At 45.9% G+C, this 144,179-nt stretch overlaps 1 protein-coding gene across 1 annotated transcript; it reads left to right on the forward strand.

Annotated features, from left to right (window-relative positions):
• Positions 1-29,009: 29,009 nt before the first annotated feature.
• MRPS31 (mitochondrial ribosomal protein S31) lies at positions 29,010-109,395 on the forward strand. Its single transcript, XM_040426082.1, has 7 exons — positions 29,010-29,153; positions 29,647-29,958; positions 38,091-38,249; positions 48,506-48,604; positions 82,849-82,925; positions 92,488-92,631; positions 109,022-109,395. The coding sequence occupies exons 1-7, from the start codon at positions 29,086-29,088 to the stop codon at positions 109,252-109,254; spliced, it is 1,092 nt and encodes a 363-aa protein (XP_040282016.1). The 5' UTR covers positions 29,010-29,085; the 3' UTR covers positions 109,255-109,395.
• The last annotated feature ends 34,784 nt before the right edge of the window (positions 109,396-144,179 follow it).

The following is a 144,179-nucleotide window of genomic DNA, read 5'->3' on the forward strand; positions in this document are numbered from 1 at the left end:
GTCTTATATGTTGCCGCCGGTATACTCAGAAGATCCGATGGTGACAGGGCCGCTTGCCTGGGGGTTAGAATATACAGGGCCACGCCACTCACAGGAGAACATTTATAAACTAATCATTAACTTTAATCATCGCTAATCTCTTTACTGGATATCTTACTCTGTCTTGACTCTTAGCTCTGGTAACAGCAGGCAGTGCGGGGGGCGCTCACTCACTGACGTCACGCGCCTGCGCCGCCTTGTAGGGGGGGAGCAGGCGCGTGACGTCAGTGAGTGAGCGCCGCCCGCCCGCACTGCCTGCTGTTACCAGAGCTAAGAGTCAAGACAGAGTAAGATATCCAGTAAAGAGATTAGCAATGATTAAAGTTAAAGTTAATGATTAGTTTATAAATGTTCTCCTGTGAGCGTCGGGGAGGGGGATCTGTTGATGGCACTATTTAGGGGAGGGGGATCTGTGGATGGCACTATTTAGGGGGGAGATCTGTGGATGGCACTATTTAGGGGAGGGGGATCTGTGGATGGCACTGTTTAGGGGGGAGATCTGTGGATGGCACTATTTAGGGGAGGGGGATCTGTGGATGCCACTGTTTAGGGGAGGGGGATCTGTGGATGGCACTGTTTAGGGGGGAGATCTGTGGATGGCACTATTTAGGGGAGGGGGATCTGTGGATGGCACTATTTAGGGAAGGGGGATCTGTGGATGGCACTATTTAGGGGGAAATCTGTGGATGGCACTGTTTAGGGGAGGGGGATCTGTGGATGGCACTATTTAGGGGAGGGGGGTCTGTGGATGGCACTATTTAGGGGAGGGGGATCTGTGGATGGCACTGTTTAGGGGGAGATCTGTGGATGGCACTATTTAGGGGAGGGGGATCTGTGGATGGCACTGTTTAGGGGGGAGATCTGTGGATGGCACTGTTTAGGGGAGGGGGATCTGTGGATGGCACTGTTTAGGGGAGGGGGATCTGTGGATGGCACTATTTAGGAGAGGGGGATCTGTGGATGGCACTGTTTAGGGGGGAGATCTGTGGATGGCACTATTTAGGGGAGAGGGATCTGTGGATGGCACTGTTTAGGGGAGGGGGGTCTGTGGATGGCACTGTTTAGGGGAGGGGGATCTGTGGATGGCACATAGGAAGGGGTGGGGTTTATAGAGAGGGGTTTGGCCTTGACAGGAAGGGGTGGGGTTTAGAGAGAAAGGGGTTTGGCCTTGACAGGAAGGGGTGGGTCAAATTTATATTAGGGGGGTGCCCGAGTTTAGTCTCGCCTAGGGCAGCACAAAACCAAGATACACCTCTGACTCTGAGTGTTGATCGTGGTAAACTTCTGGTTCCAAAGGTTAGCAATAAAGATGATTCTACACCTAGAATTATTGCTACTTTTGACAAAGCTCACTAACAGGTCTGTGACATTCTACAGTGTCACTGGTCCATCCTGCAGTCAGACCCAGATATTGGGGCATTGATACCAGACCGTCTGACGATCACGTACCGACGTAGTTCCAACTTACGTGATCGTCTGGTACACAGTCTATATACATGCCCTAAATCTGAAACCTGGTTGAAGAACACATTAAAGGGTACATTTCCCTGTGGCTCCTGTTTAATATGTGGTAATATCATGAAAGGAGCATTTTTTGTAAGCCATACCACAGGGAACAGATATAACATACGCTCGTTTATCAGGTGTACATCTAAGGGCATTGTGTACCTTATTAGCTGCCGATGTGGTTTACAGTACTTTGGCAAAACGAAACGTGAGCTAAGGAGAAGGTTTGGCGAACATCTGTCAGATATTCGCAATCAGCGGGACACATCTGTGGCACGGCATGTATGTGACATGCATGACGGTAACCCTGATGTGTTGAGAGTGCAGGGGATTGAACAGGTTAATATGTCGATCCGTGGAGGTGACATTGACATACCCCTGCTTCGGAAGGAAGCGATGTGGACCTTCAAGTTGCAGACTGTTTATCCGAAAGGGTTAAATGAGGCTATCTCGTATGCCTGTTTCATCTGATGTATCTGCTCTATACCCACCCTGTATGCTATATTTGACCGTTTATGATATGTGCGTGCTGTTTCATTTGTCTCCTGTCTACTCATCTGGTATCTGGGGGTCTACACTTGATATTGGTTTTACACATCTTGATATATATATAGTATACTTTTGTTTCCCTATGTTTACCTGCAGCAGCGTACATTATTATTGACTGATGTGACAACAACAATGGTTCTCTCAGCCTCTGATTTATATCAGGGGGGAGATAGATGCGTCGATGTTTAGTTCTTGATCGGAGTCCCCTGGTGGGTCCTTATGAATGTACTCACTTGGAGCTAGGCTAGGGGTACAGGCCGCGAACTGGATTCCCCCATAATACAGCGCGCATGCGCTAACTCCCGGGAACGTCATAGCTCATCAGAGTACTCGCCGGCCAGAGGGCATGAGTTCTAAACACGCCTTTAGTTCTGACTGGCACTCGTACTAGCATACCCTCCCCCGGGGGTGGGGCCTTTGCTATATGTACTAGGCATTTGTTCGGCCGCGTACAGCCATCATAGCGCCGGAGCCCGTGCAAACAACAGTGCGGGGCACTTGTCTCTATACAAGCGTCTTTGATTTAGCTCCTGGGGATACGTGGCGAATATATGTCACGTGGAAACGCGTAGAGCCGATGTCAATGTCCTTAGGACACGGTTCTTAAGGCAGGGTGTGAATAAGTACCAATAGTTTACCTCTGAGTTAGGTGTTACTGACAACAAGATAGTGGCAACCTGAGAGGATAGCCTACAAGCACTGACGTGTATGGGGGTTATGAATGTATCCACATGAAATGAACACACAAGTACGGTGTATGTGTTCTGGATGACTGGTGATATAAATAGACCTTCCAAACATAGCCGTGTAGATAGTGTGTGTGTGGTCAGCAAACGCAAGGACTACTGAGGCACATTCATAGTGTGGATCATTGGTTGAACTACAGACCAGACTCTATTAGCCTAGTACAGTCAGTGTGGCTCATAGAATATAGCTCTCTCAGACAATAGCCAACAATTGCATCCGCAGTTGTCAGAAAGGATCACAGAGGTTCACTTGTGTCACACCTTTGTCCATAAGCATATTGGACTGTGTCTGTTTTTCTTTGCTTGCAGATTATAAGCAGCACCTTGCTAGCAAGTTAAGAATTATTCCAGATTCAAATAAGTGTACAGGGTTATACCTAAGTCCCATCTGCACTCTTTAAATCTGGTTGCCTGATGGTCACGAATTGTGACATATAGGATTAGGCCCTATTTTAAATAGATTACAATAAAGTTTTGTTTTTTTTCTTTTAATACGTTCATCAAGCTGTGATAATAAAGCCTGCTGGAACCAAGACAAAGTTTGAAGACTGTTTCTGATGAATGTTTATTCAAGTAAAGTGCTGTTCAACTATATACAAGGTCTAGACTCAATTTATTCTTCATCTTACAATTCACCTTCCCTCTTTGTCTGCTTCAGAGCCAACGCCTGGGGTTCCACCATATCCAGGTAGGAGCATCATGACACGTGCACAAAACATTAAGGGACATTATAGGCCACCCTATACCACTCGGCCATTCCTACACCTGGGTACCAACACCATTCCTTAAAGGGACTCTGTCCCGTTGTTGCTTCATTGCAACTGGCGTCACAGAACACTTATCTCATCTTGAAGGGAACCCAGTGTGAACCGCGCCTCTGTTGCACATATAGCAAAGTGCAGCACAACATATTGCTCCATAAAGTACAAAATATATCCCCAGAAGTTAACCCTTTGTGGTGGCCAGTGCCAGTTGCCACATTCTGTCCTCCTCCTCTAAGATCTAAAGTTAGGGTCTAAGGAGGTTTGAAGCAGGCCACAGCAGCAAGACAGCCCTAACTTCAGCATGCTGCCTGGTCATAGAGGAGAATACAGCACCACATATCTTTTGCATCCAGTGATGCCACTCCTATACTGGACTCACTGTACTCCCCGAAGCTTCCAAATGCGACAACTCAGGGAAAAAAATTGTGCCTCGAGTAGTAATAATGCCCTCTATAGTTTCCCCAGTAATAATAATGATCCTTACAGTGCCCCAGTAATAATGCTGCCTATAGTGTCCCCAGTAATATTAATGTAAGTGATGTAATGTAAATGCAGCTAATTGTGACTTGTACATAAGGCATAGCTCTCTAGTGCCCAGCGAGGTCCAGGTGTTCTGCTGTGTGGACTGTGCTCCCCAAGTCTTGAGTCCTCTGATGAGCAGTACAGGGCACACTATGTTGTACCAGAACCTGAATTATATTCCCTACCCAGAAATAATAATATACCTGTAGATTATGGGTTTTACTTTTACTGACATATTCTCTGGTTCAGTATGATTACAGCGATACTACATCTATATATTTTTCTTGTGTTTTAATACTTTTAAAAAAACTTAGGAAAAATGTTTTTTTTTTCTTTGCACCCGTCCAACAACGGGTGATGTTCAAGATTGGATGCTTCATGCATAGGGTATTCCATGGTGTGGGGCCCTTGTACCTGCGGCGTAAATTCACCAGGTACGCCCCTTTGAGGACATTGAGGTCTAGTAACTCTGCGAATTTTAACATCCCGCAAGTTAACAAGATCAGACGTGGAGGTAGATCCTTTTCGGCTCAAGGGGCCAGATTTTAGAATCACCTACCTCTGGCCCTGAAAATGATTCCCAGTCTTCTCTCATTCAGACGTGCACTGAAAACCTCACTTTTCAAACAGGCGTTTGATCTTCCTATATAACACTTATTTGGTTTATATAATTTTGTTTTTTTTCTTAAATCTTAGTCTATAAATTCACGGTTGGTAATGTTCTTTTATTTTAAAGATACTTTTCCCCCACGTTTATTAAATTGTTTTCTTCACATTCTCTATATCTCGTTCGAACCATTTGACCTTCTAAAACATTATGGGTGAGGGCCTGCTGGTGACCCTCAAAAACATTATGGGCGAGTGCCTGCTGTTGACCCTCTAAAACATTAAGAACAAGAGCCTACTGGTGACCCTTGTGAGGCAGTGACAGGCCTCATAGCTGCTAGGGGAGATTTATGGCAGGAGTTTCCATGTCTTCCCCATCAGTCATTAGGTCTGAGGCAGCACCAGGCGACACAGTCTGGGATAAGAGCCCAGCCCAGACTGTCAGTCAGAGAGAGAGAGTCTTTGTGAAACAGATTCCTACTGTAGGCTCTGTACGAGTGGTCTCAGCCGGACTGGCTGAGGGGCCACGGGGCTAGGTGCTAGCCGTGACGCCTGGAAACAAGGGTCACGAAGCCAGAGTCGGAAGGCCTACTGGGCCACAATACCCCAAAAGGTGTGGAAGGATCATCTGGATTGATTGGCTGGAAAAGCTGCATGTGATGACCGTGTGTGAACGGTACTTTAGGTGAGTCAGGGATATGACTGTGTTTAGGTAGAGCCCAGACGGGCAAGGTGTTTATTTATTATTATTTTGTTGTTCTATTTTTGCTGGGGTGCCACAATAAATGCATTGTTTGGACCTTGAACCTGGTGTCCTGAAGATAACGGCGAGAATGACCCCTGAAACAAGAGCTATACCCTTCACAATTGGTGGAGGATGCGGGTAAGAGGGCACCAGGGCACCTGCGGGCACCAGCAAGGGCAAGCATCCGTGCTGAAAAGTAAAAGGCAACGTGGTTACTAGAGGCAACGACAACTCAGGAGCCTGTTTGTTCGTTGGAGCAGGTGCTGCTGGTGATAATATGGACTTTTTTTTTCTGTGGTGCAAACTGTGCGGGGATTTAAAGGGCCAGTAGCCCTAATTTACAGAGACTGACTGGTGAAGAGAATTTTTTTTCTTTTTTTTGAGGTCTCTGGTTAAGTGGACTTGGTTGCAGAAATGTCTGATCTCATGACCGAATATGTCAGACGGTGGATGCATATAAAACGGCGAGAAAGCCTGGCCAAAGAGGTGGGTTATGCCCCAAGTGAAATGGTGTGCTTTGATGTGGAGCGGGAGACTTTGAAGGCGCAATTGCAGTGGGCCCGTGAGACAAAGTCTTCAACACTGAGTGGACACTTTGCAAAAGTCCAAGGTGTCGGTGGTGTGCCTGGAGAGGATGTGCGGAGGAACTGTGATGCGGTTGCTAGGAGAAACCACTACCTGGAGAAAGGTGGTCCGGTGTGGCGGAAAACAAGGGCCACAGAGGAAATAATGAAGCAGCTGGTGCAGGAAACTAATACCTTGTTGAGGAAGCCGAGTGCTGCATGTGGAGAGGCTGCTCTGAACTTGGCTGAGAGCGGAGTTCCGGTTGAAAAGCAGATGTATGCGGTTGCCAAGGGCAACCGTTGGGAAGACAAGAAAATTGAGAACAGTGCGGTTTTCCGGAGTTCCTATATTACCTGCAACTGTGCACAGAGTCCTAAAGGGTGCAGCTAGAGTGACCGTCCAGGAAAAGTCGGCACTCCAGGCCATGCTGTTTCCAGTGGCAACGGTTGCAGTAAGGAGTCTGACGGTGTTCAGGATACCAGGAGAAGGCTGGTGATCTTGGTAGAGATGTCCTGGGAATATCATCGTCTCCCGAGACTACTGAATTCACGATGTCAGGCGGTAAGACTGCTCCTGTTGATAATTTTGTGGCAGTTCCAGTGATAGTGAGTCGGCCGCAGTGGAAACCGGCTGGGCTGGTGAGTGGTAAATCGCTGAGGCGAGAAACAGTCTCGGAAGAACGGGGTCTTGTGAACTTGATGTTACAAATATGCTCATACATGAGGGAATGTTGGGCCGTAATTTTCACTTATGCTTGGAGGTTTTGAGTAATGGAGACACTTCTGCAGAGAGTGACAAAACTTCTGCAGAACCTGTACATGTCCCTTTAAATGATAATGTGAAGGAGCTGCACATTGAAAACAAGGGTGCAGATAAGATGCAAAGTGAAAGTGTCAAGTTACTTGAACAGCATAATGACAATGTGGATTTTTGTAAAAGATGTGAGCATGAGATGCCTTTTCCATTTTAGGTCATGGACAGGGGAGAAGCGCCCCCTGGTGGAAAACATATAAATGATGCAGAAGTGCAGATACCTTTTGTGAACACAGAGTGGAGCGATCCTACTCTGGTGAACGTGCAAGAAAGGGTGGCAGTCCTAGAGGGTGTACAACACGTACCAGAGGTGGATATGCAGTCTCCAAAGTGTTCTAGGGTCAATAAGCTAATGTCCCAGGTCGGGAATAGCTCATCGGTGCCCCTAGAGGTCAGGGTTAATAATGACCCGAGCGGTATAGGTGATGTGTGTGCTGTGACCGTTAGCAACTCCAAGAGGGAAGCTACCATGTCGAGGTCTTGCAAAATTGAGGTGGTTACTGGTAGCGACCAGACAAGGGTTGTACCTGACATGATGGGAGTTAAGTGGGGAGACTTCAGCCTAGTGTCTGAGACCCATACCCAGGCCGTGGTAGATGAGTTGACATGTCGGTACAGCTGCAATCAGGAAGATGATTCCTCCCTCTCTACACAGTCCCTAGATATGATAAAGAAAAGACTAGCTGTCTTCACAGAGTCACCGAAGAAGGCTGCAGAGGGGTCAAGGGAGGAGACCCCGAAAGAAATGAAGCTCAAGGGTCTACGGCCTGATATCCAGGTGAAGAGCAAAGGCTCCAAAGAAATACAGAAAACTGCGTTAGACACTGATAAAGTGCTTAAAGGAACTCTGGGTGGAACCCCCACAGGGTCTCCAAAAGAGAATGGTGATACTCCTATATCTGCTGCAGCAGAACCCAGAAAGGAGCAGCTGGACCAGGAGGCCCAAGAGCGGGGCGCTTCCAACAAACTGGTGCAAAAAACGAAGAAGAAACAGAAGAAGTTTGACCGGCCCCGGGCTGAAGAGAAATACATCTTGGCCCGATATGCCGAAGAATATGACCGAGCAAAGGCGGATGCTCGGGAAAAAGAGACCAAGGCCCTCTTCTTGGCTAGAGCCCTTGAAGAAGCGCAAGAGGAGCGAGATGAGTTTGAGAGGCTGAACAAGCAACTCAGAGCAAAGATGGAGGATCTCATAAGCTAAAAGGATGACGTCAGGAAGAACCTCTATGAGTTGAAGAAGTCTAAGCCAAAGCCTATTAAGAAAGGGTCTGAAGATGGATGCGCTGCGGTGCCGACCAATGCAGAGAAGACATAAGATCTTTCTGCTGAACCCGTTGATGGGGCTGATGTGGATGCAGAGGCCAAGAGACTCATAGCAGTGGGTAGCCAGGACCTGGTCCCCAAAGACGTCCCCTCCGCCTGCATGGCCGTCCAAGTAGCCAGCAGCCTGCTGGGGAAGGAATACGAGGAGATGGATGACCAGTATGCGGATCCTCTCTACTACTGTGGGCTGGCTCTCCTGAATTCTTCCCGGAAGGAGAACAGTGTCCTAAGTGAGCCTCTGGAGAAAATGACAGAAGTCGACGAGTCTGGTGAAGACCCCGGTGTACCCGGTACCTCCTACCTCGATGAGAAAGAGGAAAAGGACTTAAGAGGACAAGTACTGTATATGATGCCGGGTCCAAGAAAACCAAGGCTGAAGAAGTTAAGGCCGAGGTGTTGGAGGACGTGAAGTCCTCAGGTGCTGCAGTGACTAAAGGAGCAGCTACCGAAGTAGAAAAAAACACTAAAGACCAGAGGTCTTTGAAACTGCCGCCAAAGCAGGGGAAACCACTGCTGGAAAGAAGGAAGAAGTGAATCGGAGGCACGTAAAAGAAGCGAGAGAGGATAAGCCTGCTCTGCTGAAGGAGCCCCGCAAGGCAAAGGAGAAAAGGTCGGGACACGACCATGACTGGGAACAGTTCAGTCAAGAGTTGCAGCAGTCCAAGAAAGGACATGAGGAGCATGTGCAGAAAACTCACTGAAAAAAGTGGCCTAAACGGGTGAAAATGCTCCAAACCCAGACACTGTAGCGTGTCTATAACCGGGGGAGCAATTCCTCCGCATGCGGGCCGCAGATAACGGCAATCCCCAGCAAAAAATGCGTAAAATGGAGGATGCCGGGGCGGACCGCATGCACCACAAGAACATCTTACACAAAATGATACATTGTTCAGATGAAAAAATATACATACAAAAATCACTTCAAAAAATGCACCAAAATGATACGCAACTGACAATACAAGCTAATTCCTCAGGCCGATGTTAAAAGCTTAGAACTTTGCCAATATCTTCCAGTCAAGAACATATCGGAGCCCCTCATGCACCAAGTCACGGTGTCTCAGCACGCATGGGGTCCTACCACTCAACTGCCTGTGGTGTGTGAACAGGGTCTGAATCAGTGCTAGAAACCAACTCACAGCCAGACTCTCACATGCCTCCATAGTGGTATCACCAATGCACTGTGAGGTAGGATAAAGCTGTGAGCCGCACCCACAACAGACCATGTGACACAGGAGCTGCCAGGTGCAAAAGAATGTTACCAACAAAATAAACTGGCACATTCCAAAAACATAAAGACAAAAAACTAACTGAAAAAAGTGGCCTAAACAGGTGAAAATGCTCCAAACCCAGACACTGTAGCGTGTCTATAACCGGAGAAGCAATTCCTCTGCATGCAATACGCAGATAACGGCAATCCCCAATGCAAAAAATGCATGCAATGGAAGATGCCGGGGCGGACTGCATGCACCACAAGAACATCTTACACAAAATGATACATTGTGCAGATGAAAAAATATACATACAAAAATCACTGCAAAAAATGCACCAAAATGATACGCAACTGACAATACTAGCTAAATCCTCAGGCCGATGTTAAAAGCTGAGAACTTTGCCAATATCTTCCAGTCAGGAACATATTGGAGCCCCTCATGCACCACGTCACGGTGTCTCATGCATGTGCAGAAACCAGAAAATCTATAAAAAGAGCTTGCCGGTCGTATAAAAACATCTTCTGAGAGAAGTTCCAGAGACCGAATGCCAAATGTGGAGAGGAACAGAAAAAAGAAAAGAGAAAGATCACGGGTGCGAAAGCGCATCATCCTCGCTCGTGAGAGAGAGTACCTGCTCATGAGATGGTCAAGAAAATCCCGTAGGTCTTATCTGCTTCGGAATAAATTCATGTTTGTGACAAGACTGTAGGCCAGGTCGATGCCCGCTCACGAGCATCTGGATTTGATGCTAGTGTTCACCCCTACGGGCTTGAACAAGGTGGGGGTGGGGGGGTATGTGAGGCAGTGACAGGCCTCATAGCTGCTAGGGGAGATTTATGGCAGGAGTTTCCATGTCTTCCCCGTCAGTTATCAGGTTTGAGGCAGCACCAGGTGACACAATCAGTCTGGCAAGGTGTTTATTTATTATTGTTGATGTTGTTTTATTTTTGCTGGGGTGCCACAATAAATGCCTTGTTTGGACCTTGAACCTGGTGTCCTGAAGATTACTGTGAGAATGACCCCCGAAACAAGAGCTTATCCCTCACATCCTCTAAAACATTATGGGCGAGGGCCTGCTGGTGACCCTCAAAAACATTATGGGTGAGGGCCTGCTGGTGACCCTCTAAAACATTATGGGTGAGGGCCTGCTGCTGAGCTGACCCTCTAAAACTTTAGGAGCAAGGGCAGCCTAATAAGCATGTTGATATGATAGAGGAGGAGGACGAGAAAAGGGAGATTGAACCATATACCCTTTTTAGTGGTGGAAGGGTTGCATGGGAATACAGTGTATTCAATACACCATAAAAGCCACATTTAGAGTGCCTTTATGTTCAGCCGAAGTCAGGGACAATCCAGGCCTTGTTCATTTTTATAAGAGTCAACCGGTCAGCATTTTCAGTTGACAGGCGGATGCGCTTATCAGTTATTATGCCCCAAGCAGCACTAAATACACGAACTGACAAAACACTGGTGGCAGGGCAGGCCAGCACCTCCAAGGCGTAGGGCGCCAGTTCATGCCACGTGTCCAGCTTAGACACCCAATAGTTGTAAGGCACAGAAGGATCATTGAGGACGCTGACACTGTCTGCTACGTACTCCTTCACCATCTTCAAAAAATTTCCCTCCTTGTGACACTAGGCTGCGCATCAGGTTGGGGGTGCTGGCGGGGTGTCATAAAACTGTACCAGGCCTTGGAGAGTGTTGCCCTGCCTCTGTTGGAACGGCTGTGTGTTCTCCTCGTCTCCCCTGCTCGGTTGGCCAAGGAACTACGTATTCTGCAGCCAGCGTTGTCAGCTAGAAATTTTTGGAGCAATTTTTCCACAAGGACCTTCTGGTATTGCACCATTTTGCTCGTCCTCTCCACCACAGGAAGGAGAGATAAGAAGTTCTCTGTAGCGGGGGTCGAGAACGGTGAACAAGCAATAATCGGTGTTGGCCAAAATGCGTACAATGCGAGGGTCACGAGAAAGGCAGCCTAACATAAAGTCAGCCATGTGTGCCAGAGTCCCAACAGACAAGACTTCGCTGTCCTCGTCAGGAGGATGACTCTCAATCTCCTCATCTTCTTCGGCCCATCCACGCTGAACAGATGGAATAAACCTGCTATGGGTACTACCCTCTGTAGCAGAGGCAACTGTCTCCTGCTCCTCCTCCTCATCATCATCCAATTCGCGCTGAGAAGACGAACTGAGGGTGGTCAGGCTATCACCCAGTGTACTGTTTTTCCTCATTTCCACCTCTTCCACATGCAAAGTGTCCGCCTTCATTGTGAGCAGCGAGCGTTTCAGTAGACAAAGAAGTGGGATGGTTACGCTGATAATAGTGGCATCGCCGCTCACCATCTGTGTTAATTACTCAAAGTTGCGTAAAACCTCACAGAGGTCAGACATCCGTGCCCACTTGTCACTTGTGAAGAGCAGAAGCTAACTGGAAAGGCGACGACGATGTTGCAGCTGGTATTCCACTACTACCCTCTGCTGCTCAAAAAGGCTGGCCAACATGTGGAACGTGGAGTTCCAGCGCGTGCTCACGTCGCACAACAGTCGGTGAGCTGGCAATTGCAAGCGCTGCGGCAGCGTTGCCAGACCGGCAGCAGCTGTAGATGACTTTCGGAAATGGGCACTCACACAGCGCACCTTCACCAGTAGCTCAGGCAAATTGGGGTAGGTTTTGAGAAACCGCTGAACCACTAAGTTGAACACGTGGGCTAGGCATGGTATGTGTGTGAGCTTGCCGAGCTCCAAACCCGCCACGAAGTTACGGCCATTATCAGATACAACCATGCCTGGTTGTAGGTTGAGTAGAGAGAGCCACAGCTCAGTCTGGTTTCTTATCCCCTGCCACAGCTTTGTGGCGGTGTGCTGTTTGTCACCTAAGCAGATCAGTTTAAGCACGGCCTGTTGCCGCTTCCCCACTGCAGTGCTACACTGCTTCCAGCTACTGACTGATGTCTGACTGGTGCTGCAAGATGATAATTCAGAGGTGGAAGTGGAGGAGGAGGCGGAGGAGGAGAAGGGGGGGTTGCAGCCACTAACGTAGGTGGTGGCGGAAACCATGATGGAGGTAGGGCTCGCAATCCTAGGTAGCACCTGTGCCATCCCAGGGTACGACTCGCTTCCGGCCTCCACAACGTTCATCCAGTGTGCCATCAGGGAAATGTAGCATCCATGGCCAAAAGCACTTGTCCATGTGTCAGTCGTTAAGTGGACCTTCCCAATAACTGCGTTGGTCAGGGCACGGGTGATGTTACGGGACACATGCTGATGTAAGGCTGGGACTGCACACCGTGAAAAATATTGCCGACTGGGGACAGAGTAATGCGGGACGGCCACCGCCATCAGGCTGCGGAAACCCTCAGTGTCCACAAGCCTAAATGGCAACATTTTGGAAAGGCGCGCATTTAGTGCTATGGCCTGTGGGTGGCTGGGTATTTACGCTTTCATTCAAAGGCCTGGGGTATAGACATCTGTATGCTGCGCTGGGACACAGAAGTGGATGTGCTAGCTGATGGTGCTTGCGAAGGTCCAGGTGCATGGTGGGAGGTATCCGGGCCTGCGTCTTGGACAGGGGATTGGCCAGCACATAACACAGGGGAAGAGGAGGCAGTGGTGTGACCTGCAGGCACTGATTGTGGACCCAGGCGTTCGGCCCACCTATAAGGGTGCTTTGATGCCATGTGGCGGATCATGCTGGTGGTGGTGAGGTTGCTAGTGTTCATGCCCCTGCTCATTTTGGTACGGCACAGGTTGCAAATGACAATTCTTTTATCGTCCGCGCTTTCCTCAAAAAAGCGCCAGACTGCGGAACACCTACCCCTTGGCAAGAGAGATTGCCGCAAGGGGGTGCTCCAGGGAACAGTTGTAGGCCTGTTTGGTGTGGCCCGCCTTCTCCCTTTTGCCACCCCACTGCCTCTTCCAGCCTGTTACGGTGCTGCGGATCCCTTCCCCTCTGTACTGCTTTCCTCGCTCGGCTTGCCACCTTCCCAGGTTTGGGTCAGTGACTTCATCGTGCACCACCTCCTCTTCCACTTCCTCACTCTGGTTATCCTCCTGACTTGTTGACCTAACAACAACCTCAGTTATTGACAACTGTGTCTCATCCTCATCATCAACCTCTTGAGACACTAATTGCGGTTGACTTATTGGCAACTGTGTCTCATCAACATCATCCACTTCGTGAAACACTATTTGCCGTTCCCCACCGTCATCTTTTTGTGACTGTGGATGCTCAAGAGTTTGGGAGTCAGGGCACAATATCTCCTCATGTCCCTCTTCAAGCGGGCTTGTCGAGAGGCCCAAATCAAGGAATAGTGATGAAAAGAGCTCCTCTGAATATCTGAGTGTGGGATCACTTGTTTGCCAAGACTCTTCATGGTGGGAGGAAGGAGGATCAGGGTGAGGATTCTGTTGACCAGACTCTTGGCTACTAAGACTGGACTTTGTGGAAGACAGTTTGGTGCTTAACCGACTGGAAGCATTATCTGCTGCAATCCAACCGACCACCTGGTCGCACTGGTCTGACTTCGAGAGTGGTGTCCTGCGCCACCCTGCAAATTGGGACATGAAGCTAGGTATTGTGGATGAGTGTGTTTCTTGTGCTCTGGCAGTAGGCACAGTTTCACTGCGCATAGGGCCATAGGGCCACGGCCTCTGCGTGCACCATCAGCAGCACGGCCATTTCCCTTTCCCTTACTGCTCGCCTTGCGCATATTAAATGGTATATATGCTTGCAGGGCCGGCCTTAGGTGTCCAGGTGCCCTGTGCGAGCTAACCTTGTGGCGCCCCCCCCCCCCCCCAAGAAAAAAAAAACCACTGCTTCTTGCTGGCATCATGGCATAGGCTGGCTGACTATCCAACCAAGTAGTTACTAGCCCACACACCCCAAAGGCCGATGTAATGTCATACTTCCCTACTTCGTGAGATTTCCCTACCCTCGTCACTTCGCACCGGACATGACGTGAGGAGGTGTGCAGCGCCGCGCAGGCGCACAACGTCAGGTTAGGGAAGTTTCACAGCAGAGTGCGCATGCGCCAGGAGTCTCGCCGGCGGTTAGGGTAGGGAAAAACTATGGGCCAGTGCGCAGGCGCAGTGATCGGATGGATGTTCTCAGCTGAACACCGGCCGACACTGCGCATGCACCGGGAGCCTCACCAGCGGTTAGGGAAGGGAAAAATTACGTACGGGCCAGTGCTTTTTCCCTACCCTAACCGCTGGTGAGGCTCCCAGCGCATGCGCAGTGTCGGCCGGTGTCCTGCTGAGAACATCCATCCGATCACCGCACCTGTGCACTGGCCCATAATTTTTCCCTACCCTAACCGCCGGCGAGGCTCCCAGCGCATGCGCACTCTGCTGTGAAATTTCCCTAACCCATCGTTGTGCGCAGTGCGCCCCCCCAATATAATAAACATTGGTGGCACAGTGCGCCCCCCCCAACACCCCAGTATAATACACATTGGTGGCGCAGTGCGCCCCCCAACACCCCAGTATAATAAACATTGGTGGCGCAGTGCGCCCCCCAACACCCTAGTATAATAAACATTGGTGGCGCAGTGCGCCCCCCCAACACCCCAGTATAATAAACATTGGTGGCGCAGTGCGCCCCCCCAACACCCCAGTATAATAAACATTGGTGGCGCAGTGCGCCCCCCCAACACCCCAGTATAATAAACATTTGCGCAGTGCGCCCCCCCCTCAACTGTCGGCCGCCCAGCGCCCCTGTTACTATGGCGCCCTGTGCGGCCGCACAGCCCGCACACCCCAAAGGCCGGCCCTGTATGCTTGCAAGTATGTCACACGTACAGTAGCGCAGGTTTTGTAAGTGTACGCGCAAATAAAGTACACAGAATGTCACAGATATTTTTAGGATGCGCACACGTTAAACAGGAGCACAGATAATGTCGCTGTCCGCAGCGTCTATAAAAAAGGTACACAGAATGTCACAGATAATTTTAGGATGCGCAAACGTTATAAAGGAGGTATAGCGCAAGTAATGTCGCTGCCACCAGTGGCTAATAAAAAATTACACTGAATTAATGTCACTGATATTTAGGATGGCAAACGTTATACAGGAGATGTAGCGCAGGTAATGTAAGTTTTCGTAGCGGACACCGTCTACGGAAAAAGTACACTGGATGCCACAGATATTTTTTAGGCTGCGCACACGTTACACAGGAGATGTAGCGCAGATAATGTTGCTGTCACCAGCGGTGAAAAAAATTACACTGAATGTCACTGATATTTCGGATGTGCTAACGTAATACTGGAGATGTAGCGCAGGTAATTTTGTTGCCATCAGCAGCAAAACAATTTGACTGAATGTCACTGATATTTTGGATACGCAAACGTTACACAGGAGATGTAGCGCAGATAATGTCGCTGTCTGCAGCGGCCAAACAATTGCAAGCTATTTAGCGCAGGTTGCACTAAAAATATATATTGCTGCAAGATACAACCATAATCCTTAAAAGGACTTTTGGGGCTCTAACTATTTTTTTTCAATAAAATATTACTATTTCACTCCCTACACTATCTTTTCCTTTTTCAGCACAGCTCTCACTGACTAAGACTGAGCCGAACACGTGTAGCACCCGATGACGCGTTCCAGCCAGCCAATCACTGTAATGCTAGTACCCAACTGCCATTCATTACAGTGAATGGCAGTACTTACCTGCACGTTTATTGGATTCGTGGCAGCCAACAAACGTGCGGGGAGGAGACTTGAGCATCGCGCTCGAGCACACGCGGTGTTCCGCCGAACACTGCGATGTGTCGAGCATAGCGATGCTCGAGCCAAACTAGTGTTCGGCCGAGCATGCTTGCCCAACACTAGTTTTTATGAATATTGGAGCATATGTGACTTTTTGATCAGGTGAAGCAACAAAAAATGGCAAATCAACCATTTAGATTTTTTTTTCTATTACGGTGTTCAAAGTTCTGAGTAAATCTCTTATCTCTTACATTATAAAAATCAGTTTCTGTCTGTCTGTCCCGACGTCTGTCTGTTCTTTATGGGCGACCAAACGACTGGAGCGACCTTTATCAACCGGGAAGGTTTTAGACCGGGTCTCAGCTCTATAAGATGTACCGTTCCTGAGATATTCCCAAAATATGACCTACATTAGCCAATACAAGCCTGCAAGTCTTTCTCTTCATATCCCACTGCCATACACACGGTCACATGTCCCTTATCAGCCAATAGAAGCTCGCAGGCCCTTAGTCTCCACATACATACAGTTTTACTCCAGGTTTCCATAACAACCCAGCCATTTTTCTTCACTGCTGAAGGTCAGCTTTAGGCTAGGGCTACACGACAATCATTATAAAAATTGTTGCGCGACATTGGTACGACAAAATGTCGCGCGACACATGTCGTCATGTAACCCTAGCCTTAAAGAGGCAGGGCGCTGTGGAGGTCACTGTTAAGGGGGCAGGGGCCACTATTAAAGGGGAAGATGCTGTGGAGGTCACTGTTAAGTCAGCAGAGTACCGGGAGACACTGCGCCTGCGCACGGAGCCTTAGCTGCGGTAGGAGTGGGGGTGCAAGCCGCAATGTACTCCCGTCGGCCACAAACATCGGGATTACACTGCGCGTGCGCTCCATCGGCCAGGGATCGCTCGCACAGCGAACCACCATCCCAACTCCCTACCCCTCAGTTTGCACGTGTGGAGCCAGCCAGCACAGCCTGACTCACAGACACCGCACCCTCAGGGATAAGAAGATCTGATGGTCGTTTATCTTGTGAAATCTCCTTACCCTCAGACTGCACACGCGCAGACACAGCGCTTCAGATGCATTGCTGACTAGCTTTGATCAAGACGGCCTCTCACGCGCTTGCCCTGAGGCGCACACCCCCTCCTCCAGCTGATCTTCGTAATGTCCGGTGCAGCCGCGTCACCGAAAGTCACGAGGGGTAAGGGATTTTCACGGGGTAAGTTTTTTTTTGATAGAACAGGCATTATCATGATAATGACAGCGCGGCCCTCTGCAATATACATCCTAGGCCGCCCTGCTGTGCTGTCATTATCATACAGTCAGGTCCATAAATATTGGGACTTCGACAAAATTCTAACATTTTTGGCTCTATACACCACCACAATGGATTTGAAATGAAACGAACAAGATGTGCTTTACCTGCAGACTGTCAGCTTTAATTTGAGGGTATTTACATCCAAATCAGGTGAACGGTGTAGGAATTACAACAGTTTGTATATGTGCCTCCCACTTGTTAAGGAACCAAAAGTAATGGGACAGAATAATAATTGAAGTTTTTTCTAGCTATAGTGCTGGAAAATATAGATTTTATTAAGGACACGAGGCGAGCATTATGCGTTACTTTCTTTTTACTGAATCCGCAGCTAAAGAGTTAAACATTAATACATGAAAGAAAAACTTGTTTAGGTACAACCTAGTGTGATTAGACATATGGTAACCAATAAGGATGTATTAGAGAGCATATAAGTAATGCAAGGACAAACTCCGCCCTCTTTCTTTAGTAGTATAACATGGATAAACAGTTATATAATGAGGGTCACAGGAACAGGAATTTCTCTGCATCAGTTGATATTAGAACTCCGGGTATGGAGAGTGAATGGCAGGAATTCGGAAGATTCTCGTAGAATGCTTTTATTCGGAGGTCAGGTAGACGACGGATATTTCCCAGAAGCTTGAATCTTCTTTTCTATTGTTGATAAGCTGAAGGGGAAAAAAATGGGATAAGAGTATAGGGATGGGTTAAATAGGGTGGGATAATGCTCGCCTCGTGTCCTTAATAAAATCTATATTTTCCAGCACTATAGCTAGGAAAATCTCCAATTTTATTACAGCACACAAGGCTCACATTATGCGAGTTCAAAGCTTGTTATATATCACATATAAAAGATTATAATACCTAACCAAATGAATAGTGTAAAATATATAAGTAAAAGAATTACAATGACTATGAAATTAGTCTAGTAAAGTAGTTGAAACATGAGAAGAAGGATGGAAATAAAAGGTTCGGAAAGTAGACTCCGAGGACCAGTTAGCAGCTTTATGAAGATCAACTAGGGAACCACCTGATTGAATAAGTTTGGTAGACACGGCTCCCTTAAGAGAATAGGCTCCAAAAACTGAAATATCAATGTTAGCCAGGGACATGACCTGTTTAACCCATCCGACACTGGCAAATGTGGTTTGCAGTATGAGATCAGTAGTTGAGGTTTAGAGGGATGTTGAAGTGAAGCAGTCCTAGATTCATAAGAATGTAAACATTTGACCACACATAGGTGTTCGTTGTGTGGAAAGGCTGAATAGAAGACGGAATGAAGGTTGGTTTTAGTTCGTCTAACTATAGTAAAATGTACACCGTTAGGGGAAAAGGATCTGTTAGAGATATCCAGTGATTTTACATCCTAGACCAGTGATGGCGAACCTATGGTACGGGTGCCAGAGGCGGCACTCAGAGCCCTCTCTGTGGGCACCCGCGCCTTGGAAAAAGTCTATGGCGTACCAATATACTTTAGACTTTTCCTGCCATTCATCAGCACAGGACGCACTATGAACAGCACAGGCAGCGCACTGAATATAGGCTTTTAAGCTATTATAGCTAAATGATAAAGTACATGGAAGATATACTATATTGGTATTCAGGTTAAATTGCCGTGTTGGCACTTTGCGATAAATAAGTGGGTATTTGGTTGCAGTTTGGGCACTCGGTCTCTAAAAGGTTCACCATCACTGTCCTAGACCCTTTTAATGGATATAAGACATAATAAGACAGTTAGTTTGAAAGACAAAAGTTTTAGAGATAAAGAGTCGTTATCTCCCCAAGATGATATGAGGTCCAGGACAACGTTAACGTCCCAAGTTGATTGGTATTTTGGCAAGGGGGGGCATCTGAAACGGATGCCCTTAAGTAGTCTACAGACGAGAGGGTGTTTCCCAATGGGTAAGGATTGAATAGGAACATGAGATGCAGATATAGCCGAACAATAAAGGTTTATGGTGCGGTAAGCTTTACCGGATTCAAAAGAGGCAGAAAGAAAATTTAAGATGTGGGTGAGAGAGGCATGAACGGGATCCAAGTCCCGTTGACTGCACCAATCAGCCTAAATTTTCCAGGCTGATCCGTAAGCATTTCTGGTACCAGGAGCCCAGGCTTCAAAAAAGAGATCTTTAGTTGATTGAGAAAGGTTTGGGACGCTTTCGGAAGGCCGGAAATGAGCCATGCTACTAGAGGTAGTTGGTGAGACAGTATTAATTGATGTTGTTCGCTGAAAGGATTGAACAGCAGATCTAGAGAATAAGGGAGAATTCTCGGGAAATCTTTAAGCATTCACAGAATTTGGGGAAACCACGACTGGGTCGGCCACCAAGGGGTAATGAGGATGGTTGTGGATTTCTGAATATAAATCTAAAGAAGAACTCTGGGAATCAGAGCGAAAGGAGGAAAAGCATAATTTTTATCTGGAGGCCAAATTTGGCGAAAAGCATCCACTCCCGAGGTTTCGGGATCGGGATGCCAACTGAAGAACCTGGTTGAGGCGAGAAACAAATAGATCCAGGCGAATAGGTCCCCAAAGAGTATTGAGGATGTGGAAGATGGTCTGATTCAATTGCCAATCGCTCGCATCTATGAGATATCGTGAATTCCAATCCGCGATGGAATTGGCTAAACCCAGAAGATATTCCGCCTTGAGGACAATATGTCTGATCAGGCAAAAGTGCCAAAATTCTTTTGCGATATTGGCCAATATTTCTGATCTCGTGCCGCCAAGGCGATTGATGTATTGGACGGCAGAAATGTTGTCCATGCGGAGGAGTATACAACAATGAGATCTGTTGGTTGCGAAGTTCTTGAATGCAAAGAATCCGGCTAGAAGTTCTAAGAAGTTGATATGTAAAGAAGCTTCCGAATGAGACCATTTGCCTCCTGTGGAATTGGAACCGCATCTGGCGCCCCAGCCGGAAAGACTGGCGTCCGGTTCTATGATGAGGTCTGGAATGGAGTTGAAGATAGTCTTCCCGTTCCATCCTTGAACATGTTGAAGCCACCAAAGAAGTTCTTCTTTGGCATCTGACGAGAGGGGAACCTCGTCTGAGTAACCCAGACCGTTCCGAAAATGTTGAATTTTCAGTTGTTGAAGCGCCCTGTAGTGTAAAGGGGCTGGAAATATGGCCTGAATGGAAGCTGATAGAAGGCCAACTATACGAGCAATGGTTCGAAGGTAAATATTATGTTTGTTGAGAATCGAACAAATCTCTTTCTGGATTACTTTCAACTTCTTGGAAGGGAGGCTCAACATGGCCGATTGGGTATTGATCATAAAACCCAAAAATTCGACCTCTTGGGAGGGAGTTAACACTGACTTCTCGTAATTGATGAGAAATCCGAGGTCCATCAAAAGAGTTAATGTCCAATTCAGATGAAGAAGTGCTAGTGATATGGAATCTGCCAGGATCAGAATATCGTCCAGATATATAATGAGGCGTACTCCACGGGAACGGAGGGAGGCTACTACCGGTTTCATTAACTTGGTGAAGCACCAAGGGGCCGAAGAAAGGCCAAAGGGAAGGCAGGTAAACTGCCATCTCTGACCTTCCCAAACGAATTGGAGAAATGGTTGGGAAGAAGGATGGACTGGTACTGTGAGATAGGCGTCCTTCAGGTCTATTTTTATTAACCAATCGTTTTTTAGTAAAATGTCGCGAAGTAAGTAAATACCTTCCATTTTGAAGTGTCTGTACTGTATGAAATTGTTTAATAGGCGTAAATTTATTACTGGGCGGAATCCGCCATCTTTCTTCTTGACCAGAAACAGATTGCTCAGAATGCGAGGGGATTTGAATTATTGTCTGTTTGGAATATAATTCCTTGACTTCTAGATCTTCGGTCGAAAATTGTATGGGATGAGGGAGGTGTGACTGTATTGGATAGGACACGAAGTCTATTTGGAAGCCCTGGACTGTATTGAGGATCCAGCAGTCTGTAGAAATCATAGCCCAATGAAGGATAAAATGTCGGAGTCTGCCTCCTAGGGGTATGAGAGAAGAATGGAGAGAGTGTAGACTTACCGCCAGGTGTTCTTGAGCGTGTGAAACCGTGTTGTCCTCAGCCACGCCAGGATCGTCCCCGATAGGGGAAGAACGATGTAGGTAGGTTAGGTGGAGTGGTGAACGCTGTTCTCTAAGGTTGGTAGGAACCTCTGTTATTGTATTTCTGGTATGCTCGTCCGGGAAAGCGGCCCCTACTTCCTTTCCCGGCCCGAGAAAAAACCTTATTCTGAAATACCTTCTTCAGGCTGGTTTGTGCCCGGTCAAGAGAGGAAAATAATCCCACATATTTATTAATCACTTTTATGAACGGTTCTCCGAAGAGAGAGCCATCTGTGGAAAGTTCTGGTTCTGAGGTAGCTAATTGGGACAACTGTGGGTCCAAGCGCATTAGTACTGAACGTTGTCTTTCCACACAGAGAGCAGCATTGGCGTTGCCAAACAGTACCATGGCTCTTTGAGCCCAACCTTTCATGGTAGGTATATCAATAGCAGTTCCAGAGACTGCTGCCTCTTCATTCAAATTAAGTATTTTGGTAAGAGGTCCCAAAACATCCAGGAGCTTATCTTGGCACATTCGAAACGAGCGGTCTATCCCCTTCTTGTTTTTTTTCCCTGATTTTTATTTGATAAGAATGCCATCTATGTCGGGAGTAGCAGCTGCGTTTCCCTATAATGTAGGTCGTGGGCATTCAGCCTTAAATTTATTTCTAGAGGTACGATCTAGCCCTTTTTTGATCCATAGGGAGATAAACTGTTGGACCTGTGGATTAGGAACCCACTCTCCGGAACGGGGATGTTTAATTAAGGAGGGGTCGAAATAAGGAGTCCCCGTGCCATCTAAAATTAGGGACTCTGACAAAGGAGGATGTTGAGAGACATTTTCATCATAATCTGATTCTTCTCCCAGGTCATAATAGCCCTCATTGTCTGAATTATCGGACTGATCTAAAGAAGCCCTGTCCGAAGACTCCATATAAGAGTCTGGTTTAAGTCTTTTAATGGCAGTCCGAGCCCGTCTATATGTATCGTCCTCACGGGCGGAGGGTCTTGGATGCATATCATGAGCATCAGTATGGGTGCTGCACAATTGTCGTGAGTCGTCATATATTGCTTGATCTTTCCCGGTATGGGCAGACTTAGTCTGTTTGTTGGGAATATGGTCGTCACTCAGTAAATGCCGTTTGAGGGCAGGTTTATGTGATATTTTAAAACCTTTAGCCAAATTAGTTGTAGAGTCAGTTGTTGACCAAAACACCTCAGATGGGGTTTGTGGTGTAATTTGAGGGGAATTTTGAGGTTCCGATTGAGCTATCACCATAGCGACAGACCTGGAAATTGTCTCTTGTACAGATGACATAGCTGAGTGCATAGCCTCCTGTACAGAGCGTGACACAGACTGGTTAACTAAATCTTGGATTTAGTCTCCAGACATAAAGTCTGTATCTTTATCTTGATTTGGGGCAGACATGACTGAATATATAAAATATATAAGAGGCAATGTAGCCACAAAATTTCACAGTTATAGTGAGGTAAATATTTTCCTCAGGTGAGGTATTCAGAGGCTTAGAATTAATATATTATATATAGAGAGCTATCCCTAATATGGCCACCGGAGGACAGTATGGGACCACAGAGGATAATTATGAAGAACCTGTGAGGTAAATCTTCTCACACAGCAAGTCCAGTGAGAGAGCAGCGCTCACACTGACTGAAATGGGCGGGAGACGAAGGCTGACGACCAACCAACATTGGGGTCACATGACGCGCAGCTAATTATACCGGGCTGCTTGGAACTGCTGTGTAGGCCGAGGGTGCCGGGATGTGTGAGATATGACAGAAAAGATTGTGTGGTAGGTGGTAATCGGAGGTAATTGAGAAGAAACAGTAAAATAAAGTAAATATACGCCGTAGAGCAGTGGAGAAATGGAGTTAAAAGTATATATGAATATAACCATAGTAAATTCAAAAAATGTTTCACTTAGCTTGTTATCACTGCGGATGCAGCTAAAGAAAGAGGGCGGAGTTTGTCCTCACATTACTTATATGCTCTCTAATACATTCTTATTGGTTTCCATATGTCCAATCACACTAGGTTGTACCTAAACAAGTTTTTCTTTCATGTATTAATGTTTAACTCTTTAGCTGCGGATTCAGTAAAAAGAAATTAACGCATAATGTGAGCCTCGTGTGCTGTAATAAAATCATAAATCAAACTTTCACTTTTTAATACTTGCACTGTGAAGCGCCGTCGAATGAGTTCTGAAGCATTTGGCTGAATATGAGCAGATAATATTGCCCGAAACACTTCAGAATTCATCCTGCTGCATTTGTCAGCAGTCACATCATCAATAAATACAAGAGAACCAGTTCCATTGGCAGCCATACATGCCCACGCCATGACACTACCACCACCATGCTTCACTGATGAGGTGGTATGCTTAGGATCATGAGCAGCTCCTTTCCTTCTCCATACTCTTCTCTTCCCATCACTCTGGTACAAGTTGATCTTGGTCTCATCTGTCCATAGGATGTTGTTTTAGATGTCATTTGGCAAACTCTAATCTGGCCTTCCTGTTTTTGAGGCTCACCAATGGTTTACATCTTGTGGTGAACCCTCTGTATTCACTCTGGTGAAGTCTTCTCTTGATTGTTGACTTTCACACACATACACCTACCTCCTGGAGAGTGTTCTTGATCTGGCCAACTGTTGTGAAGGGTGTTTTCTTCACCAGGGAAAGAATTCTTCGGTCATCCACCACAGTTGTTTTCCGTTGTCTTCCGGGTCTTTTGGTGTTGCTGAGCTCACCGATGCGTTCCTTTCTATTAAGAATGTTCCAAACAGTTGTTTTGGCCACGCCAATGTTTTTGCTATCTCTCTGATGGGTTTGTTGTGTTTTTTCAGCCTAATGATGGCTTGCTTCACTGATAGTGACAGCTCTTTGGATCTCATCTTGAGAGTTGACAGCAACAGATTCCAAATGCAAATAGCACACTGGAAATGAACTGTGGACCTTTTATCTGCTTATTGTAATTAGGATAATGAGGGAATAACACACACCCGGCGATGGAACAGCTGAGCAGCCAATTGTCCCATTACTTTTGGGACCTTAACAAGTGGGAGGCACATATGCAAACTGTTGTAATTCCTACACCGTTCTCCTGATTTCGATGTAAATACCCTCAAATTAAAGCTGACAGTCTGCAGTTACAGCACATCTTGTTCGTTTTATTTTAAATCCATTGTGGTGGTGTATAGAGCCAAAAATGTTAGAATTGTGTCAATGTCCCAATATTTATGGACCTGACTGTATGTGTGATAGTGGCCTGCAATGTGTATTGCAGAGGGCTGCGCTGTCATAATTATTATAATGCAGAAGCCACAGTGTGAAGGGAGAGAGGGTGCTGACGGTCCACTGCAGTCGGCCCACAGGGAATCTTCCCGGTGAGGTGAATTTCCAATCCGCCCCTGGCATTCACAAATAGAGGTCCAACACTTGTACACTTGTATTTCTTTTACAATGCAACCACAAGGTGGACCCGAACCTCAGACTAAGCTCTGCACCTTTTGTACAGGCAGCCATACTTATAGTTCTTGTCACCACAGGTTTCCTTTGCGACATGTGGTGTAGTGGGCATATCTGGATTCTGCCTTTTAGGTTTGTCCAGGGCTTTCTGTTTCTGGACAATGTTTACTATGGAGTCTATAAGCTTCTGGTTAAAGGGGTTGTCCGAGTTATGAAAAGAATATATATGGCACTGTAAATCTGATGGGCAGCAATATATAACTAAGCTAAGCAAGTTTTATGCAAAAAAATCTATATTTCCTAATTTCCCTGGTTCTCTTCTGGCCCTTTGTTTACCTGCAATAACAACAACCTGCCAGTTTACCCTTATTCTTCTGGAGCCAAGAGAAAGATCAAGTATTGTTTGGATGACACAAGTTTAATCAAGTAAAACCGTAGAACTTCACCAAGTCTGGACTCTGCATATTCCACCAATTATAACACCTTGAATGCTAAGGAGCCTAACCCCGGGGAGTGACAGTATCCAGGTAGGAGCACCGTGACACAAAACTGCCATGCCACATCACCACTTGGCATTCCTAACACTGAGACCCGATTTTCCCTGGGGGGTGGCATATTGCACTTAGAGCGAATTGACCTTCAGATCATAGATCCGAAGTTGACTCAAATACTTACATTTTAATGCTGTTTCTGTACAGCACTAAAATGTATTGGCTCCATGGAGCCAAAGTTCTTCTCGCACGAAGACACGCAAGACTTCGGTTAATTCCTACTGTATTCATATCTGCATATTGAAAAATAATTTTAAATAGCAATCCGAACTGGGCTTTGGTACTGGCTGGTACCTTGGTACCAAAGCCCAGTTTGCTATCCACACACTGTCTGCCGCTAGACTGTCCTAACTTCCTGTCGGGAGAGGTATACAGCCCCACCTAGTGGCTGGTAATTGCTGCATATTAACCTTTTTTATGCCTTTTAGACAGAAAATGCTTATTTATACCCTAAATTACATTTTTAATCTTTTTTGCAGCATAAGTATCAAAATTGCACACCGGTAGCAGGGAAACCACTGTAATAACAGTGGGACACTGCACAGTGACGTGTAAGAATGGCACAGCAGATCTTTGTGCACAGTATTACATAGGGACAGTAATACTGTCCCTATGTGCAGTAGAGGAGCTTCCCCTGCCTTCCTGTAGTGAGCGCTTACCGCTCACACAGGCAGCGCTCCCGGCGGATGAAAAAAATCACTGCTAATGAACATTTCAGCCCACATTTTTTTTTTTTATAAATAAAGGTTTTTCCTAAATAAAGTATATTACAAAAAAATTCCCTATCCCCGTCCCTACACATTAGCAAAAAAATTGAATAAAATGACAGTTACAGTTTAATCCTTTCCCGACATGTGATGTAATAGTACGTCACATGTTGGATCTTTAACCCCTTCCCGACCAGCGCCGTACTAGTACGGCACTGGCTGGGTCTTTAAAGCCACGGGGTGCCTGTTGTTTCATACAGCAGACACCCACGGCTCATGTCCGCGACCTGACCGTGGAATCTGAGCGTGTGTATTACCGGAAGCGCGCACTTCCGGTTATACTCCGGCTCCCCTGTGTGTTGATTGGAGGAGCCGGAGCTGTATGCAGAAGTCTCTGACATAGTGAATGACAGGAAGCTGCTGCACAGTGTTTACTATGGAGCCCTTGTCTGTAACAGGGCTCCATAGGACACTAGTACATTTCTTATAAACTCCAATGCTAATGCATTGGAGTCTATGAGAATAGCAATCTAATGATTGCTTGTTATAGTTCCCTGAGGGAACTATAAAAAAATAAAAATAAATTATTATTCAAATCACTCCCCCTTTCCCCAAAATAAAAAACTGAAAACGGCGAAACAAAAAAAAAAACATCAAAATGACTGATTCACCATTTTTGGGGACTTCATTTTCCACATAAAATTAAATAAAAAGTGATTAAAAAGTCCTACACACCCCGGAATGGTATCAATAAAAAGTACAGATCGCCCCGCAAAACATGAACACTCATACAGCTCTGTACACATAACAAAAAAGTTATAGGGGTCAGAATATGGCGAAGAAAAAATAAAACTGATTTTTTACAAGGTTTTAATTATTTTATCAGTATCAAAACGCAAGAAATATAAGGAATCGCTGGATTCGTACTGACCTGTAGAATGACGTAACTGGTCAGTTTTATTGCACATTGAAAGTCGTAAATAAAAAAAAACATAAAACTGTGGCTGAACTGTGGATTTTTTTTTTCCAATCCACCCCATTTGGAATTTTTTTCCTGGTTTCCACTACATCATATGCAACATTAAATGGTGGCATTGGAAAGTACAACTTGTCCCGAAAAATTTTTTTAAAAATCATACGGCTATGTAAAGCGCTGCGGAATATGTTGACGCTATATAAATAAATATCATTTTTATTATTATGTGAACAGAAAAATAAAAAAAGTTATGGCTCTGGGAAGGCAGAGAGCGCAAAAGGAAAATGCCATAATGAAAAAACCTCTGGGGTAGAAAGGGTTAAAGATGTCTGGAGCGGAGCGGGCACCATAGCCGTCGGGTGCCTGCTGTTTTACCCTCAGATGCTATGGTCAAATGTGACCACGGCATCTGAGAGAGCAAAATCTGGAAGTGCTGTGCTTCCGGGTCTGGAACAGCTCCCCCAGGCAGCGATCAGAGGCGCCGTTCATTGTCTGTGAAATAACAGGGCCTGCTGAGGATCTGATGCCTTTTACAGCTATTCCAATGCAGACCAGCAGGTGGCAGCACTACATTGGACTATACCGATCTTTGTATATTGTAATGGATAAAATTCCATTGCTTTATACAAATTGCAATCAAATGATTGCATGTTATAGTCACCTAGGGTGACTTAAAAAAAGTAAAAAAGGTTTTTCAAAATAAAAAATTATTAAAAAATATAAAGGTTCAAATCACCCCCCTTTCCCCAAAATAAAATAAATAAACACCATAGGCATTACCACATCTAAAAACACCGGCACTATTAAAATATAAAAATACATTTATCCAATACGGTGAATGGCATAATGGAAAAAAAAAAATCAAAATAGCCGATTCAATGTTCTTTTCATCGCTTCCTCTCCACATAAAATTGAATAAAAAGTGACCAAAAAGTCATACGCACACCAAAATGGTGTCACAGAAAAGTATAAACCACCACACAAAAAATTAGCCCCCCACACAGCTCTGTAGACGTAACTGTAAACAAGTTATGGGGTCAGAATATGGCAATTAAAAGAAAAAGTTATTTTTTCCCCCAATTTTTTTTTTCTGTATTAAAACACAAGAATCACTATTCAAATGTGGTATCGCTGTAATCGTACTGAGCCAGAGAATGAAGGGAACAGGTCAGTTTTACCACAAAGGGAACGCTGTAGAAACAAAACCCATAAAACCGTGGTGGAATTGTGTTTTTTTCCAGTTCCAACCAATTTGGAATTTTCTTCCAGCTTCCCACCACGTCCTATGCAATATTAAATGTTGGCATTAGAAAGTTTAACTTGTCCCTCAAAAAAACAAGCTTTGTGACTGAAAAAAACAAGTTATGGCTCCAAAAAGGCAGGGAAGAAAATGAAAATGCAAAAATGGAAAATCACCCGGGGTAGAAGGGGTTAGGCTATTTTCACACTAGCGGCAGGACGGATCCGACAGGCTGTTTACCCTGTCGGATCCGTCCTGCCGCTAGTGTGAAAGTACCCTTAAAGGGACAGATTTATTAAACTAATCTGAATAAAAAACAAAAAAAATTTGCGTTTGTTGCCCATAGCAACCAATCACAGCCCGTTTTTTCAGTTTTCAGGAGCAGACTAGACAATAATAGCTGTCCTGTGGTTGGTTGTGACAGTTTTCTCTCTCCTTAGTTATGGACGAACACTGTACTTATTATTAACCCACGGTGTGTGCCTTTTTGTGACTTGTTTTAACACTGGATGCTGATTAGCTCTGTACAGGGTTCACCGTGTGACAGAGGGAACGCTTTCACACAGCTCCTGTTTCCAGCCGGCGCAGTGTTCGTGCTGGACGCGTGCGCCATTGCTTTGTGCTCCCCCAGGTCACGGTCACGCCGTGCAGCAGTGAGGGCTGGAGATGTATCGGCGGGCTCTGCTGTCACTGTACGGAGCCGGCATCTCCGGCGGGCGACTGACCGGTCACAGGTAGGTGGCCTCCGATGGGAAAGAAGGCGGCAGATTCAGAAGGAGCTCCGCCGGTTGTCTAATTGTAGGGACCCAGTGTGAATACATGGTCACGTGACTTGCCCTAGAGAGCTGCTGCACGACTTGAGTGTATACAAAGGGTTAACCCTGTTTCCTTGGGTCTGTGGTGGGGGGTGACCTCTAGTGCCTGCTGCAGGGAGCTAGAATGTAGGGCGCACAGGAACGGTGGAGTAGTTGCCCATGGCAACCAGTTTCTTGCTTTCATTTTCTAAAGCAGCGGACTGGTGTGGGCGCTGCCGCCGATCAGGCAGCGGACTGGTGTGGGCGCTGCTGCCGGTCAGCCCAGGGTCTAGTGTAGACCCTTCTTTATTTTATATATAGTACATTTGATTTTTAATTTGGCTTTAGGCGCCCCAGTGATTTTTTTCCCCTCATTATTGTGCTGCTGGTGTTTTTGTGAGTTCATGTAGATCTTGGTGTCTTGTTCCTGTAGATATGCGGATCTGGTCTGTAGACGGCTCTCGGTTGGCAGAGTCCTCTGGGCTGAGAAATCCCCGCCTGAAAATAATGGCACAGGAAAGCCATCTGGTGAGGCTGAGGACAAGTCATCGCTGCCACCCCAGCCACCAAAGCAGGATACCTTGGCTAGCTTGCTGAGCGGCATGAAAGTAGAAGTGAGCTCAAAGAAGAAGTTCCAGGCGATGAAGAAGGCAAAGGCCAAACAACATAGTCAAGAGAATACCGACAACATAGAAAGCGCCAGCAGAATGTTCCAGATGGTGGCAGAAGAAAGTTCCCCGGACGAGTAAGATGTTTGTCCTAATGATGATAAAAATTATAAATTTTTCTGATTGATCCTGAATTCCAAACTGTTTTAAGCTGCGTTCACACGGGCAGGTGCAATGCGGTAGGTGAACGCATTGCACCCGCACTGAATCCCGACCCATTCATTTCAATGGGGCTGTTCAGATGAGCGGTGATTTTCACGCAACGCAGGCCCCATAGAAGTGAATGGGGTTGCGATTTTCACGCATGGTTGCTAGGAGACAGTCTATTCACTGTATTATTTTCCCTTATAACATGGTTATAAGGGAAAATAATAGCATTCTGAATACAGAATGCTTAGTAGGTGATCAATTGAGGGTTAAAAAAAAATAAAAATAATTAACTCGCCTTCTCCTCTTGTTCGCGTAGCTCCCGGCCTCTTTTTTACTTCTTTAATGATGAACTACCGGCTAGGACCTGTGGTGATGTCAGATCACATGCTCCATCACCGTGGTGATAGACCATGTGATAGGAGCATGTGATCTGACGTCACCACAGGTCCTTTAGCCCATAGCTCATCCATTAAAGAAGTAAAGAAGAGGCCGGGAACTACGCGATCAAGAGGAGAAGGTGAGTTAATTATTATTATTTTTTTAACCCTCAATTGATCACCTACTAAGCATTCTGTTTTCAGAATGCTATTATTTCCCCTTATAACCATGTTATAAGGGAAAATAATTACATCTACACAACACCTAACCCAAACCTGAACTTCTGTGAAGTCCAGAGCTGAATTCACAATTCTGCAGCTGGCAACACACAAGTGACTGCTTGCTGAGCTGCTGTAATGTAATTCTCTCTGCTACATTGCATTCTGAGAGCTTTGGGTTATCTTAAAGGAATATTTCAGGATTTTAATATTGATGGCCTATCCTCAAGATATGACAACAATATCTGGTCAATCTCTCAGGAACCCCACCGATTGGCTGTTTATGCATTTTTACTGGTGTTTTTTTTGTTTTTTTAAGTAAAGAGGCAAAGCAAATTCATGTGTGTAGGGGGCCTAAATGAGGTTACTGAGTAGTGCTTGGTGTAAGAACTACACTGCTGATCGCCAGAGCAAGTTGTGTTCATACGTTGAACGAGCAGAGAGTTCAAGAAGGTATGCAAGTATGTTTGGAGGACACTAATACATTTTTGTGTTAAAGGGATAATCCTAGGAAAGCAAATTCAGGTTGGGAGTGAAAGCAGCTGAAACCTGCTATCGCTTTCTGCAGCTTTCCCGCCCACCCTATTTCAAACAGCTATATCTCCTGAAGTAGGATAATGGTCTTGTTTGAAAACTTAGATTGTCACCTTTCAAACAATACGAGGTCAATATGTCTAGCTGCTGCCTATCCCGAGATTTGAAGGGTTAAAGCATCCCTCACCCTGCTGCCTGAGCTCTGCTCGGGCTCAACTGTTAGGTGCTTTTCTCGCCCAGTTTCCTTGGGGGACACAGAAGACCTTGGGTATAGCTCATCTCCCTAGGAGGCGTGACACTAAGTGAAGACTGTTAAGCCCCTCCTCCACAGCTATACCCTCAGCCTGGAGAGAGAGACTGCCAGTTTTTTGCTTAGTGTCCAAGGAGGCAAGACACTCCCTGCTCTGCAGGGCTGCTTTCTCCTTGTTTCAATTTTAGTTTTTTACTTTTTTATTTTATTTTTGTTCCAGATCATCAGGGATAACAGAGACGCACTAGACCTCTCTGTTCTCCCGGGGTTGAGCTGCGCCAGTGCCGGTCACCCGCACTGCTGCCTCCCCCACAGAAGGCAAGGTGGATCAGGGCAGCCTCGCTCCCCTACATCCCGCCAGCGCAAGGGTCGCCCGCACGCCAAGTCCCTCTCCCAGCGTCCTGCCACTACGGTGCCAGTAGCTGAAGGGGCGACCCTGCTGGAACGGACCGAGGGTGAAGACGACTATGGTGAGAGAGAGGCTTCTCCAGCCCTACGTCCCCCGTCCCCCCCGGTCTCCTGCGTGCCTGACCCTATACTGGGCCTATGGACCCTTCTGCCCATGCTAGACCTAGGCTGGCTCCTGGGCTGTCGCAGGGCGACATTCTGCTCCCTCTCTCCTGGCCTCCAGGACATTGGCACCCTTCTCCCTACAAGAAGAATGCCTAGGGAGCTGCGGAGGTCCGCAACTAGCTGCCCCTGATGGAGGGGTTATGCAGGCGTCCACCCTCACAGACCCGGTCTCAGGGTCCCCCTCCCTCTTACCGGCCACTACTTCAGGGCCAGAGGGCCCGCGCCTTGCTGCCACTGACCCTCCCTACTCTCACGGGCACCGTTCCAGGGGAAAGGAGGTTGTAGCTGCCGGCCATATGGAGCGCTGTTCTAGGCAGGTGCCCGCTCCAGGGGTGAAATGGCTGCCGGGTGCAGGGTCCTCACTTCCGGACAGCTGGGTGGGCACCGCGGCCTGCAAAATGAGCGCTTCAACAGCCCCGGCCGACCGTCGGAACAAAACTTGTGTTCCACTTCAAGGCCGCGATCCCGCTCTATCCGGGTCCCCGGCTCGCGGGGTGGGCACCCGCGGCCGGTATGTGCCGCTCCGTAGGCCCGGCTGGTACTTTAAGTACTGTGCGGCCCCGGTCATCCGGGCGCCGCTAAAAATTTAGGCCCCGGCTCTTACGGCCCGCGGGGTGGGCACCCGCGGCCGGTATGTGCCGCTCCGTAGGCCGGCCGGTATTTTAAATACTGTGCGGCCCCGGTCAGCCGGGCGCCGCTAAAAATTTAGGCCCCAGCTTCACGCCCTACTAGGCCGCAAAATTCAGGCCTCTGTTGGAGGGGGCTGGAACTTCTCCAGGCGCGAATTCTTCCCGCCTGGAGGTTCCCCCGCCCCCAGAGGATCGCAGTGCCGCCCCCCAGGCCGGATCCCTGTTAACCCTTTGGGTACAGGCCGGCTTCCGATGGGCCTGTATGGGTGGATCTGTGCCCTGTAGGTGGCCCCCCCTTTTATTTTATTTTTTTCTGCCTCAGTGAGGCTGTGTGTTAAAAAAAAAAAAAAAAAAAAAGAAAATTTTTATTATATATATGACTTGTGGGCTGCGCAGGACGCTGCAGCCTCATCTCAGAGTGCTGCCTGTATACATGCCCCCCTTCCACAGGCGGCATGGTGTCGCGCTCCCCGGCTGCGGCGCTGCCAGGGTCTTTTTTCCCCTTCTAGGTGGTTTTCTTGCCCTTTCCGCGCTACGGCGCTGGTCAAGTGCATGCCTTTTCTGTAGGCAACATTCGTCACCCTCTCCAGTTATGGTGCCTGCCATGTGCAGGACCCTCCTCCTGGGCGGGATACTGCACTCTCCCTAACTGCGGGTTGGCCTTGTGCATGATCCCCCTTTCATTGGCGGCCTACTGCAGTTTCTCCGGATACAATGCTGGCCATGTGCACGACCCCCTTCCATAGGTGGAACACGGCACTCTCACTGGGTTCGCTGCAGGCCATGTGCGTGCCCCCCTTCCATAGGTGGAACACGGCACTCTCACTGGATTCGCTGCCTGCCATAGGCATGACTCCCTTCTGTGGACGGCATTCGGCACTCTCACTGGATTCACTGTCAGCCATGTGCATGACCACCTTACATAGGCGGTATGATGTACTCTCATTGGATTCACTGCCGGCCTTGGGTATGCCTCCTTCCCGGGTGGCGGCATACATACACTCCCTCGGTCGGTGGTTGTTCTCTCGCCGGTACATTGTTGGCCATGTGCATGACCCCTATACATAGCGGGGTGCTTGCACTCTCTCTGGATCCGCGGCCGGCCATATGCATGACCCCTCTTCTGTGGGCGGTGTACGCACTCTCACTGGATTCGCTGCCGGCCATGGGCATGCCTCCTTCGGTGGCATACACACTTTCTCACCGACTGCTCGCATTCTCCCTGGATGCGATGCTGGACATGTGCATGACCCCCCCCCCCCCCCTTCCTTTTCTGGGCGGCATACTACACTCTCACCAGATACGTTGCTGGCCTTGAGCATGGCCTCTAACATGGGTGGAACGCTTGCGCTTCCATTGGATACGGTGCTGGCCTTGTGCGTGACCACCCCTCATTCCATGGGTGGAATTTTGCACGCTCACAAGATTCAAGGCTGTCCTTGTATGTGCTGTACTGGACTTGCACATGTTCCCCTTCATTGGCGGAGTAGTTACACTCTCACGAAATTTCGGGTTGGGTGAATTGTTGCACACTCACTTAATGCTAAGATAGCCCTGTGCATGCCCCCCTTTTTCACTAGGTGGACCTCCTGCGTTCCTGCTGGATACTGTGTGGCCATGTGCATGGCGCCTTTCTGGGCGAAGTATGGTATGCCCTACTTCTCTGACGTAGGTACGGCCTTGGGCATCACCCCCTTTTTGGGGCAGGCCTTTGCATTCTTGCCCACTGCAGTTTGCCAGGTACATTTCCCCCCTTTTTCGGGGCGGTCAGTTTGCGTTCCATCGCATACCATACTAGTCTTGTGCATAACTCCTTTCAGTTTGCACTCCCGTAGATACTGTGGCACTCTGTGGCTGGCCCTCTTCGCTGAGTGATATTTTTGCAGTGAGCGGACGTTCTTGTGCGTTGTTTCCTTCTCGTCCCGTAGGTGGGTTGGCCTTCTCACTGCTTACGGGGCTACTCGTACGTATGCCTCCTTTCCTCCTGCGACATACTTTTTCTCTTGGGATACGATGATTGCCGCAAGCCTTGCACTATTCTCTAAGGAGATCATTCTGTCCATCTGTGTAAGCCTAAGGTGTTGTCCAATAAACAACAAATGAATACCTTATATTTAAGTAGACGGGCTCTACTGTTCGCTACTGCACAGAGCTGGGTGGTACTCATTCATTTCGTTGGCCCATTTGTCCTTCCGCGGCATTGTTTCCCTGTGCTAGTGGTCGCATGGTCGAGAGCGCTGTCTGCAGCGCCCTTCGCATTTTATGTTGGCTCTGGCGGGACTACGGTCCCCTCGCCTAATACCATTTCCTCCTCTTCGGGTGCAGTGTGGTATGATTCTTTCCGGATTGGCGCCCTCGGTGCTTCAGTCTGATCTGCTACCAGGTTCGGGCCGCTATTCTTGGGAAGGTCACCCAACTTCTCTTGGGTGCTCGCTTATACAGGTCTGGGGGACCTCCACCTTGGGTTCTTCAGGGTATTCGCCTTCTGCGAGGCGGTGAACCGGGCGTCTCTGTGTAGCGGTGTTCTGCTTTTGAGCTGTCCTATGGCCTCTCTGTTGCCCACTCCCCCTTTCGGTTGGAGGGTGTTATACCGGCCTCTGTCTCGCCTGCCTTTTCTCGCCGGCTCTGTTTGGCTCCCACTCGGTACAGATCATTCCGATGTGGCGTCTGTTCCGGCCACGCTTCAGAGGCTGTTCCTTCACTGCCCTTCCCTCTGGGGAGAGCATGGTTGTTCATGTGGATGGTTCTGGTGTTCCTTTTGAGTCTCCCTTGTCCACACTGGCTGTACTAGCTGTGTGCCTAGTTACCGGGTCTACCGTTTTCTGTCCTCCCGCTGGGTGCAGATTGCGTTTTTTCCATCTTAGGCAATGTTTCTGCTTTGGATTCTCCTTCTCGGTAACTTGGGAGGACTACCATTTGGTCAGGATTGTCTTTTAAATCTCCCACACCGGAACTGTAGTCCGTCTTCCTGTGGTGGCTACATTGGCTTCGGCTTTAGCCTGTCTTGTCCTGGCGGTTGCTGGGCGGACCCTTCGGTTCCTGTCCGTTTGTCCTTCTGCTTCCCCACTCTGGGGGGATACGGGACAACCTTGCTCGGGGGCCGACGGGACCAGTTCTACCGACTGTTCTACCCGTGTTACGGGTCTGCGCCTGATCATTGGGTTTTCACCCGCTTGCCCAGGCAACTCTAGTGGGCTCGCTAGTGTTCGCTTCTAGCCGAGTTTTTCGTCCAGGATCTGTGGTAGGACTTAGGGCTTTACCTGGGGTTCTGTGGGAAGCTGGGCGTTCCCCCACTCTGCCTTTCTCCATGGTTCTGTCTTTCTCCAGTCCGGCCTGGACCTGGGGCTGGGACTCTGTTGCTTGAAGTATCAAGTGTCATTCCTGTCCTTCCTCTTTCAGCGTTCCCAGGCCCTCTGGGCCTGTCAGGAACTTCTTCCATGGAGCGGCTCTTGGGTTCCTTTGTACTGTCCTCCGGTACCGTCCTGGGAACTACATACTAGGCTCTTGGCGCTCCAATTTTTCCTTGGAGCCGTTACAGAAGTTCCCTCTACTAACAGTTGGGTTTCTGTAGCCACCGTGTCTCTGATGGGTGCCTGAGTGGCGGCCCTTCTTGTTCCGAGCCTTCTGTCTTCCCCCAGGACAGGGCTGTTCTCCATTCCGTCTCTTCCTTCCTTCTGAAGGTGGTGTTTGTCTTTCATTTCATTGAGGCAGTCGTCCTCCCCTTCCCACCCCAGGGAACGGACACTTCACCGATTTGGACGTTGTTTGGACCTTGCAGTTTTTACTTGGAGATCTCCGACTCTTGTCGACATTCGGTCTCTTGTGTTTCCAGGAGGTCCGCGCAAAGGGTTGACGGCCTCCAGGGTGGCTTTCCTCCGCTTTCTCAGAGTGGCTCTTGTTGTGGTTGCCGCACCAAAGGCAGGGTTCTGCTTTTGGTGTCACCATTCATTTGGCCAGAGTTGTCGGTTTTTTCCTGGGCCGGAGGCATTAGGCTTCGGCCATGCATTTGTGCAAGGCGGTCACTGGTCTTCCTTGCACACCTTACCGAGTTCTACAGGGTGCATACTCGGGCTTCGGCGTATGCTGTTTTGGGCCGCCTGGTCTGCAGGCGGCGGGTTTTTTGATGCCTTCGGGTGCTTCGCCTTGGTGCTGTGGTCCCTCCCCCTTTGGACTGCTTTTGAACGTCCCAAGGTCTTCTGTGTCCCCCAAGGAAACTGGGCGAGAAAACGAGATTTTTGTATAACTTACCAGTAAAATCTCTTTCTCGCTCTTTCCTTGGGGGACACAGCACCCACCCATTCTTTGTTCTTCTCTGACTGTTTCCGAGTTTGTTTTACCCTTTGGGTAGTTGGCTTGTTGGTTCCAATTTTTGGACTTTGCCTTTTCTCACTACTTGGACACGCAACTGGCAGTCTCTCTCTCCAGGCTGAGGGTATAGCTGTGGAGGAGGGGCTTAACAGTCTTCACTTAGTGTCACGCCTCCTAGGGAGATGAGCTATACCCAAGGTCTTCTGTGTCCCCCAAGGAAAGAGCGAGAAAGAGATTTTACTGGTAAGTTATACAAAAATCTCGTTTTTCCAAAGCCCGAGCAGAGGTCGAGCAAAACTATAAGGCCACATTCACATGACCGTGGTGCTGCTGTGTCCGTATTGCGGACCGCAAACCGCTGGTCCGCAAAATACGTGCACCGGCCCTGTGAGCTCCGCATCTCGGTGCAAACCCAATGACATCAGTGGTTCCTATCTTCACCAGCGTGGAGGCACGGACCCGGAAGCCCATGGAAACGCACGTTCGCCACGTGGAGGATCACGGCCCCATTGAAGTCAATATGTCCGCGCTGCGATGCCGAGTTCACACAGCCTGTGCCCTTCATCATATAACGAAAAGTAATACAATGTTGTAATACTTTCTGTATTCATGATCTTCTGGATTTCAAGATCTCTGCTTGCTGTCATTCTATAGCTGCTTTCAATGTCTCTCCTGGTCATGTGATGGGCACACAGGTGACAGCTTGATAACTGTACTGGAACCAGTGCTGCACCTGTGTGCCCATCACATGACCAGGACAAACTTTTATCTTATACCTTTATTAAAACTGTCCTATTCCAGTAAGCATTATTCCAGCTGCTTGTTGCCACCAATGTCTGATAGATGGGTGCTCCTCCTCTCAGCACCCTGTCAGGAAATTCGGGTCCCCTGAAGCTATCAAGTCAGAAGCTGCACCCCTTTTATTCTCAATTGGAGCTACAGAAACCTCCGATGTATAGGACATGCATGTTCTGTGGATATGACATAATTGGGCTGGATTTCCTGATGTGTGTTTATCAGGAAGCTGATATTTAATCACCCCCCCCCCCCCATCCCCCTTTATGATTGTTACTTTTTCAGTCTTTTTCTTTTTTTGTAAACACACAGATATGAAGACTTTTGTGATATTCAATTTTTTTTTTCTTTCTTTTCTATTTTTTTTTTTCTAGGCAGCAGCCGGTGAGCAAAGAGCTGGCCGATGCGGCATCTGCTGTGGCATCATCGTATCCATCCCAGCAAAAACAAGTGGAGTCTGAACTACTCCGGCAGCTGCGCTTGCACAAACAAATGGCAGAGGAAATCAGAAGAAAGGGCAGTGATAATATCAGGTTAGGAGTATGTACTTTATCATATGTACCTTTCATGTATTGTCACACGCCCTTCATGTGACCGTCACACACTGGTGAAGCTGTACATATGCAGACCTGTTTGGTGGGGTGCTAAGCCTCAATTGCTGATGACAATGCCAAGAACATCCCCATATGTCAGCGTAATGGACCCCTGTAGGTGTGACATGGTGGCTGGGAGGAATGTACTGTACCCATGCATCTATTCAGTGAAGTGACGTAATGAAACTCCAGGCCAGCCACTGTAATGCATGACATCCCCAAAGTTGCCTTCCCCAGATGTAACACAATTGAAGTAGTGATCAAAGCAGAAATACTTAGAACCATTCCAGCAAAAAGATCCACATGTACGTTTGCACACCTGGATGTAAGGGCTCTTTCACACGAGCGTGTCCCTTGTGGGAATCGCGCTCCGTGTGAGAGCGAGATTGTGCAGTCTAGACTACAGAAGCACACGGCATTATTATGATAGATAATGCTGTGTACCTCTGCCTGACCTTTCTGAAACTGAATCATACTGACATAAGCCTGTCAGGCCGAGGCACACAGCATTATCAATCATGATAACGCCGTGCGCTTCTGTATTCCAGACCGCACAATCCCTTTCTAACACGGAGCACAATTCCCACAAGGGACACGCTCATGTGAAAGAGCCCTAAGTCTGAAGTGCGTAAGGATTGAACCGACCCCGTGCACAGTGGGTTTTAACGGTGCTATACAGCTGAAACCTGCCTTCTGTGACCAGAATCCGAGAACTCGAATACCGGCCATTTTAGGGTACTTTCACACTAGTGTTATTCTTTTCCGGTATTGAAATCCGGTAAAGGGTCTCAATACCAGAAAAAAACGCATCAGTTTTGTCCTAATGCATTCTGAATGGAAAGCAATCCGTTCCCTTGTATGGTATTTGACTGGACAAAATACCGCAGCATGCTGTGGTATTTTTTCCGGCCAAAATCCTGGAACAATACCGCACTTGCCGAATTTGGCATTAATTTCCATAGAGGTGTATTAATGCCGGATCCGGTACTAAGTGTTCCGGAAAATGCCACATCGCCAGATCCGGTTTTCCGGTCTTCCCATGCGCCGTGACATAGGAGGAGCTATTTTTGCTTTTGATCTTTTAAATACCGGATCCTTTTTTCTGGTTGATACCGGATAAGCCATGTACAAATGGAAAGCTTCTTTTTCCGGACCCGTTAGACGGATCCGGTGAAATATCGGTCCGGAAAAAGCTTTCCATTTGTACATGGCTTGCCTGATCCGGCAGGCAGTTCCGTTGCTGGAACTGCCTGCCGGAATAAAAAAATGCTAGTGTGAGAGTACCCTAACCCCTCAGATGCTGCGATCAAGTTTAGCTAAATAAAGTTAAAAAAAAAAAAATGGATGTCAAATTTATATGCAAGGTGTTCTAGTAGTAATAGATAATACGTTCTTTCCTCTCCTGTGTTCTTTGCTGTCCTTATACTATAAAGAGTGATAAGCAGGGTCTTCTAATGATGATAGATAATCAGTTCTCCCCTCTCCTGTCCTTATACTATAAACAGTGATCAGCAAAGTGTTGTAGCAGTGATAGATAATCAGTTCTAGCCTCTACTGTATTCTCTCCTGTCCTTATGCTACCAACAGTGGTCAGCAGGGTGTTCTAGCAGTGATAATCATTTCTCGTCACTCCTGTGTTCTCTCCTGTCCTTATACTATACAAAGTGATAAGCAGGGTGTTCTAGTGATGATAGATAATCAGTTATCACCTCTCCTGTCCTCATACTAGAACGAGTAATCATCAGTGTGTTCTAGAGGTGATAGATAATACGTTCTCGCCTCTCCTGTGCTCTGCTGTCCTTATACTATAAAGAATGATAAGCAGCGTCTTCTAGTGATGATAGATAATCAGTTCTCCCTTCTCCTGTGTCCTGACCTTATACTAATAAACAGTGATCAGCAGAGTGTTGTAGTGGTGGTAGATAATCAGTTCTTGCCTCTCCTGTAGTCTCTCCCGTTCTTATGCTGTAAACAGTGATCAGCAGGGTGTTCTAGCAGTGGTAATCACGTCTCTTCTCTCCTGTGTTCTCTCCTGTCCTTATGCTATAAAGAGTGATAAGCAGTGTTCTGCTGATGATAGAAAATCCAATTCTGACCTCTCATGTCCTTGTACTATAAACAGTGATCAGCAGGGTGTTCTAGTGATGATAGATAATCAGTTCTCACTTCTCCTGTGTCCTTTCCTTATACTAATAAACAGTGATCAGCAGGGTGTTCTAGCAGTGATAATCATTTCTCGTCACTCCTGTGTTCTCTCCTGTCCTTATACTATGCAGAGTGTTCTAGTGATGACAGATAATCAGTTCTCACCTCTCCTGTGTTCTCTCCTGTTTTTATACTAGATATCTTCATGCTGCTCCAAAGCATTAAAGCCTTTAGTTACAATGTCTGAAACTGTTCTGCACGTGCTCAGTAGTAAGTTCCTCCTCCAAAGAGCACAGGAGGAAATTCACTACTAGGCATGCCTGCAGTCATTTCAGAACTCCTAGACATGACAGGAAGACACATTAAAGGTGTTGTCATAAGTAATGAGTAACTTTTCACAGGATCCTGCAGCCTGCCTCATACTCACCTACTCCCTGCCGCTCTGGTCCTGCGTGGCGGCTCCTGCATCTCCATCTTCTGGTCAACGGCTTGTTTAATTCGTCCCCTTCATGGGCATGATCATCTGCTCTGCTGCAGCAGCCAATAACTAGCTTCAGTGGAGATGTGTCTCTTGTGGACAACAGTCATTGGCTGCAGCAAAGCAGATGAAATAAACAACCCGCGGACCTGGAGACACACTGCAACCAGTGCTCAGGACCGGAGCTGCAGATAGCAGGTAAGTGTGAAGTTTTCCATAGCAGAGGCAGGCTGCAGGCTCCTGTGAAATGTCATTTATTCCCAGACAACCTTTTTCATGGCACTAAATATACAGTAACAGCTCCACTTTTTAAGTGTTTCTTTTATTCCCTTTTAGACTTGTACATGTTTCTCTCCATTTCCAGGACACACACATAAGGCTACTTTCACACTGGCGTTTTGTCTTCCCATTTCTGAGATCCGTTCAGGGCTCTCACAAGCGTCCAAAACGGATCCGTTTTGCCCTAATGCATTCTGAATGGAAAAGGATCCGCTCAGGATGCATCAGTTTGCCTCTGATCAGTCTCCATCCCACTCTGGAGGCGGGCACCAAAATACTGCATTCAGCGTTTTTCTGTCCGCGATAATGGTGCGGAGCAAGACGGATCCGTTTTCTCTGACACAATTGAAAACGGATCCGTCTCCCATTGACTTTCAATGTTGTTCAAGACGGATCCGTCATGGCCATAGAAGACATAATACAACTGGATCCGTTCGTGGCGGTCGCATGCGGTTGTATTATTGTAACGGAAGCGTTTTTGCAGATCCATGACGGATCTGCAAAAAACGCTAATGTGAAAGTAGCCTAAATCTCTTCTAAGTTCATAGATTTCTTACAATTTATTAAAGTGTAACTGTCATATTTATTTATTTATTTATTTATTTTTGCTAATGTGTAGGGACAGGGATATGGAACATTTTTCTAATATACTTTTATTTAGGGAAATCGTATATTTATAGTAGAAAACTTGGGCTGAAATGTTCATTAGCAGTGATCTTTTCAGAGCCACAGCTAAGAGACATCCGTCTTTCTAACAGCGCGGTGCTGCACGGACTAGGAAGACGGGCGTCTGCCCTCACAGTCTGGTGGGGACGCTACAGTCATAACTACAGATTACCGTATATACTTGAGTATAAGCCGACCCGAGTATAAGCCGAGCCCCTAATTTTACCCCCAAAAAACTGGGAAAAATTATTGACTCGAGTATAAGACTAGGGTGGGAAATGCAGCTATAATGCAGAGTGTATGTGTATATAATGCACACACTCTACATTATATACACACATCTGCAAGAGGGTGACTCCCTGTATTTAATGCAGAGTGTGTGCATTATATACACACACACTCTGCATTAAATACAGGGAGCCATCCACAGATCCCCCCTCCCCTAAACAGTGCCATGATGGCACTGTTTGGGGGGGGGGGGTATCTGTGGATGGCACTGTAGGGGGATCTGTGGCTGGCACTGCCATCCACAGATCCCCCTACAGTGCCATCCACAGATCCCCCTACAGTGCCATCCACAGATCCCCCTACAGTGCCATCCACAGATCCCCCTACAGTGCCATCCACAGATCCCCCTACAGTGCCATCCACAGATCCCCCTACAGTGCCATCCACAGATCCCCCTACAGTGCCATCCACAGATCCCCCTACAGTGCCATCCACAGATCCCCCTCCCCGACGCTCACAGCAGTATGCTTACTTTGTCTTTGCTCCGGTAATACAGGCAGTGCGGGGACCGGCGCTCACTCACTGACGTCACGCGCCTTCTCCCACTAGGCGGCGCAGGCGCGTGACGTCAGTGAGTGAGCACCGCCCCCCGCACTGCCTGTATTACCGGAGCTAGACTAGACTCGAGTATAAGACGAGGAGGCGTTTTGAGCACAAAAATATGTGCCAAAAAACTCGTCTTATACTCGAGTATATACGGAATATATATTTGTACACTTATCAAACCAAGGAAAACTGGCTTAGTTGCCCCTAGCAACCAATCAGATTCCACCTTTCATTTTTTAGAGTTCCTTTGGAAAATGAAAGGTGAAATCTAATTGGTTGCTATGGGCAACTAAGCCAGTTTTCCTATACACCAGTTTTGATCTCCCCTAAAGTTCGTCAGCGCATCCAAGTACGCAGGTGCATGTGGCTGTGGCTGAGAATGCAACTGATAAACCAAGCACAGTGTAACAGGACTCTGCAAACATTGACTATCCTAAAGATTACTAATGCTGTATTAACTACATAAATATAATATATCCAGCTGTATACGGCACTGATTAAAAGCAGCCTCTGTCTTTTGTTTTTGCAGTTTGCATTTGGAGGTGCGGTACCCTCCATCTTGGTGGTGCACTCCTAGCTAACAGTGTGAATAGCCCCTCAGAGACCCATATACTGTAATTCGGGGATTGTTGACTAGAAAAAAAACTTCCTCTTTTCACCACTGGATGTCAGTGTTGTTCCACCTCTCTAAATATTCGGTGTGAAATCACTCCTATTACAGCTGTATTTCTGAGCTTGTGGGTGATGCATCCTGTAGTTCACTATATAGTTCAGCATTCAGCGTTTTTTATGTGTTTTTAATTGCATTCTTTATGTTCTGTTTTAATTATATTTTACAGTCACCCCATAGCTGAGTCCCCTGGGTGTAAGCGAGACAGTTCATGTATTGGTCACTTTAGTGCTTTTTAGCTACCAAGACAAATTTTAGTTTTATTGGGATTTTGTATAATGTAGGGCAAATCTAGGAATCGGGTAGGGGTCAGCCGCCATCTTGCTCATAGAACACAATATATTCTATTGCTTCCTATAGGCTATACCTGTGATGGCTAACCTTCGGCACTCCAGCTGTAGTAAAACTACAACTCCCAAGATGCACACTTGCTTGGCTGTTCTCAGAGCTCCATAGAAATGAATGGAGCATGCTGGGAGTCGTAGTTTCACCACAGCTGGAGTGCCGGAGGTTAGCCATCACTGGATATAATGCCCAGCCTCTTGGTAGGTGGGTATATTCATGAGCAGGATGTGGGCCGTTTTTTTTTTTTTTTTTTATCATTTGCATCATCATTGTATACTATAATATCCAACTGTTGTGTTAGCCAGTTTTAGTTCAGAGACCTGTCAATCATATTGTGTGGTTTCTCCTTGTAACCAAATTCACTAGAAAGAAGTTCAGCAATATATATTATTAGCAGATTACACATCAAAAAGATATTTCCTCCAAATGGAGGAGAGCAATTTAAAAACATTGAGGTATAAGCAAATATGAAGGGGCACACTCAGAAGGGAAACACAATGATGGATGATACAGTAGTAATTTAATACTTTAAAAACACACCCTTAAAATTAATATAAAACATACATAAAAACGCACATCAATCGTATACAAAACGTTGCGTGCAACAATCCTGCACAATAACCTCTATACTTGAGATCAATGCAGCAGCAATGTCCCAATTCAATGTGCGTATGGTAATAGTGCCGACAATGTCCCAATCAGAGTCCTAATTCCATATAGTGCTGATGTAGTGATGGCACTATGGCCAAATCCTGATAGAGCAGTAATGGTGATGATATCACCCAGTACAGATGTCCGGTAATATGAGCGTTCAAAGGTATATAGCAGTTGTTAATGCTGGCTTCGCAGTGGGACTGACAATCCAGTTACTTACAGTCTCTTGCAGCTTGTGATACTCCAGTACGAGCCCGGTCTTACCCCTCTTCGCTGCCTGACCGCAGCGCTGGCTTCCCAGGCGGCCGTACGCTCGCAGCGTCCCACGTGGTGTACTCGGTCGTGCGTGGCGTCCCACGTGACCTGGTTGTCTAGGGTACCGGATGGACGCTAAGCTGACGTCACTGCTGTGCGACTTACACTCCGGTTCTATGCCGAAAGTAGATCTTGTACGCTTTTGTCCTTTGATATCGGGCTTCCTTATTCTTTTTATGAATCCACGCTCACTCTGCAGTGCCAGACGCGTTTCAGGGTCTTACGCCCCTTCCTCAGTGGCCAACCGAGTGAGTGGATTCTCACTCCTTATAAATGGAATTTTCTTACCCATAATCCCACTTTTCTGTGCATGTCCTAATATGCGGGATGGATTGGATTGCTACTTCTTTATATTATCATAAAATATAATTAAATGAAAATTATAATCATAAATACATAACCCCACATACATAATACAAGATAAAAACGGTTTATGAAGAAGACTGCAAGGTCAGGCAATCATTTGGAAGGCAACCGCATCAATGTGAATTGCGTTTTATGTGCGGTTTCTGGTCTGTTGGTCATAATCTTTCCTCCTACATTCCCTTCATGAATCAGTGTTCATCAGAACCCAATAGTGAAATGAATCTTTTGACGGCAGGGAGGGGAGATCTCAGTGTCGATAATCGGCCAGACTGCGATGTCCCATCCCCATCGGACAACCCCCCCTAGTAGTCACAGAAACCCAAACACCTCCATCTCGGCGTTAAGGCCCCTGGGAATAATTGTATCATACTCAAAGATTCTGCGGGATTCCTGTCTTGACATGTGTGCAATATGGTTTGGCCCTCTCCATACCTTCTTAACCCTTTCAATGGCCATAAATTTTAGGCCAGTTGGGTCACAATTGTGTTTAATTTTAAAGTGTTTAGATAAAGAGTGCGTTTCTAGACCTTGCCTGATATTTGCCACATGTTCCGCTACCCTCTTTTTAAGCGTTCTTTTTGTTCTGCCAATATATTGCTTCCTGCACCCACACTGTAGCAAATATATGACATCAGTGGAATCGCAGGTCAAGCACTCTTGTATCTCCAAACTGAAAGAGTTTACTGTAGATACTACTGTTGTAGTTTTTTTGGGGAAACTGGTAATCCTACAGTTAGCAGATCTGCCACACTTGAAGAACCCATTTACTGTCAACCAATTGTTTTTTTTTGTTGTTGATGGTTATCTTTCCTGACTTTTACGGTCGGGGCTATTTTGCCAGCTAGATTGCTAGCCCTCGTGTACGTTATTTTAGGTACATCACTCAGAAGAGGGCCAATCACCTCGTCATTCAGCAAGTGTCCCCAATGCTTCCGAATGCTCCTTTCTATCACCCTGTACTGGGAACTAAATGGAAGGATAATCCTCAATATTTTATCTCGCGGTTGAGGCAGACCAGCCACGAAAAAGTCCTTTCTTTCCATCCTTTTTTACTTTCTCTAATGATTTATTAATTACCTGGACTGGGTAATCTCTTTCCAACAATTGTTGTTTCCACCAGTGGCTCCTTCCTCAAATTTGCTATCCACCGTACAGTTTCGCCTCAGTCTACGGAACTGACTGGTCGGTATGTTGATCAGCCATCGTGGAAGATGGCAGCTAGCAAACCTGATGAAGCTGTTTTTAGCCACTGGCTTGAAAAACGTGTTGCAATGCAGCTGGTCATCCTTTATCCATATCTCCAGATCCAAAAATTCGACCTTTTCTTTACTAACAATGGGGCTGAATACAAGGTTCCTATAATTATTATTGATGTTACTGAGGAATAGGTCAAGGGATTCAGTTGTATCCTGCCAAATAAATAAAATATCATCAATGTACCGCCGCCATAGCACCAGATCCGTCCCCAGCCTGGGTAGAATGACCTCCCTTTCCCATTGTGCCAAAAATAAATTGGCATAGCTGGGGGCGAATTTGGTGCCCATGGCGGTACCGGTACGCTGTACATAGAACTCCCGCTCAAAAGAAAAATAGTTGTGAGCCAATATGTATCTCACTCCATCCAATAGGAATTCCAATTGTCTCCCGACAGTTGTTCATATAATGCCTGTATCCCCTTAGTGTGCTCGATCACCGTATAGAGGGATCCAACATCCAGTGTCCCCAAGATCCATTCGTCTACCCATTTGACATTCTCCAGTGTTTTAATAATGTCGGTGGTGTCACAAATGTAAGGTGGCACTCGCTTTACATAAGGTTGAAGCCATTGGTCAATGTACTTGGATAAGTTACATGATATAGACTGGATACCCGACACTCTGATTGGGACATTGTCGGCACTATTACCATACGCACATTGGATTGGGACATTGCTGCTGCATTGATCTCAAGTATAGAGGTCATTGTGCAGGATTGTTGCACGCAACGTTTTGTATACGATTGATGTGCGTTTTTATGTATGTGTGTTTTTAAAGTATTAAATTACTACTGTATCATCCATCATTGTGTTTCCCTTCTGAGTGTGCCCCTTCATATTTGCTTATACCTCATTTACTTTTCCTAGGTCCTGAGGGTAGGACCGGAGGGTGAGCCGCTGTAGCTTTTTCAATTTAAAAACATTGTATAAGTTAAAGGGGTTCTCCAGGAATTAGGAAAATGAAAATACGTAAATATTACTTTATTCTAAATATATTCCCAAATACCTTTCATTAGATATAATGGCTTGTTTTGTCTGGGGAGCAGTCATCAGGGGAAACGAAATGGCCACCGTCCTATTAGAACACACACAACCTGTCCTAATCACACAGCAGGACAAGTTACTTCGCAACACTGAGATAAAGAGCTGCCTCATCCTCCTCTCCTACTTGTCAGGGATTATGATCCTGAATACAGATGAGAAGATCTGCAACTGATTCTCTGTAGGAATGGATTTCATGAGGAGATGTGAAGTACAGAGAGGAGGGACAGGACAGACTGTATACAAGTGCTGCTGCTCATGAACTCTATTCCTACAGAGATTCAGCTGATGACCATATTAAACTGTGTTCATAATCCCTGACAAGCAGAGAGGAGGAGGAGGAGGAGGCAGCTCTTTAGCTCAGCGTTGTGAAGTAACTTGTCCTCCTGTGTGATTAGGACAGGTTTTGTGTGCACTAATAGGACTGCGGCCATTTTGTTTTTCCTAATGATTGCTCCCCAGACAAAATAAGCCATTATAACTAATGTAAGGTATTTGGCAATATATTTTTAATGAAGTAATATTTAAATTTTCTTAATTCCTGGAGAACCCCTTTAAAGGGGTTGTCCCACGAAAAACATTCTATCATTTTTTAAACAAGCCCCTGGATCTGAATCCTTTTGTATTTGCATGTAATAAAATTTTAGTATAGTCACTAAGTTATCCAAGAAAACAGCCACCTGCTCTTTGTTCTTTTCTTTTTCTTATTTCTTTGTCCAGCTCACTTAGATGGTCGCACATGCTCAGTTTCATCCTTCGACTGCCTCCTGAGCTGTGATAGGGAGAGCTGAGACACGCCCCCTGAGCTGCAGCAGAAAAGACACTCCCCTTGAGCTGTCAGCTTGATAGAATGAATGTGGAGATCTCTGGATCCATGTGAGGTACAGGGCTGGTTCCAGCCTTGTTAGAAAGAGATTGCCATGTACTATATGATGTCTGATTTTCATTTTTGGGATAATCCTTTTGACAGGGATCTAGAATTTTAGTTTTTCCCTGGATGCTGCCTCAGTAATCACATCTTGAGATATTATTTTTTTTTCTTAATTGTGATGGGTGATTGTATAGAGATCATCTTGTTTTTTATACACTGTTGTGGCTCATTCTGAATTACCTATTTACAATCTTATATATACTTTTTTCTCTTATAGCAATGTCATTTCTGGGATGAAGGTTACAAAGCAACGACCCAAAACTGGCAAGCAAATATCAGCCGAAGAACGAGAGTTTATGAGAGACGCTTCCAAAAAGTAAGTCACTTTTTACTGTCAATTAAGGCTACTTTCACATCTGCGCTTTGTATTCCAGTTTTGAGATCTGGCAAAGGTTCTCAAAACCAGAGCAAAACCCTTCCATTTTGTCCCTGTTCATTGTCAATGGGGACAAAACAGATCAGGGTGCATTCAGTTCCATTTTGTGACCGGACACAAAACCGCTGCAAGTTGTGGTTTTGTGTCTGGTGTGCGAAACAGAACAAACAAGATCTGGCACTAAAAACAATGTAAATCAATGGTGCTGGATCTCCTTTTTTTTTTTTTTAAGAACCTTAAAAAACGGATCCATCACCATTTGACGTACGGAACGGATGCACCCTAATGTATTAAACACAGAAGTGTTTTGCTCCGGTTTTCAGATCCTGTGCCGGATCTCAAAATTGGAATACAAAGAGCAGATGTGAAAGTAGCCTTCTACTGCAGATTTTATACACAGCGAGTGAATGAAATTTGTTTAGCCGAGCTGAGCCCACTCCATAAACAGCGGGTGGCAGCTGTGTAAATTGGGTGACATCCGCTGGCAATGACCAGGATTGAAGATGCTGCCGATCTTGGTTGTTTAACCTCTCAGATCCTGCTGTCAGTAGCAACCATGTCATCTGAGCAGTTAGAGGGGACCTCCTATGACCTCCTATCAGCACCTCTGTGTGACATAGAAGGGTGCCGATTGTTTGCTATGGAAGCCTGGGGCCTTGTGAAGGGTCCCAGGTCTGCCATAGTAGACTGACTATTAAGCCAGCAGAAATGCCATAGACTTTGATGGTATACTAACGCAGTCTAGGGTATAAGGAGTTGAGTGATCGCATGTTCAGGTCCCTTAGGCTACGTCTACACGACGACCTTTATCACGCAACATTTTGTTGCACTAATGTCGCGCGACAATTTTTTTAATGGCAGTCTATGGTGTCGCACTGCAACATGCAACATACTGCGACGCAACAGTCGCAGAAAATCCATTTGAGATGGATTTTTCTGCGACTGTTGCGTCGCAGTCGCAGCATGTTGCAGTGCGACACCATAGACTGCCATTATAAAAATTGTCGCGCGACATTAGTGCTACAAATGTTGCAGTGTAGTTGTGCCCTATCTGTCGCGCGACTTATTGTCGTCGTGTAGACGTAGCCTTAGGGTGCCTAAAATTTTAAAATTAAAATGTTAAATGTATTTAAAAAAATAAAATAAAATTCAAATCACTCCCTTTCTCCATTTTTAACCCCAAAATGGTACCAATAAAAACTACAGCTCACCCCACAAAAAACACGCTCTTACATAGGTCTTTACAGTTGTGGCCAAAAGTTTTGGTTTTCACAAAGTTTTTGTGCTGCTTCAGTGTTTTTAGATCTTTTTGTTAGATGTTTCTATGGCATACTGAAGTACAACTATAAGTGTTTCATGAGTAGTTTGAAGTTTTTTGAGAAAACTAGTTATCTACATTATACACTTCCTGTATCCAGGGGTTATGACCACCCTGCAATCCAGCAGCAGTGGCCTAGCTTGCACCCTTATAGGAAAAGGTGCCGGCCTCTCTGGTGACTGGAACTGCCAGAAGTGCGCATAGGCCATCGCTTTTTCCTATAATGTGCGTGCACGACCACTGCTGGATGGGTGGTCGTAGTCCCTGGAAACAAGCAATATGGACAGTCACAATACATGTGTACATGTAAGTGCCTTTTGTATTAATTTTCTCTACATGATAAATGCTATTTGCTGAGGTCAGACGACCCCCTTTAAATCTTATCCACTTCGCTGCTGTGAAATGCCGTGGACTTTCCGCTTGCAATTTGGCAGTGGAATCTCTTCAGCATTCATGCCCTTTCCACTGCAGATTTTTGTGAATTCTAGCGGTGGGCCCTAGGATTGTTTCGGGTATCGAATTTTCGATACCCAATCGATACTTTTGTCCCGGTATCGATACGATACCGGGATTTGCCTTTTATCGATACTAGGCTGTGCTACTGCACAGCCCAGTATCAGAGAACATGGATCGCTCTGCTCTCAGCGTGACCATGTTCCCTCAGCAGCACGGGGAGAAGGAAGCAGTCTCTCCCTCCCCCTGTGCTGCTGCTGCCGCTGCCACCAATGGCAACAAAGAGGGGGAGGGCGCACTGCGCCACCAATGATAACTAACGTTTAATACATTACAAATACAGCCGGCGGCAGAAACACATTGCCGGCACCCGACCTCTAACAGGGAGCTACGATCATCAGCAGTTAACCCCTCAGGTGCAGCACCTGAGGGGTTAACTGCCGCTGATCGCAGCTCCCTGTCAGAGGTCGGGTGCCGCCGGCTGTATTTGTATTAAACGTTAACTATCATTGGTGGCGCAGTGCCCCCCCCAGTATTAAAAACATTGGTGGCACAGTGCGCCCTCCCCTGTAATGAAATCATTGGTGGTTGTGGCCACAGAGTCCCACATATCACCACATCCGAAAAGTCCAAACTATTAAAATATTTTAAAAATCTCCTATGCGGTAAACACCGTAAAAGAAAAAAGAGAAACCGCGTGATTCGCCATTTTTTTTTTTAGTCACTTTGTCCCCCCCCAAAAATAGGATAGGACTGTTCGATTATGAGCCGGACGTTCCATAAAATGCGGAATGCACACGGCTTTTTTTTTTTTTTGCGTGGTATCGAGTATCGCAATACTTTTTTATAGTATCGAAAACGATTTTAAATTTTGGTATCGAAACAACCCTAGTGGGCCCCCAGTAGTCTCACATTTATCGTCCCCCTTCAAGTAAGCCCTATACACAAAAATTATGTATGATCATTTTCTGATCTGTGTGCTCACGGTGCGAAAATGGTGTCGAGCTGATGAAATTAACATTTAAAGGGTCTGTCCAGAATTTTGATATTGATGGACTATCCTCAGGATCAATATCAGATCAGTTTGGGTCCAAAACCCTGCACGGCACCAGAACTGCACAGCTCCGCCCATTATGTAGTGGATAGGGATGGTAACTGCAGTGCTGCCTTTCAATTTGACACACATCCCACCTAGAAACTGGCTGCACCGGAGGCTGAGAAACAGTTTATTACTGCAACCAGGCCAAGAAAAGATGTAGGGCTGCAAACCAGTCCTCCCATTGAAAACAATGAGAAGCTGGCCGCCCTGCATTTTTTGGCGTGGAATCTGCATCAAACTCAAGCTTAGGCCTCATGCACACGACCGTTGTTGTGTTTCGTTCCGCAAAATGGGGTTCCGTGATCCGTTTCTGTTTTTGTTTCCGTGTGTCTTCCTTTTATTTTTGGAGGAACACTAGACATAAAGGAAAGTAAAAATAAAAGTCTAAGTCAAGTTTGCAATGCAAATGAAAGGAACAAAAACGGACGCGCGGATGACAATCTTGTGTGCCTCAGCGTTTTTTCACGTTCCCATTGACTTGAATGGGTCCGCGAACCTTTTTCCGTGAAAAAAATAGGATCGGTTATATTTTTTTGACGGACTGGAAACACGGATGCGGATGACAAACGGTGCATTAGCCGAGTTTTCAATGGACCCATTGAAAGTCAATGGGTACGCAGAAAATCACGAAAAACAGAACAACGGACATGGAATAAAACAACGGTTGTGTGCATGAGGCCTTAGAGAGTGAGGGGCATTCTTGTATATTTCGCTATTCCCCTTTAACCCCTTTGCTACCTGTGCCGTACATGTACACATGGAGCGATCTGCGAACATGGCGCTTGCTCACACGTGCAGCGGGCGCCATGGCCAGCAAGTCTCTGCTGTTTCAAACAGCAATAATGCCGATCGTAGTAATTAAATGCTTTAGATGCCGTGACCAAGTGAAATCATGGCATCTAAATGCGAAAAATGCCGTAAGCTCACGCTTCTGTGCTTCCTGCCAATGCCCTGTGTGGCCAATTGGGGCATCGGTAGTTGCGCTGAACACTTTCATCCTCGCTGACGAGGCTGAAAGTGTTCATGCTGCAATCCTTATTTTAGCCACCAGATGGCAGGCCAGGAAAAGAAATGAGCAAAATTGAGTTTAAATGGCATTTTAAAAATCCATGATGGAACAAAATGAAACGTTATAATTGTTACCATATATGAGCCCCAAAATCAACACAATTAAAAAAAATAAATGTAAAAAATAAATAAAAATAAAAGTTTAAATCGCCCCTTTTCCGTATAATTCAAAAATAAATACCTAAATAACAATAAATATAAACATAATGGGTATCACTGCGACCAAAAACGCCCATGCTATTAAAATTTAAAAAAAAAATCCAATACGGCGAAAAGAGTCAAAATGGCCGATTTGCCATTTTTTCATTGCTTCTCTTACCCCAATTTTTTTTTATAAAATGTGATCAAAAAGTTACGCACACTTGAAAATGGTATCAATAAAAACTATAGATTGTTCCACAAAAAATGAGCCCATAAACACCTCAGTAGACATAAGTATAAAAAGGTTATGGGGGTCAGAATATGGTAATATAATTTTTTTTTTTAATCAAAGTTTACATTTATTTTTACACTATTTTTAGAACCTATACATTTGGGATATTGTTGTAATCGTACTGAACTAGAGAATGAAGAGCATGGGTCAGTTTTGTCGTAAACGAAACGCTGTGGGAACAAAACCCGTAAAACGGTGGAGGAATTGCGTTTTTTTCCAAGTTCCACTCCATTTGGAATTTTTTTTACCACTTCCCACTACATTTTATGCCATAATTAATGGTGGCATTAGAAAGTACAACCAGGGCGTGGCTAGCCGGACATGTCAGCGGATGTGAGTTGCGGAGCTCCTGCACTGCCTCAGACATTTATCCGTTACAAACAGCCTGAATTGGGGTATATTGTGGACTAAGTCACGTCTGAAGGGCCAGGGACCTCGCCGCTGCCTGCACGCACCTGTGTTCTGCAGCCATGTCCAGGAAGAGAGACGGGAGAGGTGCCGGAAAAAATTTGCAAGATGGCGCCGGGTCCGCCACGCCGAAATGCCGGGACCGCGTGAGTGACCTACAACAAGATGCGGTCGAGAGGCTTAGTCAGTATGCGCACTCCCCAGTGTGAGACGTGCCTCGGATGCCAACTGTGAGTTCTCCCTGGTGGATGGGGGAAGGGATTCAGACGGGGAGGAGGCCAGAGAGGTGATGGGTCTGAAAATGCACCCTAATAGATTTGCCGCCATACAGGATCAAGAGGGGCTGAGGACCCAGATGTCCCTGGCTCTGATATGGAAGAGCCGACTGTTACGGACGTTCTCCAAGCCATTTCTAAGTGGGGCAAGTCTCTTAATGTTATGTCCATGCAGATGGGTGCCATTAAGGAAGATATATCTATTGTCAGGCCTGATCTGCGAAAACTGGCAGACCGTACTACGTCTCTAGAGGATCGTATGGGAGAAATAGAAGATGCAGTGCACCCTCTTAAAAGAGACTCTGCAGATCACTCCCGCAGAATTTATGCCATCTCTGCTAAACAAGACGATCTGGAAAATCGGCTGAGACGAAATAATGTGCGGCTAGTTGGAGTGCCTGAGAAAGTGGAAGGCTCTAACCCCACTGAATTTTTCGAAAACTGGCTCAAAGAACAATTTACAGGAGGTGTCTTGATCCCTTTATTTGCCATTTAACGTGTGCAGAGTCCCCACCAGGCCTTTACCACCAGGGGCGCCACCACGACCGGTTCTCATGAAAGTGCTTCATTATAGGGACCGTGACTCTATTCTGCGAAAGGCCAGAGACCTGCCTGATATTTCCATCGACGGCCACAAGGTGTCCTTCTTCCCCGACTTCTCTATGGAAGTTCAAAAGAGGAGGTCGAGATTCCTGGATGTAAAGCGACGTCTGCGGGAGCTGTATCCGGCCAGGCTTAGAATAGCGGCTTTGAAGATCCGAAGGAGGCATCTAAATGGCTGGACCGTCATGAAAGACCACTTCGGGTGGAAAAGAACCAGGGCGACTGAGAGGTCTATGATACAGGCTGACATTGTATATTTGGGATGTTGATTGCCGGCTGTGTAGCAGTATACAGACGGTTGTGAGCATCTATACTCAGCCCCTTCCAGCGTTAAGTTACTGGTGGGAGCTAAGATGCCAGCGAAATGCAAAATGCATAGATTTTCTTACATTGCTAATATTGTCCATATCAACAAAAACTGAGGTCAAGTGCAGGATGTTATTCATGCTGTTCGTGTCACTATTTTTCACTGTTTAACAGTTTATCTTTCAAGTTGTGAATCTCGGAAGCGTTAATTTCCGCCCTACCAGGGATTGCGGGGGTTAAACAATTTACTCTGCCAATAGATAGTTTAATTATTGCCCACAGACCTTTGTACTAAGGTGTATTGGTGGGATCTGTTGGAAAGAGTAAATCCAGGTGCTATTTAAGCAAGGGGAGGGATGTTTTTCTAGGTTGGGGAAGGGGGCAGGGGAGTTGGGGGGAAACATGGTCCCGGGTCCTTATACTTGTCTCAATGGGTAATGGAACCTATAGAATGTATATTGCTTTAGCTGTTTCAGCTATGGTACCCTATAGGTAATTATTGCTAACCCAGTGAATTTTCTGAGCTGGAACGTTCGAGGGGTTAAGGATGCCATTAAAAGAAAGGCCATAATGGTGAGTGTTAAAGTGTACCCCCCTACGGTCTGCTGCCTACAGGAGACGCACCTCCTTGCGGAGCAATCCCACTTGCTTACCCCTAGGTGGGCGAGTCATTGCTATCATGCTACTTACTCCTCATATGCAAGGGGAGTAAGTATACTGATCCATAGACAGCTAGTTTTTAGCTGCATAGATAAGAGGATTGATACAGAGGGACGCTATGTCTTCCTAGATGGAAAACTTTTTAATGTCCCATGCATAATATGTGGGGTATACATACCACCGCCATATTCCCCGCTTGTAATTAAAAAGCTGTTGGCTTTTCTGTCTGATTATCCTGATACTCCAGCACCGATAATGGGGGACTTTAACAACGTAATATGCCCTACATGGGATAGACTATCCACTTCTGCGTCACAATCGGAGGGGCTGCTTACCCCTTTTGGGAGACTTCTAGATGAAGCGTCCCTGATGGATTTCTGGAGGCTGCGCAACCCGCGGGTACGTCTGTACTCTTGTTGCGCCAGCACGTACCAAACATTGTCCAGAATAGATTTGGCTCTTGAGAATGACGCAATGGGTTGCCGTATCTGCGATGTCCGATATTTAACTAGGCAACTGTCAGACCATTCTCCCATATTAGTGTCTGCTAACTTTCTACCCCCCAGAACCGGAGGGAGGTCATTATGGAAATTCAATCCATTTTGGCTGTCTGTTCTACCCACAGTCTCAAATATTAGTGACCTGTTAAAAGAGTTTTTTGCCCTTAGTCTTCCTGGAGCTTCGTCGCTGATAGTCTGGGATACCAGAAAGCCTTTTTGAGGGGAATACTTATCGCGGAGGTTAAAAAAAGCGTAATGAATCCAGAGTGACGGTAAAAACACTAGAGCGACGGATGATTGAGGCGGAAACACAATATGTCATACAGCCCACGGAAGGGTATAGAACCCAGTGGCAGGAAGCACAACGTAAACTGAATGATAAACTCCTTCTCAAAGCAAAAAACAAACGTTTTGTCCAGAAACAATCGTATTTTGAGGAGGGGGAGAGGACAGGTAAATTACGGCCATTGCTCTCCAAAGCGCAGCAGCCCTCTGCGTATGTCGTAGCTCTTCGCGGCGTCGAGGGGGTTGTGTGTACAGCTCCAGACAAATTGTTAGATATTATGTATGTATTCTATTCATCCCTATATGAATCCAAAATTACGGCAGGGGATCCAGAGATTACGCATTTCTTGGATGGGCTCCAGCTTCCTACATTGGGTTCTGATCAAGTGTCGATTTTGGATAGTCCCATAACGATCAAGGAATTAGAAGCGGCCCTGAGTGATATGTCTAACACTAAGGCCCCTGGGAGTGATGGCCTGCCGGCCGAGGTCTATAAAACATTTGCCCCTATCTTACTTCCTCAGTAGCTGGAAGTGCTTGAGGCGGCACAGCGTCGGAATAAGCTACCACTTAGTATGACTGAGGCGATCATAGTTGTCATTCCCAAGCAGGGCAAAGATCCCCTAAAGGCAGAATCGTATATAGACCTATATCTCTTCTCCAAGTAGACGTGAAGTTATTAGCGAAAGTCCTGGCGAATAGACTTAATACAGTAATAACGTCGCTTATACATTCAGACCAGGCAGGTTTCATGCCAAATATGTCGACTGCGGTTAATGTCAGGCGTCTATTCTTAAACATACAGGCAGGACGGTATCGCGGTTTGAAAGCGGCGGTCACGGCCAAAGCTTTTGACAGCGTGGAATGGAGATACCTGTGGGCGGTGCTCAGGAAAATGGGCTTCGGGGCAACCTTTATCCAGTGGATCCAACTCTTATATAACACTCCTGCAGCTAAAATTAGGGTGAATGGAGCTCTCTCCCGATCTTTCCATCTGCATAGAGGGACAAGGCAGGGGTGCCCTCTGTCACCCTTAGGCCCCTTTCACACGGGCGAGTATTCCGCGCGGATGCGATGCGTGAGTTGAACGCAGTGCACCCACACTGAATCCTGACCCATTCATTTCTATGGGGCTGTGCACACGAGCAGTGATTGTCACGCATCACTTGTGCGTTGCGTGAAAATCGCAGCATGCTTCTCTTTGTGCGTTTTTCACGTAACGCAGGCCCCATAGAAATGAATGGGGTTGGGTGAAAATCGCAAGCATCCGCAAGCAAGTGCGGATGCGGTGCGATTTTCACACACGGTTGCTAGGAGACGATCGGGATGGAGACCCGATCATTATTATTTCCCCTTATAACATGGTTATAAAGGAAAATAATAGCATTCTGAATACAGAATGCATAGTCAAATAGGGCTGGAGGGGTTAAATTTTTTTTTTTTTTAACTCTCCTTAGTCCACTTGATCGCGCAGCCGGCATCTCTTCTGTCTCCTTCTTTGCTGATTGTAGGAACAGGACCTGTGGTGGTCATCACCCCTTCAGCGCTATTTTACTAAGCATTCTGTATTCAGAATGCTATTATTTTCCCTTATAACCATGTTATAAGGGGAAATAATACAATCTACAGAACACCGATCCCAAGCCCGAACTTCTGTGAAGAAGTTCGGGGTTTGGGTACCAAACATGCGCAATTTTTCTCACGCGAGTGCAATGTTTTGCACTCGCGCGGAAAAATCACGAGTGTTCCCGCAACGCACATTTTCCCGCAACGCCCGTGTGAAAGAGGCCTTACTCTTTGCAATAGCAATTGAGCCCCTGGCGACGGCACTTAGGGAAGAGCAGGCAGTTCAGGGTTTTAGGTATAATGGGCTAGTCGAAAAAGTAGCTCTTTATGCCGATGACATGCTTTTGTTCCTAGATGAATGGATCTCCTCTCTTCCGGCGGCCATGAACATCATTAATGGATTTAGCGGCCTGTCAGAATTGAACATTAACTGGTCCAAGTCTGTGCTGATGTTGCTCTCTGATGACAATGGGGACAGTTGCTGCTAGACGAAGGGCCTGCTACTTGTTACTTCTTTTAAATATCTGGGCGTCCAGGTTACTGCTGATGTCAGAGATGATGAAAGACTGAATTTGACTCCGCTGCTGCAGAGATAACGACAGAAGGTACAGGTTTGGACCAAATTGCCACTCTCGGTAATAGGGAGGGTTAATCTTCTAAAAATGATACTGATGCCACAACTCCTATACTTGTTGCATAATGCGCCTATATGGGTTCCTGCCCGATATTTTTGTCACGGTTAATGCCATATTTAGAGATTTATAAAACTGGCTACGCTCTGTCGACCAAAAACTGATGGGGGACTTGGGGCTCCACACCCATGAATTTATTACTTAGCTGCCCAACTACAGCATTTACGCTGGTGGGGGATGGAGGAGGACATTAATAAGACGGGGCGAATCGCGCAAATTCTAGTGGGGGGGGGGGGGACTTAATAACAGCATTAGGGTCCATTCACACGTCCGTTTTTTCTTTCCTGATCTGTTCCGTTTTTTGCTGAACAGATCTGGACCAGATCTGGACCCATTCATTTTCAATGGGTCCTGGAAAAAAACGGACGGCTCAATGTCTGATTTTTTTCAGGACCCATTGAAAATGAATGGGTCCAGATCTGTTCAGCAAAAAACGGAACAGATCAGGAAAGAAACAACGGACGTGTGAATGGACCCTTAGAGGATGGATCCCTGGATAAAGCAGGGAATGACATTCAGATACTTCGGGTAATCCACAAAGTTTGGTGGAAAGCGAGGAAAGTAGCAGGGATACAAGGGTACACGAAGTTTACCGTAATATGGCCCAATTACATGTATGCAGAACTCCATAAAATATCCGCTATTCAGACGTGGGGACGATACGGACTTACCCACATGCATCAACTTTATGATGGGGAGACTTTAAAAGAATATGCTCAACTACAACGTGAGTTTCAGCTTCTGCACTCCCAATTTTACAAGTATTTACAGCTTAGACATGCCATGTATTCGCAAAGTAAAGTGGAAAGGATTAAACCGGCCTCTAAACATACAATCATAGATTTGGCAAGCTCTAAGGGTACCACTAGTGGGGTTATATCGTTGCATTATAGCAGTCTTATGGAAACACAATTTTTAAAAAGCAGTCTCTCCGATTGTATGACAAATGGCGGGATGATATAACTGATTTAACGGAAGACCAGTGGCACAAAGTGCTAGAAGGATTTACGGATGTAGCGGTGGGTGAAACACAAAGAATGTCACAGCTGCTATTGCTACTAAGGGTCTATAGGACACCTGCCCTCTTAAGGAAAATGGGGTATAGATTGGATGACCTATGTCCCAGATGTGGTGCACCCAATGCTGCGTTGATACACCTTATGTGGAACTGCCCCAGGTTGAGAAGTTACTGGAGGGATGTAATGGATATAATACAAAAAGTGTTTAAGATTCAAATTGCGTTTACCGCCAGGGTGTGTGTACTTGGCTGTGTTGACAGTTATTCAATATCTTCTGAACATACATTGGCGATTATTCGTATACTGTATCAAGCAAGAAAGGTGATCGCGTATCATTGGGTGGATCATGACCCTCCTAAGGTTCAAGAGCTAGTTAACAAGGTTCATACCCTGCTGCAACTGGAGAGCTTTGTATATCAAAAGAGGAATAACCTTAAAAAGTTTGAAAAGATCTGGGGCAGTTGGAAACGGCACTATAAGGCCTCATACACACGACCGTTGTGTGCATCCGTGGCCGTTGTTCCGTTTTCCGTGATTTTCTGCAGACCCATTGACTTTCAATGTGTCCGTTGAAAACTCGGAAAATGCACCGTTGTTCATCCGCGGCCGTGATCCGTGTTTCCTGTCCGTCAAAAAAATAGGACCTGTCCTATTTTTTTGACGGACAACGGTTCAAGGACCCATTCAAGTCAATGGGTCCGTGAAAAAACACGGATTCACACAAGATTGGCATCCGCGTCCGTGATCCGTGGCCGTTGGCTACTTTCACACAGACGGATCGCAGATCTGTCTGCATAAAAGCTTTTTCAGAGCTGAGTTTTAACTTCGTGAAAACTCAGATCCGACAGTATATTCTAACACAGAGGCGTTCCCATAGTGATGGGGACGCTTCAAGTTAGAATATACTACGAACTGTGTACATGACTGCCCCCTGCTGCCTGGCAGCACCCGATCTCTTACAGGGGGCTGTGATCCGCACAATTAACCCCTCAGGTGCTGGACCGGAAGGGTTAATTGTGCGTATCATAGCCCCCTGTAAGAGATCAGGTGCTGCCAGGCAGGAGGGGGCAGACCCCCCTCCCTCCCCAGTTTTTAATTTATTGGTGGCCAGTGGGCCCCCCCTCCCTCCCCTGTATTACTGTTCATTCATTGGTGGCCAGTGCGGCCCCCCCCTCCCTCCCCCTCCTAATTTAAATCCCCCCCCCCCCCCATCATTGGTGGCAGCGGAGAGTTCCGATCGGAGTCCCAGTTTAATCACTGGGGCTCCGATCGGTAACCATGGCAACCAGGACGCTACTGCAGTCCTGGTTGCCATGGTTACTTAGCAATTTTTAGAAGCATTATACTTACCTGCGATGTCTGTGACCGGCCGGGCGCTCCTCCTACTGGTAAGTGACAGGTCTGTGCTATAAGCAATGCGCCGCACAGACCTTTCACTTACCAGTAGGAGGAGCGCCCGGCCGGTCACAGACAGCGAAGGTAAGTATAATGCTTCTAAAATTGCTAAGTAACCATGGCAACCAGGACTGCAGTAGCGTCCTGGTTGCCATGATTACCGATCGGAGTCCCAGCGATTAAACTGGGACTCCGATCGGAACTCTCCGCTGCCACCAATGATGGGGGGGGGGGGGGGGGAATTTAAATTAGGAGGGGGAGGGAAGGGGGGCCGCACTGGCCACCAATGAATGGACAGTAATACAGGGGAGTGAGGGGGGGCCCACTGGCCACCAATGAATGGACAGTAATACAGGGGAGGGAGGGGGAAGGCCCACTGGCCACCAATGAATGGACAGTAATACAGGGGAGGGAGGGGGGGCCCACTGGCCAAAAATGAATGGACAGTAATACAGGGGAGGGAGGGGGGGCCCACTGGCCAAAAATGAATGGACAGTAATACAGGGGAGGGAGGGGGGGCCCACTGGCCACCAATGAATGGACAGTAATACAGGGGAGGGAGGGGGAAGGCCCACTGGCCACCAATGAATGGACAGTAATACAGGGGAGGGAGGGGGGCCCACTGGCCACCAATGAATGGACAGTAATACAGGGGAGGGAGGGGGGGCCCACTGGCCAAAAATGAATGGACAGTAATACAGGGGAGGGAGGGGGGGCCCACTGGCCAAAAATGAATGGACAGTAATACAGGGAAGGGAGGGGGGGCCCACTGGCCACCAATGAATGGACAGTAATACAGGGGAGGGAGGGGGGGCCCACTGGCCACTAATGAATGGACAGTAATACAGGGGAGGGAGGGGGGGCCCACTGGCCACCAATGAATGGACAGTAATACAGGGGAGGGAGGGGGGCCCACTGGCCAAAAATGAATGGACAGTAATACAGGGGAGGGAGGGGGGGCCCACTGGCCACCAATGAATTTAAAACTGGGGAGGGGGGTGTGGCCCCTCCTGCCTGGCAGCACCTGATCTCTTACAGGGGGCTATGATATGCACAATTAACCCCTCGGGTCCGGCACCTGAGGGGTTAATTGTGCGGATCACGGCCCCCTGTAAGAGATCGGGTGCTGAAATACCCCGACTCAAAACTGGTTTTTGTTTCTGCTCTTCTTGCTCTGACTTTTCACCTAAGAGACTTTTGGAGTTTCTCCGATGTGTTGTGGGACTTCTGGGACCGGGGACGGAAGGGAGGGGGGTGGGACGGGGGGGTAATGTTTTGTCTTCTTTATGTTGTTGAAAAAACTTTCAATAAAAACAATCTGATTTAAAAAAAATGAAGTACAACTTGTCCCGCAAAAAATAAGCCCTCAAACAGCTATGTGACCAGAAATATAAAAAAGTTATGGCTCAAGGAAAATGGGGAATAAATATGAAAACGAAAAAAAAAAAAAAAAAAACTCTGGTAGCCTAAGGGGTTAATAGGTAGTTATCAATGTAACCAGTGTGTATGGATCTGCAGTGCTGCACATGACCTGTTGGTGGCAGTCACACACCGTCCGCCCCAGAGTCCTCAGACTGCGTGTACTGAAGGTAATTATTTACTCCTGTTAAATGGAGGAGACAGGATTCTCGGTGGTCGGTATGGGCTAATTTTTGGGTTGTTTCAGTTCTAACCTGTTGCAGCTAATTAGAAGACACAGCCGTCCTTGTCCTTGGGTCTGTCCTGTAGTGTTGGCCGCTAGATAGAGACAAGAGTTTACTGTGCTCACACTAGTTAGAGAGGTAAATCATTGCACCATAATACTCAAGGCTGATATTTAAGTCTCTGCAGAACTTTTCTGTCTGGATAAACAAAGAGGTTTTGTTGAGATGATAAGCGTGATCACTTTATAGCTCCAAGATTATGGCAGCAGGCTTAACGACAAAGCGTCGCGGCGGAGGGCGAGGTTTGCTTTTGTGTATTGCACAGCAGGGAGCCAAGTGACATAATTTGCATAAAAATGAATTTAACCCTTTAATAAGACGAGTGCATAAACCCATTGTTACCATGTACAACGCAACTTGTTGGTATGTCGCTCAAGGAGAAATCCAGCGATACGTTGGCAAAATCTGCGATCTCGCCCGACCACTGATTTATTATCCGGCTTCTATAGACCGCTCAAACCTCCTTGCTCTTCCACCAAACATTTGACCCAATATTCTAAACACACCGCCATCGATTTGACTGGCACAGGAATATCTGAGTGCTGCCAAAGGGGCTTAATTGCTTTCTAGATTTTTTATTTTTTTTCCATTTGGAAATCAGTAGTGATCCGCCAATTTAGGCCTTTCCTCTGTGATCTTCCGCAGTAGCACAGCAGCCTTCTTGCAGTCTAGGCGCAGCTCAGCCCCATTGAAGTGAATGGGACTGGACTGCGGTTCCAAGCACAGCCGCTATACAGTGTACTGCATTGTGCTTGGTAAGCTGCGAAAAGGACGCAGTGCTACCGCGAGAACCGGTGCCTTCTCGACCAGCTGGTCAGATTCTGCTGAAAAAATCTTGGAAAACCCTTTAATCAATGTTTATGGCCTATTCCCAAGAAAAGGCAGTCAGTACTTAAAGGGAATCTGTCGTCAGGTTCTTGGACTATTAGGCTACATGCACACGAACTTTGTTTCCGTGTCCGTTACGTTTATTTATTTTTTGCGGATAGGATGCAGACCCATTCATTTCAATAGGTCCGCAAAAAATGCAGACAGCACACCGTGTGCTGTCCGCATCAGTATGTCCGTTCCGTAGCCCCGCAAAAAAAATAGATCATGTCCTATTCTTGTCCGTTTTAGGCATTGTTACAATGGATCCGCCAAAAAATACGGATGTCATCCTTTTTTTTTTTTTTTTTTTGCCGACCGCAGAAATACAAGAGTAGTACTGCACATCTGGAGTCCAGATTGCTTTTTATTTTCTTACTGGCCCCCCTCGCCTCCATTTTCCCTGCTCTTCACCCAGAGCTGCGCTGAAATACATGGTCGGGAATGCGCATGCTCACAAGTTCTCTCCATTATTTGAATACCGCAGTCTGGACTGTGTATTTCCGCACCGCTTTGAGGGCTGCCAGTGGGACATAAGAAGTGGTGATCTGGACTCCTTATGTCTGCACTACACATGTATTGCTGCAGATAATAGTCCTGAATCATGGTGACGGATTTCCTTTAACCCCCTGGCGACCTCCAGCGTACATGTGCAGCAGAAGTCGCCACTTTAAAAATGGCACCCACTCGCATGCGCAGAGAGCAGTAGATTTATGCAATGAACCCTGCGGCTGATCGCATACATTTACCCCTCAGATGCCAAGGTCAAATGTGACCACTTCATCTGAGCGGTCTGGAAGCGGGAGCGGGGCCATAGCAGCGTTCGGTAGTTATTAATAGTATATAGCAATACAGGCCGGGAGGTGGCAGCAGCGTATTGATATATTGTAAATAAACTGTTCTATGGTGGCTATTTAGCAATCGCAGAATACAATGGGCAATCTAATGATTGCAGTTGGGTCAGTTAAATAGTGTTGAACTGATCTCATATGGCAAACCTTCCTATATATTGTGTACTTGTACTTTATTATAAGAGTCCACAACTACACAGACATCTGTCTGCAATTCGTGATAAATAAACTAACCCCATTTTCACCCCTCCGGCCCCTCTAACATGAGGATCGGAGCATTTAACATTTTCACACTGCTAGGCGGAGGCTTCCGCCTAGCAGAGTTGCCAGTGACATCATCGGCACTGATGGACGGGCTTTAGCGCTGCCCTAGCCGTTTTACATGCTGGGGCAGGGCTAAAGCCCTCCCATTAGTGCCGGTGACGTCACCAGGCTCGCTGCTAGGTAGAAGTCTCCACCTAACCTACCCTGTGGAGAGCTCCGATGCTCATATCAGGGGGGCTGCCTGGGTGAAAAATGGGGGTATACGTGGGACTCAAGTTTATCAAATGTTGCCCGCTGCTTTCTGTATCTTTAAACCTTTTGTCTAGAAAGGCTTCTTCCGATTTTCTACGCCACCCCTCTACTGGAGGGGAGGTTGTCATTTTTTTTAATCTCGGTGATAAATCTGGACTGAAACTTACTAACATAGCGAACTATTCCCACTTTCCCACCTACTTTTCAAAATCAGACTTACAAAGTCCCAAAATGTTTGTGTTTGTATTAAGTGACTTTTTGAGGCAGAATTCTGGGGTACAGGGAGTGGTACGTCCCCCCCGAGTCTTTGAGGTGGGATCCAGTTTCAGTGGCTGGACGTCCGATATTTTGCACCTCTCACCATTGTGAGGCACGGTGTCTGCAGGATGGGGTTGTGTTACATTGCTTTTCCAGTCTGTAGGCCAATTTGACTATATACATGATGTAATTGTTGGCCTAAAGATGTTTTGGCAGAAGATTCAGACACTGGGTGTCCTTCCCTGCAGGGCATTCATTGCAGGAGAACCTCCCCAGAGCCAGGTGGAAATGACGGGCTTGTCTACAGAAGAAGCGCATTGTGAGCCTGAAGATGTCTGACAGCCGAAGGTATGTCGGTGGCACAGGGGCATGTCTGCACTGCACGTGAACTGAAGGACCTACATTCAAGCTTGAACTCTCAGGGCACAGCTGATGAGATCCCCAGGTGCCAGGCCAATGTACTGGCTGGACACTGATCTGGCCGGTCCATTATTGCAGTATTATACCGTGCACACTTTGCTTGGTCTGTGACACCAGCTCCTAATCTTTCACATCTTACAGGTAGCCTAGGACGAGATCTCCATAGTCTGCTCTGTTACCACCAGACCTGCTTAGGGGATGCAAGTGCAATAGTTAACGTGTCCGTTTTTTTTGAAGATGAGAAAGCAGCCAGTGCTATTGACCTATTACAAAACCAGACACATTGATCAGCATGACTGTGAAGAGAAGCATTAGGAAATGAAATAAAAAAAGCTCCCTCCTAGATGGAATGAAAATTAAAGGGAAACTGTACCTCACTACTGAATATAATGTCTTGCATGCGCTCCTACACAGCGCTAGACCATGCCCATGTACTATGACGACCTGTACATATGGGGGGGGGGGGAGACTACCATCAAGGGAGAATCACATGCTGAATGTACAACGTGTGATATTTCTGTGGAGCTAAGGAGGGAGACCATCACGGTAACTGCCCGATCCAGCCCGAAATAAAAGAAGTGCGTTGCAAAGTGGTAGCAGAGAATCCTATGCTCTTTAAAGGGAACCTGTCACCACCAAAATGCCCCTTAAACCGCCTCCAGTACCTCACAGTGGAAGTCATCTGGTTTTTAATGATGTCCTTGGCTCACAGGAAGACAACTTTTTATTCCGCCGAGTGCTGTATGCAATCGAGGCGCTTGAAGTCAACTTTGCCGCACTCCCTTCCTGCCGCTTCGTTCAAGCTCCCTATTTACCTACAGCGCGCAACGGAGGAATAAAAGTTGTTTTCCTGTAATCCTGCCCATCGGATGATTTCGCCATAGACCTCATTAGAAGCCAGATGACTTCAGCTGCACAGTCACAAAAGCCGAGTGCAGACGTTCTGCTATGTGATATAGAACACATACAATATTAGGGTCTGTCCACTTCACGATTTTGCCCTAAGTTTACCATATACATCGGGGGGAGGGGGGGGGGGGGGGGGGGGGGGGAATTATTCAAAAGAATACTAGACTTTCCCATCCTGCAGAAGCAAAAAAAAAAAACTATACGTTAACGGATATTTTTATATTTTTTTCTTTTGATGATGGATCTGTCAGAGGGATCCGCGTCGCCTACCAGTGTGCAGATTGTGACCCACAGGGCAGGCACTGTTCCAGTACAGGGGATGTACTGGGCGCGCGATCAGGTGTACTGGGCAGGACCAAAGCGAGGAGTTTGAGTGAACAATAAGGATTTTGGGATTTGTAGTTTTGAGACTGAATTACCTACAATTGACGCGCCACATAAGTTCGTGTTGGACCAAAACATGCATCACGTGCTGAGAATATCGGGGTCCAAAAGAAGGCTAAAAAATGCATGCAGAACTCTGTAAATCCACTGTATTAAAGAGGTTTTCTGGGATTGAAACATTGACTGTTTGATGAGGCCATGGCACTTGGGTGCTCCATATGTAGAGCTTAAAGTGGTATTCTGGTTATAACATGTTATCCCAAATCCATAGAATAGGGGATAACTAGGTCGTACCGCTGGGACCCCCACCAATCATGAGAATGGGGGACCTGTACCCTGTGACCCCCCCCTTCCCCCAGAAATTGGACACAGCAGCTGGTCTGAAAAGTGCGCCGCCGCCCTATTCATTTCTATGGGAGTGCTGGAGTTAGCAGAGTACAGCACTGGACTATCTCTGGAACGCCCATAGAAATGAATGCTCACATGCCTGACTATCTGCTCTCTTTGTTTTGGGGGATTCCACTAGTTACAAGGTCCCTGTTCTCATTTTCGGTGGGTGTCTCAGTGGTAGGACCCCCACCAGTCTGATAGTTATCCCCTATCCTATAACCAGAATACCCCTTCTTGTTACCTTCGCAGTTGCTGTATCTAATGTACTATTCTGGACCTTCTACAATAACTACGAGAAGTCTGAGAAGGACAAACGGCTAAGACAGCTGGATACACAAGCTTTATAGGGTGTTTTTTTTGTCTGAGTTTTTATCCAATCCCACTTCAGTGAAAAAAAAAAAAATGATAAAAAAGCTACAATAACAGAACGTGAGATGTGCTGACGCTTCGGAATAGTAAGCGTGCTAATGTTCACGTCGGCCTATGTAACAGGACCCTGGATTACAGTTAACTTTCCCAGTTTGCAAACGAGTTCAAAGCAAGAGTACTGCTACTTTAACTGGCTGCAAAATGATTTCTAAAATATATATATTTTCTGAACCAGCACTGGACATGGAGCGGTTAAGCCCACGTGTGGGGAGAAGACAGAGTCTTGCCCTGCATGGTTTAATGGGGGCGGTTAGTTTCAGCGCTAGGTGTGAGCGCAGGCAGTGACACAGCATTATTTCATCCGTCTCGCTGCTAGTCTTTTCCTTTCCCCGCCGTCCTCCACTCCAGCTAAGATGTAAACTGAATTAAAATAGGTCAGAGGTGCTGGCATGCTCGCAGATATGTGAAATGGCAGCTGCAACCTTTATGCCAAGTCAGAATTCAAAACAGCGGGGAAAGCAGCGCCGAGGGCAGGGAGGGGACGTGTTGCCGTGGCAACGCTAGAATGCGTTATAATGAAAAGTTTCAGTGGAAATGTACAATGACCGCGGAGAAGGCAGGACAGGATGCGCGTGTGGCTCAGGATATTTGCTTGGACTTCAAAAGAGATTTTTTATGTTTTTTTTTTTCTTTATATTTTTTCGCTCTCTCTTCTCCCCCCCCCAACATCGATGCTGTTCCATTACTGAAGTGTTAGGATGGTCATACCAGAAATATCATTTCCAAACTACGTAATCCGTTTCTCTTCTGTGGACAAAATAATGGATTATGTAACTGTCTGCTCTGTTTTCCTAACAGAACTTTTAAAGGTTTTAAAGGGACCAAAGGTTTTTTGATGTTTTACTGCCAAGTGAGTACAGATTGTGTATTCAAAATATATATATATATATATATATAATGTGAATAAACAGCTTTATGTGATATTTGGAGAAAACAATAGAAAAATACTTTGATATACATGTATGTAAAGTGAAATGTCTACCCTTGGTCACCATTTTTTTTTATCTAATAGGCCCTGAGTTTCATGCTTATTCTTTTCTTTATATAATGTGGAAAGCGCCATACATGTACAGCGCGAGGTGCTGGGGTTTAATCCAGAGCACCATACATGTACAGAGCATGGTGCTGGGCTTTAATCCGGAGCACTGTACATGTACAGCACATGGTCCTGGGTAGGGGTGCACCGAAATTTCGGCAGCCGAAAATATCGGCCGAAAATGCACCTAATCCACTTCGGCCGATATTGTTACATATCGGCCGAAAATATGGGGTGTGGGATTTGTCACCCACCATCTGCGGGCGGGCGCCGGGCGGGCGGTTTACTTTGTCACTGCATCTTTATTTTACCTTACAATCGTGAGGCTCCAGTAACTAACAACTCTGCAGGCAGAGCGGAGGCCGGCGTAACGTCACTTACTCACGTGACGCGCCTGCTCCGCCTCCTTCATTCATAAAGTGGGCGGAGCAGGTGCGTCACGTGAGTAAGTGACGTTACGCCGCCCTCCGCTCTGCCTGCAGAGTTGTTAGTTACTGGAGCCTCACGATTGTAAGGTAAAATAAAGATGCTGTGAGCAGCAGGGCCGGGGCTGTTATGGGTAGGGGGATCGGTCTATGGAACTGCTATGGGGAGGGGGGATCTGTGCACTGCTATGGGGAGGGGGGATCTGTGCACTGCTATGGGGAGGGGGGATCTGTGCACTGTTATGGGGAAAGGGATCTGTGCACTGTTATGGGGAAAGGGATCTGTGCACTGTTATGCCCATAACAGTGCACAGATCCCCCTCTCCATAACAGCGCCACCCACAGATCCCCCTCTCCATAACAGCGCCACCCACAGATTACCCTCTCCATAACAGCGCCACCCACAGATCCCCCTCTCCATAACAGCGCCACCCACAGATCCCCCTCTCCATAACAGCGCCACCCACAGATCCCCCTCTCCATAACAGCGCCACCCACAGATCCCCCTCTCCATAACAGCGCCACCCACAGATCCCCCTCTCCATAACAGCGCCACCCACAGATCCCCCTCTCCATAACAGCGCCACCCACAGATCCCCCTCTCCATAACAGCGCCACCCACAGATCCCCCTCTCCATAACAGCGCCACCCACAGATCCCCCTCTCCATAACAGCGCCACCCACAGATCCCCCTCTCCATAACGGCGCCACCCACAGATCCCCCTCTCCATAACGGCGCCACCCACAGATCCCCCTCTCCATAACGGCGCCACCCACAGATCCCCCTCTCCATAACGGCGCCACCCACAGATCCCCCTCTCCATAACGGCGCCACCCACAGATCCCCCTCTCCATAACGGCGCCACCCACAGATCCCCCTCTCCATAACGGCGCCACCCACAGATCCCCCTCTCCATAACGGCGCCACCCACAGATCCCCCTCTCCATAACGGCGCCACCCACAGATCCCCCTCTCCATAACGGCGCCACCCACAGATCCCCCTCTCCATAACGGCGCCACCCACAGATCCCCCTCTCCATAACGGCGCCACCCACAGATCCCCCTCTCCATAACGGCGCCACCCACAGATCCCCCTCTCCATAACGGCGCCACCCACAGATCCCCCTCTCCATAACGGCGCCACCCACAGATCCCCCTCTCCATAACAGAGCCACCCACAGATGAATTTCATTCATGAAAAAGAATTATTAATAAAATCATTAAAAAAAAAGTATTTTAAAAGTATTTGGGCAAAAAGGCAGTTTCGGTTTCGGTTTCGGTTTTCGGTCAAGGGCATCCTGAATTTTCGGTTTCGGTTTCGGACCAGAATTTTCATTTCGGTGCACCCCTAGTCCTGGGGTCTAATCCGGAGCACTGTACATGTACAGCACATGGTCCTGGGGTCTAATCCGGAGCACTGTACATGTACAGCACATGGTCCTGGGGTCTAATCTGGAGCACCGTGCATGTACAGCACATGGTCCTGGGGTCTAATCTGGAGCACCGTGCATGTACAGCACATGGTCCTGGGGTCTAATCCGGAGCACCGTGCATGTACAGCACATGGTCCTGGGGTCTAATCCGGAGCACTGTACATGTACAGCGCGAGGTGCTGTGGTTTAATCCCGAGCACTGTACATGTACAGCGCGTGGTGCTGGCGTTTAATCCCGAGCACTGTACATGTACTGCTGGGCTTTAATCCGGAGCACCGTACATGTACAGCGCGAGGTGCTGGGCTTTAATTTGGAGCACCGTACATGTACAGCACATGGTGCTAGGTTCTGATCCCGAGCACTGTACTTGTACAACGGGAGGTGCTGGGGTTTAATACGGAGCACTGTACATGTACAGCACCAGGTGCTGAGCTTTAATCCGAAGCTCTTTACATGTACGATGCAAGAATAAAGCTCCTACATTCTAGCAGGAGCAGGTCTGATCCCTTGCTGTTGATGACAGCTGAGCACCCCGAGGAGGATACAGAACTGATATATTACATCTTCTGCCTTCTCCTTTCCTTCATACATAGCCCTCAATGATCGCTATGCGGTGAATTGAGGAAGCCACTATCCTATCACGTGATCTCGAGGGGCAGAGCTGCTGGGTTTTAGCTGATCCTGATTAGCACTGCCGGTATACAATGCTCCAACAGGGGACAGTTTTCCGCTGTAACTTGGGATCCTTTGGATTCCCCAGCTAAAATTGAAAAGTGTAATACACTGCTCAAAAAAATAAAGGGAACACAAAAATAGCACATCCGAGATCTGAATTAATTAAATATTCTTCTGAAATACTTTGTTCTTTACATAGTTGAATGTGCTGACAACAAAATCACACAAAAATAAAAAAATGGAAATCAAATTTTTCAACCTATGGAGGTCTGGATTTGGAGTCACACTCAAAATTAAAGTGGAAAAACACACTACAGGCTGATCCTACTTTGATGTAATGTCCTTAAAACAAGTCAAAATGAGGCTCAGTAGTGTGTGTGGCCTCCACGTGCCTGTATGACCTCCCTACAATGCCTGTGCATGCTCCTGATGAGGTGGCGGACGGTCTCCTGAGGGATCTCCTCCCAGACCTGGACTAAAGCATCTGCCAACTCCTGGACAGTCTGTGGTGTACCGTGACGTTAGTGGATAGAGTGAGACATGATGTCCCAGATGTGCTCAATTGGATTCAGGTCTGGGGAACGGGCGGGCCAGTCCATAGCATCAATGCCTTCGTCTTGCAGGAACTTCTGACACACTCCAGCCACATGAGGTCTAGCATTGTCTTGCATTAGGAGGAACCCAGGGCCAACCGCACCAGCATATGGTCTCACAAGGGGTCTGAGGATCTCATCTCGGTACCTAATGGCAGTCAGGCTACCTCTGGCGAGCACATGGAGGGCTGTGCGGCCCTCCAAAGAAATGCCACCCCACACCATTACTGACCCAATGCCAAACCGGTCATGCTGGAGGATGTTGCAGGCAGCAGAACGTTCTCCACTGCGACTCAAGACTCTGTCACGTCTGTCACATGTGCTCAGTGTGAACCTGCTTTCATCTATGAAGAGCACAGGGTGCCAGTGGCGAATTTGCCAATCTTGGTGTTCTCTGGCAAATGCCAAACGTCCTGCACGGTGTTGGGCTGTAAGCACAACCCCCACCTGTGGACGTCGGGCCCTCATATCACCCTCATGGAGTCTGTTTCTGACCGTTTGAGCAGACACATGCACATTTGTGGCCTGCTGGAGGTCATTTTGCAGGGCTCTGGCAGTGCTCCTCCTGTTCCTCCTTGCACAAAGGCGGAGGTAACGGTCCTGCTGCTGGGTTGTTGCCCTCCTACAGCCTCCTCCACGTCTCCTGATGTACTGGCCTGTCTCCTGGTAGCGCCTCCATGCTCTGGACACTACGCTGACAGACACAGCAAACCTTCTTGCTACAGCTCGCATTGATGTGCCATCCTGGATAAGCTGCACTACCTGAGCCACTTGTGTGGGTTGTAGACTCCGTCTCATGCTACCACTAGAGTGAAAGCACCGCCAGCATTCAAAAGTGACCAAAACATCAGCCAGGAAGCATAGGTACGAAGAATTGGTCTGTGGTCACCACCTGCAGAACCACTCCTTTATTGGGGGTGTCTTGCTACTTGCCTATAATTTCCACCTGTTGTCTATTCCATTTGCACAACAGCATGTGAAATTGATTGTCACTCAGTGTTGCTTCCTAAGTGGACAGTTTGATTTCACAGAAGTGTGATTGACTTGGAGTTACATTGTGTTGTTTAAGTGTTCCCTTTATTTTTTTGAGCAGTGTATAAAAATAAAAAAAAGTAAAGTGTCATTGTCCCCGAAAGGTCATGACATCTTGGGGGACATACACTGCTCAAAAAAATAAAGGGAACACTTAAACAACACAATGTAACTCCAAGTCAATCACACTTCTGTGAAATCAAACTGTCCACTTAGGAAGCAACACTGAGTGACAATCAATTTCACATGCTGTTGTGCAAATGGAATAGACAACAGGTGGAAATTATAGGCAATTAGCAAGACACCCCCAATAAAGGAGTGGTTCTGCAGGTGGTGACCACAGACCACTTCTCAGTTCCTATGCTTCCTGGCTGATGTTTTGGTCACCTTTGAATGCTGGCGGCGCTTTCACTCTAGTGGTAGCATGAGATGGAGTCTACAACCCACACAAGTGGCTCAGGTAGTGCAGCTTATCCAGGATGGCACATCAATGCGAGCTGTGGCAAGAAGGTTTGCTGTGTCTGTCAGCATAGTGTCCAGAGCATGGAGGCGCTACCAGGAGGCAGGCCAGTACATCAGGAGACGTGGAGGAGGCCGTAGGAGGGCAACAACCCAGCAGCAGGACCGCTACGTCCGCCTTTGTGCAAGGAGGAACAGGAGGAGCACTGCCAGAGCCCTGCAAAATGACCTCCAGCAGGCCACAAATGTGCATGTGTCTGCTCAAACGGTCAGAAACAGACTCCATGAGGGTGATATGAGGGCCCGACGTCCACAGGTGGGGGTTGGGCTTACAGCCCAACACCGTGCAGGACGTTTGGCATTTGCCAGAGAACACCAAGATTGGCAAATTCGCCACTGGCGCCCTGTGCTCTTCACAGATGAAAGCAGGTTCACACTGAGCACATGTGACAGAGTCTTGAGACGCAGTGGAGAACGTTCTGCTGCCTGCAACATCCTTCAGCATGACCGGTTTGGCATTGGGTCAGTAATGGTGTGGGGTGGCATTTCTTTGGAGGGCCGCACAGCCCTCCATGTGCTCGCCAGAGGTAGCCTGACTGCCATTAGGTACCGAGATGAGATCCTCAGACTCCTTGTGAGACCATATGCTGGTGCGGTTGGCCCTGGGTTCCTCCTAATGCAAGACAATGCTAGACCTCATGTGGCTGGAGTGTGTCAGCAGTTCCTGCAAGACGAAGGCATTGATGCTATGGACTGGCCCGCCCGTTCCCCAGACCTGAATCCAATTGAGCACATCTGGGACATCATGTCTCGCTCTATCCACCAACGTCACGTTGCACCACAGACTGTCCAGGAGTTGGCAGATGCTTTAGTCCAGGTCTGGGAGGAGATCCCTCAGGAGACCGTCCGCCACCTCATCAGGAGCATGCACAGGCGTTGTAGGGAGGTCATACAGGCACATGGAGGCCACACACACTACTGAGCCTCATTTTGACTTGTTTTAAGGACATTACATCAAAGTTGGATCAGCCTGTAGTGTGTTTTTCCACTTTAATTTTGAGTGTGACTCCAAATCCAGACCTCCATGGGTTAAAAAATTTGATTTCCATTTTTTTTATTTTTGTGTGATTTTGTTGTCAGCACATTCAACTATGTAAAGAACAAAGTATTTCAGAAAAATATTTAATTAATTCAGATCTAGGATGTTATTTTTGTGTTCCCTTTATTTTTTTGAGCATAGAAACCTAGAAACATAGAAACAGTGTATTATAATAGAAAATAAAAACACCCACAGCAACTGAAGTTGTAGCCATAGTTTACAAGAAACCACACTATTATATTAAAACAACCGACACAAAATAGGGAACACATTGTTAATGTCCTTTTGCGTATTCAAATAATGAGGAGCGTAATAATAATGTGTGAAAAACATGACTTTTTAAACATTTTATTACAGAGCCAAGCAGAGTCACGAAATAAAACTAAACTAAAAAAGAGAAGCTGTAAAAACCTTGAAGAAATTATTTTGGTTACTAATAAAAAAGTTGCACCACCACAGGCGCCAAATCACAAAAAAAGTGCCTGGTCATTAAAGGGTTAAAGAGACGCCGTGTGCGTTTTTGACAGGTTAGCTGCATACAATGCATGCGTGTACTTTCCCTACGTCTGGTATTATAGCTCTGACCCCTTAGAAAATGGCTGCAGCCTATAGAGCGCTCGGACGCTTTATATACGAGTCTGAATTCTTGGCAGATCAGAAAGCATGTGTGTGTTTGATGGGAAGCGAAACAAAAGTCGTATTCACGGGCAGCGGAGAGAGAAAATGAAAACTCTGTTTTGTAATCGGCTTATCCCAAAGTGGAAGAATTCCGGCTCTTAGCCGAGACTGGTTACACGGAGCCCAGCAAGTGCTTCCAGTGGCGTCTAAGTGCTTTGCAGCGAGGAACACTTAACCCTTTCTGGCCCTGACACGATGGCTCGGGCAGTGGAGTCCTCCTTACTGGATGTGGCTCAGTAATGCATAGACTATAATTGGGATGGGGGATGGAAGACGATGGTATGGCGCTGTTCCTAGTAGCCATGAATGGGACAGGGCCCCATGGATCAACTGATTGGCGGGGGTGAGCAATTCTAAGAGAGAGGCCTTCAATTTTGTCGCTTAGGAGAACCCCTTTAATTTAGATGTAATATATTTCAAATGCCTTCAAAAATTGTATATTTTCTTTCTGCTCTGGCAGACTCCAGCTGTCCTGCTACATGGGCTCCCATTCATCTTATAGGGCAGCAGGTTTGTACCCATGACACTGGCTGACCTGTTACATGTGCGCTTGGCAGCTGAAGGCATCTGTGTTGGTCCCATGGTGATATGTGCCCGTATTGCTGAGAAAAATGAGGTTTTAATATATGCAAATGAGCCCCTAGGTGCAACGGGGGCGTTGCGATTACTCCTAGGCTCTGCTCTTTCTGCAACTGCTGCGCCTTCTGCACGCTGACAGGCAGTGAAAACGCCATCACACCTGACCCTGTCAATCACTGTGCAGAGGGAGCGGAGCTTCCAGGTGTAACGGCAATTGCTCCTAGAGGCTCATTTTCATATTTTCAAACCATTTTCTCACAATGCAGGCACATATGAAACGTGGGACATTTTTAGGCTACTTTCACACTAGCGTTTTTTGCGGATCCGTCATGGATCTGCAAAATCGCTTCCGCTACCATAATACAACCGCATGCATCCGTCATGAACGGATCCGGTTGTATTATGTCTTATTATACAGCGTTTTTCTGTCCACGATGGGGACACAACCAAACGGAACGGAATGCATTTTAGTGCATTCCGTTTCGTTCACTTCAGTTTTATCCCCATTGACAATGAATGGGGACAAAACTGAAGCGTTTTCATCCGCTATTGAGATCCTATGACGGATCTCAATAGCGGAATTGAAAATGCTGGTGTAGGGCTGCAGTAAACGCTTATTTGAGAATCGAGTATTCTATCAATTATTTTTTACGATTAATCTAGTAATCTAATAAGAAAACATGAATTAATAGACTGTTTTCCTTTATAAAAACTCATCCGACCTCCTGCCATCAGTCCCCAACACCCTTTGTCCCCCCCCCCCCCCCGTGCCCCCCAGTGCCACCATCTCCTCCTCCTAGCCATGTCCCCAGCAACAGTACTTACCTTTCCTGTAGGGGCGCCGCTCCACAGCTCCTCCATCTTCTTCTGTGCGCTGCACTGAGGTCACACAGCGTCGGGTCATAGTGCGCACTTACGCGGGCCGGCGGGTGAGTGAATAGCAAGCGCAAATTTTTGTGTCGAATTACTCGATTAAATTGAGTAATCATTTCAGCCCTGCGCTGGTGTGAAAGAAGCCTTAGGTGTCATGCGGTGGTTCTCAGGACTTCACTTCTCCAACAAGAAAACGAATGAAAAGTGCATCTGTAAAAATTTGCTTGTGAACGAAAGAGTATATTTTCAATTCACTGACATGTAACATCTGCATACCCCCATTTATTAAACCTGTCTAATGTCTGTTGTCCCTGGCAACCAATCACAGCGCACCTTTCATGTCTTAAACTGCTGTGGGAAAAACAAACGCTGCCGCCTGACTGGTTGCTCTGGGCAACAAAGACAGTCTTACTCTTAGGCTCCGTTCACATGTCCGTGGTGTGTTGCGGATACGTAACACACCCGCCCGGCACCCCTATAGAAATGCCTATTCTTGTCCGCGAGCTGCGGACAAGAATAGGACTTGTTCTATCTTTTTCGGAGCTGCGGACCTGAAGATCGGGGCCGCTCTCCGCAAATGCGGATGCTGACAGCACACTGTGTGCTGTCCGCAACCATTCCGTCCCCATAGAAAATGAATGGGTCTGCACCCGTTCCGCAAAATTGCGGAACGGATGCGGACCCATTTGCGGACGTGTGAATGGAGCCTTAGACAGTGTTAATAATTGAGGCTTATTGTATTTTCATGTTAAATAACCATCCCAAAAAGTGTAATAACCTGGTCCTTATACTGTAAACATATGGGGGGGGGTTAATTGCGCTCTGTAAAGGCCTCCTGAGCGGCGGGGTCCAGCATGTACGCTAGGAATGAAATGAATCTCCTGCATTTAGTGAACTAAACACGAGGCATTTGGAAAGCAGGGAGTGGGCGAGCGTATTACACGCCAAGAAGACTTGCTTTTCACGTGTTTGTTCCCCCCCCCCCTTTATATATGGGCGGTCATATTCCTCTGACTGGTGCAGGGCTATGGGACAGGACTGGGTTAACTCACATGTGACTCGCCCCCTCTGTTGTACCCAATTAGCCGCTACCCCATTAACTCCATTTTCTCCTCTGAGAATTTCAATTACAGGCAGTGATATCTAAAGCGATGAGAACTCCTCCGAGCTACTTCATGAGACGTATGCTGGGAATTGGCCCGAATAGCCTAATTGCTAATATTATGCATCAAGGATTCCATTTGAGAACATTTGATACCACTTCGATTTTGCGTCATGAGAATGTCGTGAAGCATGCTCCTCTTCCAGGCGGTCTGCCAGGCCGGCATGGTTAAATGTTCCCATCTGTAGAATTAGACCTATGTAAGCGTGCCAGCCCTACAAACACCGCGTACAGATGGGAATGTATCTTATTAATACCTCCCTGGTAAATGGATGCCAAAATGCCAGCAAAATTCTGCGCTGATTTAAAGGGGGTTTTCTGGGAATTTAACAGCTTCAGGACCAGACACCATTTAGGCGTTTTATTTTACATGCATTCATTTAATGGCTTTTTATTGGTTGGGCTAGTGACTTTTCCCTGTGGTTTTTCTTTCAGGAATATTTCAGGTTTCTTTTTGTATCATTTTTACGCCTGTAGGGGGAGCGTTATCAAACTGGTGTAAAATAGAACTGGCTTAGTTGCCCATAGCAACCAATCGGATCTCACCTTTCATTTTCCCAAGGAGCTCTGAAAAATGAAAGGTGGAATCTGGTTGCTATGGGCAACTAAGTCAGTTCTACTTTACACCAGTTTGATAAATCTCCCCCATAATTTTATTTTATTTTTTTAGAATTTTTAGGCTTGTAAACTGAAAATTGCTAAAAATAATCCGATTTTGGCTAACGTCACGGCATTGATTCTCTCTGTGAACTTTTTTGGGATGGGTTAATTTTTGAGTGTTTGTCATTTACGTAATTTTTTTATGGTCTGTCCAACAAAGTCCAGAAAAGACCACAGGGGGAATTTATCATTGTCATTATTTTTAAAGGGATTCTGTCATCAGATTTTACCCCTATAACCTAAACATATGCTCATGTCCAGACTAATAAGAAGAATCCTAAGCTGGCCTTATTAAACCTCACTGTGGCTCTATTTGCCCGCCCGCACCCCTCGCCGTCCGGTGCCCAGCGCCGCCTCCGCAATCCTCCCAGTCCCTCTGCCAGATCCCGCGCCTGCGCACTAGGCTCAGCCAATCTGCAGGTCATATCAGGGTTGAGCGAAGTGCGCATTAGGCCTGCGCATGTGCGCTGCGCTCAACGAAGCTGCTGCCAGGAGTCCGCACGGGCGCATCATGCTGAGCCTAGTGCGCAGACGCGGGATCTGGCAGAGGGACTGGGAGGATTGCGGAGGCGGCGCTGAAGACAGGGAAGGCGGCGCTGGGCACTGGACGGCGAGGGGTGCGGGTGGGCACACTGTATTAATGCACCTCCCCTTGGGCACCTTAAGTAAGTGATTGACAGGTTATAAAAAACAGTTTTTTGGGCAAATAGAGCCACAGTGAGGTTTAATAAGGCCAGCTTAGGATTCTTCTTATTAGTCTGGACATGAGCATATGTTTAGGTTATAGGGGTAAAATCTGATGACAGAATCCCTTTAAGCTACAGTCACACGGCTGCATCTGTGTTGCAGTCCGCAAAACGCACATCCGCCAAATATGGATACCAGCCATGTGCATCCCGCAAAACGTACCAGAATAGGACAGGTTCTATAATTTGCAGCACGGATATGGACAGCACCTGTGTATATGAGGCTATATATTTTTTGCTGCACAGCAATCCTAATCATAGGAGAAATCCATCCAGTACAAGTGACCGTTGTGATTTTTAGAGATGTGTTGGGTCTAATTAGCCATCAAGAAGAAGCCTTCCACCAATCGTGACCAGTCACATCATCACCAGGATCAATAGAAGCAGCGGCAGCACTGACCTGAAAACCCCTATTTTATAATATATCTGGTACCAAGCTCCAAATACCATGCTGCCCTTCACATAGTTTCCCTTCCCTTTCCGTAGAGTTTATTGATAACTTTCTGTCTACCTGTAGCCACCACTAGGTGGGGCTAACCATGTACAGACTAAGATACTATTGAACTAAATGCTAACTGTATTTTATAATGGAAAGTAGGGGTGGGCGATATAGGCGATATAAATTTGTGCCACGATATGGATTTTGTGCATATCGCCTATATCGCCGAACCGCGATAGGACCACGGAGCGGTAGTGAATGATCGCGCTCTCGGCGCGCACCATGTTCTCCTGAGCCGGCACAGTGGAGAAGGAGGGAGTCCCTCCCTCCCCACTGTGCGCGGCTGCCGCTGGCTACTAATAAGAACAAAGTAGGAGGAGGAGGGGAGGGACTGTGGCCACTGCGCCACCAATGAATGCCTGAATACCAACGTTCATGTGCCGGCCATATCCCGGCCCCTATGACTGCACGCTGCGATCCGCCGCAATTAACCCCTCAGTGGAGGGGTTAATCGCGCGGATCACAGCGTCCTGTCAGAGGTCGGGTGCCGGGAATGTTCTTCAGTCTCTGCATTGGTGGCAGTGGGCAGTTCTGATCGGAGTCCCAGCAGTGTAATGCAGGGGCTATGATCGATTACCATGGCAGCCAGGAGTCACGCTACTGAAGTCCTGGCTGCCATGGTATGTTAGTGAGCAGCATTATACTCACGTGCGCCGTGGCCGCCGGTGTTCCGGAATTTTCTGCTACCCGGAATTTTTTGCTACCCACGTCACTTCCGATAGTGACGTGGGAGGTGTGTCTCTGACCTCGGCTTCTCATTGGCTCTGCCAGGGGGTTTGTCGGCACAGACGCGGAGGATTTACCCGTAGCGTGAACGCGCCGAAGGTAGCATAAAATTCCGGGCCACTGCGCATGCGCGAAAAAGGGCCGAAGGTAGCAGAAAATTCCGGCCCACTGCGCATGCGCGAAGAAGACGACCGAAGGTAGCAGAAAATTCCGGCCCACTGCGCATGCGCGAAAAAAAGACGGCTTGGCGCAGGCGCTTGACAGTATTTTTATTAATTGGTCACTCAGACCACATTACGTCTAGCTTGAAGTGCTGACTAATATACAATTTTAAATCTTTATTTCATTTCCTTAAAACTATCTTCCACAATATAGACATAATACTGTCAAGTAAACGTCACAGAGGTGCTGAAGAGGTCTAGATATTTGTATTTTGTTAACCTTTATTGTTAACTGGACTCGGCGCTACTGCGCCAAGCCGCCTTTTTTCACGCATGCGCAGTGGGCCGGAATTTTCTGCTACCCTCGGCTCGCGGAAAAAGGCGGCTCGGCGCAGGCGCAGTAGCCCGAAGGTAGCAGAAAATTCCGGCCCACTGCGCATGCGCGAAGCCGGAATTTTCTGCTACCTTTGGTCGTCGTCTTCGCGCATGCGCAGTGGGCTGGAATTTTCTGCTACCTTCGGTCGTCTTCGCGCATGCGCAGTGGGCAGGAATTTTCTGCTACCTTCGGTGCGTTCACGCTACGGGTGAATCCTCCGCGTCTGCGCCGACAAACCCCCGGCAGAGCCGAGGTGAGAGACACACCTTCCACGTCACTACCAGAAGTGACGTGGGTAGCAGAAAATTCTGGGTAGCAGAAAATTCCGGAACACCGGTCGCTCCTTCTGTCTGTGTGGCGCATTGCTAATGCTTATATCATTAGCAATGCGCCGCACAGACCTATGAGAAGAAGGAGCGCCCGTCGGCCATGGCGCACGTGAGTATAATGCTGCTCACTAACATACCATGGCAGCCAGGACTTCAGTAGCGTCCTGGCTGCCATGGTAACCGATCGGAGCCCCAGCATTACACTGCTGGGACTCCAATCGGAACTGCCCACTGCCACCAATGATGGGGGGGAGGATGGGGACCCTTTGGCCACTGCCACCAATGATTAATACTGGGGAGGGAGGGGCTGTGGGTTTGAGTTACCAGAGGGGGCTGATAAGAGGGTTAGGCTGGGGGGCGGATCAGGGGCTGGGGGGGCTGATCAGAGGCTGGGGGGGCACATGAGAGGCTGGCTGCCATTGTCAGCTCCCTGCTGTTGTGTGCACAAAGCACAGGGCAGCAGGGAGAGTGCAAAGTCCTATTCACCCTAATAGAGCTCTATTAGGGTGAATATGACAAGGGTTCTAGCCCTTAAGGAGGCTAATAGTTATTAAATAAAAAGTAAAAAAAAAAAAGTTTAAACACCCCCCCCCCCCAAATATAGAAAACAATATATCGCACATGCTTAAAATTATATCGCAATATAGATTTTAGGCCATATCGCCCACCCCTAACGGAAAGCCAAAATCATTTGGCGATTGCTCCGTGATAAGAGACATGGTGATTGGAGCTCCTTATCAGAAAAAAAATGCAGCTCTGACTATAAAGATATGAATGCGGTGGCACAGAATTTTACACTTTAAAGTGAATGCCACCTTTACGCACCATTTCCGTTGTCTACCAGTTAACGATGTTGATGTTAGGTTTGGTATTTTGGGCTGATCACTGTATTTTTCAGACTATAAAATGCACCCCATTTAGAAAATAGGAGAAACCTATTTCATAGACAGGTGTATCTTGTAGTCCAAAAGAAGGGTAAGGGCCTAGGATTTTCTGAAGATTCCAGGATCAGAACTTGCAGGTAAAGATAATGGAAAAAATATGAGGAGTCGGCCATACCAGGCATTGTAAAAATGAGTCATTGGAGCATGGGACCCTCACCAGTCACAAAAATGGGACTCCATATCCCCTGCAGCTCCCTGAAATAAACGGAGTGGGTGGTCGGGCATGCGCATGACCACTCCATTAATTTCCATGGGAGTTCACAAGAATGGGGGGTCCGTACCCCCTGCTGCCGCTACAGTCATTTCCATGGAAATTCTGTAGATAGCCAAGCGATGCAGCAGCTATCTCCGGAATTCCCATAGAAATTAATGGAGCCGCCGGTCGTGCATGATTTTATTTCAGGAGGCTGCAAGGGGGGTACGGAGCCCCCGTTCTTGTGATCGTAGGGGTCCCAGCGGTAGGACCCTCACCGATCTAATAGTTAACCCCTATACACAAGATAGGGGATAACTTAATGTAACCCCTTTAAATGATGCAAAACTGACCACAACACACCCAAATCGCAGAGCGAAAAACCGTCCGGTATGGTGCTGTCCTTTAAAACATCAACTTCACACCCAAAACAACTAGACATCAGGACAGCAATTGTATAGCACAAAGTAATACATTTTTATTGAACATATAATTTCTAAAACATTGTTGAAATCACATATATATTAGCAGCATTAAATCCCACAGGAATGATATCCACAGGTCTGTCACTAACAATTACTCCCCCAAGCTGTGGGTGTACCCCTTGAGAAGCAGCTCTTGATTTAGGTGGGAAACCCACGATTTCCAGTTCCTGTATAGGTGAGTGATATCTTCTTACTGTTTTGTGTTCTTGCAGGTCACTACACACTGGAAAGCGTCTCAAGATATTCCCAGTTCCCTCAGAAGCTCCCTCAGAAGAAGCAGTTGGTACAGGTCAGTTTATCCAAGAAAAGAGTTGTCTCATAAAGAAACCCTCTTTCCATATGTTCTTACAGGGCACATGCTCATCATGGAGGACGGGCCCCCATGCTATGAGCCAGGGCTTCTTTCAGTCCTTCCATGTATTGCAGTGTTCACCACATTCCCCCTGCACGCCAGGAGGAAACGTATGACCGGCTGCAGCCGTTCCCTGGTCATAATGATGCCTCTTAATAAATGAGGCGCTTCTCTGCCCTGCCATGCCCCATATACTGAAGTCTACACCAGCTACAGGCTGGCATAGACTTAGCTATCACTTTCCGGCAAAAGCTGTAGTAAATCCAGCGGGCAGAGTGAATCCTTGCTTCTCCCCCCGAGCCCCGTCCCTTTTCTCTGCACTTCGGAAAAGTGCTGAGAAGCTTAAAAAGTAGCAAAGTATTGCTAAAATATGGCGTGCGCCATAATATGCAACTTTTTTACGCCACAATAGTGGCATAAATACTTTTGTAAATGTCCCCCCTTTTTTTAACATGTTCCTTGTGTTAAAAAAACAAACAAAACAAAAACACAATTGCGGTTAAAAAGTATGCATTTTTTATTTCCAGATGCGTCATCACTGGGATACCAAAACTGGATAGATAGGCAATCGGATGGACGGCTTCAATAAAAAAAAATATATATATATCTTGCAGCTGTAGATACAGCGCAAGCAAAACCGTTTCTTATACTCTCCGTTCTTTTTCTGTCCCTCTGCTGGTTTCTATAAATGCACAATTCTCTTCCTCTGTGTTGTGTGCTCTAGGCCCATCAGATATGTACCCCATGCTGCTAATCACCCTCTGAGGGCTCATGCACACGACCGTTGCCTGTTTTGCTGTCCGCAAATAGCAGGTCCACAAAACAGACACCTGCTGTGTGCGTTCTGCATTTTACGGAACAGAACGTCCAGCCCCTAATAGAACGTAATCCATAATGCGGACAAGAATAGGATATGTTCTATGTTTTTGCAGAACGGCCATGCGAGCATACAAATGCGTGCAGCACAGTGTGTGCTGTCCGCATCTTTTGCGGCCCCATTGAAGTAAATGGGTCCGCATCCGTCCCGCTTTTTTTTTTTTGCGGATCTGATGCAGACGAAAAATACGTTTGTGTTCATGAGCCCTTTTACTGTGGCTGTCACTGAGACTCTGGGTGAGATACTGCAGCTGCATTCCCTTCCTCCCCCTCCCTTATTCCTCTAGGTTTAGACTAGATGGATTTTTTGGGGGGTAACAGAGAAGCCTGCAGGCAGTGAAAGGGTGATAAGCCATTAATGCATATAGCTGAGGCATCTCAGTCAGCCAGCCAGAATCCTACCATGTACTGATGAGGGGCGAGTACCCCAAAACAGCTGTCTGCAGACTGATAATGTAGCTTGGCTTTTTTTTTTTTTTTTTGCCGGGCCACATTCCAAAGTTTCTTTAAAAGTTGAACATTGCTTCATAGGAAGCCACTTCCAATAGGTGGCAGTAGCGAGACTATTTTGTTTCTCCTTTGATAAATACTTCTTTGTATCTTATTTTCCTTGGTGCATCGCCTCTAAGTCTCCATACACAGCTGGTGTCCTTAAGGAGAGCCAGTATCTTCCCTAGAAAAATGGTTCTCTTTCTCTAGGAGGTGTCCCATTGCATAGGGTCTCATATAGACACATAGGGGGTCATTTACTAAGCTGAAATACGCCCATTTCAGGCACAGATAGAGGTGAAACTAACCGCTGCGCCGCCATCTGTGCCCGAAATACGCCTAATTCGCCCTGCTCACGTCAGGTCTAAAATTGTGGGCGGATAAGGGGACGGGCCGGCAGGTCCATCTCATTTACCATATTCTATGCCTGTTTTAGGTGTAGACAATGGTATAAATGTAAGACTGTAAGGAAGATGGCTTACATTTAGAAGCGGAGCTGGACTTACCGAAGTTATGGAGAGGCCGGCGCCTCTTCATAAAGCCTCGGTCACACGTCAGTTTTTTTTGGTCAGTGATTGTGAGCCAAAGCCAGGATTGGAGCCTCCACAGAGATAAGGTATAAAGATCTGCTCCTGTTCTGTGTTTAGAGCCACAATCACTGATGGAAATCACTGACCAAAATACTGACGTGGGAATGAGGCGTAACTCCGGCGGATCCACCGCCAGCTATGGGCCGGCGTCTAAACCTTCGATCTTAATAAATGTGCCCCACACACTACATAGATTTTTGCACAAAACAGTAATAACAACGAGTGCCCTTTAATATAATGCTATTTACCATTCTTTGATCCGATTTCAAATGAGACACTTTGGAGAGAACAATATACAGTATATAAACATTATCATTTATAGGGACGTGGGCTTTTTAAATAAATAGTTTGCCCCTCGGTAATATCTGGGAGTGCTTAGCATTGGGAGGTAATGTCGGGTTTCCTCTAATCCCTTTATCCCCCAGGATTTGCAGAAGAAAGGTGAGAAAACTCAGGGTGCATTGTCAGTTAGTAAGACGGGATCTAGTTTTTATTGGGCTACATGCCCATCAAGTTAACCAGCGTTTCAGCCCATAAAACCGAGGCTTCATGTAGCAGCCTGTATGACGGCTTTATCCCAATGGACGCTTTGTTATGTGGCTGTGTATCTGATCAGGCAGAAAGCAGGCTCAGCTTTGCTAAACTCTCATTTTTCACACATTTGTATTAAACACCTCTCTGCCTTATGAAAAGCGCCTTTCACAATAGTGACACCCAATGCACGTTGCTTCGTGTCAATCATCCTTGTGTTGTCTGCTCTGAGGGACGCGTTACCGATAGCAAGTTACAACATTTCTACCACTGCAGAGGACGAACCCTTTTACTTTCATTAGTTAAAATTTTTTAGGCGCTAAGCTCCTGTACATTCATGAGATCTCTGTGTACTGTTGAGGCGCAACGCGAGTGGTCACCAGAACAGAGGTCTGATCGGACCAAAGCAACTGCGTATATATTTTATTCTAATCCATGTCCGTCATGACTTGTGACTGTGATTGGCGGAGGGTGAACGGAGGGCACTGGTGGATCGTAACTTTGCTTAGCAGATTTAAGTGCCATTCATGTTCTGTGGAAAGCTGGGTGACAGCCGCTATTAGCGCTGTCGTAGCGGTCACCTCCCTAACCCAGAAAAGAATAATCCAGATTGCAGACATCAGCAACTGCAGGCCGGCGCTACGTGTCCCGTGATTTTATTGTCCCGGCATCACATAGGAAGGTTTGATCAGATCGCAGCGGTGCAGCAAAGGGTGGAGCATGTTCCCTGGGTGCCACTGGGGGTGCAGGTCATATATGTACAGGGTCAGGGCAGCAAATTGAATCATTCCCAAAATGAACGTTTTAAACTGTAAGCAGGATGCTAAAGGCGCACATAGGCCCAGGAGAGACTGCGCCCTGCACAGCAGCATTCGTGTCGCAAGCAGTGTGCCCACTGAAAGGAAAATTCAGCGAGAACGGCAGAATACAAAAGGACTAAAGAGATGGTCGCCCACTACCTTGTTAGTTTGTTTTGAACAGTTTCATGCCTTGACGGAACTGGCTTTCTCCTTCTCGGGACAGTTCTCCTTCTCTGGACAGTCACTGTGATTTCGTAGTAAAGAGATCACAGAGAGGCACGGAGCATTATCAGTCATGTTAATGCTCCGTGCCTCTGCAGTCTGCATCGGGTCTTGGCACTCTTTCACGGAGCGGATGCCACGCACGGCATCCGCTCGTGTGAACTCAGCCTTAAGCTTTTTGTTATAGACGCACTGGGCCAGAGTTTGTAATGAAAATTGAGCCAGACTTGTGGCAAACATTCCATATGCGCCACATATACTAAATGCCTTTGACACTTTGCGCCACTCTTGACAGTGCGGGCTGGCACTACCTTATTTTTTTTTTGGCCTAAAAAAGTCACAAACCCTGTCACTGAGACGAAATTTTGTTGCACGTGGCGTCACTACTCCGCCCTCGGCATCTTCCAAAAAAAGTAGGCTTGGCGAGGGGGCAGAGGAGTTATCTTCATTTACGCCAGAAAACTGCTCCGAGCTGCCATAGACTTCAGGTTAGGCCCATGAACAGGCCTGCGCCTCTCCATAAATTCGGCGCATCCTCCGGCAGCACAGGAGAGATTTCCCCCCCCCCCCCCCATATGTCAAAATTGCTCCAACATTTTGGTGCAGCAAAGTAAGCCAACTAATAGGTAGTATGAAATTTAGACTAAACAGCCTGGAGATGAACCTGATTTATCATCGAGCATCAGCCACTGTGATAAATCTGGTGCATCTGGGCTAAGTTTACACTGCCTTAAAGGGGTTGTCCGGGTTCAGAGTTGAACCCAGACATATCCCCATTTTCACCCAGGCAGCCCCTCTGATATAAGCATAGGAGCATCTCATTCTCGTGCTAAAGCCCGCCCATGAGTGCCGGTGACATCACCAGGCTCAGTGCTAGGTGGAAGCCACTGCCTAGCCCCCCCCCCTGGAGAGCCTGGTACGTCACCGGATCCCCAAAAAAAGCCTTTGCCTCTGCGATTCAGCGCAGGGCAAAGGAAAGCATGAAATGGTCCGATGCTCATATCAGGGGGGCCAGAGGTGTAAAGATGGGGATACGTCCGGGTTCAGAGGTGAACCCCATCAAATCTAAAGACCTAAATTTCAGATGGCGGATGGGATGAGTTTTAAGATAGAGCGAATACGGATGCACCCAGACGGAAACATTCCCCTTAGTGTTAGACAGGATTAGTAAATGCCCCAAAGTTTTTCTTTTCTTCCTTGTGGACTTGTGGGCAGCTTGTTTTTATAGCAATGAGATTTGTGTAAAATATCGACTTCTAATGGAGACCCTCCTTTAAATTGTCTGTTATTGCTGCTCTATGAAAACTCTGATATGGAGGTGACCTTTGTAAATCTACAGCGGACAAAGATAAGGGGGGAGAATTCTCAAATCTGGTGTAAAGTGTTCCCAAACCTCCCCCATGGCGTTCTGTGCGGGCATCCTTTGGAAGTGGCTGTAGGCAAAGTGATGGGATCTGCTGATGGTCTGTCAATGGTGACAGCCCGACCATCTCTTATCAGGGGTCGTAGTGACCAGTTGGGTTATATTTCAGCCAATATGATCTGAAAAGGGTATGCTTACCCACACGGGGCTCGGAGAAGGTTATAAACAATTGAATATCTGAAGCCAGTATACACCGAACAGATATTTTGGCTGGTGTATTGTAGCCTCACCTTAATTACCAAATCTTCCAGTTAAATGTCATGAAATGTGACTCACTAGTAGCAGAGATTGGCATCTGGCTTGGTCGCCCTTGCTGGGTGTGAGGAGATGCCCGTACAATATAGTGTTTCCATGGAATGTCTTTGGGTGGCGTCTGTTGCTGTGTTTCTGCGCTGGAAGCAGGATTGCAAAATACATCTTCTCCACTGAGCAGGAAATACCAGGAGATATCTGATCCCTGACGTCTTCTGCTTTGCTGGCTGTCCCAAAATTAAAAATTAGCGTGACACTAAAAATCAACTTATTTAACTTGTCCCGTGATTATTTTCCAGGCTGCGGAGAGTTTTTTTTTTTTTTGTTGGCAACAAACGTCGTAGAGTGAAAGGTGCAGAGCCCCGGCAGTATCGGAATAAGGGCGCCTGCTCACCAGGGCAGATTTCAGAACCAAAAACTTTGCGCAGATTTGATGCACATTTTTAGCAGCTCTTATCCTTGTATTGAGAAGGGCGAAATCTTAACACAAATCAAGCAATCAATTGACGTGCTGTGGATTTCTAAATCCGCGGAGCAGTTTAACTTCCGCACTGAAAAAAGAAAGTGTAATCTCATACACTTTGCTGTGGATAATTCGCAAGCTGTGCGGGTACCCTAAATGTGTGACCGCTCATACAAAAACCGTTGTGCTAATCTATACAGAACAGGTCTGTGCGCAATCAGCTGAACTGAAATACTCTGTGCCGCTGATGCTCGTTAAAGGTGACCTGCTGGCTGTGCAAATGGGGCTTATGCACATAAATGTGATCTACGATTATACATTTTATGCGTATACAATAATCGTCCATATTGTGCAGGCAGTTTATATTGATGAGCTATTCTCTGGTCGTCAATATTAAGTTCCCAGAGAACCCCTTTGAAGGGATTATCTCACGAGAAGTCAGATTGCCGGGGGGCCAACCACCGCCCAGCGATCCTAAGGATTAAGCGTCCTTGATTTCTCAGTCTCACTGGAGCAAGGCCCCTTGCAGACGATCGTGTGCGGATTAGGTCCGGATGCGTTCAGTGAAAAATGCGTGATTTCGCAGGCAAAGTCATTCAGTTTTGCCTGTGATCGCGTTCAGTTCAGTTTTTATTGCGCGGGTGCAATTCGTTTTGATGTGTTTTGCACGCGTGTGATAAAAAACTGAATGTATGAAAACAGCATCTCTTAGCAACCATCGGTGAAAAACGCATCGCATCCGCACTTGCTTGCGATTTTCACGCAGCCCCATTCACTTCTATGGGGCCAGCATTGCGTGAAAAACGCTGAATATAGAACATGCTGCGATTTTCACGCAACGCACCAGTGATGTGTGAAAACCAACGCACATGCACACAGCCCCATTGAAATGAACGGGTCCGGATTCCAATGAGTTTGCATCACGCATTGCACCCGTGCGCATTACTCGCTTGTGTGAAAGGGGCCCAATAGTGCGTATGTCTGACCGTGTTTTACATAGTTACATAGGTTGAAAAAAGACACAGGTCCATAAAGTTCAACCCCGGTTGGATGGGTCATACGATGAATGACTTTTCAAATGACAGTCGGACAAAATGAATCTTTACATTTTTTTTCCAAAGTGTCACTTTAATCATTTTTCATGATCCAGAATTCAAGTGAATAGGAGCAGCGCCACAGTAACCGACTCTGGCCACTGCCCAATGTTACAGGGCCTGTGTCCGGAGCTGGACCTACTGCAGATCTCTCATATTGATGACCTATTCTAGTATAGGCCATTACGGAGAGCCCCTTTAATAATAAGGGCCACAGGTCATTTTACCGCTGTAGGGGAAGAGCTCACCATTGCATGTCCAGGGTTTAAATGGTTTCTTGTAATTTCGGGAAAATGTAAGGAAGACAGTCGTTTTCAAAATGGAAATATAATTTGACTAAATTTAAGTGCCGCAGTCTAGACACGTAATTTCTCAGACTGTTCCCTTCTTGTGGAATCTCATGAATCAAACCCTTCATGTGCCTTTTTTCCCCGACTTCCCCTCTCATGCTTTGTAATTCTAGAACCATGTGCAATTTATATGATTTTCCCTGAAATGGTCGATTATTCCATCTATTGACACATTAGAGGTACCTGTATAAGACTAATCCCAATACTTTTTGCTTTTACATAATGGATAGAAAAGCTTCTAACTTCTTAATTACTAAGATTCTCTGCATTCAGGCTACGTTACCTGTCCGTGGAATAGTGGATGAAGCTCCTTGTATTGGTTCATTTGACCTGTTTCTTCACATAGTCTAAGGCAGGCATCCTCAAACTGCGGCCCTCCAGCTGTTGTAAAACTACAACTCCCACAATGCCCTGCTGTAGGCTGTTTGGGCATGCTGGGAGTTGTGGTTTTGCAACAGCTGGAGGGCCGCAGTTTGAGGATGCCTGGTCTAAGGGCTTCTCATCACAGAGATCTTCATAGAAGTGCTGCTGTAAAATCTTAAATGGGCCATGCACCTTAGATATCACGGACGACTCTTCCTCCCGACCTTCCCATGTATGTTGGCTCAGCTGAACATGCATGTGTTCTCAATGGGCAGAGGAGAAAGCTGCTCTCGGGTACCTAGGGCAGCAGCTTATCTGCCATGCAGGGGCGGATTAGCCATAGACCCTACAGGGAAAGTTTCCGGTGGGCTGATGCCAATGAAGGCCACCCAAGCGCTCTTCACGCCCGCCAGCCAGGTTCATAATGATCTGATTCTCTCTTACACACCAGGCCATCCTGAATTCAACTGTATCAACGTCCTCAGTAGAGTGATACAGTTGAATACTGTTCAGCAGGTGGCAGTATTGTGTGCTGCACTGTGATATTTGGTTCAGCTGGGGCAGTATATTGCTCCGCACTATGGTATTGCTGGTCCTGCCTACTTCTGTTGCCCCACCTTCTGTCAGTTTGAACTTGCTTGCAAAATGGGGCCACGTTTAATTCCAGGGCCACTTTTAGTTCCAAGTCCGCCCCTGCTGCCATGAGAAGAAAAGGATAGGGCATGATTAAATCCAAAATCCTTCTTTCTCCTGATTATCGGTTGGTGGGGGGGAGTTGGGATACCCCCATACACATTAGACGGTCAGCTGGTATCGCAGAAGTCGGCGGGTTCAGCCACTGTAATGTCTAAATGTTATTGTTCTTTTTTCTTTGTTTGAATGTTATTGTAGTCCCTGACTTTCTTCTTGCATGACTTCCAGCACCTGGGCATAACTGTACATCCAAGTTATGGGAGGGATGTATTGAGCGGGATCACAAGCTGAGCCCGCTCCATTTGCAGCAGGCGCTAGCTGGGTAATACAGTTGGCAGCTGACTGCAATGACCAGGATTGGCGATAACTCCAATCACGGTCATTTAACCCCCTCAGTTGCCATGGTTCAATAGCCACATCATCTGTGCAGTTAGACAGGGAGGGGGCTCCTTTTGTCCTCCGATTAGAGCCCTCACAGCGAAATCACGGGGCTCTGATTGGTTGATATGACATCCGGGGGCTTTCTGAATAGAAGCTCCTGTTAAGCCATTGTCTGCAGCAGGGCTTGACAGGCATCCAGTAAATTCTCATAAACTGCAATAGTATACTATACTATATAGTCGGACCCCCACCAATGAGATATTGTTGACCTATCCTCATGATGGATAATCAATATTAATATCTGGACAACCCCTTTAAAGTCCCCTAAAAACTAAAAAATCTATTTAATAATAAAAAACTAATATAAACAATTCTAATCGTCTTCCTGAAATGTAGGGAAGGTTACTGCACCCCTGCCTCATGTCTGGTTTGTTCTGAATAATTGCCTGCTCGCCGGACGAGGTGAGACCTGCATTTATGGCTGTACAGTGAGGATCAGTCACTTATCGAGAATCATTGTTTCTAGGCAGAAGATCCCTGGTCACACAGAGCAATCTGTTTCCCAGAAGCAATGATTTTGGTGTCAGGATCCGCAATGCTTTCACCCAATGACAGAGCATCACTTTTACACAGGGCAGTTATCAGGATCTAGCGTTACTATGAACAGTCCTGATAATTGCCCTGATCATCGGCCTATGCACGGAGCTGCATGTTAGTGGGGATCGATCATATTATGTCTTAACTCTTTGGCTGTCCATACTAAATATTTATGTCTTGGTAATCCCCTGGCCCCATACTGCTGTATGGATAAAGATTTGTGCATATTGTTTCTCAGACTCTACCGGAAAAAAAATCCTCCTTGAGTAGATTTGTGCTCACGTTGTATGAATTTTTAACTTCCAAATATTTCTTTGTGCTATAATTTTTGTGATTTCTTGAATAGACATCTAAAAATCTATTTATTACTATCAGAGATGCCGCCAACGCTCTGGGATCTAGAGCTGGCTAAGGAGATTGCGTCCGTCAGTGAACACCCGCCAAGGAATGGGTTCGAAGAGATGATACAGTGGACGAAAGAAGGAAAACTCTGGACCTTTCCAATTGATAATGAAACTGGTAAGTTAGATCAGTCCGTTTCCAGGCTAACCCTGCCCCCCACCCCGTACATTTTTACAGGCATTGTGAATGGTTCATTCTGTATTTTAAAAATAAATTAATAATCTCTCTCTCTATATATACAGTCAGGTCCATAAATATTGGGACATTGACACAATTCTAACATTTTTGGCTCTATACACCACCACAATGGATTTGAAATGAAACGAACAAGATGTGCTTTAACTGCAGACTGTCAGCTTTAATTTGAGGGTATTTACATCCAAATCAGGTGAACGGTGCAGGAATTACAACACTGCATATGTGCCTCTCCACTTGTTCAGGAACCAAAAGTAATGGGACAATTGGCTTCTCAGCTGTTCCATTGCCAGGTGTGTGTTTATTCCCTCATTATCCCAATTACAATGAGCAGATAAAAGGTCCAGAGTTCATTTCAAGTGTGCTATTTGCATTTGGAATCTGTTGCTGTCAACTCTCAAGATGAGATCCAAAGAGCTGTCACTATCAGTGAAGCAAGCCATCATTAGGCTGAAAAAAAAACTAAAACCCATCAGAGAGATAGCAAAAACATTAGGCGTGGCCAAAACAACTGTTTGGAACATTCTTAAAAAGAAGGAACGCACTGGTGAGCTCAGCAACTCCAAAAGACCCGGAAGACCACGGAAAACAACTGTGGTGGATGACCGAAGAAAACACCCTTCACAACAGTTGGTCAGATCAAGAACACTCTCCAGGAGGTAGGTGTATGTGTGTCAAAGTCAACAATCAAGAGAAGACTTCACCAGCGTGAATACAGAGGGTTCACCACAAGATGTAAACCATTGGTGAGCCTCAAAAACAGGAAGGCCAGATTAGGGTTTGCCAAACGTCATCTAAAAAAGCCTTTGCAGTTCTGGAACAACATCCTATGGACAGATGAGACCAACATCAACTTGTACCAGAGTGATGGGAAGAGAAGAGTATGGAGAAGGAATGGAACTGCTCATGATCCTAAGCATACCACCTCATCAGTGAAGCATGGTGGTGGCAGTGTCATGGCGTGGGCATGTATGGTTGCCAATGGAACTGGTTCTCTTGTATTTATTGATGATGTGACTGCTGACAAATGCAGCAGGATGAATTCTGAAGTGTTTTGGGCAATATTTTCTGCTCATATTCAGCCAAATTCTTCAGAACTCATTTGACGGCGCTTCACAGTTGCAGATGGACAATGACCCAAAGCATACTGCAAAAGCAACCAAAGAATTTTTTAAGGGAAAGAAGTGGAATGTTATGCAATGGCCAAGTCAATGACCTGACCTGAATCCGATTGAGCATTTCACTTGCTGAAGACAAAACTGAAGGGAAAATGCCCCAAGAACAAGCAGGAACTGAAGACAGTTGCAGTAGAGGCCTGGCAGAGCATCACCAGGGATGAAACCCAGCGTCTGGTGATGTCTATGCGTTCCAGACTTCAGGCTGTAAATGACTGCAAAGGATTTGCAACCAAGTATTAAAAAGGGAAAGTTAGATTTTATGATCATTATTCTGTCCCATTACTTTTGGTTCCTTAACAAGTGGGAGGCACATATGCAAACTGTTGTAATTCCTACACCGTTCACCTGCTTTGGATGTAAATACCCTCAAATTAAAGCTGACAGTCTGCAGTTAATGCTCATCTTGTTCGTTTCATTTCAAATCCACTGTGGTGATGTATAGAGCTAAAAATGTTTTTTATATATATATATATATATATATATATATATATATATATATATATATACTCACCTAAAGAATTATTAGGAACACCTGTTCTATTTCTCATTAATGCAATTATCTAGTCAACCAATCACATGGCAGTTGCTTCAATGCATTTAGGGGGGGTGGTCCCCCCTAAATGCATCTCCTGAACTCCATCTTCTGAACTCCAAACTGAATGTCAGAATGGGAAAGAAAGGTGATTTAAGCAATTTTGAGCGTGGCATGGTTGTTGGTGCCAGACGGGCCGGTCTGAGTATTTCACAATCTGCTCAGTTACTGGGATTTTCACGCACAACCATTTCTAGGGTTTACAAAGAATGGTGTGAAAAGGGAAAAACATCCAGTATGCGGCAGTCCTGTGGGCAAAAATGCCTTGTGGATGCTAGAGGTCAGAGGAGAATGGGCCGACTGATTCAAGCTGATAGAAGAGCAACGATGACTGAAATAACCACTCGTTACAACCGAGGTATGCAGCAAAGCATTTGTGAAGCCACAACACGCACAACCTTGAGGCGGATGGGCTACAACAGCAGAAGACCCCACCGGGTACCACTCATCTCCACTGCAAATAGGAAAAAGAGGCTACAATTTGCACGAGCTCACCAAAATTGGACTGTTGAAGACTGGAAAAATGTTGCCTGGTCTGATGAGTCTCGATTTTGAGACATTCAAATGGTAGAGTCCGAATTTGGCGTAAACAGAATGAGAACATGTATCCATCCTCTGATGGCTACTTCCAGCAGGATAATGCACCATGTCACAAAGCTCGAATCATTTCAAATTGGTTTCTTGAACATGACAATGAGTTCACTGTACTAAAATGGCCCCCACAGTCACCAGATCTCAACCCAATAGAGCATCTTTGGGATGTGGTGAGATGGGAGCTTCGTGCCCTGGATGTGCATCCCTCAAATCTCCATCAACTGCAAGATGCTATCCTATCAATATGGGCCAAGATTTCTAAAGAATGCTATCAGCACCTTGTTAAATCAATGCCACGTAGAATTAAGGCAGTTCTGAAGGCAAAAGGGGGTCCAACACCGTATTAGTATGGTGTTCCTAATAATTCTTTAAATGAGTGTATATCACATGACCTAACCCCTCAGATGAACACCGTAAAAAATAAAAACTTTGCTAAATAAAAAAATTTCACCTTGCATCACTAAAAGTACAACAGCAAGCGATCAAAAAGGCGTATGCCCACCAAAATAGTACCAATCTAACCGTCCCCTCATTCTGCAAAAAATGAGCCCCTACCTAAGATATTCGCCCAAAAAATAAAAAAACTATGGCTCAGAATATGGAGACACTAAAACATAATTTTTTTTTGTTTTAAAAAAGCGGTTATTGTGTAAAACTTAAGTAAATAAAAAAAGTATACATATTAGGTATCGCCGCGTCCGTAATAACCTGCTCTATAAGAATATCACATGACCTAACCCCTCAGGTGAATACCGTAAAAAAATGCAAATGAAACCGGTGTAAAAAAAGCAATTTTTTGTCACCTTACATCACAAAAAGTGTAATAGCAAGCGATCAAAAAGTCATATGCACCCAAAAATGGTGCCAATCAAACCGTCATCTCATCCCGCAAAAATCATACCCTACCCAAGATAATCGCCCAAAAACTGAAAAAACTATGGCTCTTAGACTATGGAAACACTAAAACATAATTTTTTTGTTTCAAAAATGAAATCATTGTGTAAAACTTACATAAATAAAAAAAATAGTATACATATTAGGTATCACCGCATCCGTGAGAACCTGCTCTATAAAAATGCCACATGATCTAACCTGTCAGATGAATGTTGTAAATAACAAAAAATAAAAACGGTGCCAAAACAGCTATTTCTTGTTACCTTGCCTCACAAAAAGTGTAATATAGAGCAACCAAAATTCATATGTACCCTAAAATAGTACCAATAAAGCTACTTTCACACTAGCGTTCGGGTGTCCGCTCGTGCGCACCGTTTGAAGGGGCTCACGAGCGGCCCCGAACGCATCCGTCTGGCCCCAATGCATTCTCAGTGGAGGCGGATCCACTGAGAATGCATCCGCCTGCCAGCGTTCAGCCTCCGCTCCGCTCAGTGAGCGGACACCTGAACGCTGCTTGCAGCGTTCGGGTGTCCGCCTGGCCGTGCGGAGGCGAGCGGATCCGTCCACACTTACAATGTAAGTCAATGGGGACGGATCCGCTTGAAGATGACACTATATGGCTCAATCTTCAAGCGGATCCGTTCCCCATTGACTTTCAATGTAAAGTCTGAACGGATCCGCTCAGGCTACTTTCAGACTTAGAAAATTTTCTAAGTAATAATGCAGACGGATCCGTTCTGAACGGATGCAAACGTCTGCATTATCGGAGCGGATCCGTCTGATGAAACATCAGACGGATCCGCTCCGAACGCTAGTGTGAAAGTAGCCTAAAACTGCCAACCTATACCGTAGTTTCTAAAATGCGGTCACTTTTATGGAGTTTCTACTCTAGGGGGGCTTCAAATGGGACATGGTGTCAAAAAAACAATCCAGCAAAATCTGCCTTCCAAAAACCGTATGGCATTCCTTTCCTTCTGCGCCCTGTCGTGTGCCCGTACAGCAGTTTACGACCACATATGGGGTGTTTCTGTAAACTACAGAATCAGGGCCATAAATATTGAGTTTTGTTTGGCTGTTAACCCTTGCTTTGTAACTGGAAAAAAATTATTAAAATGGAAAATCTGCCAAAAAAGTGAAATTTTGAAATTGTATCTCTATTTTCCATTAATTCTTGTGGAACACCTAAAGGGTTAACAAAGTTTGTAAAATCTGTTTTGAATACCTTGAGGGGTGTAGTCTCTAGAATGGGGTCATTTTTGGGTGGTTTCTATTATGTAAGCCTCACAAAGTGACTTCAGACCTGAACTGGTCCTTAAAAAGTTTTTGAAAATTTCTGAAAAATTTAAAGATTTGCAAAATGATCCAAACATGAAGTAGACATATGGAGAATGTAAAGTAATAACTATTTTTGTAGGTATTACTATGTATTATAGAAGTAGAGAAATTTGAAACCTGGAAATTTTCAAATTTTTAGAAGTTTTTGGTAAATTTGGTATTTTTTTATAAATAAAAAAGAATTTTTTTGACTCCATTTTACCAGTGTCATGAAGTACAATATGTGACGAAAAAAACAATCTCAGAATGGCCTGGATAAGTCAAAGCGTTTTAAAGTTATCACCACATAAAGTGACACTTGTCAGATTTGCAAAAAATGTCCTGGTCCTCAAGGTGAAAATGAGCCCGGTCCCTAAGAGGTTAAACAATAAGTCATTTTCTGATGATAAGAAAAAAACTAAAAAGTTTTGCATTGAAAATTTGTTACTGAACTGTCTGATACATTCCCTTTAGGCTTCATGCACACGACCGTATGTGTCCGCAAAAAAATTGATGACATCCGTATGCCGACGTTTTTTTGCGGATCCATTGTACAATGCCTAAAATGGACAAGAATAGGACATGTTCTATTTTTTTTTCGGGGCTATGGAACGGACATACTGATGCGGACCCATTTTTTGCGGACCCATTGAAATGAATGGCTATGCTTCCTATCCGGAAAAAAAAACAGAACGGACACTGAAACAAACAACGTTCGTGTGCATGTAGCCTTACAAATAGGAAAAAGTGGCAAAAATATAATGAAAGTTTACAATTTAACTAAAAATAGTGATGCAAAAAAATTAAAATACTCAAAAAAACAAACACTTTTGGGGTCATTTATCAAACTGATGTAAAGTAGAACTGGGTTAGTTGCCTATAGCAAACAATCAGATTCCACCTTTCATTTTTGACAGCTCCTTTGGTAAATGAAAGGTGGAATCTGATTGGTTGCTATAGGCAACTACGCCAGTTTTACTTTACACCAGTTTGATAAATGACCCCATTTGTGCTTTTCATTAAAGGAGTTATCCAAGACTATAAAAATGTCCCCCCATATGTCGGGCCCCTCACAATGAATATACTTACCTGGCTCTCCGCTCCCTGCACCGCTCCTGGTCCCCGCACCGCCGCTGCAGCTTCTCCTCGTGCACTGCTGAAAACATCTTGGGTAACCCCTTTAAGGGTTTTTTCTAAGATCTTTATATCTCTGGATAGGTCATCAGTATCTGATGGGTGGGGGGCCGTGGTGTTTGTCCACCATACAGCTCACTGTCTATGGCAGTCTGTATTCTGCATGACACAGAAGACACAGGCTGTATATGTAATTCCTTCTGAAATGTGTACCGTATTTTTGCCACATTCTTAAATAGCATTGAACGAGCTCACATGTAAAATCGAAGGTTGAAGGCTAGTTTTGAAATTCCAGTGTATATAAATAGAAATGGACTTGATGGTGAATCTCAAACCTTTTTCAAAGAGGTATTAGAAGTCGGCCTTCTTTCTTGCTCACAATTGATGAAGTGAGTCATAGTCTGCGAGGCCGGCTGTCGCTGAATTCCCAGGCTGCGATCATAGAAGATTGTCCTATGCGCCATTATGCCGCTGTGTAGACCGTTGGCAAAGAAAAGATCAGTAAGGCTACAAAATTATAAAGGACATAACAGTCATCAGGAATGTGTGTGGCTGTTTATTACATCCATTCTTTTGGAGCAGCAGGGATCATTCAGGGTTTAAAGCTGGTTCGTGGTGGTCCACATCCAATTACCAACATGTCAGAAGGCTCATTTGCAGGCTGCACCAATTGGTTCTTGAGGGCCTGAAGAAAGGCAGATCCTGGGGAGCATCTTGGTAGGAGACAGCACGGCAAACAAGAGAGAGTAATATGACGTGAAAGTTCCTGGCAAGTGACAACAATACAATAAATTAAAGTAACAAGAATTATTTGTGGAAGGAAAAGCTTTCGAAACCAATAAATGCTCGTTTGCTTTCTTTGAGAACGGTGAAAGGAAAATTTGTCCACTACTGGAGTCGTTCTGTGCGTCTGTGTATGATTACAACCGTACCAGCCATTTACACGTGTAAACCTGAATCATTTTATATATATATATTTTTTTTTTTACATGGGCAGGTATCCTGCCCGCTAACGAGGTTCAATCAACGATACAGCATGGTGATCAGCGATCATTAGGGGCCTTTTACATGCGCCAGTTCTCATTAGTATGGGAAAGAGCGAACGTAAATACAGTCGTTAGCCCCCATACAGTTTTCACTTGTCGACAGCCAGGGTGGATTTGATTTAAATCAAACTGATTTAAATCACTAGTCAGTAAGGCTTGATTTAAATCATAGTTTTCTACATAAAGACTAATTCTTGCTGGTATAACTTATAATATGCAAGTAGATGAAGATTTTTAGAATAACAACGTCTCATATTAGTTTGATTAGGTTGATTCTGTATTCATAGGTTTGTAGAAGTTAGGATTAAGGTATTTTTCTCAACTCTGTTCATGTTATAACATTTTTGCTGTGAAGAAGAGGCATGTGATCTCTGCTGAGTGAAATTCAGTTTTGAGAACAGCAAAAGTAAACCAAGCATCCGTGATAATATCTTGTAGGCAGAGAAACTGCCCAATAATCTTACAAAAACCTCTGGAAGAGCAATGACATTGTGAATGGATTAATTGAATTTATTTACCAAAAAAATTAAACATATACAGCCTTATTCTACATAATTAAAAAACTAATCTTTATTTCATGATGGAATAACCTTTGGATGGTAATATATTTTCCTCAAAAACCATTTTATATAAATAAAATCCGATTTAAATCAAAAAAATTTGATTTATAGCGGAAACTAAGTTTTTTTTTGGTTTGTTTTTTTAAATCATAGATTTTTTTCCACCCTGTCGACAGCACATCCCCCCCCCCAATCTACATGGACCATGTGCTACTGACAAGCAGTGATTTTTAATGCCACATAAAAAGTGATCCCCAGCAAATGTGTTTAACATTAGTTTCCAGTCATCGACTTGTGTAAGGCTACTTTCACACTGGATCTCACAAACTGTTTAAAACGGATCAGTTCAGCCACCAATGCATTCTGAATGGATAAGGATCCGTTCAGAATGCATCAGTTTGGCTCCGTTCCGCCTCCATTCCGCTCTGGATGCGGACACCAAAACGCTGCTTGCCATGCGGAGCCAAACGGATCCGTCCTGACTTACAATGTAAGTCAATGGGGGCGGATCCGTTTTCACTGACCTAATATGGTGCAGTTGAAAACGGATCCGTCCCCCATTGACTTTCAATGTAAGTCAGGATGGATCCATTTTGACTTACAGTTTTTTAAAAAGAATAATGCAAACGGATCCGTTCTGAACGGATACAAGCGTTTGCATTATAGGTGCGGATCCGTCTGTGCAGACACCAGACGGATCTGCACCTAACGCAGGTGTGAAAGTAGCCTTAAAGGCTTTCTAAAGTGAGTTTAAAAAAAATAAAAAGTTTGCATAATGGCTGTGCTTCTTTGAACAATGTGAAGGAACAATTATGCTTGGGCTTCTCTAAAGTCTCTTTCAGCCATTTTATTCCCTGTTTCAGCTGCACAGCTAGATGCATTTCTCTCACAGGCAGTGTGTTTCTCCCTTCTGCCCGTACTCTATGCATTGACCTCACTTCCTGCTATGTTTTCTTCTAGAAAGCTAAAAAATCTGATAAGGAGGGATAAATCCTACTTGCAGAAAGGCAGGAGGCTCCTGTGATGCTAAGAAGCAATATAGAAGAGGTTGTTTTATCAGGCTTAGCTAGCTCTCACACGCCCCCACTTCCTATCAACCGTCTTCTGAGTCTCTATTAGGGTCCATTCACACGCCTGTAAGGGCTCTGTGCCTGTATTGTGTACCGCAAACGGCGGGTCCACAATAAACGATCCGTAACAAACGGCAAAAGATAGGATAGGTCCTATCTTTTGTGGAGCGGAGGCACAGATTGGAAGCCCACGGAAGCGCTTCTATGGATCTTTGGGTCTGTGCCTCCGCACCACAAAAGATAGGACATGTCCTGTCTTTTATTTTATTTATTTTATGCACTTATTTAGCGCTGACATATTCCGCAGCGTTTTACAGACATTAGCATTAAGCTGTTCCCTATCAGTTTGTCTCTGGACTTTTGCTGTATTTTGCAGATCGTGGACCCATTTAAGTCAATGGGTCTGCACAGCAATATGGGATTCACACATCTGGTGCCCGTGCATGGTGGACCGCAAATAGCAGTCCACAGCACAGGAACGGAGTCCTTATATTTGTGTGAATGGACCCTTACCAGGGATGGATCTTGCCCGACACCAGACAGTGGACTGCAAGTTAGGTGGAAGTGAGACCCCTAGTGGCCATGACTTTACATTTTTTTTTCCTGTAGGCAGATTTCTTAAAGGGGTTGTCTGGGTTTAGAGCTGAACCTGGACATATCCCCTTCATCCCCCACTCAGCGCCTCTGACATGACCATCTCACAATTTTTATGCTCTGACGCTCTCCTTTGCCCTGCACTGAATTGCACTTGGCAAGTGCTTTTTCTAGAGATCTGTCTCTCCATGGCTAAAGATAGGTGGAGGCTTCTGCCTAGCAGTGAGCCTGGTGACATCACAGGGACTAATGGGTGGGCTTTATCTCCTCCCTAGCCTGTAAAACGGCTAAGCCAGCGCTAAATCCCACCTATTAGTGCCAGTGACGTTGCCGGGAACACTGCTAGGCGGAAACTTCTGCCTAGCAGTGTAAAACTATAAAAAAAAAAGCCCTTGCCCAGCGCAGGGCAAGGGAGAGCATCAACGCATGAAATGCTCTGATGCCTCATGTTGGAGGGGCTGAGCGGGGGAAGCCAACCCCTTTAAATGAAGTCATTTAAAAATGTGCTAGTTACACCATTCTCTATTAAATGAAATAGTATGAAAGTACAGTGACTAAGAATACAGTATGTTATTTTTGGAGGTGGGAGGGTTATGTAAGCAGACCTAGTGCCATTTTTTTATTTTAACCCCTTAGTGACCAAGCCTGTTTGGGCCTTAATGACCAAGCCAAATTTTGGAAATCTGACATGTGTCATTTTAGCTTAGAATAACTTTGTAACGGTTTTGCACATCAAAGTAATTCTGACATTTGTTTTCTCGTCACATATTGTACTTTACTTAGGTGGTAAAATTATACCGATAAAATATGCGTATCTTTATTAAAAAAGTGAAAATTTATGAAAATTTGTAAAAATTGGCACATTTTCCTATTTTCAACTGCAATATTTCATGTACATACATAAATACTATTCAATATTTTTTTATCAGAAATATATTTCCACATCTATACTTTATTTTGGCTGCACTCACAAAAATTTTTTACTTTTTATTTTTTTATTTAGGAGACTTTACATTTTAACATAAATTTTAACATTTTTGAAGTACATATTTTTTCCTGCAACAAGCCAAGTTTGCAGAGGCTTATAAGTGTCAGAATAATAGAACGCCCCCAAAAGTGAACCCATTTTAAAAACTAGGCCCCTTAACGTATTTATCTATGGGTGTAATGAGTTTTTTGACCCACTAGTTTTTTAAAGAAATTAATGCTAAGAAGGTGAAAATAAATGTAATTTTAATTTTTTACACAAAAGTGTCAATTGAAAGACAGATTTTTTTCTACAGAGCACATGAAAATGAAGATGTACACTCCAAAATGTATCACCCCGTTTCTCCTGTCTTCAGAAATACCCCCATTGTGGCCCTAATCTTATGTCTTGACAAACGGCAGGGCCCAAACATAAAGGAACACCCAGTTGTTTTCAGAACACAAAATTTGCTTGAAAATGGTTCAGGCCCCATTGCACACTTGTAATGGCGTTGAGCTGCCAAAACAATAGAAAACCCCCATAATGGACCCCATTTTGAAAACTAGACCCCCTAAGGTATTCATCTAGAGGTGTAGTGAGCATTTAGACCCCCTAGTTTTTTGTAGAAATTAATGCAAAGCAGGCGGAAAAAATGTAATTTTCATTTTTTACACAAAAGTGTAAAAAAAAATTCTACAGAGCACATGAAAATTAAGATGTACACTCCAAAATGTAAGGAAACAAATCAGAAAAGGTAAAATTAATTCCAATGTCTGGAAAAAAAAATTGTCTCTACGACCCATCCCAAAGGGATCCCTCCCTCCCTGGAAAGCCCACAAACTAAACAGAAAATGAGAATAAATTGAATTCCTGAACACCCCCCCCCGTTCTTTTTGGTATTAATTTTAAATACAATTTATATTTCGCAACCGTATGGTACGTTTCAAAGCAGGGGTAATTACAGAGGCCTGGTTGTGATGGGCAACTGGAGCAGTAAGTCCGGGTGTCCCTCCTCCTTCCATGTTTGCTACACACCCGGCATCTTTTCTGGGGATACGTTTTGCTGGTAGTGGCAGGGACAGGGTGAGGGAAATGGCGTTCTGAAAGCCTTCGAACGTCCTCCGATTCGAATGTTTGCCTAGGGGCGGGGGACTCAAACAGGAGACTCTCAATCACCTTCTCCTAGTACTCGAGGAAGTTGAGGTTTCCCTGGGACTTTTTAAATAAAATAAAACTATTGTAGGTAGCAATCTGGATGAGGTAGATTGCTACCTTTTTATACCAGGCCCTGTTTTTTCGCTTCACCAGGTAGGGGTGAAGCGCCTGGTCTGAGAGGTCTACACCTCCCATAAATTTATTATAGTCTGTCACACAGACTGGTTTGTGCTTGTCCGCTGTAGCCCCCCTCTTCCTAACTGCCACTGTGGTGTCTGCATGCAAGGTGGTCAGCATGTAGACATCCCTCCTGTCCTTCCACTTCACAGCAAGCAGCTGGTCACTTGCGAGGGCGAAGGATGTTCCTTTCTCCAAACGTTTGGAGACCAGCGGTTGTGGGTATCCAACTCTATTTTTGCGGACTGTCCCACAAGCCCCTGTGTTTGCAGCATGGAGGGATTTATAAAGGGGTATACTAGTGTAAAAATTATCGGTGTACACGTGGTACCCTTTGTGCAGGAATGGCGCCAATAAATCCCACACAATTTTTCCTGATGTCCCAATATTTTCAGGGCAGCCTGGGGGGTTAAGTTGGGAGTCTCTGCCCTCATAAATAGACAGACCACAGGTGTAGCCGGTTGTGCTCTCGCACACCTTATATAATTTTATCCCATATCTGGCACGCTTGGAGGGAATATATTGACGGAAGGAAAGGCGGCCTTTAAAACTAAAAAGGGACTCATCAACGGATACATTTTTCTCAGGGGTATATAATTTCAAGAATAAATCTGTAAGGAGGGAAATAAGGGGTCTCAATTTATTTAGGCGGTCGAAGGCTGGGTCAGTTCTGGGGGGGACTTGGGAATTGTCTGAAAAATGCATGAACCGCATTAGGATTTCATAGCGGTTACGGGACATAACTGCTGCAAACACAGGGGTTGAGTGGACAGTTCTCGCAGCCCAATAGGATCGGACAGAGGTTTTTTTTACAATGCCCATGTCCAGGGTAAGCCCCAAAAGTTTTTTTTATTTCAGGGACACTTGTGGGGGTCCACCGTCTTACATAAATAGACGTGGGCTTTTGTACAGCAAACTGTGTGACATACAAATTAGTTTGCTGCACAATTAACTCAAGGACGTTATCATCCAAAAATAAATGAAAAAAATCATAAGGGGTAAAATTGCCGACATCCACATTAATTTGGGGAGTGGATAAAAATTGGGGTACTTGGGGGGAAAATGAAGTGGCAGGAACCCACGTAGCAGAAGGGACGGGACCGCTGGGTGGAGAATGAGAGGAGGTGGTGACTTCTACCACCATAGGGCTATGGGGTCTGGGGATGGAATCGGAGTCCTCGCTATCTGAAAATATTTCCGCCTCTGAAGCGGTGCCAGATTCAGAGTGGTCAGAGCAGAGAAATTCGTAGGCCTGCTCCGCACTTAACAATCTCCGAGCCATTTTTTTTTTTTTCTGTACAGCTCAGAAATAACTGACCGTCCCTAAAACTGACTGACACCCACCGACTGACTGACACACACTGACAGAGTGACACCCACCGACTGACGGAGTGACACCCAACAACTCACTGACACCCACCGACTGACGGAGTGACACCCAACAACTCACTGACACCCACCGACTGACGGAGTGACACCCAACAACTCACTGACACCCACCGACTGACTGACACTGACTGACCGCCAGTAACAGACGGACACAGGGTCCCTAATAAAAATAATTGACCGTAACTAATAGACGTCTAATGACGGACGCCTTATCACGGACACCCACTGACCGCCAGTTACTGACGGACAGTTTATAATTTGATTTTTTTTCTTTTTCTTTTCACAGTAAGTATTCTCAGAGCCAGGACAGAAGTCTGATCTCTCTCTCCTCACAGAACAACTGCGCTGAGGGGAGAGAGAAGCACAGCCCCTGTCCTGGCCATGTTTTGTAAATATAATGGATCTGATCTCCATGATAGGTTTATCATGGAGACCACATGATCAGGGACCATTATTATTGGTCCCTGATGGTTACTGTGATGAAGGCAGATCTTCAGCACAGTAACCAGTGCGCATGTCTGTGGCATTTTTTTTTTTTATTAGATGGGGGGGGGGGGGGGGCGCCCTTATAACTTTATTATTACATATCTGGGGGCCATATTGCCCCGATCGGGGTGCTGGGGGACCCGATCGGGGCATAATTCAAACTTCTCTCTCCTCTCCTGAGGAGAGAGACCTTACAGAGAGCGGCGGCGGCCGGCTTTAAGTCTGCGCATGCGCTGGGCCGCCGCCGCCATCTTCCTTGAGGGTAAGGGGGGGGTGGGGGTGAGGATCGGGACCCAGCTTAGGACCTGCAGCGCTGGGGGACCCGATCCTAGCACCGGAGACTTTCTCCCTCCTCTCTTACATGAGAGGAGGAAGAAAGTTTAGTGCGGGCAGCTCCGCTGCCGGCATTTTCGGTGATCGCCGTGATAAAGTGTATCACGGCGATCACGTGATCAGAGACCGCTTGTCACGGTCTCTGATCACTGCCCCGAGCCCTCAGCTACCTCCGGTAGCTGCGGGAACGGAGCTACAGAGATTAATTTTTGCGCTAACTTGGGCTAAAGTGCCGCCGTAAAAAGGCGGCGCTCCAGCCCAAGGCCCCTTAGTGACCGCCGTAAAAACACGTATGGGTGGTCACTAAGGGGTTAATAACTATATATATATATATATATATATATATATATATATATATATAATCTCAAACTAAAACTGCACTAAAAACTTGTGACAGTATCTGAAGTCCAAGCAGAGGAAGGGATGAGGGGGATAATGCTGCCTGATCTTGTATAAGAGGAGAATGGGGATGAGCAGTGGGAGGCATCTGATTGGTCAGTGGGCACTGCACAGATCTGACATCACACCAGGAAGTGCCCACCCGCTGAGTAGATCTTATACACATGTAACGTTTCCTAGAGAACAGTGTGGATTTTTTTTGTGTAATGATAGGTAGAAAATGACTTACTAGTCATGTTACTGACTTCTACTGCCAAGTTCCTCCCTGACGTGTCCCTCTCACTGGCTTGTACAAACTCCTAAGCTACAGCAAGCGATTGACAGAGCCAGCTCCTGATCTGTTCATGTCCAAATGACTGTTCACGAGACAGCCCAGCCTAATTCCACTTATATTGGCATTTTATTCATTTTAGTTTTTAGTTTATTTAATTTTTTTTGTTACATGAAGTTCTTTAATGTCTTGACTTGCAATAGTATAAACTTAAAGCATCACTAACTTTTCGTAAAACTTTAGATGTGTCATAGAGACATATCAGAAGTTGCGATTGGTGGGTGTCTGAGCGCCCGGACCCCTATCCATCCCTAGAATGAGGGGAGAGGAGGTGGCGTTACCTATTTAAGTATTCCACTTACAAGGTCTGGAATTTCAGAGTAGAATAGGGCCCCTTTCACACTGAATCCTGACCCAATCATTTGAATGGGTCTGTGTACATGAGAATCGCAGCATGTCCTATATTCTGCGTTCTTCACACAGCCCTGGCCCCATAGAAGTGAAAAACGCATCAAAATGGATTGCACCCGCGCGGAAAAAACTGAACGCAATTGCAGACAAAACTGAACGAACTTGCTTCCGAATTGGTGCGAGTTTCACTAAACGCATTCTGAGCCAATCCGTATTGTTCGTGTGAAAGAGGCCTAAAGGTGCCTTTGAGGATAATACATATCAAGTGATATGATCTTGTACAGTTCCCCAAGGCACCAATCGTAATTGGGATTCAGTGTACAAATGTGATTGAGCTACTTTATCGGTAATGGGATTAGGGGTGGGAGATATGGCCTAAAATCTATATTGCGATATAATTTTAAGCATGTGCGATATTCACCTATTAGGGTGAATAGGACTTTACACTCTCCCTGCTGCCCTGTGCTTTGTGCACACAACAACAGGGAGCTGACCATGGCAGCCAGCCTCTGATGTGCCCCCCCAGCCCCTGATCCGCCCCCCCAGCCCCTGTTGTTCTGTACCACATTATTGCAGAGCACCATCGGATTGTATGAGTTTCCCCTCTTCGCACCCTCACAAGCAACAATGAGTGCCGCGCTACTCTGACCCCCAAGACCGTGTCAGCCAAAGTTTAGTTTGTATGGTGACCATCCCTGTGTTTTTTTTCTTTGCAGCTCATTTCTCAGCTTTAGGCCCCACGCAGACAAATGTATTTTCGGTTTGCATCCGATCCGCTTTTTTTGTGGATTGGATGTGGGCCCGTTCATTATAATGGGGCTGCAAAAGATGTGAACATTACACCGTGTGCTGTACCCGCCAGCAAAAAATATAGAACATACCCTATTCTTGTCCGTTTTGTGCCCTAGGGTAGGACATTTTGCATTTTGCCCGTGGAGAGCCGGCCGTTGCTATTTGCTGATTAAAAAAAGAAAGAACAATGACGACATGCACACGGCCAGGATCCATGTTTTGCGGATCTGCCGCCTGCTTATTGTGAAACACACACACAGTTGTGTGCATGTGGCCAAACTGTAGAGATGGGTCAGCAAAACGAGGGAGCCATTAAAAAAACCAGCACCATACCTGTCCATGGGTTGCATCTGATATTATAGCTCTGCTCCTTTCAAGTGAATAGAACTGAGCTGCAATACACATACCACCTGTTGACAGGTGTGGCACTGTTTTAGGACAGCGCTTTATTGACAGCCCTGATGTACTTTTGGAGGCTTAGGTAAGGCGGCTGCTACTAAGCAGAATACACACACTGCTGCATTGCCTATATGGACAATACAGGAAGGAAGTGTGAATATCCAGTATGGTCGCCTCCTGTATTTAAAACTGCTACAACATTTCATAAAACTGTAACAAACATTGTCTTCTACAGACTTTCATCTAGTTAATGAGCTAAAGTAAAATGAGACATTTTTGTCAAAGGGTCTGTTCAGGATTCGAACAGGGGTCTTTCTTAGTTAAGAAATAGCGCGACCTTTGACCATGTCCTGCATCTGGTATTACATCTCATTCCAGTGGACCCTTTTCTCTAATGCTGAACAACCCCTTTGATGACAGTGACGGCAGAGGACAGTGGTGCTTCTGTAAAGTTAAGGGGTATTTCCCAGCAGCAAGCACCCTCTCCTATTTTGAAATGTTCTCCATAGTTTGCTCTTAAGAAAACTTACAGTATGTTGGTATGATTTCTATTCCAGGCCTTGATGAGGAGCAGAAGGTAGAGTTCCACGAGCACATATTTCTGGAAAAGTATTTGGAAGACTTTCCAAGGCATGGACCGATCAGACATTTTATGGAGCTGGTCATCTGTGGTCTTTCTAAAAACCCATATCTTACTGTCCAGCAGAAGAAAGATCACATAGATTGGTTCCAAGATTACTTCAATAAAAAAGAGGATCTTCTGAGAGAATGTGATGTCTATGTTAACTGAACAGGAGGCAGAGCTGGAGGCGCTTCCAGTCTTTCAGCTCATAATTTTGCAGAACTATGCATACTTGGACACTGAAAAACTTTTCATCTGAATTCTTGTGAAATATTTGTTTAAGTAATAAAATTATAGAATATTATAGAATTGAATGTGTGTGTATCTTTTGAAACAAGGATTCCTGGGTTTTCCAACTTGGGTGAATGCCATCCTATTCTACATGTTGGTAAGTGGCTCATGCTTGTTACGGGTTGGCCATATTTTTGTTTCAATGTAGAGTTTGCTTCCTTTGATCAACTCACAGAAGTCATCAGAGAAACCTGCTCATAAGGTTACAATCTATCGAGAATGAAAGCTGGATACAGGGAGGCGGGAAATGAGTAATCTGCTCCTTGCATGCAGTTGAGGGTCATATACTAAGCAGACACACACGGCTGCATTGTCTATATGGACAATACAGGAAGATAGTGTGAATATCCAGTATGGTCGCCTCCTGTATTTTAAACTGCTACAACATTTCATAAAACTATAACAAACATTGTCTTCTACAGACTTTCATCTAGTTAATGATACAAACTGTGAAGCGGCTCTGTCACCAGCATCAACCCTATTAAACCAGACAAACTCCTGGTAGGGTTCATCATGCCGATTAAAACAATACCTTTCTTTTATCTGTACGATAAACAGCTGCAGAGAAATCTGTGTTTTTATTTATATGCAAATAAGAAGTTCGAGCACCAGTAGGTGGGGCTAAATCCTTTGAACACTGCTTTGTAACACACCCTGTGCTCTGCACACTCCCCCTCCCCTATTGATTGACAGGGCTAGACATGCTGAGGGCAGAGCTGTGTCCTAGCATCTACATATCATATACACTATGTACTACAGCTTCACCACACTGAGATCTGCTTAGAAAGCTAATATACATATCACTGCTTTATTCACAGGCAGAATATACAGTTGCAAGAAAAAGTATGTGAACCCTTTGGAATGATATGGATTTCTGCACAAATTGGTCATAAAATGTGATCTGATCTTCATCGAAGTCACAACAATAGACAATCACAGTCTGCTTAAACTAATAACACACAAAGAATTAAATGTTACCATGTTTTTATTGAACACCATGTAAACATTCACAGTGTAGGTGGAAAAGATATGTGAACCCTTGGTTTTAATAACTGGTTGAACCTCCTTTGGCAGCAATAACTTCAACCAAACGTTTCCTGTAGTTGCAGATCAGACGTGCACAAAGGTCATGAGTAATTCTTGACCATTCCTCTTTACAGAACTGTTTCAGTTCAGCAATATTCTTGGGATGTCTGGTGTGAATCGCTTTCTTGAGGTCATGCCACAGCATCTCAATCGGGTTGAGGTCAGGACTCTGACTGGGCCATTCCAGAAGGCGTATTTTCTTCTGTTTAAGCCATTCTGTTGTTGATTTACTTCTATGCTTTGGGTCGTTGTCCTGTTGCAACACCCATCTTCTGTTGAGCTTCAGCTGGTGCACAGATGGCCTTAAGTTCTCCTGCAAAATGTCTTGATAAACTTGGGAATTCATTTTTCCTTCGATGATCGCAATCCGTCCAGGCCCTGACGCAGCAAAGCAGCCGCAAACCATGATGCCCCCACCACCATACTTCACAGTTGGGATGAGGTTTTAATGTTGGTGTGCTGTGCCTTTTTTTCTCCACACATAGTGTTGTGTGTTTCTTCCAAACAACTCAACTTTGGTTTCATCTGTCCACAGAATATTTTGCCAGTACTGCTGTGGAACATCCAGGTGCTTTTGTGCAAACTGTATACATGCAGCAATGGTTTTTTTTTTTTGGACAGCAGTGGCTTCCTCTGTGGTATCCTCCCATGAAATCCATTCTTGTTTAGTGTTTTACGTATCGTAGATTCGCTAACAGGGATGTTCGCATATGCCAGAGGCTTTTGTAAGTCTTTAGCTGACACTCTAGGATTCTTCTTCACCTCATTGAGCAGTCTGTGCTGTGCTCTTGCAGTCATCTTTACAGGACGGCCACTCCTAGGGAGAGTAGCAGCAGTGCTGAACTTTCTCCATTTATAGACAATTTGTCTTACTGTGGACTGATGAACAGCAAGGCTTTTGGAGATACTTTTATAACCCTTTCCAGCTTTATGCAAGTCAACAATTCTTAATCGTAGGTCTTCTGAGAGCTCTTTTGTGCAAGGCATCATTCACATCAGGCAATGCTTCTTGTGAAAAGCAAACCCAGAACTGGTGTGTGTTTTTATAGGGCAGGGCAGCTGTAACCAACACCTCCAATCTCATCTCATTGATTGGACTCCAGTTGGCTGACACCTCACTCCAATTAGCTCTTGGAGATATCATTAGTCTAGGGGTTCACATACTTTTCCCATCTGTACTGTGAATGTTTACATGGTTGTGAATGTTTACATGGTGTGTTCAATAAAAACATGGTAACATTTAATTCTTTGTGTGTTATTAGTTTAAGCAGACTGTGATTGTCTATTGTTGTGACTTCGATGAAGGTCAGATCACATTTTATGACCAATTTGTGCAGAAATCCATATCATTCCAAAGGGTTCACATACTTTTTCTTGCAACTGTATGTTACAAAGACACCAGTAATATGTGTTAGCTTATAAGCATAGAAATAAACCCGCATCTCTATGTGGTAATGCTATAGCTTTGTGTTAAATGTATGGTTTTTCATGTAGAGATCCTGGGAGAGACTTCCAGGTATTTTTTTCAGATATTTTTTTTCTTCCACATTTAACCCATAATAAAAGTATATTGGGGTCATTTATTAAGACTGGCGTTTTAGATGCTGGTCTTATATAACCCTGCGCTAGCACTTGATGCGCTTAAGTTATGTAGAGGCGCTGGCCATGCGACTTGCTTAAATCTACTCCAGCTCCCTTGCTGGTTTGTATTTAAGTCATTTTCTACACCAAAACAGGCTTAGAGAATGATAAATTAGGAAGGCCTACCCCTGGAAAAGTTGCGGATTCAGACGCAAATCCTGTTTGCGACCGAATCTGTGACAAAGGTGCGCCAAAAAGTAGAGTACTTTGCTTCATGAAATAGAAAAAGACGATTCCGGCACTTATTTTTCTTCCCATAAAATCTTCCTCTTTATTAAATCACATCATATGCGGGACAGTATCACAAACGAGCTGTTTACGGGTTTCGAAGACCTTCTCCTTAGTCGTAACAATGTGGTCTGGGAGCTTGGAGAAATTTAAAGACCCATGCACCCTCCCCCATCTAGTCGGTGGTGGTAACATGATGTCACAAATCGATCAGCTCGCAGACTCACACCTGAAGCATCATTCTCAAAGAACATACAGTAGGTGTTTCTGACATTGTGTTTTTAGCACGACAGCGTCGCGCTGATACTCGGCGACATGGTGCCGAGATCTCGCACTCACTGGGATAGTGACAGCACATCCCAGCAAGCGCGTCATAGAAGCGACGGGAGATCCGACTTGGATTCCCGCCAATTCTACACGTGTGCGGCGTTTGTTATGAATCCTGAGGGGGAAGTCCCCGCCGGATTTTAAATAAAAATCCGGCCTGGGTCCCGCCCTCAGGAGCATACCGGGCCCTTAGGTCTGTTATGGGTTGTAAGGAGAGCCCCCCCTACGCCGAAAAAAGCGGCGTAGGGGGTCCCCCTACAATCCATACCAGGCCCGTATCCAAAGCACGCTACCCGGCCAGCCAGGAAGGGAGTGGGGACGAGCGAGCGCCCCCCCCCCCCTCCTGAGCCGTACCAGGCTGCATGCCCTCAACATGGGGGGTTGGGTGCTCTGGGGCAGGGGGCGCACTGCGGCCCCCCCCACCTCAGAGCACCCTGTCCCCATGTTGATGAGGACAGGGCCCCTTCCCGACAACCCTGGCCGTTGGTTGTCGGGGTATGCGGGCGGGAGGCTTATCGGAATCTGGGAGCCCCCTTTAATAAGGGGGCCCCCAGATACCGGCCCCCCACCCTAAGTGAATGAGTATGGGGTACATCGTACCCCTACCCATTCACCTGCAAGAAAAGTGGTAAAAACACAAATAAACCACACAGTGTATTAAAATATTTTATTTTTCTGCTCCGGAGGCCGCCCCCTGTCTTCTTTATTAGCTCTTTTACCAGGGGGGGGCTCTTCTTCTTCCGATATCCCGACGGGTCTTCTCCGCTATCCGGGGGGTCTTCTCAACTCTCCGGGGTTCTCCTTCTGTCTTCTCCTTCTGTCTTGTTGTCTCCTTCTGTCTTCTGTCTCCGGGGTTCTCCTTCTGTCTTCTCCGCTATCCGGGGGGGTCTTCTCAACTCTCCGGGGTTCTCCTTCTGTCTTCTCCTTCTGTCTTGTTGTCTCCTTCTGTCTTCTCCTTCTGTCTTGTTGTCTCCTTCTGTCTTCTGTCTCCGGGGTTCTCCTTCTGTTTTCACCTCTCTGTTGTTGACTCTGCGCACCCCGGTTCTTCGTCTCGCGAGACTCGGCGCACCCCGATTCTTCGTCTCGCGAGACGAAGAATCGGGGTGCGCCGAGTCTCGCGAGACGAAGAACCGGGGTGCGCCGAGTCAACAACAGAGAGAGGCGAAAACAGAAGGAGAACCCCGGAGACAGAAGACAGAAGGAGACAACAAGACAGAAGGAGAAGACAGAAGGAGAACCCCGGAGAGTTGAGAAGACCCCCCCGGATAGCGGAGAAGACAGAAGGAGAACCCCGGAGACAGAAGACAGAAGGAGACAACAAGACAGAAGGAGAACCCCGGAGAGTTGAGAAGACCCCCCGGATAGCGGAGAAGACCCGTCGGGATATCGGAAGAAGAAGAGCCCCCCCTGGTAAAAGAGCTAATAAAGAAGACAGGGGGCGGCCTCCGGAGCAGAAAAATAAAATATTTTAATACACTGTGTGGTTTATTTGTGTTTTTTACCACTTTTCTTGCAGGTGAATGGGTAGGGGTACGATGTACCCCATACTCATTCACTTAGGGTGGGGGGCCGGTATCTGGGGGCCCCCTTATTAAAGGGGGCTCCCAGATTCCGATAAGCCTCCCGCCCGCATACCCCGACAACCAACGGCCAGGGTTGTCGGGAAGGGGCCCTGTCCTCATCAACATGGGGACAGGGTGCTCTGAGGTGGGGGGGCCGCAGTGCGCCCCCTGCCCCAGAGCACCCAACCCCCCATGTTGAGGGCATGCAGCCTGGTACGGCTCAGGAGGGGGGGGGGGGGCGCTCGCTCGTCCCCACTCCCTTCCTGGCTGGCCGGGTAGCGTGCTTTGGATACGGGTCTGGTATAGATTGTAGGGGGACCCCCTACGCCGTTTTTTTCGGCGTAGGGGGGGCTCTCCTTACAACCCATAACAGACCTAAGGGCCCGGTATGCTCCTGAGGGCGGGACCCAGGCCGGATTTTTATTTAAAATCCGGCGGGGACTTCCCCCTCAGGATTCATAACAAACGCCGCACACGTGTAGAATTGGCGGGAATCCAAGTCGGATCTCCCGTCGCTTCTATGACGGCTCTGTCTCCATCGCGGCAAGCCAGCTCGGCGCTGGCTCCCGCGATGGGGCTCGTATGTGCTCAATCTCGCCGAGAAATACAGTGAGATTGACACAAAATCGGGTTCACCTACTGTAGGTTAAAATGGCCCCACATGATACGCTTCCTACATCCCCGCGCTTGGGCTGGAGCAGCACAGGCAACAAGGTCTGTCTGCAAAGCACAAGCGCAGGGTGTGAGAAACCACATCATGTGAACAGGGCTAGACAAAATATTGAAAGTTCAGATAAAATGTAAGCCTGTAGAAAAAACTACATGCAGAAATGGATAACATGGATGACCACAGCTGCAATTTTCATATCATTGTAATAAAATAAAATACAATACAATATGATGAATAAACGTGTTGGAATATGCCACAGTAAATGTACAGTCAGATAAAAATAAAGAAATGGAAAAGACAATGCATAAGAAAAATGCATATGAAAAAACCCAACAAATGAAATAGATGAAGTGCTGCATGGTGACTGACGTCCTGAAACCATCATGAAATTGTATCAAGGGCTCCAATACAAAAGAAAAAACAAGCTTATTGGTAAATGTACATCAGTTCCTTCTTTTGATTGAGACCTGTTGGCACCCTTGTATTTAACAAAAAAATCCAAAAAGCTTCTCTTAGGAGTATTTTCTTTTGATAAATGAAAATACTTTCTCAATTGCAAACGCACGGAGGGATCCCATGTTACGTCCATGTGTGAGGATAAAATGTTTGGCAGCACCCGAGATGTTAATAATAGATGGATTTGTAATATAATTCAGATGTTCAAGTATTCTAGTTTTGAATTTACGTACGGTGCTGCCAACATACATCAAATCACACTCAACACATTGTATAACATAGATCACCCCGTGGTATTGCAATTGATGTAAGTTTTTATAGGGAAAGTGGTTGAGTGGTCAGCATTGTGAAAGCTTTTTTGGACTGATACATATTTACATGTTTTACAAGGGTGACTGCCACACCTGGTGAAGCCTTTGTAACTAAACCACACGCTCTGCAATTTTTTGTTTTTTGTTTTTGTTGGCCACAAATAGGGAAGGAGAAAGGGAGCCTGCCATAGTTAGTGCTTTTCTAGATACTATTTTACAGCCATTCTTCAAAGCATTGTACAGAATAGTATCATCAAATAAGATGGGTAGACATTTCTGTACTCTGCTTCGTATCTCATTAAATTGCCGGCTACACACTCACCTAAAGAATTATTGGGAACACCATACTAATACGGTGTTGGACCTCCTTTTGCCTTCAGAACTGCCTTAATTCTACGTGCCATTCATTCAACAAGGTGCTGATAGCATTCTTTAGAAATGTTGGCCCATATTGATAGGATAGCATCTTGCAGTTGATGGAGATTTGAGGGATGCACATCCAGGGCACGAAGCTCCCGTTCCACCACATCCCAAAGATGCTCTATTGGGTTGAGATCTGGTGACTGTGGGGGCCATTTTAGTACAGTGAACTCATTGTCATGTTCAAGAAACCAATTTGAAATGATTCGAGCTTTGTGACATGGTGCATTATCCTGCTGGAAGTAGCCATCAGAGGATGGATACATGTTCTCATTCTGTTTACGCCAAATTCGGACTCTACCATTTGAATGTCTCAAAATCGAGACTCATCAGACCAGGCAACATTTTTCCAGTCTTCAACAGTCCAATTTTGGTGAGCTCGTGCAAATTGTAGCCTCTTTTTCCTATTTGTAGTGGAGATGAGTGGTACCCGGTGGGGTCTTCTGCTGTTGTAGCCCATCCGCCTCAAGGTTGTGCGTGTTGTGGCTTCACAAATGCTTTGCTGCATACCTCGGTTGTAACGAGTGGTTATTTCAGTCAACGTTGCTCTTCTATCAGCTTGAATCAGTCGGCCCATTCTCCTCTGACCTCTAGCATCCACAAGGCATTTTTGCCCACAGGACTGCTGCATACTGGATGTTTTTCCCTTTTCACACCATTCTTTGTAAACCCTAGAAATGGTTGTGCGTGAAAATCCCAGTAACTGAGCAGATTGTGAAATACTCAGACCGGCCCGTCTGGCACCAACAACCATGCCACGCTCAAAATTGCTTAAATCACCTTTCTTTCCCATTCTGAAATTCAGTTTGGAGTTCAGGAGATTGTCTTGACCAGGACCACACCCCTAAATGCATTGAAGCAACTGCCATGTGATTGGTTGACTAGATAATTGCATTAATGAGAAATAGAACAGGTGTTCCTAATAATTCTTTAGGTGAGTGTATGTCAGGACCAGAGTGGGCGGATCCTTATCTGTTGTGTCTCTTGTTTCTGTTGTGTTGGTTTCTGTATGATCATGATTTGTAATTTCCCCGCTACCTGCATTATTTACACTTTTTGTAACAGACCTTTTGTCTGCAAAAAAAATTTTGCGAGTATTTTTGGTACCAAATAATAAATCAAATCTGGATTTTTTTGAGACTATGCTAAATCCCCTTTCTAACATCCACCTCGGGTATCCCCTAGATGTTAATCTTGTCATAATATTTTTACATTCTTTTTGGAACACCACCTCTGAATTGCAATTTCTGCGTGCGTGCATAAATTCACCCACAGGTATAGCCTTTATAACATGTGCTGGGTGATGGCTGTTTGCATGCAGTATAGAATTGCCAGCGGTGGGCTTCCTATAAGTTTCTGTATAAATGACTGAGTCTGGGACACCTGTCAGTCTCAGGTCAAGAAAGACTATGGATTCCACCTCCACAGTACACATAAACCGTAAATTATAAGTGTTGTCATTCAGATAGTGCATGAAGTCTGATACGGCAGACACCTCGCCATCCCATACAATGAGCAGGTCATCGATGTATCTGCCGTACCAGGCCAAGCACCATCTGAATGGACAATCAACATTGTATATACATCTCTCCTCCCAGAATGCCATAGTGAGGTTTGCCAGTGAGGGCGAGATTTTCGCCCCCATTGACACTCCTCTTATCTGTAGATAATATTTGTTGTTGAACATTCAGTAATTGTGCATGAGTAGGAAAGATGTTACTTCACATATATAATCAATGGAAATATTTGAGTGACCAGTGTACCTGTGGAGGTGGAATTCCAAAGCTATCAGGGCCACTCCGTGAGGAATCAACGGGTATGGAGCTTCAATGTCAGCAGTGACCCATTTGAATTGCGCATGCCAGACAAAATCATGCATGGCACGTAACACGTCACCTGTGTCCTTGAGATATCCTGGTATGCGCTTTACCAAAGGTTGTAATATATTATCAAGCCAGGTTCCCAAGCGTTCCATCAAGGACCCGATGCCCGATATGATGGGACGCAAGGGAGGGGGAACTAGCCCTTTGTGTACCTTTGGTAAAGCGTGCATGATTGGGGTTATGGGTGCGTTCACACATAGAAAGCGGTATTGTGAATCATTAAAAAAGCCTAAGGTTAAACCTTTCTGTATCAGTGAATTATATTCACATGTATATTCCACCAATGGATTTCTATCCAGCTTTCTGTATGTGGACGCATCACATAATATATCTTCCACCTGTTTTTCATAAGTATTTTTGTCCAGAACCACGATGGATCCACCTTTGTCAGCCATCCTGACAACCACTTCTGTCATAGTTTCCAGTTCTGTCAGGGCCTGTTTTAAAGAGCTGGAAAGATTATTAGATCGTGGCTCAGAGATGGTATGTTTGTATAGCCCTGTTAATTCATGTTCAAGAAGGTCTTGAAAGGTGTCCATACCATTGGTTCTGGAAATTAAAGGGTAAAAATGTGGCTTATGTGTCTTGAAACCCTTTCCCAATTCAATTGGTTCCACCCCACCTGATTCTGCCTGAAGATCTGAGAGACAGAGAAGGGATAGCTGTTCATTATATGAGAGACCTGCATATACACTCACTTAAAGAATTATTAGGAACACCATACTAATACGGTGTTGGACCCCCTTTTGCCTTCAGAACTGCCTTAATTCTACGTGGCATTGATTCAACAAGGTGCTGATAGCATTCTTTAGAAATGTTGGCCCATATTGATAGGATAGCATCTTGCAGTTGATGGAGATTTGAGGGATGCACATCCAGGGCACGAAGCTCCCGTTCCACCACATCCCAAAGATGCTCTATTGGGTTGAGATCTGGTGACTGTGGGGGCCATTTTAGTACAGTGAACTCATTGTCATGTTCAAGAAACCAATTTGAAATGATTCGAGCTTTGTGACATGGTGCATTATCCTGCTGGAAGTAGCCATCAGAGGATGGGTACATGGTGGTCATGAAGGGATGGACATGGTCAGAAACAATGCTCAGGTAGCCGGTGGCATTTAAACGATGGCCAATTGGCACTAAGGGGCCTAAAGTGTGCCCAGAAAACATCCCCCACACCATTACACACCACACACCAGCCTGCACAGTGGTAACAAGGCATGATGGATACATGTTCTTATTCTGTTTACGCCAAATTCGGACTCTACCATCTGAATGTCTCAAAATCGAGACTCATCAGACCAGGCAACATTTTTCTAGTCTTCAACAGTCCAATTTTAGTGAGCTCGTGCAAATTGTAGCCTCTTTTTCCTATTTGTAGTGGAGATGAGTGTTACCCAGTGGGGTCTTCTGCTATTGTAGCCCATCCGCCTCAAGGTTGTGCGTGTTGTGGCTTCACAAATGCTTTGCTGCATACCTCGGTTGTAACGAGTGGTTATTTCAGTCAACGTTGCTCTTCTATCAGCTTGAATCAGTCGGCCCATTCTCCTCTGACCTCTAGCATCCACAAGGCATTTTTGCCCACAGGACTGCCGCATACTGGATGTTTTCCCTTTTCACACCATTCTTTGTAAACCCTAGAAATGGTTGTGCGTGAAAATCCCAGTAACTGAGCAGATTGTGAAATACTCAGACCGGCCCGTCTGGCACCAACAACCATGCCACGCTCAAAATTGCTTAAATCACCTTTCTTTCCCATTCTGACATTCAGTTTGGAGTTCAGGAGATTGTCTTGACCAGGACCACATCCCTAAATGCATTGAAGCAACTGCCATGTGATTGGTTGACTAGATAATTGCATTAATGAGAAATAGAACAGGTGTTCCTAATAATTCTTTAGGTGAGTGTATATTATCATTGACATTAGTTTGCATATTAAGTGTATCAGGTGTTACATCAGGTATATCATAAAAATGTCTCACTACTGTGAGATTTCTGATAAACTTATTGACATCTAAAATGGTACTAAATAAATCGAAATCTGCTGATGGTGCATAATTCAAACCCAGAGATAGCACTTGTATTTGTTTGTCTGTCAGGTTGACTTCAGACAGATTCAGAACGTCCAAGTCCTTGTTATCTGACTCATTGCTTTTTACTTCTTCTGGGTGCGGGTAGGCATTCCATGTATTTTTCTTGTGCTTTCATCCTGCACGTTTTCTCCGTTTTTTGTTAGTGGCTTGCCATCGGTTGATTTTTCATTATTTATGTGCTTATTTCTCTTATAGTAAGACGGCTTAGATACAACATTATCACTAGCAGGTAAGCTGTTATCATATTGGGAGGCTTGTGAGACATCCATACATTCTGTGGAGTCCAATTCAGACGAGAAGCTGACTCTGGTTCTTCTCTGCATCTTTCTCTGATATTTGTTGTGGTGTTTTAGTATAGACTTGGGAGTGGAGCAAAGGTTTTCTCTCCTGCCCCATTCGTACACCTGATTTTGTGCAAAGTCATGCAAATCTCGCTGAAATTGAACATGCTTGGTGTTCATGATTTTATCTTCCAGTTGTTTAACGGAAGCAGTGATTTTTTGTTCCATCTCAGTATAGTCAGCTTCACCTTCATATTTGGATAAAATATCCTTACATTGCTGAATTTCAGATTGTAATGGATGAAGTTTTTCATTTTCACAGTCCGTGATAAGCGCCATTAGTTCTAGCGAACACTTTGACAGAATGTCGTTCCATTTGGTAACAAAAACATCAGAGAATATGGTAGTGGGTATTTTTTTGATTCTTAATCCACATGGGATCATATGTTTCTCTGTATAATCCCACCATACACGTGTTTCTTGTGACATGAGTTTCTCTAGATCAGTCATTTTAGTTTTAAAATTCCAATCATGTTTTGCAGATAAATCTTCTGTAGGAAAAACTGTGTCCGCCTTGGACCGGCGGTCAGATGCGGCCAGGAAAGCCATTTCGCAACAGGTTTGCTAGTAATGTGAACAGTCCGCAATATTCAAGATGGTAATTTGAGGCGTTTAGGGATATAATGTAGTGGGAAACCGACAGTAAGCACGGAAGAGCTTGTAAAGGTATATAGGTAATGTTATCCAGCTCACCTGGTCGGCGTATAATATCCCGTGTGCACGGAGTCAAGCCAGCAAGTTCCTGGACGTAGACAAAGTGAAATAGAAAAAGACGATTCCGGCACTTATTTTTCTTCCTATAAAATCTTCCTCTTTATTAAATCACATCACAAACAAGCTGTTTACGCGTTTCGGAGACCTTCTCCTTAGTCGTAACAATATGGTCTGGGAGCTTGGAGAAATTTAATGACCCATGCACCCTCCCCCATCTAGTGGGTGGTGGTAACATGATGTCACAAATCGATCAGCTCGCAAAATCACACCTGAAGCATCATTCTCAAAGAACATAGATTGAAATCCACATAACTTAGGCGCTGGCCATGCGACTTGCTTAAATCTACTCCAGCTCCCTTGCTGGTTTGGATTCAAGTCATTTTCTACACCAAAACAGGCTTAGAAAATGATAAATGAGGAAGGCCCACCCCTGGAAAAGTTGCGGATTCAGACGCAAATCCTGTTTGCGACCGAATCTGTGACAAAAGTACGCCAAAAAGTAGAGTACTTTGCTTCATAAATGACCCCCTATATCCTTATCATAGTGAGAATAATGTTTTTAGGCTTAAACCGCTAATAAATATTGCTAGTTTCTTTATAATCCTATATTGTGCCTACGAATAAACCAGTAATAGTTTTCAGGTTTTTAAGTAAAAAAAAAACCACACTAGTCTCAATATAGTAAGGCCTTTATTTATTTTATGCACTTATATAGCGCTGTTATATTCCACAGCGCTTTTCAGACAATCTAAGTTCCCTATCAGTATGTCTTTGGAGTGTGGGAGGAAACTGGAGCACCCGGAGGAAACCACACAAACACGGGGAAAACATACAAACTCCATGCAGATGATGTCCTTGGACGGATTTAAACCCAGGACCCGAGATCTGCAAGGCACCAGTGCTAACCACTGAGCCACCGTGCTGCCCATTATTGTTATCATGATTATATAATAATTATATAATTATTTATAAATTATTTAATGTGATAAATTATTACCCAGAGAGATTATCAGTTTGATTATTATTTAATATTACACATCATTCCACAATAATAAAATCAATTCTTAAACATAAATAAAAAAACTTAATTATACTTTAGTGTACTGTAAATAGTTGAAACATATATTTCTGTTATGCAAAAAAGGAATAAAAAAATGTAGACAAAAATATAAAATATAGAAAATAAAGGAGAAGAGAATCATGTGTTTTTATATTGAGGGCATTCCAATATATGGGCAATAATTATGCTTTCTATTAATTGATTGTCAAAGGGCGGCTATATAAATTGCTCCAATAGAATTCTTCCTTAAAGCAGCAGTGATAGCTAATCAATGGTAGCTGGTTTGTAGATATACTACTGTCATTTATTTTTTTTTTACTTTTAAAATATATTTCAAACATTAATATTTCCATACAAATAACAAATCAAAATTATAATTTCAATTTCCTTAAGCCCCCCAATTCCCTCCCAAACTCCCACTCCTTTGTGATGCATCCCCCCCCACCCCCCCCCCCCCTTTCCCGACCAGAAAGGATGGGACAGGGATAGTGAGAAGGTTGAGACAGGAAAAATGTAACATTCCATTCTCCCCATATCTTAGACTTAAACCACTTATCCTCTTTGTTTCTTTGTTTATATAAGATAATTTCAAATCTTTTAATCTTATTAACGAGGTTTAGCCATGTATTCATACTCGGAGTATTAGATGAGAACCAAGCCCGTGCAATCAGAAGCCTTGCCAAGAACATTATTTTAACTAAAAGAATCCGTTTGTACTTATGGCACCCAACCTTAGGAAGATCGTTCAGAATCCAAGACTCTACTGTAAATGGGATCGCCACTTTCAGCTTTTGGGTAACCTAATTATGTATTGCCCCCTAGTATTCTTTAAGTTGTATACAAGTCCAAAACATATGTAAATGATCGGCCTCAGGAGAATCACACCATGGACACTTAGAAGTGTTTCTAAGATTCAGTTTTTTTAAGCCATAAGAGTGTAACATAAACTCTACTACATTCAACAATATATTATCCAATTCATCCATTTGAATCATTGGGTATTCCCTTCTCCAGGCCTCTTGCCCAGAAGAGTGTACATTAGTAAAATGTGCTTTAAGTAAATATTTATAACATTGAGAAATCTTAACCCTCTGTGCTGGCTTTACTATTAAATAATGCAAAAAAGTAGAAGTATCTATATGAAAAAGGGATTTATCTTTTATACTAGAAAGTGCAGAACGTAACTGGAAATATCGAAACCCAGATAAATTAGGTATATTTTTCCTGTGTACTAGCTCCGAAAAAGAAAAATGTGACCATTCACGACAACCAGTGCCAAATATCAAATATTATTTTGACAATACTGATCCCTAGACAATTCGTCTAAGGCCCAAAGGGGCATACAGCAAAGGGATCCCTTTATTCCAAACCAATGTCTAATAATACTCCAGGACTTAGTGAGTAGCTTCACAGCAACTCTACACTCCTGTTGGGAACTGAATAACTGACTGGATTCCAATAAGGCTCCATTCACACATCCGCAATTGCGGACAAGAATAGGACATGTTCTATTTTTATGCGGAGCCGCGTCCCGGAAGTTCGGGGCCGCGCTCCAGAAATGTGGATGCGGAAAGCACACAGTGTGCTCTCCGGATCGATTCCTGCCCCATTGAGAATGAATGGGTCCGCACCCATTCCCGATATTGTGGAACGGATGTAGACCCATTTGTGGAAGTGTGAATGGACCCTAAAGCAAAGACATTATCGTGTGAAGAATTCTTCACCAAAACTCTACAAAGTGGGCTCTTCTCCCATTCATAATATAACCATAGCTGTGATGCTATAAAATAGCCCTTGAACCAGGGAAGATTTAATTCTCTCTGTTCTGTTCCAAATACTCCAATTTAAGCCTTACTCGCTTTTTCCCCCAAAGTAAATCATTAATAATTCTCTCAATCAATTAAAAAAATGTGTCTTCAATTCATACTGGGGAGTTCCTGAGGATATGAAGTAATTGAGGCAAGATCACCATCTTCACCAGAGATATTCTATCGGCTCTAGATAGAGGGAGTCGAATCCATGTCTTTATTTTAGATCTCAATCTAGTTATTAATTGGGTCAAAGCTGCAAAAAATCTTCAATCTTAGAGGAAATAGTGATCCCCAAATATTCAAGTGTGTCAGAGATCCTCAGATTACTACAGGACTCCTCAATAAAAGGTTCTAATCTATCTATGGGGAGGAGAATAGTTTTAGACCAATTGATATATTCAGCCTCACCTTAGGGGATTTATACAAAAGCTTAACCATGTTTATGAACTTGATACCAAATCCCATCTTCTCTAGTACCCTCCAGAGAAACCTCGACTCCACTCTGTCAAAGGCCTTAGAGGCATCAAGAGACAGGATGGAGCGAGAGACCCCCCGGGAGGACTGAATATTAGCAAACAGGTGATGCAAGTTATAATGATTGCCCTTATTAGGAATAAACCCATTTTGGTCGGGGTGTATAATAGATGAAATGACTTTAGACAACTTAGTAGTAAGAATCCATAAAAAAAAGTTTAACATCGGTATTTAATAAGGAAATCGGCCTATATGAACCCATATCTACAGGATCTTTGCCTTTTTTTAGTATTAATACTATACAGCCTCTGTCATGGAATCCGAAAGACTACCATACTCTATTGAGTACCTTCATACCTTCATGAGATGGGGAAGAACAAACTTCCTATATTTGCGATAAAATTCATATGGGAGTCCATCAGATCTTGGAGAAGAGTTTCACACACAAGCTTTAAGCCTCTAGCTCTTGCAAGGAGAGGTCAGCATCGAGGGATTCTCTTTGAATATCTGTAAGAACTGGAAAGGAAATAGAGTCCAAATATGAATCAATCGCTTCATCTGACATAGTATTTTCTGATTTGTACAGTTCCAAAAAATATTTTGCAAATGCCTCCTTAAAACCTTCTTGATCTTGAATAATTGTACCTTCAGAAGAACAAATACTATCTCTTTTTTTAGTTCCTTATTAGAAATCCCCCTAGCCAACATTTTCCCTGGGCGACCTGATTCAGAGAAATGTTTTTGTCCCCTAAAAAAAAGCCTTTGCTGGGCCTTATCCAGAAGAAAGTCAGAAAAAGCCTGGCTTGATCTCTTTCTTACCATAACTTTTTCTTAGATTAGAGGTGTTACTAATAAACACCCCCCTCATAAATGCCTTAAATGAGTCTCATACAAAATAGGTCTTTGCAGAGTTATAATTGGTATCCCAAAAAAATTCCATCTCCTGCTTAATCAATTCATGATTATCCATTCTAAAGATCCAATGAGGATTTAGTCTGAATGGAGGTCTAACACTTATCATCCTCCATAGATAACAGAAAGAGGTAAATGATCAGATAAAGACCTAGCCTCATATTTCATATCTTTTATATATTTCAAATATTTTTTATTTATCAGGGCTAAATCTATCCTAGACATCGATCTCCTAGATTTACTAACACAGGAATATACTTGCTTCCCCTTCTCTAAATATCCCATATATCCAAGAAACCAGCTTCCTGGCAAAAGCATGACAGAGGAGACCCTTGACGCGGGGTATAACTGTCTGTCTCCATGGAAACCCTATCCTTTTCTGGATCAATGACACAATTAAAGTCCCCCGTCACAAGGACAGGGCATTCAGGCCACCGATCCACAAAAGATAATAATTTAATACATAAAGAGAAAAAGGAGGAGGGATATACAGTAGATGAAAGCCAAAATACATACTTTCCCATGTAGGTTTCCATAAAGAAAAACAAACCTCCCCTGCTTGTTGATGGAGGAGGCCTGGCATACAACATCTATCCCATTATGAATTAAAACTGTAACTCCTCTTGAGTAGCTAGTGAAAGTGGAGTAATAGGTCTGCAAGGCCCATCCCCCACCGAGTCGAGGAATCTCTCCCTCAGTAAAGTGGGTCTCCACTAAACTAACGATCACAGGAAGATGTCTCCAAATCCGATCACAAACTGCCTGTCTTTTTAATTTATCACCTAGACCCCTAACATTCCAGTTTTCAAGTTGGCTTTTTCAGATTTTATTACTTTTAACTCATCATCCAGGGAACCAACAGAATTTTCAATAGCCGTAACTCTATCTCGTATCTTACTTATGTCGTCTCTTATTAAGGACACGTGCGACTTGACTACCTCCAGCTGGCAGGCAACATCTTTTATCATCTTTCCATTGTTTTTAACTGTGATTAAGATCTTTTCTAATGTAGAGGAACCCGCCAAGGAGATATCACCTTCTTCAACCCTCTCCATCTTGAAAATGATCATCGGAGACCTCCTCCGATGAAGGCCCAGGAGTATTCTTTTTGGATGTTACATCATACTTTCCCTTTGGTCCAGTTCTGGTATTTACTTTTGGCTATTTCAAAAACTGATCAATCTTTAGGGATTCTGCAGATCTCTGACCAGTTTTAGAAGTGTCAATTGACCCCCTATTCTGCTTAGGGCCCATTTTCTTAATTTTTTTAAATTTTTAATATCTCCTTTTCTCTCCTCTCTCTCTCTCTCTCTCTCCTCTCAATCTCTTCTCCTTCCCCTCTCGTTATTTTAATTCCAAATAGTTCTTGATATTTTAAGAGGCCAATTTCAGATCCCAATTTCTTTTCTTTTTTTTCTTTCCCCCTACTTGGTCCTCTCCCAGTCCCTCTCAGTTCCCTCTCCTCCCTTCCTCCTTCCCTATTTCTCCAAGTCAAAAACAAAAAATCAAGAGAAGGGGGATAAGCGAGGGGAGAAATATAATCAACCATAAGGATAGATCTCACCGACCTAGAGAGGAGAGGGCCCAGGATTTTTCCAGAGCTTATTTTCCAGGATCGCAGATAGAAGGGAGAAAGCGTGTCCAAAAGGGAGCGCACAGCCACCCAAAAGGATCCGGGGTAACAGCACAGGCAAGATGTTCAGACCAGGCGTGCCGGCTGTCCGCAAGCCTCAGCCGAGTCTCTGGTCAAACCACACACACGTGGACAAACTTCAATGGAGGAGGGTGCCGGGATCAGAGAAGCTCGCGGGGGGAGCTGCACAGAAGAAGAAAGCCGGGGACCAGACATACAACAGGAGCGTTCTCTCCCTCTCGCATCGCTGCTCCTCGGCAGGGTCACAGTACTCGTCCTGGGCGGTACAGTCCAACAGATGGACACATATTTGGACGGCAGGCAGCAGCGAGATCGTGGAAGACAGGTCAGGGAGAGGGGGAGGACACGACATCACGTACTCACGCCATCGTGTCCCACCATATACTACTACTACTGTAGTTTTAATCTCTATCATGCTCATTAATTATAATGACAAAATGAACACAATATACAGGAAGAAACTCTTGTTATGATACAATATAAGAAAATACATTTTATATATATTTTTTATATACTTTTTTTTATATACTTTTTTCTGCCATCATCAAGAACACAGTGGATATAAGATATAGAAAGGAACATCCATATGCATCATAATCACATTTTATTATTACACACAAACTAAAGGTAGATCATAAATAGAGGAACGAGCATCATTGTGTGAGTAAGGGCTCTTTCACACCTGCGTTCTTGTCTTCCGGCATAGAGTTCCATCGTCGGGGCTCTATGCCGGAAGAATCCTGATCAGGATTATCCCCATGCATTCTGAATGGAGAGAAATCCGTTCAGGATGCATCAGGATGTCTTCAGTTCCGGAACGGAACGTTTTTTGGCCGGAGAAAATACCGCAGCATGCTGCGCTTTTTGCTCCGGCCAAAAATCCGGAACACTTGCCGCAAGGCCGGATCCGGAATTAATGCCTATTGAAAGGCATTGATCCGGATCCGGCCTTAAGCTAAACGTCGTTTCGGCGCATTGCCGGAGCCGACATTTAGCTTTTTCTGAATGGTTACCATGGCTGCCGGGACGCTAAAGTCCTGGCAGCCATGGTAAAGGGGAGCGGGGGAGCAGTATACTTACCATCCGTGCGGCTCCCCGGGCGCTTCAGAGTGACGTCAGGGCGCCCCAAGCGCATGGATCATGTGATCACATGGATCACGTCATCCATGCGCATGGGGCGCTCTGACGTCATTCTGGAGCGCCCCGGGAGCCGCACGGACTGTAAGTATACCGCTCCCCCGCTCCCCGCTCCTACTATGGCAACCAGGACTTTAATAGCGTCCTGGGTGCCATAGTAACACTGAAAGCATTTTGAAGACGGTTCCGTCTTCAAATGCTTTCAGTACACTTGCGTTTTTCCGGATCCGGAGTGTAATTCCGGCAAGTGGAGTGCACGCCGGATCCGGACAACGCAAGTGTGAAAGAGGCCTTACTAGAATTAATGTGGGCATGATAGAGATTAAAACTACAGTAGTATATCTACAAACCTGCTACCATTGATAAGCTATCACTGCTGCTTTAAAGGGAGCATATTAAAGTGTTACTACTGCCATGTACAATAAAATACCTTATTTTTTGCTATAGTGTTCATTTTTTGTTTCATGGTTTCATTAGCGATAAAATCCACTTTTTCTGTTATGCAAATGAGTGTCCAAGGTGCCCAGAGGAGCGTTATTATCCTTCTCTAAAGCCCAGTAACTCCCCCCTACAGTGCCCAGCCCGCCTTCCTTTAGAGCCTAAGCACGCCTCTTCCAGCATAAGTAACTGCCCACACCTGAACTCTTTTCCGCCGCCCCCCTCCGCTATATCATTATTTGGATGTAACTACGCCCACAGATTCCTTGCGTCCGCTCGGTGAAATCTTACGCAGGCGCAGTATCGTGGACTGCCTGCGCGATGTAGAAGCTCCTGAGGGCAACAGCTTCAAATATGTCACTGGGCATGCGCCGTGCCTAGTGACAAATTTAAACCTGGGATCTCTACATGCAAAACCATACACTTATCACCAATCTGTGGCATTACAACATAGAGAAGGATGTGTTTTTTCTATGCTTATAAGCTAACACATAATACTGGTGTCTGTATAATCATGTATTGTGCCTGTGAATAAAGCAGAATTATGTATATTAGCTTTCTAAGCAGATCTCAGTGTGGTGAAGCTACAGTACATAGAGTATAGGATATGTAAATGCCAGGACACAGCTCTGGCCTCAGCATGCCTAGCCCTGTCAATCAAGGGTAGGGGGCATGTGCAGAGCACAGGGGGTGTTACATAGCGGTGCTCAAAGGATTCAGCCTCGCCTCCTGATGTTTGAAGTTCTCATTTTCATATGAACACACACAGATTTCTCTGCAGCTGTTTATCATACAGACAAAAGAAAGGTATACGTTTTAATCAGCATGATGCGCCCTACCAGGCAGTATGTCTGGTTTAATAGGGTTGATCCTGGTGAAAAAGCCGCTTTAACCTGCTGTCTGAAAGGCTTTTTGTTGATTAAATCATGTGGACAAATATGCAAGCCAAGGTTTTGTTTGGGCCCCAAGGGATCCTCCACCTGGGCCTAGGCTCTGACACCTTAATGGGCCCCTAGTACAACAAGTTGTGCCAAAGGTTTAGAAGACGTCAACCCCCATTTGGTGCCAGTCACTTCCCACTATCACATAGAGTTTATTGATGTCATATACAAATAAGATAACTAATGGTGGGCCCTCAGAATAATATCCAAGGAGCCCCAGTCCCACACTTTACAAGCCTCCTTTTGGGCCTGAAACGCGTACAATTGTAACCTATGTGATAGAGGTGTTTCAGCTGTAACCCATTTCAGCACTGTTTGTTTCCCATTAACACCCTGAAGTTGCCAACACCCCACAGATGCATTTTTTCAGCGTGACTAATCAATATTTTCTTGTTTTAAAAATTGGCCTCCGCATTACACATTTGGTAAAAATTGACTGTTGATGAAAGGCATTGATGCAAATTGATCTGACTTTCTAGAATAATTACAGCCATTCGAACACTATAAGAACACGCAGCTGGGTATAAGTTCTGTGCAGGAGCACTCCTGTCAGTACATGCAATGCATAGAATTTTTTTAATCGAAGCCTGTTTATTCTGTACTTGATGTGTACAGTACTTGTACATTTGCCATAACTGTGATTGTTGTATACTTTCATTCTTATTCTTATACGAAAAACAATAAATCAAATCTAATTAAAAATAAAATCGAAGCCTGATGAATGTAAAGATTTTGGGGCCTTTTTTAAGACATTTGTATACCTAATCTCAGGAATCCTCTTTAATTCTACTTACTCGTGACTACAGGTTCTTAGCAGTGATATTGGGGGTCTTGCTTTGCATAACTGGCCAGTTTACAAGTGACTCTTTGAAGGATTCTGCATGGTCAACAGTTCCCCCATAACTATCTTTTTAACCCCTTAAGGATGCTGCCTAGATTGGCACTCTGGTATTCTGGTTAAATCCATTTCTGTGGCAGTTCCGGAAATAACTAAGCACTTGTACTTGAAATGCATAGTGTGGCTGCTCGCATGCCCGAATGGTTGCTCCGTTCATTTCAGGGGGCTCCACGGGATACCAGGTCTCCGTTCTCATGATCGGTGGAGGTCCCACCAATCAAAAGCAAAAACTTTTTTGTTTTTCTATCAGCATAGTCGTATGAGGGTTTGTTTGTGGGTATTGTGCCGGTCAGTCCGATTACACCAGTACAGGATTTTTGTTTTTGCATGCTAAAAGCTCTTTTTCTTAAAAATGTATTTTCTTTTGTGTTACTGCAATCAAAGACCCAGAACATTTTTATGTATTTTACTTTTTGATGGCTTTTTATTGCAGTTTTTGGTAGGTGGAATGAACAAAATGCAGTAATTTTGGCATTTAAAAAAAAACGGGAGTCTCGTGTTTTCCCATGTGAATAAAGCAGTGTTTGCGCATGTCCGCTGCATTCAACTCTATGCTGGAGCTGAGCCCTGTACTCAGACAGCTAAGAGTCGAATGGGATTGGGCAAACTTGGGACCCCCAGTTCTTGTGATCTACGGGGGTCTCATCCGTTGGACCCCCGTTGGTTAGACACTTATCTGCTTTCATATGGAAACCTCGCTTCTTAACACTGCAGGTATACAGCTGATTCTGATGGGGGAAAGTTGCCCATGTATTACATAGATGGCTTGAGAGTGAGGTGTTCCTACAGAGGGGTCCTGAGCCTGAATTTCTCTGACATCTGTAGCAAAGACATTGATTGGGAATTTGTGAGACATTCCCCTTAAAAACCATATATATATATATTTTTTTTAAAAGGCTGACCTAAAAACAGTACATTGAGCCCAAGCCAAATCCCCTTGCATGTAGTGGCTCCTGGACATGTAATTTTTGGAGAGACTTTGTCACTCTTGTGCTCTGATCCCTACAGCTAATTCTCCTTATTTAATTGCTTTCCTGATGATTAACATTTCTTTTCAGAGAGGAAACCATTTAAATGAGATCGTGAACATCATTATTTTATGTAATTCTGTGCTAATGACTAATGATTGGAGGCTTATCAGCTGTTCTGTGGTTGTTAATTGAGTTGGCTCTGCAGTTCTCTTACATCAGAGACTTATGTGGACTAAATGCACAATTGTCTAATGACCCAACCCCCAGTGCCGATCGCACTGTGCATAGTCTATGACAATGCACTTGTATCTGAGGTGGGGCGTTATACTTATGAACGCTTCTCTGCAGTCATCTCATTATCGCCACAGACAGGATTACACTGACCGATAACACCTCTGTTATAAAGTTGGGACAAACACAGGATCCATCACTGACAATAGGAGACAACACATCCCCTCCCCATCCCTGCACAATGACCCCTGCACAGGTCACAAATCATGCCTGCAGTCTGCATTATACAGTTCTGTGTTCTATCTGCTGTAACACATCATAATATACATGTCACGGCCTATGGTGTACGCTGTGACACTGTTGCCACACTTGCGGTTGCTACGCATGCTGTTGCCGGGGGCAACATTGTGGCTGGTGTGTGCACTTACCCTTTTAGTTGTAGCCTCCCTCTGTCTGGTGCTGTAAGGGTTAACTCCCTGACTGGTTGTGGTCACTTGGCTTATATCTTTTGTTGTTTCCTGGCTGGAGTCAGTTGTACTTCAGCTGTGGTTGGTGCTGGAGCTCTGCTCCAGTCCAGGGTGTTCCATCTGTCCAGTGAGGGCCACCCTTGTGGTCATCAATGTTATCCCGGTGTCTCCTTCCCTTCCTGTCCCTAATTGTATGGAGTGGGTTATGTTCAGGGTGTTTATATGTCGAGTTTGGTGTTACATGTCTGGTGGTGTTTGGTGTCCAGCATGTTTACTAGACATTCCCCTGTCTCATGTTTATTGCAGCTATGGTGTCCTGGGTCCCTGTGTGGTTTGTGGTGTGTGCTGTGTCCTTTTATGTTGGTGTGGACAGCAGGACTTGTGCACGGGTTCCAGTTAGTGTGTCTGTGGCAGATAAGGCTACTTTCACACTTGCGTTCGGAGCGGATCCGTCTGATGTTTCATCAGACGGATCCGCTCCGATAATGCAGACGTTCGCATCCGTTCAGAACGGATGCGTCTGCATTAAAACTTAGAAAATTTTCTAAGTGTGAAAGTTGTCTGAGCGGATCCGTTCAGACTTTACATTGTAAGTCAATGGGGAACGGATCCGCTTGAAGATTGAGCCATATGGTGTCATCTTCAAGCGGATCCGCCCCCATTGACTTACATTGTAAGTCTGGACGGATACGCTCGCCTCCGCACGGCCAGGCGGACACCCGAACGCTGCAAGCAGCGTTCAGGTGTCCGCTCACTGAGCGGAGCGGAGGCTGAGCGCTGGCAGGCGGATGCATTCTCAGTGGATCCGCCTCCACTGAGAATGCATTGGGGCCAGACGGATGCGTTCTGGGCCGCTCGTGAGCCCCTTCAAACGGTGCGCACGAGCGGACACCCGAACGCTAGTGTGAAAGTAGCCTTAGTGTGTTATTGGTTTTGCTTACCTGCATCTCTCTATAGCTGTATGTGTTCCCCTCTCCTTGCAGCCTGGCCTCAGATAGAGACTCCTGTTCCTCCATTACTGGGATGAACAGGTCGTCTCTTCCCTGCTCCTTGGTGAGGGATTACCAGGGCGACTTAGGGTCTCTAGGAATCCTGAGTATGAGTCGTCCTACCATCGGGGTCCGCTCATACGGTGAGGAGTCAGGGAGAGGATTAGGGACGCTGTAGGAGGTGACCTGCTCCCTTATTACTCCTTTTGGCCAGGCTGATCCCCTTTTACCATTTGACACTGCACAGTGGGGGGGTTTCCCCCACTCCCCATCATGACAGTATGACCACAAAGGCTCCTTGCTTGGAGCCTTCGGAAGAGGGCCCAGCATGTGTCACCTGCCGTTTTTCTGGCGCACATGCTTATCCTCCGGAGGGAGGGTGAAAGGTGAGACGCTGTTAACAGTGCGGTTCCCTGTGACTGTTGGTTGCAGTAGGTGTGAACCGTCACTGGTGTTTGCGTTTCTCCTCGTCCATTTCTCAGTGGTTCAGATGCTTGTGTTGTGTGCTGGATGCATTCCTGTGGTATACTGGCTGTGTGCTGGTTGGGGATGCATGCTGGCAGCGACCTGGTGTGAATCGTGTCTGAGGTGGACACAGCGTTCAGTGCGGTTTCTCTGGGCTGTTTGGTGGCTGGTGCCCTGGTTCCTGTGCGTTACTCCAGGGGCTGGCGGCAGTCTTAGAGAGACGTCCTTGCTCTGACGGTGAATCTTCTTACTTCCCCTTGTCCATGTCTCAGTGATTTTGTCACTTGTGTTGTGTGCTGGCTGCATTCCTGTGGTGTACTGGCTGTGTGCTAATTGGGAATGCTTGCTGGCAGCGACCTTGTGTGAACTGGGTCTGAGGTGGACACAGTGTTCAGTGTGGTCTCTCTGAGCTGTATGGGGGCTGGCTGCCTGGTTTCTAGGTGGTTCCAGGTGCTGGCAGCAGTCTTTTAGAGACTTGCTTGCACTAACGCTGATCCTGTTACTCCCGCCCTGTTGTTTTTCGGGTGTTCTGTTTAGTTCCCCCTTTTTTTTGGGGGGGGGGGGGCTTTGAGGGGTGGGAGTGTCACGGCCTATGGTGTACGCTGTGACATTGTTGCCACACTTGCGGTTGCCACGCATGCTGTTGTCGGGGGCAACGTTGTGGCTGGTGTGTGCACTTTCCCTTTTAGTTGTAGCCTCCCTCTGTCTGGTGCTGTAAGGGTTAACTCCCTGATTGGGTGTCGTCACTTGGCTTATATCTTCTGTTGTTTCCTGTCTGGAGTCAGTTGTACTTCAGCTGTGGTTGGTGCTGGAGCTCTGCTCCAGTCCAGGGTGTTCCATCTGTCCAGTGAGGGCCACCCTTGTGGTCATCAATGTTATCCCGGTGTCTCCTTCCCTTCCTGTCCCTATTTGTATGGAGTGGGTTATGTTCAGGGAGTTGGTATGTCTAGTTTGGTGTTACATGTCTGGTGGTGTTTGGTGTCCAGCATGTTTACTAGACATTCCCCTGTCTCACGTTTATTGTAGCTATGGTGGTCCTGGGTTCCTGTGTGGTTTGTGGTGTGTGCTGTGTCCTTTTATGTTGGTGTGGACAGCAGCACTAGTGCACGGGTTCCAGTCAGTGTGTCTGTGGCAGGTAAGTGTGTTATCGGTTTCGCTTACCTGCCATCTCCATATGCTGTATGTGTTACCCTCTCCTTGCAGCCTGGCCTCAGATAGAGACTCCTGTTCCTCCATTACTGGGATGAAAAGGTCATCTCTTCCCTGCTCCTTGGTGAGGAATTACCAGGGCGACTTAGGGTCTCTAGGAATCCTGAGTATGAGTCGTCCTACCATCGCGGTCCGCTCATACGGTGAGGAGTCAGGGAGAGGATTAGGGCCGCTGTAGGAGGTGACCTGCTCCCTTATTACTCCTTTTGGCTAGGCTGATCCCCTTTTACCCTTTGACACTGCACGGTGGGGGGTTTCCCCCCACTCCCCATCGTGACAATACACCTCATCTGCTGCAAACCTTTTTTATGAAAATAATGAGGCTGCTACCAATTAAAGGGGTATTCCCATCACAGACAATGGGGGCATATCGCTAGGATATGCCCCCATTATCTGATAGTGCGGGTCCCACCTCTGGGACCTACACCTACGCCGAGAATGGAGCGGGGAGAGTAGTGGCTGGAGGACCCTGGGTTTTCACGGGGTACAGCCACCGCCAAGCTCTCTCCCATACAAGTGAATGGGAGCACACCAGGCTTGCGTGGCCACCGCTCCCATTGATTTCTATGGGGCCAACAGAAATAGCTGAGTCAGCGCTTGGCTATTTTTGGCGGCACCAAAGGAATGAATAGAGGGTGGCTGGGCATGCTCATTGCCCCATCCACCACTCCCCCTACTCCGTTCTCAACGTAGGTGCAGTTCCTAGCGATATGCCCCAATTGTCTGTGATGGGACAGGTAGCTCCCCTTACTCTTCAGAATGGGGTAGCCAGACATTTTGGCATTACAGGTCAGTTTCCATATGGAAATAATCTGCAAAGTATACATGAGCAGGGGCGGATTGGCCATAGACCCTACAAGAAATTTTCCCGGTGGGCCGATGCCCATAGGGCCACCCTAGCCCTCCTCACTGCCACTGACAGGGTACATACTACTAGGGGAACAATAGAGGTCATTATTAGAGGTAGTCCAGGCAGCATGCTGAAGGTACGGTTGGCTTGGTGTTGTGGCCCATATCGCACCTCCCATATCCATATTCGAAGCATTGGGAGGAGGACAGAACGTGGCCTTGATGACCACCACAGAGGGACAGCTTCTGAAGAGGTATTTTTAATTCTGTGGTATGGTATTCTGAGCACCACCTTCTGTCACTTTGGACCCACCTACAACGTTGGGACCACTTTTAGTTTTTTTTCCAGGGCCACTTTAAGTTTCCAATCTGCCCCTGTACATGAGATTTGCGTAATCTCATACACTTTGCTGATACTATACTATGCTGCAGTTTTTCTGCACATATTCCTCAACGTGTGCAGGTGGCCTAAGGGTGTTTGTTATACACCAGGGTTTAGCAACCTTTGGCATGCCAGCTGCTGTGAAACTACAACTCCCAGCATGCACACTTACTCAGCTATTCTTGTAACTCCCATAGAAGTGAAAGGAGGATTCTGGGAGTTGTAGTTTCAGAACTGCTGGGGTGCAGGAGGTTGCTAATCCCTGTTATACACGGTCTATATACAGTCTAGTGGTTGTAAATGGCATACTTACCGACTGGAGTTGGAACCCTTGAAAACTTCCCCAATCTGTCTCTGAAAATTGAAGATTATGCTAGCTTTAGTGTACTAATAATCTTAATTTTAATAAAGACAGGAGGCGAGTATTTTGCTTTAACTCTCTTTACTAACTCCCCAGCAGTAAAGAAAAAAATGTAAAGAGTAACAAGTAGATCACTCCGCCGCATAGAATATAAGGGTCATGCTGCCTGTACACTTCCTCTTTCTAAAAGCGACATCAAAGTCCAGGTTGAGCTCGAACATCCAGAAATTCAACGAAAACTGTAACAGCGGTTTCTGGCGAGCAGAACTTGAGGAGACTTCTGGTAAACGAGGTTGGAGGTAAGACCGAACGAAGTTCTCATCTCATCCTATGGGGTCGTAAGATTAACAAACCAGCGACCAGTGGAGGACCTGAAGAGGGTTACGCTGAAAGGAGAGTATAAAATAGGTTAGGTATAGAATCGTAACTATTCACGCTTATGGGCTTTAACGGAATAGTGTAAAATTAAATCATTACAAATAGCGTGCAAATTATCTAGTGGCTAAATGTATGGTAGGTGTAAGTATGTAATACAACTAAGAACTGCCCGTCAGGGAGGCAATACTTAGGGTGAGAAATTCTGAATATGTCCCAAAACAGAGAGATTATTAAAATCGAGCCCCATATCCGACACCTTGAGATTCACTCCCTCAAAGAGTCAGGGTAGGGAATAGAAGGGAGGGAAAATACTCGCCTCCTGTCTTTATTAAAATTAAGATTATTAGTACACTAAAGCTAGCATAATCTTCAATTTTAAAACATGACAGGAGGCTTCCTATTTTGCAATTTTAACGCTGAAGAAGAGATGTCCCAGCAGAAGGGGGAGTGCGAAAATAAAAGGTACGGAAAGTAGATTCCCTAGACCAGTCCGCCGTTCGGAGAATATCCGAAAGGGACGCCCCTGCCATTAGGGCTGCTGAAGCCGCCGCTCTGCGAACGGAGTGGGCGCCGAAAGCGGGGTCTATACCTGTGAGGGAAAGGATCCAGTGGATCCAACGGGCCAGCGTGGTGACAGAGACTGGGGCGTAAGGGCGCACGTAGGAAACTAGGAGTTGACCCGACGTAGAGGAACGGAGTGAGGAGGAAACCGAAACATAACTGCGAAGGGTGGACACAACACAGAGCTGCGGGTCGTCTGGAAAAAAGGGATAAGAGACCGACGTCGAACCTGATTTAGTGCGACGAGAGATATGGAAAGTGACTCCTTCAGGGGTCACCTCAAAGGCATCGACATCGAAGGCCCGAACGTCCGACACCCGTCGGAAAGACACAAGACAGAGGAGAAAAGCACACTTAGCGGATAGTTGGCGAAGGGAGAGGCGGTCATTCGGAGGCCAATCCCTGAAAAAACGGAGAACCAGTCCCACGTCCCATAGGTGATGGTATTTGGGGCTGGGGGGCGGCGGAGCCGCATGCCGCGGAGTAGGCGACAGACCAGAGGATCTTTGCCGACCGGGAGGTCCCCGACGGGAGTATAGGCTGCCGAAATCGCGGAGCGAACGATGTTGATAGAGCGATAAGAGCGGCCAGAAGAAAACAAGGAGGAAAGAAAATTGAGAATCATGGGAACAGGTGCCGTAAATGGATCGGAGTCCCGTTCCATGCACCAAGTAGACCAGGAGGCCCAAGCTGAAAGGTAGCAGCATCTAGTTCCCGGGGCCCATGAGTCCCATAAGAGGTCCCTAGCAGTCTGCGATAGTCCGCTGACTCGCCAGGAACCCCGGAAAGAGACCAAGCCACCAGGGGTAGTCGATCTTCCAGGATGAGCGGGTGGAGACATCCTTTGGGATCCGTGAGCAGGTCCTGGAAGGATGGAAGGAGGAGAGGATCCATGTAGGAGGAGGCCAGGAGGTCCGGGAACCATGGTTGACTCTGCCACAAGGGCGTTATGAGAACCAGTTTGATTTGCTGTGTCCGCATCTGGTGTAGTGTTCTCGCAATCATGGAGAATGGGGGAAAAGCGTAGGCTCCTGTCGCCGGCCATTGTTGGAGAAAAGCGTCTGTCGCCTTGCTCTCCGGGTCCGGAAGCCAGCTGAAGAACTCCGGGGTCTGGTGATTGTTGCGAGAGGCGAACAGATCCAGGTGAAAGGGACCCCTCCAGGCTGCCAGGGCCCTGAAGATTCTCGTGTTCAGCTTCCAGTCGCTGACGTCTCTCCAGTGGCGAGAGAACCAGTCGGCTGTGAGGTTGATTTCTCCCGGCAAGTATTCCGCTTGTAACGTGATGTTGCGAGGGAGGCAGTAGTCGAAGATGTTCCTCGTGATATCCGACAGTAGGCGTGAGCGAGCGCCTCCTAGGCGGTTGATGTACTGGACTGCGGAGATGTTGTCCATGCGAAGGAGGATGCAACAATTGGAGCTCTCCCGAGCCAGGCTGCGAATCGTGAAGGATCCTGCTAGGAGTTCGAGGCAATTGATGTGCATGGAGAGCTCCTGCGTCGTCCATGCTCCTCCCGTGGAGATGGTTCCGTTGGTGGCACCCCATCCCCACAAGCTGGCGTCTGATTCTAAAACGAAATCTGGAGTGTCTCCGAATATGGCCTTGCCGTTCTAGGCTTGCATGCTGTCCAGCCACCATGACAGCTCTTCGCGAACTTCTGTCGTCACCGGGACGGGTTGATCGTAGGTAGGTCTGTGGCGAAGGTATTTTGCCTTGAGTCGTTGCATGGCCCTGTAGTGGAGAGGACCCGGAAATATGGCTTGAATGGAAGCTGAGAGGAGTCCCACAATCCTGGCCAGGTTGCGTAGAGGGATGGAATCGAGTCGGAGAACTCTGCAAATCTCCTTGCGAATGGTTGCGATCTTTGAGGTTGGTAGCCTCAGAGTGCACGTCGTCGAGTCGATCTCGAAGCCGAGGAATTGTATCGTCTGGGTAGGGGTCAGCTCCGATTTCTGTTGGTTTACCACGAAGCCCAGAGATTCCAGTAGGGATACTGCCAGGTGAATGTGTTGGCGTAGTCTGCGTTCGTCGGAGCAGAACAGGAGGAGGTCGTCCAAGTAGATGATGCATCGAATGCCCCTGGACCTCAGGTGGGCCACCACCGGTTTTAGGAGTTTGGTGAAACACCATGGGGCTGAGCTGAGCCCGAAAGGGAGGCAAGTGAATTGCCAAGGGCGACCATGCCAGAGGAAACGTAGGAGTGCTCGACAGTCCGGGTGCACCGGGACTGACAGGTATGCATCTTTTAGATCGAGGCTGGCGAACCAGTCGTTGCTGCAAAGAAGGTCCCGCAGGAGGTGGATGCCCTCCATCTTGAAGTGGCGATAGACCACGTACGCGTTGAGGGCGCGAAGATTGATAACTGGGCGGTATTCTCTCGACTTCTTCCGCACGAGGAAGATGTTGCTGAAGTAACCTCCCTGTTCGTGGACTGGTTGAATAGCCCCTTTGTCCCGAAGCTCGCGTAGCTCCGCGTTGACGAGGTTGTGGTCGAAAGACGACATGTGGATGGGGTGAGGGGGCTGAACCTGAAAGGGGGTTCCCACTAGGTCTATGATATATCCCTGCACTGTTTGTAGAATCCAAGTGTCTGAGCAAAGGGCGGCCCAATTGTGGAAAGAAAGGGAAATACGGCCCGCAGTGCGGGTACATGGTAACAACGGAGGAATATGGGTCCTTACCTGCAGTAAAGCGGGAACGTCCGCAGATTCCACGGCCTCTATCCGAGCCTCTGGAAAAGGGTCGTTGCTGATAATCCCTTGTCGGATAGAATGGTGTTGGTTGAGTACGGGGGCCTGAAGGCCAAAATCGGCTGGCGGCACGGCCCCGTTGCCGGCCAGCCCTTCCAAAAACCCCTCTGGTAGGGTTGCTCCTGAAGACACTGCGCATTGAGGATTGCACCTTATTAAGGGAGGTGAACACGTTGACATGTTTGTTTAATTCCTTGAGGAATGGTTCACCAAAAAGTTTCCCTTGTGCCTGGGGCCCAATCTCTTTTGTGCCAAGGTCTGCCAATTTACCGTTAATACGGAATAACGCTGCTTTTCGTCTCTCCGAAGAGAGCGTAACATTGGCGTTTCCGATGAAACAAAAACAACGTTGTGCCCACTCACGAATGTCATGTGCCCATTCCCTAAAGTCCTCGGTGGATAAGGAATCGGCTTTGGCGTAGGCATCATCCGCCAGATACATAATGCGAGCCAGGGGGCCTACGGAATCCAGTAGGTTATCTTGGGCGCCCCATAGGCCTTTCTCTACCCCCCGTCGAGGGTCTCTGCCACTGCGCATCATAAAGGTCGTCATAACTTTGTCAAATTCTGGGGTCTGAGCGACCTTATCCGGCAGGGAAGGGCGTGGGCATTCAGACCTGAGTCTGTTGCGGACCTCTTTCTCCAGAGGTTTGCGGAGCCACAGGTGCATGAACCTAGAAAGGTGTTCCGGAGGCGACCATTCACCCGATCTGGGGTGTCGTATGTTGCGAGGATCGAACATCGCCTGACCTGAGGGGTCCATAATGGTGTCTGAGTCAATAGGAGGTTCTGCGTCAGCAGTGTCTTCGATACCTCTTGCCTGGGCCGCACCCAGGAGGGTCTTCTGCATGAAAGCGGAAACAGACTTCTCGTCCGAGCCCCATGCGTCGTAATCCGACTCTGAAGCGTCAGCTTGCCACTCATCTAGTACTGACATGGAGTGGGTAGGGTCCTGTTCTTCTTCTGAAGAGTACTCCTGACGCGGGGCCGGAGTGTGAAGTTTGGCAGTTTTACGTTTGGCAGGTGCCTTACCCTTGGGTGGTTTGGGTGTATAGTCCTCGCCTTTGTCATGGCGTTTCGTAGGGCGGGATTCATCCCCTGTCTGATAGTCGGACAGGTCGGAGTCCGACTCGTGTCGTGGACGTCTGCGAGTTTTAGGTACGTCAGGAGCCGAAGCTCGGGCCTTGGAGAGTGCCTTCTCCACAGAGGCAGCGACAGCTGCGTTAATCATAGCCTGGAAGTCTACAGGGACATTCTGGGAATTCTCCATGATAAGGGTCGGCTGGTATGTCGCTGAAAGGCACAGTAATAAACGGGCACCCAGGTCTTGAGAACAGGCGTATGGTCAGTTTTAATAGTATGGGAACAAAGCCCAGTATAAACCCCAGCAGGGTAAAGTAGTGACCTTATAAACTGGGGCTCACCCAGTTAGAGAGAACTGCAACAGCTAGTCTCCTAATAAGCAGCGTATTAATAGTGGGGGCTCACCCCGGTCGCACAGGGTTGAAACCCTTAAGTGCAGGTCACAATAATAAACAGGCAGCAGCACTGACCTGACTGACCCAGCCACATGAGGCACAGAGAGAACTGAATAGTAGTCTGAGATAGGCACAGGGGTGAAAACCACTAATGAGGGAGTAACAGCTAATTAGTACAGTCACACTGAATCCCCAATGAGATGTTATGAGGTAAAATTAAGATGGCTGAAAACGGCGGGAAAACGGCCGCGAAAATGGCGGGAAAACGGCCGCGAAAATGGCGGGAAAACAGCCGCGAAAATGAGGGAGCCAGGAGGCACTCCAGGCTAGAGGGGGACCTGAGGAACCCGAGGTAAATGATAATAATACGATATAGTAAGAAATAAATGCACAAGAAGTAATATAGCTCCAGGGGAGCAAAAAGTCTGACCTGTCTGCTGATGGAGCAGTAAAGAAAGAGGAAGTGTACAGGCAGCATGACCCTTATATTCTATGCGGCGGAGTGATCTACTTGTTACTCTTTACATTTTTTTCTTTACTGCTGTGGAGTTAGTAAAGAGAGTTAATGCAAAATAGGAAGCCTCCTGTCATGTTTTAAAATTAGGGTTATAATGTGCGCACTTTTGGAAAAAGGTAGCCATGTTTTTCCAATACAAACCCTTTTTATATATGCCTCTACATATAATATAGTGAATGTAGCTCTTCAGTTGCTTCATTGCTGATTTTTACAATTTTTTTACTCAAACAGATAGTAATTAAAAGGTATGAAAAGAGGTACTACCAACAATAATAAAACTAGGCCAATTTCATTAGAATTGTTAAACACATTCTTAAATTACTTGTCTTCTATATGTTCTTCTTCCTACAAAATTCTCCTTTTCAAAGCTGCATTTTTACTTGCTTTCTTTGGAGCACTCCGTATCAGCGCAGTTGCAGCTGCGAATAAAAATGCAGATGCACCTTTATTAATTAATGATCTGCAGATCCATGCTAATCACATCAAATTGTTCATAAAAAGATCAAAAACAGACCAATCAGGAATTGGCAATTGCATAAAATTAAATGAATTATCGTCATCTATTCTTTGTCCAGTTCTAGCTGTGAAAGAATGGTTAAGGGTAAGGTCTTACATCCAATGCCCTATATTTGCTCATTCTAATAAGTCACCTTTAACGAAATTTCAGTTCAATTTTATTCTAAAGGAATGTAAAAACAGAATTGAAGCAGCTACTTTGGCATAAAAAATTGGCTTAAAAGAAAAAACAATAAAGAAAATAGGGAGATGGACATCAAACAGATATAAATTGTATTAGACCAGATTTATTAATTTAAATTTTTTTCCAGATTCGGTGAAGATCATCTGGATTATCGGCAGCTAAAAAACTATCTACATTAAAATTTAATTCAGGAAAGAAATTGAACAAACTAATGTTCGGTACCAGCGCTGGGGTTGTGATGGGATAGATAAGTATGATGGTTACCTTATCCTGGCGGGTTACCTTGTCCTGGCGGGACCTGGGGTATAATCGAAAGGAGTAAAACACCGACTGTCCGGTCAGGCAGTGGGATGGAATGATTCTGCGGTACTTCTTGTTTGCTGTTACTTCTTGCTCTACCTCTCAGCGCGTATGCCGCCCCGGCCGGTGGCTGGCGTGCGCGCGAGGGAGCGGTGTTGGTACAGGGTTCCGGAACAGGCGGCGTGACGTCACGACTGACCTACGGAGTAATCCAAAGACCAAAAACGATCCAACGCGTTTCAAAGCCTACGGGCTTCTTCGTCAGGGATAGTTGTTGTGTTTGTGTTCTGGGTTAAGTAGGCGTCCGGTCCGCCTGTTCCGGAACCCTGTACCAACACCGCTCCCTCGCGCGCACGCCAGCCACCGGCCGGGGCGGCATACGCGCTGAGAGGTAGAGCAAGAAGTAACAGCAAACAAGAAGTACCGCAGAATCATTCCATCCCACTGCCTGACCGGACAGTCGGTGTTTTACTCCTTTCGATTATACCCCAGGTCCCGCCAGGACAAGGTAACCCGCCAGGATAAGGTAACCATCATACTTATCTATCCCATCACAACCCCAGCGCTGGTACCGAACATTAGTTTGTTCAATTTCTTTGCTTTATTTACCACTTTGGATCGGAGCAGCCGTAATCCATTTAGGTACCAAGCAGCGGCTCTGTCTGCCTGAGTGCATATAGAGAAAACTTAATAGCGGTAGCGCAGGCACTATTATATTATATATACACTCTTAAAATTTAATTCAGACAATTTAGGCTTCAATGACAAAGTTAATTTTTTTTGGAAAAGTACAGCTTGAATGCAAATAAAAAACCTCTACTCAGAATGTATTTCAGCATCAAAAAATATGGACGTTGCCTAACATGATGATTATACATGCTGGTTCTTTTGACATGGGCTAGTTAAAAACCCATGAGTTAATAAAAGTGTAAAAAATACGCTGGAGGATATACACGTGCAATTCCCAATAGCCAACACCCAGATGGGCCTGGACAGGTAAGAATATGATCTTCATGGAAAAGATCAAAATCCGTATTGATAAGAGTTTTGAAAAATTCATAGGATCTATTAAAGGTAAAAGTTACAGGCATGTAGAGTTCGAAGGATTTCCGGAAAGATACTATCTGACATTGATTTAG

The sequence above is a fragment of the Bufo bufo genome, chromosome 3, assembly GCF_905171765.1.
Source record: "Bufo bufo chromosome 3, aBufBuf1.1, whole genome shotgun sequence".
NCBI classification, from domain to species: domain Eukaryota; kingdom Metazoa; phylum Chordata; class Amphibia; order Anura; family Bufonidae; genus Bufo; species Bufo bufo.

Coding starts and splice junctions, on each gene's coding strand:
- MRPS31 (XM_040426082.1), top strand. CDS start 29,086: ATGTATCGGCGGGCTCTGCTGTCACTGTACGGAGCCGGCATCTCCGGC. Junction 29,959..38,090: donor GAAGAAAGTTCCCCGGACGA/GTAAGATGTTTG, acceptor TTTTTTTTCTAG/GCAGCAGCCGGTGAGCAAAG. Junction 92,632..109,021: donor TCCAATTGATAATGAAACTG/GTAAGTTAGATC, acceptor TTTCTATTCCAG/GCCTTGATGAGGAGCAGAAG.